The sequence below is a fragment of the Heterodontus francisci genome, chromosome 30, assembly GCF_036365525.1.
Source record: "Heterodontus francisci isolate sHetFra1 chromosome 30, sHetFra1.hap1, whole genome shotgun sequence".
Taxonomy (NCBI): domain Eukaryota; kingdom Metazoa; phylum Chordata; class Chondrichthyes; order Heterodontiformes; family Heterodontidae; genus Heterodontus; species Heterodontus francisci.
Window position 1 is genome coordinate 38,709,471 of NC_090400.1, and position 135,492 is coordinate 38,844,962.

General features: G+C 41.8%; 2 protein-coding genes across 2 annotated transcripts; one reads left to right on the forward strand and one right to left on the reverse strand.

Annotated features, from left to right (window-relative positions):
• Window positions 1–6,281: 6,281 nt before the first annotated feature.
• LOC137346687 (stromal cell-derived factor 2-like) lies at window positions 6,282–41,221 on the reverse strand. The gene is made up of 3 exons (XM_068010379.1): window positions 40,920–41,221; window positions 31,079–31,275; window positions 6,282–8,082 (listed from the first exon to the last, which is right to left on the reverse strand). Exons 1-3 carry the CDS (start codon window positions 41,098–41,100, stop codon window positions 7,792–7,794), a joined length of 669 nt encoding a protein of 222 aa, XP_067866480.1. The 5' UTR covers window positions 41,101–41,221; the 3' UTR covers window positions 6,282–7,791.
• Window positions 41,222–47,598: 6,377 nt separating this feature from the next.
• supt6h (SPT6 homolog, histone chaperone and transcription elongation factor) lies at window positions 47,599–121,323 on the forward strand. Its single transcript, XM_068010380.1, has 37 exons — window positions 47,599–47,718; window positions 48,308–48,424; window positions 55,641–55,811; window positions 56,287–56,357; window positions 63,900–64,092; window positions 65,819–65,903; window positions 70,487–70,763; window positions 72,874–72,975; window positions 75,669–75,785; window positions 78,719–78,808; window positions 80,352–80,494; window positions 81,631–81,785; window positions 83,637–83,738; window positions 86,350–86,479; window positions 86,749–86,899; window positions 87,700–87,854; window positions 90,389–90,584; window positions 91,581–91,723; window positions 92,970–93,087; window positions 94,586–94,662; window positions 95,832–95,967; window positions 97,283–97,420; window positions 97,920–98,087; window positions 98,636–98,763; window positions 100,214–100,421; window positions 101,512–101,659; window positions 101,783–101,925; window positions 104,311–104,451; window positions 104,537–104,732; window positions 105,050–105,288; window positions 105,745–105,858; window positions 113,510–113,634; window positions 114,418–114,530; window positions 114,787–114,867; window positions 115,800–115,954; window positions 116,845–117,014; window positions 118,366–121,323. Exons 2-37 carry the CDS (start codon window positions 48,319–48,321, stop codon window positions 118,553–118,555), a joined length of 5,175 nt encoding a protein of 1,724 aa, XP_067866481.1. The 5' UTR covers window positions 47,599–47,718; window positions 48,308–48,318; the 3' UTR covers window positions 118,556–121,323.
• Window positions 121,324–135,492: the final 14,169 nt, after the last annotated feature.

Consider the following 135,492-nt stretch of genomic DNA (forward strand, 5'->3'; position numbering starts at 1 on the left):
TATCTCCAAGAATACATTACTAAGAATACAAAATGACCATATTTCACTGTGGCAGAGGAAGGAGGAAAACAGTGTAGCCAACCAGTGAGGGATAAGGAGAAAAACACTGAGGATTAAGATGAAAATAGAAAAAAGATAAAAAGATTAAGAAATTTATTTATTTATTTAGAGATACAGCACTGAAACAGGCCCTTCGGCCCACCGAGTCTGTACCGACCAACAACCACCCATTTATACCAACTCTACAGTAATCCCATATTCCCTATCACCTACCTATACTAGGGGCAATTTACAACAGCCAATTTATCTATCACCTGCAAGTCTTTTGGGATGTGGGAGGAAATCGGAGCACCCGGCGAAAACCCACGCAGACACAGGGAGAACTTGCAAACTCCGCACAGGCAGTACCCAGAATCGAACCCGGGTCCCTGGAGCTGTGAGGCTGCAGTGCTAACCACCGCGCCACTGTGCCGCCCGTGTGAGAATAAAATTAAACTTGCAAAGAATATTAAAGCACATGAAAGGTTTCCATAAAATCAGTCTACTCCTGTTCATTCAAATTTGTATTTTGCTTTAAAAAAGTTTGCATAATCTATTAGCACAAATGAAGCAACTGTAAAACAGAAAGTTATTGCTTCACAATTTCAGTTCAAATTAAGAGGTATATGACAAGTGGTCAGGGAAACAGAAAGACAGCTGAATAATCTTTGAGTGATGCAATATCACGTGACGATAGATGTCCCAAGTGACTTTTTTCTGTCTCAGTGTTCATGGATGGGGGTGAATTTTCCAGTAAGGCACAAGGAAATATTAAGAGTGTTAGAAATTCTAACTAACGAAGTAACGGACAGGCAGACAGCACAAAAAGAGGTCAAGGCACCCAATCTAAATGGGCTGCATTCCTAAGGAAATGGCTAATAAAATCATCAAATTCTGGTAGGTATTTTTAAAACAATAATCAGTAGCAGGAATACTACCTGTGGATTAAAGGAGGATGCAAATACTATTTACAAAAAAGAGCATATAAAGGTAATGCTGGGAACCGCAGGCCTGTGAGCTTGTCATCTATAATAGGTAAGACATTAGAGGACAACCTTGAGAAGGGATAAATGGGGCACCTGGAGAATTATGAACTAATAAATAAAGGGGAGTCAGCATGCTTTAAAGGGAGGGAGATGATGATACAGGATAACTTGGGAAACTAGCAAAGCTGACCAACAGCACTAAAAAATGACACAGCCCCCAAAAAAACTAATGGCTCAGAAAAAAAATTACACGGAAAGGTGAGTGGGACATGAGCTTGCAACAGGACAAGGGTATTCCTTCATTTGGATTGAAGGAGAAAGGGTTTGGAGCAAATATTTCAAGGTTTCACTGGTGGTGCAGTCTTGGGGGCAACAGGCAGGGTTCTGGAAATGAGGTCAACATCCAATTCATGACACACCTGATTTGGCATAGTAAAACTGTGGTGGCAAAAAGCAGGCCTGCATAACAACTCTATTAATGAGTAAGTGATGGTAATTTAAGTCTCAAGTCAAATTTCTTGATATCTGGTGAGGCTTTGCTCACAGCTCGCTGCTTGCCTATAAAAAGAGCATATTTAGCTACATAGGAGGGTAACATATGACTAATTGATTTTTAGATTGTGTTTGGATATTATTGAGGAGTTAAGTTAGCTAAGCATTTCTCTGTTGCTGTGCTGTACATTTTATTTTGCTTCCACTTTTGCTAAACTTTTGAAAGACACTTGCTTGCAGCCTTGGTCATTAAAGTTACAATCCAAAATGCAAATAAAGGAGAGTAGGAGGATGAGAATCCTTTTGAGTATGCTGCATCTTTAGGTAAGGTCTTCCTCACCTTTACATGCAAAATCATCTGAGGGCCTACGTGTTTTGAGCAAAACTCCAGGACCCAGGTAAATGAGCCAAGTTAATTCGCCTGGGAATGTCAGAGGAGACCTGTCTTTAATGCCTCTGCTTTTCATGAGTGGCTGTCATAAAGTTGCACCATCTGCTGCAGGAGAACTTGTAAACAGCTTGAACAGTGACAGCTTTTCTCATAGAAGGGAAGGCAACCACAGCATGAAGCTTTCACGCTTCCTTTCAATCCAACGACATCTGTCGCAGACTGCAGTGCACACCTGTATCAAGTTAACTGACACATGTTTTCAAGGCACATCACCTTCATCACTTTTCTTCTGGAAAGGGGCATCAGTTGGACATGATTTCATTGGGTGGCAATTCTCTCATGCACTCACATGGGCATCAGGGCATTTCATGTCAGGCTTATGGCCTTCATGAACAGAATTTGCACTCAATTACTACTCAAGTGTTATCTGACCACAGAAACAACAGAATGCATGGCAACGGCTGACATGTTATCGCCACTGAGAAATCCCTCAACATCACACAGTAACATGTCAGCCTGGCTGTCTTTGCATCTGCTCGCTGCTCCCTGACTACTACCTCCATCTTCAAAAGCAAAATGCCAGCAACCTCTGAATAAGTTATTTACGCCTGTATGATCAGCATATCTGATTTCATCTCTTTAATCCTCTGACTGGTATTCAAACCTATTATCAGATAAGAGACAAAAATGTTTTTTTTCTGCACAGTACTGTGGGCCAATATGCTGAGTTTGTATTGACAATAGGAAACCTCACCAGCCGGAAATGTATATCAGGAAATTTAGCACATTTATCACCTGCACTTAATTTGGCATAATTGACCTTCAAGGCCCTATTTTGTAAGAAAGGTTGCAGATTAGAAAGAAGCCTACTGATTTCAGGAAGGAGTTTGAAAGATAAATGAACTTCTCACATTTGCACGCATTGCTTGTGGGGCCTATCAAGCATGGAATAAACACGGTTACACTCTGGAAAGAAACACTGAAAGCATTGTACACAGACACTGCCCTGCTGCTCACTTTTTCATTCTATCAAAACTGCACTACATATTTCCTGAAGCTGGAGATATTGGTTGAAGAACAGCAAACTGATGTTCAGGTTTCCTTCCTGGAATGCTTCTCTGTTGTTAAAGCCTTTCTTACCGAGACCAAAAGCTGTGGATGCCCTGTTTCTTCTCTTTCAAAGAATGCGTCATAGACCATCACAGAACAAAGGCATCATTGCTGCTTCTTGATCAATAGCCATTGGTATGTGTAATGATTTTTTTTGCCAGCACAGACATGATGGGCCAAGTGGCCTCTTTCTGGGCCTTAAACTTTATATGATCCTGTGATTAGATCAAACCTGAACATTAATGGACTGCAAGCCCTTCCTTTTCTTTGAGGCTATGCAGTTAATTTGAGGAGTCCTGGTTGCTTTGCAAACATATAGTATTCATTATGTGCTTGATACATATGTACACTGCAGACTGTCCTGACAACTCTGTGGTGGCTTGGAAGGATCCATTAGCATAAAAGCTTCATGATGTGATACCTGCCACTTCAATGGGAAGAGTGTCCTTATCGCAGACGCTGCTTGCACATCACCTTGCAGCAAATAGTACAACTCTACAAGTGCCATTTCTATTTCACAAGACAGAAAGGCTGATCTCTTCTGACACATTCAAGTATGCAAGAGGTCGTCAATAATATGAGGAAGTGATCAGTACAGCTGAAATACCTCCATCACTGCAGCTGCATTTGTTGATCCCTTATGAATACATCTTCATCATCTAAATCATACAGTACTATGGAAATACCCATTGTTCTGACTTTGTATGGTGTGATGTAAATGCCAGCAGCAATCATGAACAAGGAAGAAAAGTATTCGATGGGTGGTGGGAAGTAACAGTGGAAAGCTACCGAATCATGGAGCCAAGCATAATTACAAACACAAGAACAAAACTCAGCAGCAACTGAAACAGGTCCATTAGGTCCTACAACTGCTGTTGTGACCTTATAGGACATGAACAAAGTACAAATTCATTGTACTCTCAGGTTCCAAAATGCAAACAGCAATGTGGGCACATGAGATTTTACCCACCCCACTGCCACTGGTGGATCCTTGCAAAATTTGAACTGTAATATACTGATGTCTTAATACTTGACCCCTTCTACCCCATCTCTCTCACTCACAACTGACTCAATCAACAGCATTCCTGAAAATATCACTAATTATTGATAAATCTACGGTGCTAGTTATAAGCATCAAGAAAAATACATCAAAATGGCACAGATAACCCTGATAAAAGTCTTTCATCGTGCATAGTGTGTTCCCACAAGGGCAAACCAGAATAAAGATTAGCTTAAATTAAAGATCAGAACAATCTATTTACTGTGTACTTGCTGCTATAGTAGTTTTACCCAAATGAATACTAAAGTAGAACTCAGCAGGACTCTAAATCATCGTATGAAATGAAACAGATTCTGAAGTCAATTAATCTCATGCAAAGTCACATACGTCTAAACAAAGAAAATTTGCCTACTTAGGTTTTTTTTCTGATCCTATTTTCAGTATCAAAAATGAGCTGGAGGACTTTGAGTCTCTGTAGGAAAACTTCAAAACAATTATTATGCCCAATCACACTAAAGCAGTGCTCTTCTTAAACTGTGAACAATTGCGTCTAACTTAGAACATGAACAAAGACATTTTTCAGTCCACATTATACTCAAAAGTATATTTTGCTTTCACAGATCAGAATCACAGGATGAATGGCGTAGACATGATGGGCTGAATAGCCGCTTTCCGTGCTGTAACTTTTTCTATGGTTCTATATAGCACAGAAGGAGCATTTTGGCCCACTGTGCCTGTGCTGGCTCTTTGGTCGAACTATCCAATTAGCCCCACTCCCCCCCATACCCTGTAAATTATTTTCCATCATCTATTAAATTTCCCTTTGAATGTTACTATTGAATCTGCTTCCACCATCTTTTCAGGCAGTGTAATCCAGATCACAGCAACTCTGTGCACAACAGTTTCATCCTCTGGTTCTTTTGCTGATCATCTTAAATCTGTGTCCTCTGGTTACCGACCCTTCTGCCACTATAAACAGTTATTCCTTATTTACTCAATGAAAACTGGCCATGATTTTAAACACTTCTACCAAATCTCCTCTTAACATTCTCTGTTCTAAAGAGAACTCCAGCTTCTCCAATCTCTCTATATAACTTAAGTCACTCGCTCCTGGTACCATTCTAGTAGACATCCTTCCTGAAGTGTAGTTTTATTTGCTAAATAAGTAACCGAATACAGTAACTGAGTTCTTGTGAAAATTACCTCGGATAAAAATCCAAAGTTAATGTCTGACATTAATAATTTTATACCAAACATAATCTAGATTACATTAACAGCTTCTAACAATGTCTTCCCAATGAGTTTTAATTGTCATGCTTCAGTCCAGGAGCATTCAGCTTTCTGCCAGTTCAAACACTGTCTCTACCATTTAAAAGTCCCCACGTGACTGACTGGTATAACCACTTCTGGCTTTGTGTAATGTGTGGTTCAGGGAATGGTCCTTTGTCTACAAATACTGTCCGTTAATATGCAAAAATGTCTTTCCAGCCAGGGCCTGGCAACCCCTTGTAAAAGGCCTTCTCTTCTTCCCAGTAACAATTTGAAATTTAATGTCCATGTGGCAAAATTACATACCTTATTCTTGGTAGGTGGGGGCCTGCATGACAATATATTTATAGTTTACTGAACATTGTTTTTTTTTGCTGGCAGAGGTGGGGATGATATAACTGAATTATTTGGGCAAACTTTCAAAATTGAAATCTAATCTGTTTGATTGTTACCAGGCTGTAAACACAATAGCTATGAACTATTTAAATAAGGGAGGGATTTATGAAAAAGGGTTGTAAGAGTTTATGTGAATCGTTTTTAGAATAATGCAATAAGTACAACATTTTGATACTGATCTTAAATTTATTAATTCCCACACACAACAGATGCTAATTCCTGGGCGTGCGATTTATGGAAATATCCACTCAAGTGCCAATTAATCTTAATGAGAAAAAGACAAATATGGGAATTAGTTTAGGGCTGGGTGGAGGAAAGAGGGTGCTGCTGTTCTAAGCCAATCTTTAGTATTCACTACAATTGATCCATTATTGACACATTACAAACAAAACTAAGAGTTATAATTTTGAAGTTTGATTTGTTTGCAGTGAAATAAGTTACCTTTATCCCAAGTAAATATATAATTTCTAGCAGACATAAAAAGGAAAATTCTAAATGGTGGAAGTCAAATAAAAACACGTAAGACTGTTAAAGGAGGAATGACATTTAAAATCTAATAAAAGGAAACGCCAAAAAAATGTAGAAAAAGTAAGGCACCTTTTACAAAACTTCCCACAAAGAGAATTTATTTCATTTAAAATAATGAAACCTGGATCAATATATATCATGTGGCAAAAGTTTACATTAAATGTTGTACTATAACATTTGGACAATCTGTTTATAGTTCAGTGAATAGTATAATGAAAATCAATGCATGTCTGTACTCTACATACAAATTTAGGACTTTTTTTAAGGACTGATTGATCATACTGTAATATCATAGAGATAAGTGAATTAATGATTGTGGTGATGGATGAACCAATCTTGACTTTCCATCACAATCATGCTATAGCATCTACTACAGTTGCAATAATTCTCCTCCTTTTCTGGTCCCAACATATTTCACAATACTGTTTTGTCAGTTTTATTATATCATTGCTGAGTAAGAGCACATACGCAAAGAAGCAAAAATGGGATAAAGAAATACTGGTGGATTTTATCTCTAGAAATAAACCAACAGTCAAGAGTTCACATCATTTTTATAGAAGGATCTTAAAAGTGTCAGGATTCTTAAAGAATTAAACAAAGAATAGGATAAATAGATGTACTTAAAACATGCATTTTAGGATGGGGGTGGTTGAGAAAGGTTGCCAAAGGAAAGTTGTCTTATAAGAACCTTTGGTTCTTAGCTTGGCACTCAAAAAAACTATTAAGCTTGGTCTATCAATCACAAAACTTAGATTTCGTTTTAAGAATGCCCTTTCTCACCCTAGCCCTAATTTTTCCCCTTTTGCAGGTTAATGACCATCACACATCTTCCCAGGGAAGTTGAATTTGACAATTGGCTTAAAGAAATTACTTTTCATTTAGTAAGGGTTTGGCCCATCAATTTTCCCATTTCAAATTCGAAATGAAGTGCCTTGTCTTTACATATCACTCTGTTTAGGAAATCTTAATAAACTCAAGTTCATGATCTTCAGGGTATAGGCTAGTTTGCTGCATAGCCTTTTTTTTTTAATAAAGTATTTCCACACTTCAAACAGTGACTCCACTTGCCCTTTATTTAAAAATCCACATTTGCTTGAAATTAAATCAGGGCTCAGAATAAATGAAAAAAAAGTGTAGTTAATACTTTTAAAAAAATCTTTGCACTGCTTTTCAGTGGTCCAAATACTATACGGTTATATTATTCTCAATTGACATCTAATTTTGAATACTTACTTGGGTATGTTCCAGTTGAAGAACATATTCAGTGCACCCTAAATGTTATTCTTACATTAGAAGTATAAACCTTTACAAATACAGTTCAGATCAAGTCATGTTTTAAAATGTATCGGCACCCACTCGATGTGGAGGACTAGGGCTTCACACAAAACCAAGTGCTCTCCTCAGGATCAATTTTTCAAAAACTTACCATTAAGGTGCAAGATTTTATACGTTTAAGTCAAAATATATCCAAGACTGAAAAAGATTTTCCATATTTAAAAGTGGATTAAGAGATTCAGATGTTGTTCAGGATTCAATTGCAAACTAAACCACACAACAGTATTGACAGTTTTGTTTTTAAATTATAGTTCAATATGTGCATCTACTCCAGCCCTCGACACTTCCATAGGCTTCATGAAGATTCCTTCCATCACTTTCCAAGAATTGTACTGGTTTGAATACTGCATCCCATGAACTTCAAGTTGGCCATTTATTGGTCGCCCATACTGTTCTCCTGTAACAGACAGCAGGACTTCTGTAGCAGTATGCTTAAATCTTACTGGATTTTTTCGTTCCCAGTATGTTCCACTACACACGACAGTCCAATTATCCAAGCTATCGCCTTCTCCATCTTCGCCAAACGCGCTGACCTCCTTTTTCAAAAAACATCAAGAAAAATATGAATAAAATTTCCTGTAACCAAATATAAAAGCTATAAATTACTGAACAGTATGAATATCTTCCATTTTCTATATAATCCTTTAATTATTTGAATTTCCAGACGGCGGCATTTGACAAGGTGCCACATCAAAGATTACTGAACAAAATAAGAGCCCATGGTATAGGGGGTAACATATTAACACAGATAGAGGATTGGTTTGCTAACAGGAAACAGAGTAGGCATAAATGGGTCGTTTTCAGGTTGGCAAGCTGGAGTGCCACAGGGATCAGTGCTGCAACCTCAACTATTTACAATCTATTTCAATGACTTGGATGAAGGGACAGAATGTATGGTTGCTAAATTTACTGATGACACAAAGATAGGTAGGAGAATAAGTTGTGAAGAGGACACAAGGAGTCTGCAAAGGGATATAGATAGGTTAAGTGAGTGGGAAAAGATTTGGCAGATGGAGTATAATGTGGGAAAGTGTGAACTTGTCCACTTTGGACGGAAGAAAAGCAACATTTTATTTAAATGGAGACAGATTGCAGAACTGAGTTGCAGAGGGATCTGGGTGTCCTAGTACATGAAACACAAAAAGTTAGTATGCATGTACAGTAAGTTATTAAGGCGTCAAATGCAATGTTGTCATTTATTGCAAGGGTAATGGAATATAAAAGCACAGATGTTTTGCTACAGTTGTACAGGGCATTGGCGAGACCACATGTAGAGTATTGTTTACAGTTTTGGTCTCCTTACTTAAGAAAGCATATAATTTCACTGGCAGCAGTTCAGAGAAGGTCCACTCGACTGATTCTGGGGATGAGAGCATTATCTTATGAGGAAAGGTTGGGTCTGTATTCATTGGAGTTTAGAAGAATGAGAGGTGATCTTATTAAAACATACAAGATGCTGAGGGGACTTGACAGGGTGGATGTTGAAAGGATATTTCCCCTTGTGGGAGAGACTAAAACTGGGGGCACAGTTTAAAAATATGGGGTCTCCCATTTAAGACAGAGATGAAGAAAAAAAATTTCTCTCAGAGGGCTGTGAGTCTGTAGAACTCTCTTCCCCGAAGAGCAGTGGAGGCATTGAAACCATTGAATGTTTTTAAGGCAAAGGTAGACAGACTCTTGACAAACAAGGGAGTCAAAGGGTATGAGGGTAGGCAAAAAGTGGAGTTGTGTCTACAAACAGATCAGCTATGATCTTACAGCATGGTGGAGCAGGCTCGAGGGGCCGAATAGCCTACTCCTGCTGCTAGTTCGTATGTTCATATTTTTGTACTCAAAGCAGGCACAGTTTAATAAAGGCCTGCTGTTGCTAGGGCTATTTTCAAATAAGTTAAATCAAAGCAAAAAAGAAATAACACCAGAATACGGGAGAAAATTAAACAGAATTAAACCAGCTATAACACTCAACATAAGACAAAGTCTTAAATTCAAAACAAAATGGTGGGGGGAGGGTGGTTAGAAAGAGAGAATGGAAAGTTATCAAAAAGGGAAGTAGCAAAGGTGAACTGTTGGGCTGCATTTTATTAGTGCGCTGCAAATCGCTGTGGCACGCTTTGCAGTCGGCGGCTTTCAGGTGGGGACTCATTTAAATGGGAGGGGGACAGAGCGGCCGCTCCCGATGACGTACAGGGGGTGACCGCTCCAACCCCAGCAATGGCATCCAGCGCCAATGCGCAGATGCCATTTTTAAAGGGCTTCAAGCCCTTAGCAAAAATTTGCATATTTAAAATAATATGACTGTGGATATTATTTTAACAAATAAGTAAACAGCTGGAGGCCCTTTCCCAACACCGCCTCCCCCCCCCCCCCCCCCAAATGTTTCTTCTATTGGCCTATATCACAAACATTAACTTTATTCCCACCCCGAACTTCCCCCTACAACCTCATCACATTTGCCCTTCAACCCCTTTCCACCATCCCCACAGCCAATAAAAAAAAAGTTTTCCCCAGTCCCCCCACCCTGATAATTTCACTCCTTCCCACCAGGGTCCCCCCTCAGAACTCCAAACAATGTTCCGAAGGCATGCGAGTTGCGGCCGGCGGCCATTATATTGGCGTGGGACAGCAGCTGGGAAAAGGTAAGTTGAGATCATGTTTTTTAAATTAGTTTTAATATTTAAATGCCACTGCCGGTAAAATGCTGCAGGGCCTTCTCGGCATCAGAGGTTGTGCGGGCCTCTCCCTCAAGTATTTTATGGGCCATCCACCCTGTCACGAACCCCGACGTCGAGGGACTGGTAAAATTCAGCCAGTTAGGTCTCTAGTTTCACTCCAACCTATCGAAGCTACATGGAAAAAATTTGCATAAACACAATGGGGCGGCACAGTGTTTAGCACCGCAGCCTCACAGCTCCAGCGACCCAGGTTCAGTTCCGGGTACTGCCTGTGCGGAGTTTGCAAGTTCTCCCTGTGACCGTGTGGGTTTCCGCCGGGAGCTCCGGTTTCCTCCCACAGCCAAAGACTTGCAGGTTGATAGGTAGATATATCCATTGTAAATTTCCCCTAGTGTAGGTAGATGGTAGGGGATGTTGTAGGGAATATGCGATTAATGTAGGATTAGTATAATGGGTGGTTGTTGGTAGGTGCAGACTCGGTGGGCTGAAGGGCCTGTTTCAGTGCTGTATCTCTAAATAAATAAATGAATGTTGGTACCTGTGACTTAACTGATAGTTGCAATTTAACAAATCCCCAATTATAAGACACCATAACCTTTTGAGAGATTTGAGACAGGTTCAGGTCATTAAAAAACTCAATTTTACAACTTCTGCAAAACTTCACACATGATGCTCAATATTTACAGATGTATTTTATAAATTCTTTTTGAAAACTTCCACAACAGACTTGATCCGTAGCAACATATTCACTGCGTCAGTCATAGCATTGTGCTACACCCATCATTTTACCAGGATGAATCGCAAATTCCAGTTATATATTTGCCATGTTGTTCATCGAATTATTTTCCTCCATATAGCTTCAACATTTAAGGGAAATGTACTTCACTGAATGTTCACACTGTCCTCAAGGTTACAAGGAAGATAGCCCTGCTTCTCAGTTCCTCCCTTCGTTTCCTCACTAAACACCCCCCACTCCACTTTGCAGTTCGCATGTTTCATTCTTTAAAGTTGTTACTCAGCATCGAGTAGAAGAGGGCATTTTATGTTGCAGCCTATCCTTGAGTGGCATAACAGTCCACTGTCAGTCTTCTTTTGGAAGTCCTTCAATAATTCTCTACGGTTATTTATGTTGTCACTGGACAGCAACAAAAAGCCTTTTAATATATCCTTTGTTTAAGAGTCTTTAAAAATTACATATACACATGCAAAAAACAGAAACAAAGGCTTTTGTCCCTGGAATAACTTATTCGTTACGCTTCTCCAGCTTAGTAGTATATTCAATTGTCTCCTAGTCAATTTCCTTGTATTGAAGTTATGATTGTCCCAGAGCAAATACATCAACTTAATAAGGTGGGAAAACTATTGAGTTAAAGTCATAGTCTTACATACTCACTGTACAGAATTCTTTGGTATAGGTTAATTGTGCTATGTGAAAATTATTCCTGCGCTGCTTTGCTCCATTGCAATTCATGTGAGGAGGACATTTATATAAAGCATAAAACATAATGTTAATTCAAGTTCACTAATATAACATCTAATGATATGAATAGCAAACCAATAGATACATGGTTGTTATTGGAACCAACAGCAATTGCTCTGTTCAGAAGCGCCTGAGCAGTTTTCAGTAGCTTTGCTATGGATGCCATTAATAGGTACCTTTGAGATTCACATTATTTCAACGCATAGTAGTCAATAAGGAGTTATATTGGGCTGAATCTTACACTGCCCCAGCAGGTCAGATGGTGGCGTGGGGGTGGATGGGGGTTACATAAAATTGAGCAGGAGACTCCGGGATGCCTACCTGCCCCGCTCCCACCTCCGTTCAACTTTACAGTGGTCGGGCTGGAGGGGAAAACGGCCCATCCGCCCGAGGCCAAGCAAGGCCCTTAAGTGGCCACTTAAGGGCCCTCACCCACCTCCAAGGGTATTTGACTCATGGCAAGGGGGCATGCTGGGGACGTGAAAGGCTGCCCAGCGATAGCTGCCGGCCTTGCTGCGCACCGGGGGGGAGGCCATGGCAGTCGTACACAGGGTTCCCAATTGAGGGCTGCCCATGCCTCCCAACCCACTCCCGGGACCCAAGACGCCCCCCCCTCCCCCCAAACGACCACTCCAGCCTCACCAGGGAAGGACCAATCTCCCTGGTGAGGCATGCCCAACTTACCTTCACTCATGGCTCCATCTGATCGGCTGGGCTGCAGTCCCAGCAGGGGCCACCGTTCCCGGTGGCGCTGTTGAGACTAAGAGCTGCCAGCCCACTGATTGGCCAGCAGCTCAATGAGGCGGGACTTCCTGCCTCAAAGCGGGTGGAAGTCCCACCTCGGGACAATTAAAGCCCGGGGACGCATAAAATGCAGGACTGATCCCCGGGCTAGGCGGAAGCTGGTTCGCCACCAACTTTTACAGAGGTGGGGAAGTCCCGTCCGCCTAAGGTAAAATCCAGCCCATTTTCTTTTGGCACAGCTAGCACTAGTCTTAGGAAAGCCTGGTCTGGTCTTAAGGTCACATACAGAATGTGGACTTTTACAACCAAATATTCATGCAGTGTGCTGTACTCTAAAGACCAAAATTGGAGTGACAGAAAATGGTCCTAACCAGATGACACAAAAAATTACATTTAATTTGATCATCATCTTTGGTCCAAAGTTGGAGATTTACTATAGCTGGTACACAGCAGAAAGTGTGTTAACTCACAACCTGGAGATGTTCCCATCCCACTAACCACTATTCATGCATACAAGCACTGAGAAAGAGCCAATAAAAAACATCAGGCACTTCTATGCTCAACCTGTTAAGTATTGTAGCCGGGTGCACTACCCTCCTAGTCACTAATATTGACAGTTTCTGAAAGAGGAAAAGGAGACACGAAGGAAAATCTGTGGCCAATCGTTATGGAAAAAAACTTGAAAATTCCTCCCCAGTGCAGTCATGCAACCTTCAAGCACCCATTGCTACCCGTGATACACCAAGAGGTGAACCTAACTAATAACACTCCATCTCTAGTTTCTTCTGAACTGTAAGGCTGTAAAAAATCATTTTTATCCTAGTAGTTTCAAAGGTCAGACAACCTATATCACTTATCGCTCATACCCTTCAATAACACAATTTTCGAAAAATCTATCCATAATACTTACAAAATTTCTAAGGTCCTTCCCTCATGTTGTCTCCCCAGGCACACTATTGCACATATACATCATACTCAATAGTCGTTATACCTTAACTGTGCATTCATCTTTGCACCTCTAAGATTGATTCAATGTCCCTCTTCTCTTCCCCAGCCCCAATGTAAACACCCATTATGTCCAGTCTTTCTTCATTTGTTTTTTTTAATTCATTCTTGGGATGTGGCCAACGCTGGATAGGCCAGCATGTATTGCCCATCCCCAATTGCCGTTGAGGTGGTGGTGGTAAGCTGTCTTCTTGAACCGCTGCAGTCCTTGAGGTGTAGGTACACCCACAGTGCTGTTAGGGAGTTCCAGGATTTTGACCCAGTGACATAGGAACATAGAACAGTACAGCACAGTACAGGCCCTTCGGCCCACGATGTTGTGCCGAACCTTTAACCTACTCTAAGATCAAACTAACTACCTACCCTTCATTCTACTATCATCCATGTACCTATCCAAGAGTCGCTTAAATGTCCCTAATGTATCTGCTTCTACTACCACCGCTGGCAGTGCATTCCACGCACTCACCACTCTCTGTGTAAAGAACCTACCTCTGTCTTCTCCCTGAAACCTTCCTCCAATCACCTTAAAATTATGCCCCCTGGTGATGGCCCTTTCCACCCTGGGAAAAAGTCTCTGGCTATCCACTCTATCTATGCCTCTCATCATCTTGTACCCCTCTATCAAGTCAACTCTCATCCTTCTTCGCTTCAATGAGATAAGCCCTAGCTCCCTCAATCTTTCTTCGTAGGACATGCCCTCCAGTCCAGGCAGCATCCTGGTAAATCTCCTCTGCACCCTCTCCAAAGCCTCCACCTCCTTCCTATAATGAGGCGACCAGAACTGAACACAATATTCCAAGTGTGGTCGAACCAGGGACTTATAGAGCTGCAGCATAACCTTGCGGCTCTTAAACTCAATCCCCCTGTTAATGAAAGCCAACACACCATACGCCTTCTTAACAACCCTATCAACTTGGGTGGCAACTTTGAGCGATCTATGGACATGGACCCCAAGATCCCTCTGTTCCTCCACACTACCAAGAATCCTGTCTTTAAGCCTGTATTCCGCATTCAAATTCAACCTTCCAAAATGAATCACTTCACACTTTTCCAGGTTGAACTCCATCTGCCACTTCTCAGCCCAGCTCTGCAGACTGTCAATGTCCCGTTGCAACCTACAACAGCCTTCCACACTATCCACAACTCTAGCAACCTTCGTGTCATCGGCAAACTTGCTAACCCAGCCTTCCACTTCCTCATCCAAGTCATTTATAAAAATCACAAAGAGCAGAGGTCCCAGAACAGATCCTTGTGGAACACCACTTGTCACCGAACTCCATGCTGAATACTTTCCATCTACTACCACCCTCTGACTTCTATGGGCCAGCCAATTTTGTATCCAGACAGCCAACTTTCCCTGAATCCCATGCCTCCTTACTTTATGAATGAGCCTACCATGGGGAACCTTATCAAACGCCTTGCTAAAATCCATATACACCACATCCACTGCTCTTCCTTCATCAATGTGTTTTGTCACATCTTCAAAGAATTCAATAAGGCTTGTGAGGCATGACCTGCCCCTCACAAAGCCATGCTGACTGTCTCTAATCAAACCATGCTTTTCCAAATAATCATAAATCCTGTCTCTCAGAATCCTCTCCAATAATTTGCTCACTACCGACTTAAGACTGACTGGTCTATAATTCCCAGGGTTTTCCCTATTCCCTTTCTTGAACAAGGGAACAACATTTGCCACCCTTCAATCATCCGGTACTACTCCAGTGGACAGTGAAGAGGCAAAGATCATCGCCAAAGGCGCAGCAATCTCTTCCCTCGCTTCCCGTAATATCCTTGGGTATATCCCGTCTGGCCCCGGTGACTTATCTGTCCACAAATCATTCAAAATTTCCAGCACATCCTCCCTCTTAACCTCAACCTGTTCGAGCATATCAGCCTGTTCCACGCTGTCCTCACAAACGACCAGGTCCCTCTCACTAGTGAATACTGAAGCAAAGTATTCATTTAGGACCTCCCCTACCTCCTCCAACTCCAGGCACAAGTTCCCTCCACTATCCCTGATCAGCCCTACCCTCACTCTGGCCATCCTCTTGTTCCTCACATAAGTGTAGAACGCCTTGGGATTTTCCTTAATCCTACCCGCCAAGACTTTTTCATGTCCCCTTCTAGCTCTCCTAAGTCCATTCTTCAGTTCCTTCCTGGCTACCTTGTAACCCTCTAGAGCCCTGGCTGATCCTTGCTTCCTCAACCTTAAGTAAGCTTCCTTCTTCCTCTTGACTAGCTGTTCCACATCTCTTGTCATCCAAGGTTCCTTCACCCTACCATCCCTTCCCTGCCTCATCAGGACAAACCTATCCAGCAGTCGCAGCAAGTGCTCCCTAAACAACCTCCACATTTCTGTCGTGCATTTCCTTGAGAACATCTGTTCCCAGTTAATGCTCCCCAGTTCCTGCCTAATAGCATTGTAATTCCCCCTCCCCCAATTAAATATTTTCCCATCTCGTCTGCTCCTGTCCCTCTACATGACTATAGTAAAGGTCAGGGAGTTGTGATCACTATCACCGAAATGCTCTCCCACCGAGAGATCTGCCACCTGGCCTGGTTCGTTGCCAAGCACCAAGTCCAACATAGTCTCTCCTCTAGTCGGCCTATCTACATATTGAGTCAGGAAACCTTCCTGGACACACCTGACAAAAACTGCTCCATCCAAACTATTTGCACTAAGGAGATTCCAATCAATATTAGGGAAGTTGAAGTCACCCATGACAACAACCCTGTTACTTCTGCACCTTTCCAAAATCTGCCTCCCAATCTGTTCCTCCGTGTCTCTGTTGCTATTGGGGGGTCTATAGAAAACTCCCAACAAAGTGACTGCTCCTTTCCTGTTTGACTTCCACCCATAATGACTCAGTAGACAAACCCTCCTCGACGACCTCCCTTTCTGCAGCTGTGATACTATCCCTGATTAACAATGCCACTCCCGCACCTCTTTTACCTCCCTCCCTATTCCTTTTGAAACATCTAAACCCCGGAACATCCAACATCCATTCCTGCCCCTGTGATATCCACGTCTCCGTAATGGCCACAACATCGTAGCTCCAAGTACTGATCCATGCTCTAAGTTCATCACCCTTATTCCTGACACTTCTTGCGTTAAAATAGACACACTTCAACCCATCATACTGGCTGCAACTTTGCCCTGTCAACTGTCTAACCTTCCTCACAGACTCTCTGCACTCGGTATCTGCCTGTTCAACAGCTACCACATCCAATGATCCGTGACTCCGGTTCCCATCCCCGTGGTGAGATAGTTTCAAGTCAGGATGGTGTGGGGCTTGGAGGGGAACTTGCAGGTGGTGGTGCTCCCATGCATCTGTTTCCCTTGTCCTTCTAGGTGGCAGAGGTCACAGGTTTGGAAGGAGCCTTGGTGAGTTGCTGCAGTGTATTGGTGGTGAAGGCAGTGAATGTTGAAGGTGGTGGATAGGGTGCCAATCAAGTGGGCTGCTTTGTCCTGGATGGTTTAGTTTAGTTTAGAGATACAGCACTGAAACAGGCCCTTCAGCCCACCAAGTCTGTGCCGACCATCAACCACCCATTTATACTAATCCTACACTAAGCCCATATTCCTACCACATCCCCACCTGTTCCTATATTTCCATACCACCTACCTATACTAGGGGCAATTTATAATGGCCAATTAACCTATCAACCTGCAAGTCTTTGGCATGTGGGAGGAAACCGGAGCACCCGGAGGAAACCCACGCAGGCACAGGGAGAACTTGCAAACTCCACACAGGCAGTACCCAGAATTGAACACGGGTCGCTGGAGCTGTGAGGCTGCGGTGCTAACTACTGCACCGCCCTTGGGACGTGGATATCACAGGGGCAGGAATGGATGTTGGATGTTCCGGGGTTTAGATGTTTCAAAAGGAATAGGGAGGGAGGTAAAAGAGGTGCAGGAGTGGCATTGTTAATCAGGGATAGTATCACAGCTGCATGGTGTTGAGCTTCTTGAGTGTTGTTGGAGCTGCACCCATCCAGGCAAGTGGAGAGTATTCCATCACACTCCTGACTTGTGCCTTGCAGATAGACAGGCATTGGGGAATCAGGTGGTGAGTTACTCGCCGCAGAATTCCCAGCCTCTGACCTGCTCTTGTAGCCACAGTATTTACTTGGCTGGTCCAGTTCATTTTCTGGTCAATGATAACCCCCAGGATGTTGATAGTGGGGGTTCAGCAATGGTAATGCCATTGAACATCAAGGGGGAGATGGTTACCTTCGCTCTTGTTTGAGATGGTCATTGCCTGGCACTTGTGTGGTGCAAATGTTACTTGCCACTTATCAGCCCAAGCCTTGCCTCACCTGGACACGGGCTGCTTCAGTATCTGAGGGGTCGCGAATGGTACGGAACATTGTGCAATCATCAGTGAACATCCCCACTTCTGATCTTACGATGGCCGAAAGGTCATTGAAAGAGCAGCTGAAGATGGTTGGGCCTTGGACACTACCCTGAGGAACTCCTGCTGTGATGTCCTGGGACTGAGATGGCTGACCTCCAACAACCACAACCATTTTCCTTTGTGCTAGGTATGACTCTAACCAATGGAGAATTTTCCCCGCGATTCCCATTGACTCCAGTTTTGCTAGGGCCCCTTAATGGCACACTCGCTCAAATGCTGCCTTGATGTCAAGGGCAGTCACTCACACCTCACCGCTGGAATTCAGCTTTCTTGCCCACGTTTGGACCAAGGTTGTAATGAAGTTAGGAGTTGAGTGGCCCTGGTGGAACCCAAAGTGAGCGTCAGTGAGCAGGTTATTGCTGAGCAAGTGCCACTTGATAGCACTGTCGATGACACCTTTCATCACTTTAAGGATGGAGAATAGACCGTTAGGCGGTAATTGGCCGGGTTGGATTTGTCCTGCTTTGTGTGTGCAGGACATCACTGGGCAAATTTCCACATTGCCGGGTAGATGTCAATGTTGTAGCTGTACTGGAACAGTTTGGCTAGAGACGCGGCTAGTTCTGGAGCACAAGTCTTCAGTACAATTGCCAGAATGTTGTCAGGGCCCATAGCTTTTGCAGTATCCAGTGCCTTCAGCCATTTCGTGATATCACATGGAGTGAATCGGATTGGCTGAAGACTGGCATCTGTGATGCTGGGGACCTCAGGAGGAGGCCTAGATGGATCATCCACTTGGCACTTCTGGCTGAAGATGGATGCAAATGCTTCAGCCTTGTCTTTTGCACTGATGTGCTGGTCTCCCCTATCATTAAGGAGAGATAATTTAAATGAGTAGGACTGGAAAATTATAAACTAAGATATATTCAATTATTTTTATTTGTGCCTTTTAGGTTTCACAGATTATTTTAAATAAGTGCTAGAATTTGACTTATTAACTTTGCTAAAATCAAACTCAACTCTAAAGAAAGGTAAGCGAATAAAGCTGACCAAAATTGAAACTAGATTTCTATTTCCATCCGAGATCAAATTTTCTATTAAGTAGATAAAAGATTATCTGTAACCCTACATTGAGTGGGAGTAGAAAAATCTAAGGGTCAGCACATTTTTCAAGCTGACATCAGTAAATTACAAGAGTACAATCAGAATTTTGAAGCTATAAACAGAAACTGCCATCAACTTACTTTCTTTTATGCTTCAGGAGCTGTCACTTTAGTTGCCCCGTAGCTTGTTTGAGCTCATTCTGCTGACAATACAAATAGCTTCAAGCGTGCAATAGGCTTGCTTTCAGTCAGTCAATACACAGAGGCAAACCACCTAAACAGTTCACAAATTATTACTTTGGCTTGACACCCTGACAAATATGAACACTACTATAAAAGCCTTTTGCTGATCAACGCGAAGATCAATGAGATTCACTATCTGCAATATTGGAAGATAAAAACATTTGTACTTCATAGAATGATGCATGTCTTTTTAGAATTAATGAATGTTCAGATTAACTAAACACTCAGATATCCTCGAGGCATGGGATCGTCACTATTTAGAGCTTTGGGAGCTGACTGCAACTAGTGTGAAACTTTACTGGTGAGGATTGAGGCTAAACTAATCCAAAAATAATTAAGTTCATGTTAATGTAAATGCAAGATAATTCGTCACTGCTTCCAAAGCATTAGATGAAAACATTCCTCAAGGGTTCCACAGAAACATTTTAAAATGTTAAGCAAAATGAAGAAAATCTTACTAGCGCAAAGCTTATATAGTTTTAATGATTTCTTCAAGGTCAAGGTACTGGTTTGGAATAAAAATGCATTGTTAAATGAGCCAAATATTTAATTTTTGTGTTGCTCAACATTTCCAGGTGGAATTTCAATTTCTGGGTTCTCAGTTTGCCCAAAAATGCTTTAGAAATGAAAAAAAAGAATTTAAGCTGAACAACGTATAATTCGAAATTCATTCTTAAACTTTTGGATTGTGGAACTTAAGAGCGAACAATAAAGAAAGGAAAATATGACATATAGTACATTTCAGGCTTCGTAGCCAATGAATTATTTTTGAAATAGAGCCACTGTTGTCTTGAGGGCAAAGGTGACAGCCAATTTGTGCACAGCTAAGTCCCAAAACCAATACTGAGATGAATATCCAATTCATCTATTTTGGTGTTGTTTCAGGGTTAAATGTTGGCCAGGGCACTGGGGAGAACTCCCTACTCGCCTTCAAAACATTTAACATCTTATTCGAATGACAAAGTGCAGCACTTCCTCAGTGTCGCACAGAAGTGCCAACCGGTAATGTGCTCAGGTCCTGAAGTGAGGTTTGAACCCACAACCTTCTGAAACAGAAACAAGAATGCTACAAATGAATAAGCTATCATTTGGTTCCACACAGATTGCTTTGCAACAATGACAAACAAATACAATGCAACCCCAAGGGTTTCACAAAACACTTATGAGAAACTAACAATTTCTAATCAACGTAGAAGTGGCAGTAAGCGCCCTTTATAATTAATAAACTACCAAATAGATAACTAACCAGACATCACTTCTCAATCTAATTTGGGTTTTAATCGCTTTCAGTGGCGAGATAAGGCCACGTACCAACATGACATGTTCTCAGCTGGGATGAACACGTGTACCTGAATACGAGTTAAATAAAATGCTACATCTCATCCCACAGAACCTTGGCTTGGATTCTGCAGTAGTAATGATAGCAAACAGTTAAAAGTTTTGCCATCGTTACTCCTCTGGAACAGACAGCAACTTCCAGAGTCTGCACATGGCTAGTTAAATGCGAAAAACCAGTAGCTGCTGTTAGTGATTCTACCCTTCCCCATAGGATGCTCTGTTAAAGTCCCACCAGTCTCCAATCAATTAGAAATCGCTGAACTGATGAGAACTTGCTCTTTTACACTATTTTTCTGGCTGTAAAAACCGTTGAAAAAATTACACCTCATTGAATGAATTGTAACTGGGTTAATGGTGTACTAAGTTCATAATTACTGTTGAACTGTCCCACTGGTCCTGAAAAACTAATTTTATATTTGTGCAATGTCACATTTCTCCATTGATAAAATAAACACCAATTTTTCCAATTTCTTTTAAAAAGATGATATTTCAGGAATCGCGTACTTCAGTCACAAATTCAAAAGTGAAGGATAATCAGTGCATTTTACTTCCTGGTTTATCAGAACATTTCAATGTGATTGGTTGCTTACCCTTCCTGCTGACATCACCGTTTGTGGACACCTGAAGATCCCTTTGACTTGGTGCCAGATTCAAACAAACGTATAAAAAAGGGGAAATCCACACAACAGAGATTGCGAGATCCCTGTCGGCAGCTTTCTTAGAGGTCAGGAGTGTGCGCTGCTGCTTTGCCACTGACCGTAAAATCTTGGCCCATGTATTTTGCGTATGCAGAGTTCACAACTCAGATTAAAAACCAGCATAGTTCTGAAGGGTAAATTAACATTTTTTCACATTTATGCTGCAACAATGTTGGCTACAAGCACACAAAAAATGGTAGTAGCTCAGAAAAGATTACATCAAGATATCCTCATTCCAGAATGAATTCCAGGAAGTACTAGCTGTTTTAGTGGGCTTAAAAATCAATTAGAAATCACTGAACTGATGAGAACTTGCTCTTTTACACTATTTTTCTGACTGTAAAAACCGTTGAAAAAATTACACCTCATTGAATGAATTGTATGTAACTGGGTTAATGGTGTACTAAGTTCATAATTACTGTTGAACTATCCCACTGGTCCTGAAAAAAAGGCCCAGATGAGATGTATCCCAGGCTGTTATGTGAGGCAAGGAAGGAGATAGCAGGGGCTCTGACACAAATTTTCAAATCCTCTCTGGCCACAGAAGTGCCAGGGGATTGGAGGACCGTGAATGTGGTACCATTATTCAAGAAGGGTACCAGGGATAAACCAGGTAATTACAGGTCGGTGAGTCTAACATCAGTGGTTGGGAAACTATTGGAAAAATTTCTGAGGGACAGGATTAATCTCTACATGCAGAGGCAGGGATTAATCAGGGAGAGTCAGCATGGCTTTGTCAGGGGAAGATTGTGTCTGACAAATTTGACTGAATTTTTCGAGGCAGTGACTAGATGTGTAGATGAGGGTAAAGCAGCTGATGTAGTCTACATGGACTTCAGTAAGGCTTTTGATAAGGCCCCGCATGGGAGATTGGTTAAGAAGGCAAGAGCCTATGGGATCCAGGGCAATTTGGCAAATTGGATCCAAAATTGGCTTAGTGGCAGGAGGCAGAGGGTGATGGTTGAGGGTTGTTTTTGCGAGTGGAAGCCTGTGACCAGTGGTGTACCACAGGGATCGGTGCTGGGTCCCTTGCTGTATGTAGTGTACATTAATGATTTTGACGTGAATATAGGAGGTATGATCAGTAAGTTCGCAGATGACACGAAAATTGGTGGTGTCGTAAATAGTGAGGAGGAAAGCCTTAGATTACAGGACAATATAGATGGGCTGGTAAGATGGGCAGAGCAGTGGCAAATGGAATTTAATCCTGAGAAGTGTGAGGTGATGCATTTTGGGAGGACTAACAAGACAAGAGAATATACAATGTTTGGTAGGACCCTAAGAAGTACAGAGGGACCTTAGTGTACTTGTCCATAGATCACTGAAGGCAGCAGCACAGGTAGATAAGGTGGTTAGGAAGGCATATGGAATACTTGCCTTTATTAGCCAAGGCACAGAATATAAGAGCAGGGAGGTTATCATGGAGCTGTATAAAACGCTAGTTAGGCCACAGCTGGAATACTCTGCACAGTTCTGGTCGCCACATTATAGGAAGGATGTGATTGTACTGGAGAAGGTGCAGAGGAGATTCACCAGGATGTTGCCTGGGCTGGAGCATTTCAGCTATGCAGAAAGACTGAAAAGGTTAGGGTTGTTTTCCTTAGAGCAGAGAAGGCTGAGGGGGAACCTGATTGAGGTATACAAAATTATGAGGGGCATTGATAGCTTAGATAGGAAGATACTTTTTCCCTTAGCAGAGGGGTCAATAACTAGGGTGCATTGATTTAAGGTAAGGGGCAGGAGGTTTAGAGTGGATTTGAGGAAAACTTTTTTCACCCAGTGGGTGGTTGGAATCTGGAACGCACTGCCTGAATGGGTAGTAGAGGCAGGTACCCTCACAACACTTAAGAGGTATTTAGATGAGCACTTGAAACACCATAGCATATAAGGCTACGGGTCAAGTGCTGGAAAATGGATTAGAATAGTTAGGTGCTTGATGGCCGGCACAGACACGATGGGCCGAAGGGCCTGTTTCTGTGCTGGATGACTCTAATTTATGATGAATTAACCAGCCAGTGGACTGCCACAAGACTAGATTCAACATCTACTAACGTGCACGATATATCCTAATGTAACTCCTCAAACCTTTTGCAAACTTCTCAATCTATTTCAAAGTTATCAAGTCTGAAGATCTTTAACAGGGCTTTGGTACTTCATCTTTATGAAATAAAACAGTTACAGAAAACTTGCTTCCTTTACCTACAAATTCCAAGGTATTTCATTTGAGCTTATATAGTGAAAGGGTTGACCCTGCACATTAGAACATTTGTTTTTAATAAGTGAAATTTTACTTTCAGTATACATCACAGATAACTGATAAAAGGCTGGAAGCATTCTACTCTATTCCCAATGCTTCAAAATTACCAGTTCAAAACCAATGCACATCAAATGTTATGGTTTCTCAAATATAGCCAGCTTATGATAATCTGAAATATTAAAGATAGATGATGAGTAAGTAGGTAGATGTGTGGATAATAGAAGATAGAGATTTGTCCATTCCTTTTGTTGTATTGTACAATTCTGGCACTGCACCACTTGGTGGCAGGAATTGAATATTCAGAAAATAAGCAAAAGCCAGCTGTGAGCCAGAAGCTCTAAATGAGACAGACAGAAAAAAATGGTCGAGTCATGAATTATAATCACTCTCATTGGTATAGAAATTCATCATGTCACATCTGACCTCAAGATATCCTATTAATAACCATGTGCCTAAAATGTAATTAAATTTATGCTTTTCTAACATCTGTGTTATGCAGAGCAAAATAGATCAGATGCCAGTCATATTTTCTGCTGATCTGAACAAAAGAAACTTCTTACTTAGGGAGGAATGGAATTTTAAACCCATGGAGAACCAAAATCAAATCAAAATCTTGAGAAATTTATATTTATTTTCAATGAATTCAAAGAGGGGGAACAAAATCAAACTCAGATGCACGTTCTCCCCAACATACCATACATGGGTATGTTTTACAGTATTTAAAAACAAATCCCTTATGTCTTTATAGCAAGTGTATTTTTGCAAATGCCAGTGGCTAAGAATGATGCAGGTACATTTTGACAGGAATGTCAGTTGCAGCCTTTAACTTTTCGTCAAATGCCGCATGCAAATTTGCCTTCAGTTGTTTGAATTTGACAACAATGTGTATGTACATAGTGCTATTACCATAATACAATATCCCAATATTAAGGCAAAAGTAACCAGGCACACACTATAAATGCAAGTCAGGAACATGGGACATTTAGCCCCTCGAGCCTGTTCCACCAATTCATGAAATCATGGCTGATCTGCAAACTAACTCCATCTACCCACCTTTGCCCCATATCTCTTCATTCCTTTGGTTAACAAAAATCTAGCAGTCTCAGGTTTAAAATTAATCATTGTTCCAGCATCAATTATTGTTTGCGGAAGAGAGTTTCGAACATCTACCACCCTTTGTGAGTAGACACGTTTCCTAATTTCACTTCTGAAAGCGCTGGCTAAAATTTTAGACTATGCCCTCTAGTCCTTGACTCCCCAACTAACAGAAATAGTTTCTCTCCATCTAACCTATCTGTTCCCCTTAACATCTTGAAAATTTTGATCAAGTCACCCTGAACCAGTTGTAAGTGCTGTTTTAAGTACTGGACATTAAATCCAGCAATAGTCAACTTCAAAGGCAAATGCTGAATATTAATTTATAACAAGAATTCACTGCCTTCCCAACAATACTTTCATCACCTTCAATTTACAAAACTTTAAAATGTCTAAAATGAACCAAATGAAAAACATGATTTATGGCTCAAGGGTGCCCCCTCTTGAAAGTCTAGTGTATACTCATACAACCAAAATAAATTATGAAAACATGATCTATACTGCCAACTAGAGAATCAAATCACCTCAAAGAGTTACTGAAACCCAACTTGCAGTGCAGGTCATTAATTCTGGAATTCAAATTGGGTCCAACTTTAACTGTATATAACTTATGGGCAAGTTTTTTGACTGAATAAAATCCATATTAAAAGAATCAAAGTCAGGTCTGCATTCCCCCATTCGATATTGTGATGAATATATTACACATCAGGAGCATTACTGGGACCGCTGCACTCAATCTCCACATGAATGTTCTCGTAATGAGCAACCAGACTACAGAGCTGTGGGTATTAATGCCAATCTATGTACTCTTCCATTATCATGTAACATTATCAAATATTGCATCAATACCCTCAGAAAGCTTGCAGACATATTCGACCAGTACTTCCCGTAAAATAGGGGGGGAGCCATGTTGGGAGGGGAGAGAACCAAGAAGGAGAAATCTACTCGACCCTGTGCTCAACAATCTACATGTCTCAGATGCATCTGTCCATGCCAGTATTGATAGGAGCAACCACTGTACAGTCCTTGCGGAGACCAAGTCCCATCTTCACTCCAAGGACATCCTCCATCATGTTATGTGGAATAGATTCAGAACAGATTTAGTACATCAAAACTAGGCATCCATGAGGCGCTATAGACCATCAATAGTCCAACTGCATTCCACCACAATCTATAACCTCACGGCCTGCCATATCCTTCACTCTGTCATTACCATCAAGCCAGGGGACCATTGCTGGTTCAATAAAGAGTGTAGAAGAGGAACAGGAACAGCACCAACAATACGTGAAAATGAGGTAACATGGTGAAACCAGAACGAACAGATCAAAGCTCTACAGTCCTGCCACATTCAGCTCTAAATGGTGGCGGACAATTAAACAACTGAACAGGAGGAAGATCCACGAACAGCCCCAACCAGCATGTCAGTGCAAAAGACAAGGCTGAAGCATTTGCAACCATCTTCAGCCGGAAGTGTTAAGTGGGTGAACAAAGAACAAAGAAAATTACAGCACAGGAACAGGCCCTTCGGCCCTCCAAGCCTGCGCCGATCCAGATCCTCTATCTAAACATGTCGCCTATTTTCTAAGGGTCTGTATCTCTTTGCTTCCTGCCCATTCATGTATCTGTCTAGAAGACTCTATCATGCCCGCATCTACCACCTCTGCTGGCAACGTGTTCCAAGCACCCACAACCCTCTGCGTAAAGAACCTTCCACGCATATCCCCCCTAAACTTTTCCCCTCTCACTTTGAACTCGTGACCCCTAGTAATTGAATCCCCCACTCTGGGAAAAAGCTTCTTGCTATCCACCCTGTCTATACCTCTCATGATTTTGTACACCTCAATCAGGTCCCCCCTCAACCTCCGTCTTTCTAATGAAAATAATCCTAATCTACTCAACCTCTCTTCATAGCTAGGTGATCCATCTCTGCCTGCTTCCAAGGTCCCCGCCATCACAGAAGCCAGTCTTTAGTCAATTCAATTCGCACCACAGATCAAGAAATGGCTGAGTGCACTAGATACAATTAGGCTATGATCCCATCAGGATCCCAGCTGTACTGAAGATTTGTGTTGCAAAACTAGCCACGCCCTAAGCCAAGTTATTCAAGTTATGTACAGCAACAACACTGGCATCTACCCAACAAAGTGCAAATTGCCCAGGTATGTCCAGACCACAGAAAGGACAAATCCAATCCGGCCAATTATTGCCCCAGCAGTATATTCTCAATCATCAGCATTTGACAAGGTCCCACATGGCAGTCTGGTCAGAAAAGTAAAAGCCCATGGGATACAGGGGAATGTGGCGAGTTGGATCCAAAATTGGCTCAGTGACAGGAAACAAAGCGTAATGGTCGATGGATGTTTTTGCGAATGGAAAGCAGTTTCCAGTGGTGTTCCACAGGGCTCAGTGTTGAGTCTCTTGCTGTTTGTGGTATATATCAATGATTTGGACTTAAATGTGGGAGGCACGATTGGGAAATTTGCAGCTGGCACAAAAATTGGCCATGTAGTTGATAGTGAAGAGGATAGCTGTAGACTCAAGAATGATATCAATGGTTTGGTTGAGTAGGCAGAAAAGTGACAAATGGCATTCAATCCGGAGAAGTAATGCATCTGGGGAGGGCAAACAAAGCAAGGGAATACACAATAAACGGGAGGATATTGACAGGGGTAGAGGAAGTGAGAGACCTTGCAGTGCATGTCAACAGGTCCCTGAAGGTGGCAGGGCAGGTGGATAAAGTGGTGAAGAAGGCATATGGAATATATTTGCCTTTATTGGCCGAGATATAGAATACAAATGTAGGGATGTAATGCTGGAACTGTTTAAAACGCTGCTTAGGCCACAGCTGAAGTACTGTGTACAGTTCTGGTCACCACATTACAGGAAGGACATTAATTGCTCTGGGGAAAGTACAAAAGAAGATTTACAAGAATGTTGCCAGGGCTTGAAAATTCAGCTCTGAGGAAAGATTAGGTTGTTTTCCTTGGAACAGAGGAGGCTGAGGAGTGACTTAATTGAGGTGTACAAAATTAAGAGGGACCTAGATAAAGTAGACAGGAATGACCGGTTCCCCTAGCAGAGAGGTCAGTTACCAGGGGGCATAGATTTAAGGTGAATGGTAGAAGGAATAGAGGGAACATGAGGGAAAAACGTTTTCACCCAGAGGATGGTGGGTGCCTGGAATTCACAGCTTGGATCAGTGATGGAGACAGAAACCCTCAACTCATTTAGAAGTACCTGGACCTGCACCAGAAGTGCTGTAACCTGCAAGGCTATGGACCAAGTGCTGGAAGATGGGATTAGAATGGGTGGCTAGGTTTTTTTTTAAGCTGGCGCAGAGGCGATGGGCTGAATGTCTTCTTTCTGTGCTGTAACTTTTCTACGGTTTCTATGATGGAAGGTGTCATCAGCAGTGCCACCAACCAGCACTAATTCATCAATAATCTGTTCACTGATGCATAGATAAGGTTCAGCCTGCACCACTCGACTCCAGACTTGTTCCAAACATGGACAAAAGGCTGAATTTTGCAGGTGAGGTGACAGTGACTGCTCTTGAGATCACAACAACATTTGATAGGGTGTGGCATCAAGGAGCTCCAGTAAAATGAAAATCAAAGGGAATTGGAAGAACACTCTTCACTGGCTGGAGTCATACCTAGCACGAAGGAAGATGGCTGTGGCTATTGGAGGCCAATCATCTCAGCCCCAGAACATCACGGCAGGAGTTCTTCAGGGTACTGTAACAACTCAAACCATTTTCAGTTGCTTTATCAATGATCTTCCCTCCATAAGATCAGAAGTGGGGATATCGCGTTCAGCTCCATTCGCAACTCCTCAGACACTGAAGCAGTTCATACCCAAAACCAAGATGACCCGGACAACATTCAGGCTTGAGTTGAAGATTGGCAATTAACATTCATGCCACAGAAGTGCCAGGCAATAACCATCTCCAACAAGACAGAATCTAGCCATCTCCCCTGAACATTTAATGGCATTACCATTGCTGAATTCCCCCACCAACATCCTGGGGATTGAGAGTGACCAGAAACTTAACAGGACCAACCACAAATGCTGTGATTACAAGGGCAGAATTCAGCAACAGGTAACTCACTTCCCGACTCCCCAGAGCCTGTCCGCTATCTAAAAGGCACAAGTCAGGAGTGCGATGGAATACTCAACACTTGCCTGGATGAGTGCAGCTCCAACACTCAAGAAACTCAACACTACCCAGGTCAAAGCAGCCCGCTTGATTGGCACCCTATCCACCACCTTAAACAGTCACTCCCTCCATTACCAATGCACCAAGGTTGTAGAGTGCATCATCTATAAGATGCACTGCAACAGCTTGTTAAGACTTCTTCAACAGCATCTTCCAAACCATGACCTCTGCCACCTAGAAGGACAAGGGTAGCAGACATATGGGAGCACCACTACCTGCAAGTTCCCCTCCAAGACACATTCCATCCTGATGGAACAATATCACTGTTCCTTGGCCAAAGTCCTGGGACTCCCTTCCCAACAGCACTGTGGTAGTGCCTACAACATACATACTGGTAAGCAGTTCTAAAAGGTACCACCATCTTCTCGAGGTCAATTAGGGATGGGCAATAAATGCTAGCCTCGTCAGCGATGCTCATATCCCATATGAACGAATAAAAAAGAAATAACAGCAGTTCAACAGAGATAGACAATGAAGAGAAGGATGGTGTTGTCGACAGCGTTACAGATTGCAAAAAATGTCAAGGAGGGATAATATGCTATGATCACAGTCAGAAGACTTTGGTTGGGGCCATTTCAGTGCAGGGATAGAAGCCTGACTGCAAAGTTTCCAACGGGGAGTTGTGGGGAAGGTGGGCATGGATTTTGGAAGAAATATTTAAAAGGTAAAGGAGTTACGGATGGATAGTTTGCAAGGGCAGGAGTTGAGGGTGTGTTTTTTTGAGGAACAGGGTGCTGACAAAGGTTTTGAAAGCACAGTGACAGCAACTGATGAACTGATGATGGGAACCTTTAACAATGCCATCCAGAATGGGGGCCAGGAGGGGAAGTTGGGTGCTCAGCAACTTGGTGGCAATTGGATCCAGGGATCAGGAGGTGACATTATGGAAAAGGTGAGCTTGGAGAGGGCATGAGGGAAGATGAGAGAGAAACAGTTTAGTGTTAGGGCAAGGGGAAGCCTAGGGAAAAAACTTTATTTGGTTGGGAATAGGAAGTGGAGTGGATATAGTCAAATGGGTCCGGGGGGCCGGTGAGAAAATTTCGAAAGATAAAAGGTATTAAAAACTTATCTTACTAATAAAAACAACAACAAATGTGCATCTTTGTGAAGAAGCTTTAAATGAGAAGACTAATTTATTGACTTACTTTCTCGTCACTATACTGAAAACTGATTTATTGACATAACTGGCATTGTTTCTGCTTGCATAAGTAGTCAATCTCTGCCCGCACACTTGATGTAGTGATGCAGAGTACTCTGGATAGATGTCCATCTTTCAGGGGTGATCCTGATCTCTCTCTCTCTGTCTGCCTCTCTCTCTCCCCCCGCGTTCCCCTCCTCACTCACTCTCTATTCCCCCCCTCCTTCGCCCCCCCTTTCCTTCCCCCTCTCCCTCTCTCTATACCCCCCTCTCCCCCTCTCTATACCCCACTCTCTCCCTCTCTATACCCCCCTCTCTCCCTCTCTCTATACCCCCCTCTCTCCCTATTCCCCCCTCTCTCCCCCTCTATTCCCCCCTCTCCCTCTCTATTCCCCCCTCTCTCCGTTGACCCCCCTCTCCCCCCCTCTCCGTTACCCCTCTCTCTCCCCTTTCTCCGTTGCCCCTCTCTCTCCCCTCTCTCCCCTCATCCGTTGCCCCTCTCTGTTCCCCCGTCTCTCTTTCTGTTCCCCTCTCTGACAGTTGCAGGAGCGCTCAGCTCAGCACAGCAGCTTTGCGGTTGATCAGTCTGTTTAAAAACATTGCGCTGAATTTCACAGCTAACAGCTAGCTACTGAAGCAGGAACCTGCTTCCCAACTTTGACAGATTTGTGGTTTTCCAGCAGGCTTTTAAAAGAAGTGTGAAACTGACAGCGCCATGTTTTTAATAAGGCCGCTCTGCAAGAAGATGACAATGGGAAATTTCCCATCTCCAGTCACGGAGCCCTGGTGAGGAGGAGGAGGAACAGTTTACACCTGCGGGCCAGATGGAAACCTTTGGCAGGCCATATGTTGGACAACCCTGCTACAGACTTTCCTTAGCCATTGAGTCTTACATGATTGCCTATATAAATGGCTGAGTGACTTTAAAACAATTGCAGATGCAGAAGCTCAAAAAATATGCTATTTTGAAACAGAACCAGCTACTGCAAAAACATACAAAACTAGGTGGTTTCTGGAGGACTGGTACTAAAGCTAATTTTGTTTCTGGTTGAAAATTTCAGCAACAGACTTCTAAACTAATATAGTCAAAAGTGCATATTAATTTAAGAGGACTTACAATTTTAAAAAAGATCACACACAGAGGACATAAACGTTGAAAAAATATCAACTTAGTTAACTCACCTGGTTTCCTGATAATGGTGATGTAAAGTAATGGCTGTGCAAGTTACGGCCTGTGTTGATATGGGTCAATCGAATAGTCTCACCACATTTTACTGGATTTCCACGCTGGCACACAATATCACTTTTTCCACGTATCCTCCAGTAACTATTACTGTCATCTGCTTCAGTTACTCCGGTCACAGACTGTTGGCCACTTCCTGAAACAGAATGGCATTGTAGCAGTTACTTTGACTATTAGTTTAAAAAATACTCCAGGGAGAAACAGCATGGACAGTAGTTCTTGAAAGACTGAAATCTACAGCCAAAACTAGCAAGGTCCTCAAAAGAACAAGAGTGTTTTACAAATACTCGAATTAGAGAATTCTTATTGGCAATAAATATTACAAAATCAACATATTTTGCAATCATTTTCAAAAATCTGTTTTCCCTTAACTCATCCTGTTGCTCCCAGCTGAGCAAAGTACTACTGTGTGTGGGCAGAACTGCAGTAACTCAATAAGTGACACTGAATCAGATGCCTAGAAAACCAAGCAAGTAGCAACTTAATAAACTTAAAAATGAATAACCCTGAGATGGTGTTCACTTTTTGTAACCCATCCAGATGGAACTCATTTGCTAGCTGAATCGGAGTCAATGAGAACTAGCCTTTTCAAATTTCAGACCAGTAAACTGACACCTATTTAACTTCAGTGAATTTTAATTGTTTTATAATTTCATGCAAAAATAGTCAGATACTACTTAAGGTCTGCCATGATACCAGGACAATTGCACGCAGGCTCAAATTGGTGAGGAAATTCTTAACACAAAAGAAAATAAACTGAAATGGGCTGCCAAATAAAGGAATGAGACAATTAAGTGCCCCTTATGATTGGATGGATCAGCCAAATGTCCTCCCGCATCTCTATTTTGAGATACTGAGTAGGGATTGCAGGACTATTATAGTCTATAACTGACTGTTACAGAACAACTTAGAGCTTCATCTTTTAGTTCTTGAGTTTTTCTGTGCATGTTGGATTTGAAATACTTATTCAATTTTTATCACAACTACCAAGAGTTCATATCCCTGTAACAGATTTTAGTATCACAGTTGATCAGTTACCAATTTATAAAGTATTCGTTTTCTTGCATTTTTAATGTATTCTGGAGATCAAGAATATGAAATGTTACAAATAGGGTAATCATTTAGCAAACATATAAGCAATGAGTTGTATTGGTTGCATCATTGATTTATCACAAGACTAGTAATCTGGAGCCCAGGATAATGCTCTGGGGTACACAGGTTCCAACACAGCAGATGGTGAAATGTGAATTCAATTAATAAACCTCGAATTAAAAGCTAGTCTAATGGTGACCATGAAACCACTGTTGATTGTTGTAAACACCCAACTGGTTCATTAATATCCTTTCGGGAAGGAAATCTGCCATCCTTACCTGGCCCGGCGTACATGTGCCTCCAGACCCACAACAATGTGGTTGACTTTTAAAAAAAGAGCCTTCTGAAATGGCCTAGCAAGCCACTCAATTCAAGGGCAATTAGGGATGGGCAATAAGTACTGGCCTAGCCAGCGACACCCATATCCCACAAACGAATAAAAAAAATTTCCAACGACTCCAGTACGTATCTTTGAATATTCGGACTGGTAGGATATTTGCAGTAGCGCCAGTGTCAATCTTGACCGAGTATATGTTTGTCAGCTTTCTTTGGGCACATGAAGTTAATCATGGTGAAAGCTTCCAGTCGTTTGACTTCACCAACCTGATGTGTCAGGTTCAGAATGTGGAATGCTTGATCATCTTCTGGCTGAGAATTACTTCTCGTTGAGTCTTGACACTGGCGCTACTGCAAATATCCTACCAGTCCGAATATTCAAAGATACGTACTGGAGTCGTTGGAAATTTTTTTTATTCGCCGTGGATTTACTTTTCAGCTTGCGTTTATGCAGGTCTCTGGTGCTCTCCTTGCTGCAGTTGCCCTGTTGTTGTGCGGTTCTTCCGTTTGTCTGTGTCTTTGGAGCCAGATTTCTTGCATAGGTGGGCCCAGCGTCCTTTTGCACCGCACGCCATGCACAGGTCATGAAATGTAGGGGGATTTCACTGTGAGTGGGACAGAGCGCAATTACCACACAGCTTGCTTTCTCTTTTCGACCTGGTTATGGTGCCGATACTGTTGGCTGCACCTAGTGCTTACAGGTGCTCTTACATAGAAGCATAGAAAATAGGAGCAGGAGTAGGCCATTCGGCCCTTCGAGCCTGCTCTGCCATTCATTATGATCATGGCTGATCATCCAAACTCAGTAATCTGTTCCCGCTTTCACCCCATACCCTTTGATCCCTACAGACCCAAGAGCTATATCTAACTCCTTCTTGAAAACATAGTGTTTTGGCCTCAACTGCTTTCTGTGGTAGCAAATTCCACAGGCTCACCACTCTCTGGGTGAAGAAATTTCTCCTCATCTCAGTCCTGAAAAGTTTACCCTGTATCCTTAGACTATGACCCCTGGTTCTGGACTCCCCCACCATCAGGAACATCCTTCCTGCATCTACCCTGTCAAATCCTGTTAGAATTTTATAGGTTTCTATGAGATCCCCCCTAACTCTTCTGAACTCCAGCGAATATAATCCTAACAGACTCAATCTCTCCTCATATGTCAGTCCTGCCATCCCAGGAATCAGTCTGGTAAACCTTCGCTGCACTCCCTCTATAGCAAGAACATCCTTCCTCAGATAAGGAGACCAAAACTGCACACAATACTCCAGGTGTGGCCTCACCAAGGCCCTGTATAATTGCAGCAAGACATCCCTGCTCCTGTACTCGAATCCTCTCGCTATGAAGGCCAACATACCATTTGCCTTTTTTACCACTTGTTGCACTTGCATGCTTACCTTCAACGACTGGTACACAAGAACACCCAGATCTTGCTGCATATTCCCCTCTCTCAGTTTATAGTTGTTCAGATAACAATCTGCCTTCCTATTTTTGCTACCAAAGTGGATAACCTCACATTTATCCACATTATACTGCATCTGCCATGCATTAGCCCACTCACTCAACTTGTCCAAATCACCCTGAAGCCTCTCTGCATCCTCCTCACAACTCACCCTCCCACCCAGTTTTGTGACAACTGCAAATTTGGGGAGATTACATTTAGTTCCCTCATCTAAATCATGAATATATATTGTGAACAGCTGGGGTTCTAGCACCGATCCCTGCGGTACCCCACTAGTCACTGCCTGCCATTCGGAAAAAGACCCATTTATCCCTACTCTTTGTTTCCTGTCTGACAACCAATTTTCTATTCATTATACACTATCCCCAATCCCATGCGCTTACACACTAATCTCTTATGTGGGACTTTTGTCGAAAGCCTTCTGAAAGTCCAAATAAACCACATCCACTGGCTCCCCCTCATCAACTCTACTAGTTACATCCTCGAAGAATTCTAGTAGATTTGTCAAGCATGATTTCCCTTTCGTAAATCCATGCTGACTTTGCCCGATTCTACCACTGTTCTCTAAGTGTTCTACTATAAAATCTTTGATAATGGACTATAGAACTTTCCCCACTACCGACATCAGGCTGACTGGTCTATAATTCTCTGCTTTCTCTCTACCTCCCTTTTTAAATAGTGGGGTTACATTAGATACCCTCCAATCTGTAGGAACTGTTCCAGAGTCTATAGAATCTTGGACGATGACCACCAATGCATCCACTATTTCTAGGGCCGCTTTCCTTAAGTACTCTGGGATGCATACCATCAGGTCCTGGGGATTTATCTGCCTTCAATTCCATCAATTTCCCCAACACCATTTCTCTAATAATACTGATTTCCTTCAGTCCCTCTCTCTCACTAAGCCCTGTGTTCCCCAACATTTCTGGTATGATATTTGTGTCCTCCTTTGTGAAGGCAGAACTGAAGTATACATTTAGTTGGTCAGCCATTTCTTTGTTCCCCATAATAAATTCCCCTGTTTCTGACTGTAAGGGACCTACATCTGTCTTCACCAATCTTTTTCTCTTCACATACCTAGAAACTTTTACAGTCAGTTGTTATGTTCCCCGCAAGCTTGCTCTCGTACTCTATTTTCCCCTTCTTAATCAATCCCTTGGGCCTCCTTTGCTGAATTCTAAATTGCTCCCAATCCTCTAGTCCGTTGTTTTTTTCTGGCAAATTTATATGCCTCTTCCTTGGATCTAATGCTATCTCTAATTCCCCTTATAAGCCGTGGTTTGGCTACCTTTCCCATTTTACTATTCCACCAGACAGGGAAAAACAATTGTTGCAGTTCATCCATGCGCTCTTTAAATGTTTGCCATTGCCTATCCACCGTCATCCCTTTAAGTAATGTTTCCCAATCCATCATAGCCAACTCGCGCCTCATACCTTCGTAGTTTCCTTTACTAAGATTCAGGACCCTAGTCTCAGAATCAACTACGTCACTCTCCATCTTGATGAAGAATTCTATCATATTATGGTCGCTCATCCCCAAAGGGTCTCGCACCACTAGACTGTCAATTATTCCTCTCTCATTACACAATACCCAGTCTAGGATAGCCTGTTCTCTAATATAACATAAAAACAAGAAATGCTGGAAATACTCAGCAGGTCTGGCCGCATCTGTGGAGAGAGAAGCAGAGTTAACGTTTCAGGTCAGTGACCCTTCTAATATTTGCCAGTTCTGAAGAAATGTAAAAGGTTATAAGCAAGTAAAGCGGGGGCAAGAGATAACAAAGGAGAAGGTGTAGATAGGACAAGGTCACAGAATAGCTGACCAGAAGGTCGTGGAGCAAAGGCAAACAATATGTTAATGGTGTGTTGAAACACAAAGTATTAGTACAGATAGGGTGTTAACGGACTGAAAATTGAACAGCCGCAAGTACAAATGTGAAAAAAAACAGTGGGTAAGCAAACTGAACAAACTAAGATGAAATAAAAGAAAGTAAACACAAAAATATATATATATATAAAAAAGAAAAAGATATCTAAAAATAAAAGTAAAATGGCGGGCCCATCAGGCTCTGAAATTATTGAACTCAATGTTCAGTCCGGCAGGCTGTAGTGTGCCTAATCGGTAAATGAGATGCTGTTCCTCGAGCTTGCATTGATGTTTACTGGAACACTGCAGCAATCCCAGGACAGAGATGTGAGCATGAGAGCAGGGGGGAATGTTGAAATGGCAAGCGACCGGAAGCTCGGGGTCCTGCTTGCGGACTGAGCAGAGGTGTTCCGCAAAACGGTCACCCAGTCTGTGTTTGGTCTCCCCAACGTAGAGGAGACCACATTGTGAGCAGCGAATACAGTATACTACATTGAAAGAAGTACAAGTAAATCGCTGCTTCACCTAAAAGGAGTGTTTTGGGCCAGGGATAGTGAGGAGAGAGGAGGTAACTGGGCAGGCATTACACCTCCTGCGATTGCAGGGGAAGGTGCCATGGGAAGGGGACAAGGTGGTGGGGGTAATGGAGGAGTGGACCAGGGTGTCACGGAGGGAACGATCCCTTCAGAATGCTGACAGCGGAAGGGAGGGGAAGATGCGTTTGGTAGTGGCATCACTCTGGAGGTGGCGGAAATGGCAGAGGATGATCCTTTGGATATGGAGGCGGATGGGGTGGAAAGTGAGGACGAGGGGAACCCTGTCCCGGTTCTGGGAGGGAGGGAGGGGAAGGGGTGAGGGTAGAGATGCGGGAAATGGGCCAGACACGGTTGAGGGCCCTGTCAACCACAGTGGGGGGGAATCCTCGGCTGAGGAAAAAGGAAGACATATCAGAAGTACTGTCATGGAAGATACCATCATCAGAGCAGATGCATCGGAGACGGAGAAACTGGGAGAATGGAATGGAGTCCTTACAGGAGGTAGGGTGTGAAGCGTAGTTGAGGTAGCGGTGGGAGTCGGTGGGCTTATATTGGATATTAGTAGACAGCTGATCCCCAGAGATGGCCATAAGAGAAGTGGAGGAAGGGAAGGGAAGTGTCAGAGATGGACCATGTAGAGGTGAGAGAAAGGTGGAAACTGGAAGCAAAGTTGTTAAAGTTTTCCAGTTCGGGGCCGGAGCAGGAAACGGCACCGATACAGTCATCAATGTACTGGAAAAAGAGGAGAGGGAGGGGGCCTGAGTAGGACTGGAACAAGGAATGTTCGACATATCCCACAAAAAGACAGGCCAACTAGGACCCATGCGGGTACTCATAGCAACACCTTTTACTTGAAGGAAGTGAATGGAAGGAGAAGTTGTTCAATGTGAGAAGTTGTTCAGCCAGGCGGAGGAGGGTGGTGGTGGATGGGGACTGGTTGGGCCTCTGTTCAAGGAAGAAGCGGAGAGCCCTCAAACCGTCCTGGTGGAGGATGGAGGTGCAGAGAGATTGGATGTCCATAGTGAAGAGGAGGCGGTTGGGGCCAGGAAACTGGAAATTGTCAAAATGATGTAGGGCGTCAGAAGAATCACGGATATAAGTGGGAAGACACTGGACCAGCGGAGAAAAGATAGAGTCAAGATAGGAAGAAATAAGTTCACTGGAGCAGGAGCAGGCTGACACAATTGGTCTGCCAGACAGTCCTGTTTGCCGGACTGAACATTGAGTTCAATCATTTCAGAGCATGACAAGCCCCCCATTTTACTTTGATTTTTTGTTATTTTTTTCTTTTTTTATATATATTTTATGTGTTTACTTTATTTTATTTCATCTTAGTTTGTTCAGTTTGCTTACCCACCGTTTTTTTTCATGTTTGTACTTGCAGCTGTTCAATTTTCAGTCCGTTAACGCCCTATCTATACTAATGCTTTGTCTTTCAACACACCATTAATAGATTGTTTGTCTTTGCTCCACGACCTTCTGGTCAGCTATTCTGTGACCTTGTCCTATCTACACCTTCTCCTTTGTTATCTCTTGCCCCACCCCCACTTTACTTGCTTATAACCTTTCACATTTCTAATATTTGCCAGTTCTGAAGAAGGGTCACTGACCTGAAACGTCAACTCTGCTTCTCTCTCCACAGATGCTGCCAGACCTGCTGAGTATTTCCAGTATTTGTTTTTATTTCAGATTTCCAGAATCCGCAGTATTTTGCTTTTATTATGGCCTGTTCCCTAGTTGGTTCCTCAACGTATTGGTCCAGAAAATCATCCCGTATACACTACAAGAATTCCTCCTCTACGGTATTGTGACTAATTTGACTTGCCCAATCTATATGCAGATTAAAGCCACCCATAATTACAGATGATCCTTTATCGCATGCATCTCTAATTTCCTGTTTAATGCCATTCCCAACATCACCACGACAGTTTGGTGGTCGCTATACAACCCCCACTAATGTTTTTTGCCCCTTAGTGTTTCTCAGCTCTACCCATACAGATTCCACATAGTCAAAGCTAATATTTTTCCTCACTATTGCATTAATTTCCTCTTTAACCAGCAATGCAACTCCACCGCCTTTTGCCTGTCCTCCCTAAATACTGAATACCCCTGGATGTTCATTTCCCATCCCTGGTCACCTTGCAGCCATGTCTTCGTCTCCAGAGACAATGGGTAAGCGCCTGGAGCAGGTCAGTGGTTTGTGAAGCAGCGCCTGGAGTGGCTATAAAGGCCAATACTAGAGTGACAGACTCTTCCACAGGCGCTGCAGATAAAATTGGTTGTCTGGGCTGTTACACAGTTGGCTCTCCCCTAGCGCTTCTGTCTTTTTTCCTGCCAACTGCTAAGTCTCTTCGACTCGCCACTCTTTAGCCCCACCTTTATGGCTGCCCGCCAGCTCTGGCGATCACTGGCAACTGACTCCACGACTTGTGATCAATGTCACAGGACTTCATGTCGCGTTTGCAGACATCTTTAAAGCGGAGACATGGATGGCCGGTGGGTCTGATACCAGTGACGAGCTCGCTGTACAATGTGTCCTTGGGGATCCTGTCATCTTTCATGCGGCTCACATGGCCAAGCCATCTCAAGCGCCCCTGGCTCAGTAGGGTGGAAATGCTGGGGATGTTGGTCGCCTCGAGGACTTCTGTGTTGGAGATACGGTCCTGCCACCTGATGCCAAGTATTCTCCGGAGGCAGCAAAGATGGAATGTATTGAGACGTCGCTCTTGGCTGACATACGTTGTCCAGGCCTCGCTGCCGTAGAGCGAGGTACTGAGGACACAGGCCTGATACACTCAGACTTTTGTGTTCCGTGTCAGTGCGCCATTTTCCCACACTTTCTTGGCCAGTCTGGACATAGCAGTGGAAACCTTTCCCATGCGCTTGCTGATTTCTGCATCGAGAGACAGGTTACTGGTGATAGTTGAGCCTAGGTAGGTGAACTCTTGAACCACTTCCAGATGGTGGTCGCCGATATTGATGGATGGAGCATTTCTGACGTCCTATCCCATGATGTTCGTTTTCTTGAGGCTGATGGTTAGGCCAAATTCGTTGCAGGCAGCCGCAAACCTGTCGATGAGTCTCTGCAGACACTCTTCAGTGTGAGATGTTAATGCAGCGTCAGCAAAGAGGAGTTCCCTGATGATAACTTTCCGTACTTTGGTCTTCACTCTTAGACAGGCAAGGTTGAACAACATACCACCTGATCTTGTGTGGAGGAAAATTCCTTCTTCTGAAGACTTGAACGCATGAGAGAGCAGCAGGGACAAGAAGATCCCAAACAGTGTAGGTGCGAGAACACAGCCCTGTTTGACGCCACTCAGGATAGGAAAGAGGTCTGATGAGGTGCCGCTATGCTGAATTGTGCCTTTCATATTGTCATGGAATGAAGTGATGATACTTAGTAGCTTTGGTGGACATCCGATCTTTTCTAGTAGTCTGAATAATCCCGACTATATCATACCCGTTTACATCTATTTGCGCTATTAATTCATCCACTTTATTGCAAATGCTCCACGTGTTAAGGCACAAAGCCTTAAGGCTTGCCTTTTTAACATTACTTGTCCCCTTCCCACTATTTTTCACTGTGGCCCTGTTTGATTTTGGCCCTTGATTTCTCTGCTTATCACTTTTCTTATCCCCCTTACTGTCTTTGGTTCTTGTCTTTGATCCCTCCCTCCTCTGACTTCTTGCAAAGGTTCCCATCCCCCTGCCATTTTAGTTTAAACCTGCCCCAACCACTCTAGCAAATACTCCCCCAGGATATCAGTTGTCCAGCTACAATGGTTTTGTATTTCCTGCCATCTTCCAGCAGTGCATCAATGCTGTGACCTTTGTTTCTCCCCACCCAAGAAGTCTTTACAAAACGCTTAATTGAATGTCAGTACAATTGCTAGTTCCATTATTCGGTCCGACAGCTCAGTTTCTGAGAAGTCGCATCATTGTCCTTACTACTACGGCGTCTACTGACAAACTGGTCTGTTGATTTTGTGGCTATTGCCCGTAGGACATCAGTTCCAGGCGGTGAATTCTAAAATTCACTCATAATCAGAGCTGATCTTCGAGCACTTTCCACATCTTTGCGGGATCTTTCTGATCCTCATCAGACTGTCCAGAGATGTTGATTCTGTGTAATGCCTCATTTCCAACTGCTACCAGTATTGTTACAGTCTGTTTTTATGGTTCTACAATTTCTTGTTCGGTGAAGCATAACTGCATTCTCTGTTTGAAAAGTTTGAACTCCGATAAGATATCAATGGCCTTTCAGTTCATGCTGGGAAATTTGGTATTCATATTGCTGCTGTTCTTTTGCTTAAAACTTGTCCTCTGACTCTGCAACTGTGACTACCTGTTAGTATTTGGTCATTAGCATTCTAACAGTTTAAGGGGATATCAATCTTAAAGGCAATCATACCACAATCCCTGCTCTCTCCACCCTTCCCCCCACCCCCCACCTACCCCGACCCCAACGATCCTGGCTCCACGCTTACCCGAGCCGTACTTCACATCATGCGAGTGCAAGCGCACGTCGTGCCGCGTATTTAATAATTTGATCACCGAGCCGCAAGTTACGTAGCTCAACTCGGACGTGCCCAGGATGCCGCACCCCCAAAAACAGGAAAAAATCAAGAGCCGCAACAGCAGCGAAACCTCATTCAACCGGACGCTCATTTTTCCCCTTCAGCCACGACCGGGTGGCAAGCAACGTCAGCCCAGCCAGCCAGCAGCAAGATAAACCCCCCCCGGAAAATAAAATCACTGCCGACTACAGCGCCACAGGCAGGAGGGGAGAACCAGCTCAAACAGCGACACTCGCAGGAGGGGAAGACCAGCTGGAACAGCGCCACTCGCAGGAGGGGAGGACCAGCTCGAACAGCGACACTCGCAGCGGGGGAGGACCAGCTCGAACAGCGACACTCGCAGGAGGGGAGGACCAGCTCGTACAGGGCCACAGACAGGAGAGGAGAACCCTCTCCTACAGCGCCACCGAGAGGAGGGGAGGACCAACACGTATAGCGCCACGGACAGGAGGGGAGGACCAAGAGATAATAAAAAAACAGAAACGCTGGAAATACTCAGCAGGTCTGGCAGAATCTGCGGTGACAGAAGCAGAGTTAACGTTTCAGGTCAGTGACCTTTCATCAGAACTGGCAAAGGTTAGAAATGTAATAGGTTTTAAGCAAATAAAGCAGGGCTGGGAAAAGAGATAACAAAAGTGAAGGTGTTGATAGGACAGGGTCACAGAGAATAACTGACCCGAAGGTCATGTAGCAAGGCGAATGGATGTTAATGGTGCGCTGAAAGACAAAGCATTAGTGCAGAGATGGTGTTAATTGACAGAAAAATGAACAGTCCTGGGCCAATGCACAAACATGAAAAAAAGTGGGCAGGCACAAGGTAAAAAAATGAATGATGAAACAAACTAAAAGAAAAAGAAAAAAGAAAAAAGAAAAAATAACAAAATAAAAAGGAGGGGGCCGTTCATGCTCTGAAATTATTGAACTCAGTGTTCAGTCCAGCTGGCTGTAGCATGCTTAATCGGTAGATAAGATGTTGTTCCTCAAGGTTGCGTTGATGTTCACTGGAACACTGCAGCCAACCCAGGACAGAGAGGTGGGCATGAGAGCAGGGAGGAGTGTTGAAATGGCAAGCAACCGAAAGCTCGGGGTCATGCTTTCAGACTGAGCGGAGGTGCTCCACAAAGTGGTCACCCAATCTGCGTTTGGTCTCCCCAGTATTGAGGATTGCATGGGAAGGGGACAAGGTGTTGGAGGAGTGAACTAGGGTGTCACTGAGGGAATGATCCCTTTGGAATGCTGACAAGGGAGGGGAGGGGAAGATGCGTTTGGTAGTGGCACCATGCTGGACGTGGCGGAAATGGCAGAGGACGATCCTTTGGATGTGGAGGCTGGTGGGGTGGAAAGTAAGGACGAGGAGAACCCTGTCGTGGTTCTGGGAGAGAGGGGAAGGGGTGAGGGTAGAGGTGCGGGAAATGGGCCGGACACAGTTGAGGGCCCTGTCAACCACAGTTGGGGGGAATCCTCGTTTGAGGAAAAAGGAAGACATATCAGAAGCGCTGTCGTGGAAGGGAGCATCATCAGAGCAGATGCGTCGGAGACAGAGAAACTGGGAGAATGGAATGGAGTCCTTACAGGAGGCAGGGTGTGAAGAAGTGTAGTCGAGATAGCTGTGGGAATCGGTTGGCTTAGAATGAATATTAGTAGACAGCCTATCCCCAGAGATGGAAACAGAGAAGTCGAGGAAGAGAAGGAAAGTGTAAAGGTGAGAGAAGGGTGGAAATTAGAAGCAAAGTTGATAAAGTTTTCCAGTTCGGGGTGGGAGCAGGAAACGGCACCGATACAGTCATCAATGTACCGGAAAAAGAGGTGAGGGAGCGGGTCTGAGTAGGACTGGAACAAGGAATGTTCGACATATCCCACAAAAAGACCGGCATAACTAGGACCCATGCGGGTACCCATAGCAACCCCTTTTACTTGAAGGAAGTGAGTGGAGTTGAAGGAGAAGTTGTTCAATGTGAGAACAAGTTCAGCCAGGTGGAGGAGGGTGGTGGTGGATGGGGACTGGTTGGGCCTCTGTTCAAGGAAGAAGCGGAGAGCCCTCAAACCAAGAAGTCATCGGGGAGTCAGCTGTTCAAGGCATTGCATCACCTGCAGCAATTAGGAAGTGCATTGCTGAGCTGTTCTATCTGCATGCGCTTACAAATCTGCAGACCACAGGAAGTCATCATTGGCAGCCTCAACTTCCAACAGTATTCAAGTAACCTAAAAGCAAGGTGCCAACAATTGTTTGATTTTGTCTTTTCTTTTCCTTTATTACACATAAAATGAAAATTGAACTTTCCTCTGCTATCCATGAAGTTTAAATCACTTTTTCATTACTTATGAGTTGAAGCCACAATGAAGTATACACATATTTAATTTATACAAATATCTTAATTGTATAACACAAGAGTTAGAAAAAGAATAATTTCAGCATTACACAACGTTGATTTTCTTTTCCCCCAGAAGGTGTTTCCAGTTGTACTCATACCAGTTCACTAACCAGTTGCCAACTGGGAAATGAAATGCACTTCACCAGTTTGACTGTGTGCTGGTAACCAGTAGAACGTGGGATTTTCACCAGTTGAACTGTGGGCATGTACCAGTTGAACCACCAGTTCAGGTGATATTTACCAGTTGGACTGTCCTAGCAATTAGACAAGTTGAATATCCCAGTCGGAACAGTTTGAACGATGATATAAACCCATTATGTTAATATTGCCCATTTTGTAGTGCTGTATCGTGGTGTTCATTCAGTGAAGTATGGACATGATATATCAAATCTAGCAAAATCATCAGCCAGGAAAAAACACTCTGAGATCACAAGTTTGAGTAAAGCTGAACAAATTTTATTGTGTAAGTTGAAATACATGTCTACACAAATTCAAAACTATTGCACTTTTGGCCTGGACAATGAAGGAGAGGCGTGATCCTGGCCTACAGTTGGACATGCGGCCTGGAGGGCCTGGGCTGCGTAGCCACATTGAGAGGCTGGTGTGGTCTAAATGCTGCAACAAGGAAGCAAAAGGAACAGTATTTAATGTTGTGGGGGACACTTATTGTGAACCGTACCAGATCTATCATCTTTTCCAGACTGGAGGGAATGCTGCGTTAGTCAGCACTGGAAGAGAAATGGCATGTAAAATGAAACATGCAGCTCTATAAACAAATAAATTACCCTGGCCAAAGGCGAGAAGAATTTCCTCTTGGAGGGGTGATTAAGCATTATAAGATCCTCTACCTTTTCCTGGAGGGCTGTCGCCTTCGCTTTCAACCTTTTGCTCTTAAGTTCCTAGCACTGGGCGTTCTGGGAAATGGAAATGGGTCAGGGCTTCCATAGAGGCATGGGGGGCTCTGCCACAACCTCCAGTTCTGTATGGGGCTGGGAAGTATGGGTCCACGACTATGTGCTGAGGGACGCACTAAAGCTCGGGGCAGCCACTGCAAAGGCTCAATGGGGAAAGACCACTGTGTAAGGTTCTCCCACCAAAGTGAACTGAGGGGCTGGACCCATGGGAAACCCCTCAGGCTGTATATACCAAATATGGGTTTGCTGGAAAATGTACATGGCTTGTAAAATGGAATGGAAGGGTTGTGAGGCAACTCACTCCTGTATTGAAGAAAACTGATTTCCTTTACACTTTTTGGAATGTCAACTTGGTGCTGTTTTGAACTATTTTGTAATGTATTTTTTACAGATTTTTATGAATAAAGTATATTTTTGGGAAAAAAACATTGGTAATATAGGTGTTTGAGCAATAAATTTTCATTGGCTAATGCATACGAGCCTGAATCATAGGATTATTTTTTTTCCAGAAAGTCTGCACCACCATAACGTTGGCTCTGCCTTTTGACCTCGTGCGAGTATTCATCATTGACCGCAAAATTGGCTTTGGCTTGATTTTCTATTGTTACCGCAAATATGCGTCGGTAGGTTGGCAGTGAGTAATTTAGCTTTTAAAGTATCCAGCCACCTGGATTTTTTTTGCGGGGATTTCTGGCTAGTTTGTGGGAGAGATGCAGAGCTTTGGTTCATTTTGAGGCATGGCTTCCCACGGGCTGCAGCAGACCCAAATATTTGGTGGGTTGAGGGACACTTCTCGGGAACTTCGCAGTAAGTACTGTTTGGGTGCACTTGGTTATCAGACATGGGAATGCTGCTGATTCTTGAAATATATCACATTCATCCCAAACCACTTTACAATGATGTTGTAGTTGCATGTGCGACCAGGGATATCGAAAGCCATGACCTGCACATAACAGCCAGTCTCAGCAACAGAATGTGTCAGCGCGAAAATTGCAGATCCGCGACCCGACTCAAACCTCCAAACACAACTTCAAGCAGCTGTGCTGAAACCTCTTCCAGACTTCAGAGCCTACCATTTAAACAGCCATCTTTAAATCATGAATTTCACGTAGATACTATTTAAAAATGTTTTTTTAAATGGTAGGCTTTGAGATCTGGAAGAAAGGTTTCAGTGCAGCTGCTTGTGTTTAGATTTGAGTCGGGTCACATGGGGGTGCTTGTACAAGGAACGCAGAAAGTTATCATGCAGGTACAGCAAGCAATTAGGAAGGCAAGTGGCCTGTTGGCCTTTCTTGAAAGGGGGTTGGAGTACAGGAATAAAGAAGTCTTGCTACACTTGTAAACGGTTTTGGTGACACCACATCTGGAGTATTGTGTGCAGTTTTGGTCTCCATAGTTATGAAAGGATGTACTTGCCTTGGAGGCGGTACAACTAAGGTTCACTAAATTGGTTCCTGTGGTGAGGGGGATTGTCCTATGATGAGAGACTGAGTAAATTGTGCCTGTACTCTCCTGGGGTTTAGACGAATGAGAGGCAATCTCATTGAAACATAATTTCAGAGCATGACGGCCCCCCCCCCCCTTTTTATTTTCTTTTTCGTATTTTTTCTTTTTCCTTTTTTATTTGTTTATTTTATTTTAGTTTGTTTCTACTGTGCCTACCCACTGGTTTTTTTTCATGTTTGTGCTTTGGGTCAGGGCTGTTCATTTTTCTGTCAATTAACACCCTCTCTGCACTAAGACTCTGTCTTTCAGCACAGCATTAACATACCATTTGCCTTTGCTTCATGACCATCTGGTCAGTTATTCTCTGTGACCTTCTCCTATCAACAGCTTCTCTTTTGTTCTCTGTTGCCCCAGCCCCTCTTTATTTGCTTAAAACCTATTACATTTCTAATATTTGCCAGTTCTGATGAAGGGTCACTGACCTGAAACGTTAACTCTGCTTCTGTCTCCAGAGATGCTACCAGACCTGCTGAGTATTTCCAGCATTTCTTGTTTTTATTTAAGATTCTGAAGGGACTGGATAGAGTAGACACTGAGAGATTATTTCCACTGGTTGGGGAATCTAAAACACATGATTTATAGTATTGCTTTATTTGTGGAATAAAAAACACATTATGCAGGCCATCATAGAACATAGAACATTACAGCGCAGTACAGGCCCTTCGGCCCTCAATGTTGCGCCGACCTGTGAAACCATCTGACCTACACTATTCCATTTTCATCCATATGTCTTTCATGAACTGTGGTCTGCATATTCTCTTGGTTATTGAAAATTATTAAATTAGTACATTTATAATTTTAGTTCTTTTAATATCTTGTTTGTATTTTTGAATACTTGCTTCCAATAAGATTCTAGTAATGTGAGTGTGTTCTTGATCTGCCTCTAGTAGTCCTTCTCAAGAGCAATATGGGATGGGGTAATAAACGCTGGGTTTGCAAGCAATGCTCACATCCCATGAACAAAAAAAAATCTCATTGTTTGATGTGGTGCCAGTTTTTGTCTAATTATGCTACTACTGAACACCGTTGAACCCTTTTCCTCATTAAAACTGCTATATAAATGCAAGTTGTTGATCAAAAATTAGAATATGTAGAAAATATTTGTATAAGAAATCATTGCACCCTAGATATTATGGATATTAAAATGGCTTTCTGAATGAACTTTGTATAACTTCTAAATTCAATTGCTTTAGCACAATGCAATTAAATGTGTCAGAGGATTAAAATATCTAATCAATTGGTTATGTTAGAAAGCTTTTAATTAACGTTTTAGTTTATATGATGATTAATGCTATAGTTTGACTGGTAACATTACAGTATTGGATTATAACTACTAATTAGATGTGATGGGAGAGGTGGAGAATGCAACAATGCAGCATCAATATGCTGTGCCAAAGTGATGGGATGTGGATTCCCAATCTTCGTCATGCTGTTGTGAGTGGCTCCAATCTCAGGCCTAACACTATCCATAGTTGGGGAAAGTTCTGGTCCATTCTAGTGATACAGGTTCCAAAAAAAAACTTTCATACTGGGCTTGTGCCACCTAACTGATGCATTTAGTTTAGACTCTTAACTCACTGTGAAACTGCCTATTTTATGGGAGCCCATAACATGACTTGTGCTGTAAATATTTAATACACTCTTATTTAGGTGACATACATTGTTACAATGAGTGAGAGCTGGTTGAACTGACGTGTAGGTGGCGCTTGGAGTCCAGTGATTCATTCAATGTATTTTGGTGTTTGTGTCCTGTCCCGGAACTGGATGGAGGGGAGTGAAGGTGCCGGGTGGGGGTTTGGTGGATGCACACGGGCAGCCATTTTTAAAGCATTTCCGTGCTGGCTCCGCATCGTTAATTGGATTCTCCTTTCTCAGGATTATCGGGCATTTGGGCTTTTTTTAAAAGATCTTAGTGAGGTGCTGATTCCCGTTTGCGTTTTTTTACAACAATCGATTGTTTCTGTAAACTGTTCCCGCGCTGCCGGTGCGACGATCTGTGTTGTTCAAGCGGGGTTCTGCTGCTTTCGCACTCTGCTGGAGGCTCTGACACCCGCACTAGGCCGCAAGTCCTCCCAGCGCCGAATCCTATCCCAGAAAAGACTTCAGGCCATGTCCATTCCACTGCTTCTGATCCGTTTATTCCTCAGTTGACCCCCTTGTGCATATAATTATCATGAGGATTGCGCAGGCCAGATCGTAAGGCAGGCCTCCTTGTGATTCTACACCACCACCGCACTCATTACCTTAAAATATCAGAAAGGCACATTCTTAAACGCAGTTCCATTATGTAATTTAAAATCTGAAGAAATTTAAACCTTCCTTCCTTCGCAGCGAACACGCACATTTTATCGTCTTAATAAAATGTTACATAATTTAGATTTTGTCATCCGTTTAGTGAACACTCTTTTAACTGGTCAAATTAAGATTTTTGTTCGGTTCTATATTACTGTGGATGACATGTAAATGTTGTGTTTCACTTAAACCGCTCCCTCCTTTCACTGTGCAGGGGCTGCAAACATGTCTGACTTTGTGGAGAGTGAAGCTGAGGAGTCTGAGGAAGAGTACAATGAAGAAGGAACAGTAGTGCAGAAGAAGTCCAAGAAATTCATGGAAGATGACGATGGTATGTGGAACGGTATTACAGCATAAACACGAACCTATATGTTCTCCATTGTAAACAATTAACCAGTCTCTGGAAGCTGCACAAGGGTAATGTGAGGGACAGGTGACCTAATTTTCTTTATTTTCCATGTAAAGAAGATTTGGAATTTGGTTAATATAAGATTAAAGCACACATCCTTATCTGGGGCATCGTGTAAGAAAGATGTTTTATTTGCATAGCGCATTATCACATCCTCAGGATATTTCAAAGTTATACAACTGATAACTTTTGAAAAGTTACTGTTGTGTAGACAAATATCAACCAATTTGCACGTAAGGTTCTACAAATAGCAAATAAATCACAGTTTATGTTTTGATGGTGGCTGACAGACGATTGTTGAGCTTCCTGCTCTTCAAATAACATTGAGATCAGCTATGCCCACCTGAAAGGGCTGATGGAGACTGAGGACTCAATTTGGCATCTCAATCAATAGGTGCACTTCCGACTGTCTGTTTTAAGTTCATAGCACAGTCCTCTGACTCAAGGAATCATAATGTAATAGAGCTAAGCTAATACTTTAAGTGTACTGAAAGTGACCTGTTCAATATTAATATCTATAATATATGCTTTCACTTATTGTAAAGGTTAGTTGAATTATGGAAATAGAGCCATTTTCTCCAGGATGACAAATAAAATGGTCACTCGACCTAGTTAAAGGCAGCTTTTTGTAAGTACTGGTGATACTGGGCATTGAGCAACAAAGCTGTTCTGAAATCCAGTTTCCAAACATGTATATTAATATTTATTATGTTTTACTGAGTGAAATGGTGAAAACAAAATGTAAATACAAACACGTGGGTTCTTTCTGTCTGTGATATGTCTGTATGCTGGTTTTGGATGATGCTACTTGATATCTGTGTGCAGTATTACAATGATCCACATGTTCATGTCAAAAATATTCAAAAGTTTTCACAGTATATACAGCCTGTTTTTCTGAAATTCGTGTTCGTGGATTTGGTGACAAAGTCATGTGATTGGGATTGGATTTTGTACAACCAGATTTTGTTGAAAGCATTGGAGTAAGCAATTCAGCCCATTGAGTCTGTTCCACCATTCCGATAGATCACGGCTATATGTGCCTTAACACTGTTTATCCATTTTTTTCTTATTCTTTGATACTCATTATCTTCTTTAAAAATCTATCAATCTCAGTTTTGGTGAGTAAGTGCCAGTTGATAGCACTGTTGATGACGCCTTCCATCAGTTTGCTGATAATTGAGAGTTGACTGATGGGGCAGTGATTGGCCAGATTGAATTTGTCCTTTTTGTGGATAGGACACGTGGGCAATTTTGCTTTTTTTTTTGGGTAGATGCCAGTGTTGTTGCTGTACTGGCTTGGCAAGGGGTGCGGCTGGTCCTGGAGCAGAAGTCTTCAGCATTACAATTGGGATATTGTTGGGACCAATAGCCTTTGCTGTATCCAGTGTGCTCAGCCGTTTCTTGATATCACATTGAGTGAATTGAATTGGCTCAAGACTGGCATCTATGAAGCTGGGGAGCTCAGGAGGAGGTTGAGATGGATCATCCACTCGGTATTTCTGACTGAAGATAGTTGCAAATGCTTCAGCCTTGTCTTTTGCATTGACATGATGGGCTCTGTCATCATTGAGGATGGGGTTGTTCATGAACCCTCCTCCTTCCATTAGTTGTTTAATAGTCCACCACAATTCATGACTAGATGCGGCAGGACTGCAGAGCTCTGATCTGTTCTGTTGGTTGTGGCATCACTTAGCTCTGTCTATAGCATGCTACTTCCATTGTTTAGTGTGCATGTAGTCCTGTGTTGTAACTTCACCAGGTTGGCATCTCATTTTTATATATATCTGGTGCTCCTTCTGGCATGCTCTCTAGCTCTCCTCAGTGAACCAGGGATGGTCCCCTGGCTTGATAGTAACAGTAGAGTGAGGGATATGCCGGACCATGAGGTTACAGATTGTGGTGGAATTCAATTCTGCTGCTGATGGGCGACTGCGCCTCATGGATGCCCAGTTTTGAGCTGCTAGATCTGCTCTGAATCTATCCCAGTTAACATGTTGGTTGTGCCACGCAACACAATAGAGGGTGTCCTCAGTGTGAAGACAAGAATTCATCTCCGTAAGGACTGTGCGGTGGTCACGCCTATCAGTACTGTCCTGGATAGATACATCTAGATTGGTGAGGACAAGGTAGGGTACATTTTTTCATTGTTTTGGCTCTCTCGCCACCACCTGCAAGTCTGGTCTGGCAGATATGTCCTTCAGGACTTGCCTAGCTTGGTCAGTAGCGGTGCTACTGAGCCAGTCTTGGTGTTGGACGTTCACTACATTCTGTGCCCTTGCTACATGGTGCTTCCAAATGGAGGAATGCTAATTTATTGCTTGAGGGAGGGCTGTAGAGGTTTTAAACAGGAGGTTTCCTTGCCTTTGTTAGACCTTTGTGAAGTCCACTGTAAATGTTGAGGACTCCCAAGAGGACTCCCCCCTGACTGTATCCCATTGTGCCACCACATCTGGTGGGTCTGTCCTGCCAGTGGGACAGGACATATCTACGGGTGGTGGTTGAGGAGTCTGGACTATTGGCTAACAGGTATGATTCTGTGAGTATGACCATGTCAGACTGTTGATTAGTCTGTGAGACTGCTTTTCCAGTTTTGGCACAGGTCCCCAGATGTTAGTGTGGAGGACTTTGCAGGGCCCTCTGGGCAGGGTGTGCCTTTGTCATATCTGGTGCCTAGATCGATGTTGGATGGTTCGTCGGGTTTTATTTTTCACATTGTTTTGTAGTGATTTGATACAACTGAGTGGTTTGCTAGGCCATTTCAGAGGACAGTTAAGAGTCAACCACATTGCTGTGAATCTGGAGTCACATGTAGGCCAGACTTAATATGATGGTAGATTTCCGTCTCTAAAGGGCAATCGTAAACTGGAGAGATTTTTTACTCCAATCCGATAGTTTGACCATCACCAATTGTAGCTTTTAATTCCAGATTTATTTAACTAAATGAATTCAAATTCCCCAGCTTCCATGATGGGAGTTGAATTCATTTCTCCGGAGCATTCATCCAGATCTCTGGATTCTTCTTCTTCTTTGGCCTCCTAGTCTCGAGAGACAATGGGTAAGCGCCTGGAGGTGGTCAGTGGTTTGTGGAGCTGCATCTGGAGTGGCTATAAAGGCCAATTCTAGAGTGACAGACTCTTCCACAGGTGCTGCAGAAAAATTTGTTTGTCGGGGCTGTTACACAGTTGGCTCTCGCCTTGCGCTTCTGTCTTTTTTCCTGCCAACTGCTAAGTCTCTTCGACTCGCCACACTTTAGCCCCGCCTTTATGGCTGCCCGCCAGCTTTGGTGATCACTGGCAACTGACTCCCACGACTTGTGATCAATGTCACAGGACTTCATGTCGCTTTTGCAGACGTCTTTAAAGCGGAGACATGGACGGCCAGTGGGTCTGATACCAGTGGCGAGCTGGTTGTACAATGTGTCTTTGGGGATCCAGCCATCTTCCATGCGGCTCACATGGCCAAGCCATCTCAAGCGCCGCTGACTCAGTAGTGTGTGTAAGCTGAGGATGTTGGCTGCCTCGAGGACTTCTGTGCTGGAGATACGGTCCTGTCACCTGATGCCAAGTATTCTCCGGAGGCAGCGAAGATGGAATGAATTGAGACGTCGCTCTTGGCTGACATACGTCGTCCAGGCCTCACTGCCATAGAGCAAGGTACTGAGGACACAAGCTTGATACACTCGGACTTTTGTGTTCCGTGTCAGTGCGCCATTTTCTCACACTCTCTTGGCCAGTCTGGACATAGCAGTGGAAGCCTTTCCCATGCGCTTGTTGATTTCTGCATTGAGAGACATGTTACTGGTGATAGTTGAGCCTAGGTAGGTGAACTCTTGAACCACTTCCAGAGCATGGTCGCCGATATTGATGGATGGAGCATTTCTGACGTCCTGTCCCATGATGTTCGTTTTCTTGAGGCTGATGGTTCGGCCAAATTCGTTGCAGGCAGCCGCAATCCTGTCAATGAGTCTCTGCAGACACTCTTCAGTGTGAGTTGTTAATGCAGCATCGTTAGCAAAGAGGAGTTCCCTGATGAGGACTTTCCGTACTTTGGTCTTCACTCTTGGACGGGGAAGGTTGAACAACCTGCCATCTGATCTTGTGTGGAGGAAAATTCCTTCTTCTGAAGACTTGAACGCATGTGAGAGCAGCAGGGAGAAGGAAATCCCAAACAGTGTGGGTGCGAGAACACAGCCCTGTTTCACGCCACTCAGGATAGGAAAGGGGTCTGATGAGGTGCTGCTATGCTGAATTGTGCCTTTTATGTTGTCATGGAATGAGGTGATACTTAGTAGCTTTGGTGGACATCTGATCTTTTCTAGTAGTCTGAAGAGACCACGTCTGCTGACGAGGTCAAAGGCTTTGGTGAGATCAATGAAAGCAATGTAGAGGGGCATCTGTTGTTCGAGGCATTTCTCCTGTATCTGACGAAGGGAGAACAGCATGTCAATGGTCGATCTCTCTGCACGAAAGCCACACTGTGCCTCAGGGTAGACGCGCTCAGCCAGCTTCTGGAGCCTGTTTAAAGCGACTCGAGCAAAGACTTTCCCCACTATGCTGAGCAGGGAGATTCCACGATAATTGTTGCAGTCACCGCGGTCACCTTTGTTTTTATAGAGAGTGATGATATTGGCATTGCGCATGTCCTGAGGTACTGCTGCCACGTCCCAGCACAGGCAAAGCAGTTCATGTAGTGCTGAGAGTATAGCAGGCTTGGCACTCTTGATTATTTCAGGGGTAATGCCGTCCTTCCCAGGGGCTTTTCTGCTGGCTAGAGAATCAACGGCATCACTGAGTTCCGATTTTGTTGGCTGTACGTCCTGCTCATCCATGACTGGTAGAGGCTGGGCTGCATTGAGGGCAGTCTCAGTGACAACTTTCTCCCTGGAGTACAGTTTTAGGTAGTGCTCAACCCAGCGGTCCATTTGCTTGCATTGGTCAGTGATTGTGTCCCCTGATTTAGATTTGAGTGGACGATCTTCTTGATGGTTGGCCCAAAAGCTGTCTTAATGCCATCATACATTCCTCTGATGTTTCCCGTGTCTGAGGCCAGCTGAATATGACTGCATAGGTGTTGCCAGTAGTCATTTGTGCAGCGCCTGGCTGTTCTTTGTGTTACTAGTCTAGTTACATAACCATTATGCTGTTGTTCATTTTATACATGAAGTTTCGGGTAGGGATGGCAAATTCCTGCCTGGAGGACGCTAGTGAAGCATTTTGGTTCTCATGATAAACCTGTTAGCTTTTGAAGTCACTTTTCTGATGCCCGGCCTTAAATTACCAAATTTTTACGTAGCATGTAAAGCATAGATACAGGCCTTTTGGCCCAATGGATTCGTGCTGGTGCTTATGTTCCACACCAGCCTCCTCACATTCCTCTTCATCTAACTTTCAGCATGACCGAATCCTTTCTGTTATCTTTTAAATAAGCATATGTTTATCTAGCTTTCTCTCAAATATATTTATGCTGTTTAGCTCAAGTATTACTTGTGGTAACAATTTCCACATTCTAATCACTCTCTGGATAAACACTGTTTCTCCTAAATTTCTCATTGGATTTATTCGTGACTATCTTGTATTTATGGCCCCTAGTTATGGTCTTCCCCACAAGTGGTAACATTTCTCTACATCTACCCTATCAGCTCTTTTTCATAATCTTAATTATGTATTATTAGGTCATTCCTCAGCCTTCCCTTTTCTGGAGTCAAGAGCTCCAGCCTGTTAAACTTTCCTGACATGTACAACCTCTGAGTTCTACCTTCTCCAGTACCTCTATAATTTTTATAATATGGCGACCAGAACTCTGCATAGTACTGTAATGGCCTAATCAAGGCTCTACACAAATTTATTATTTCTGTTTTTCAATTCCAACTCTCTAGAAATGAACCTCAGTGCTGTGTTTGCTTTTTAATGGCCTTATTAACCTGCATTGCTATTTTTAGTGATTTGTGTATCTGTACCGCTAGATCTCTTTGCCTCTCTACCCCATTTAAGCTTTAGATTTCCAAATAGTATGTGGCCCTCAATTACATTTCACAACAGAATAATATATTGAGCATTACACAGTGCAACTGTATTGTCCTTCTCTAAATGCCCTTGAGAAGGTGATAGTGATCTGACTTCTTGAACTGTTGTAGTCTGTATGTTGAAGTTACTCCCACAGCAATGGTAGTTAGGGAGTTCCAGGATTTTGACCCTGCAACAATGAAGGAACAGCAGTATATTTCCAAATCAGGATGGCGTATGACTTGGAGGGAAACTTGGATGTGGTGGTATTCTCAGGTGCCTTCTGCACTTGGAAGAAGTGATTAACTTTTACTTAAAAATTCATTCAGTGTGAGGAAGGTGATAATGAATGGAGACAGGTAAACAACTGTTGAAAGAAGAAGCAGAGGGATTGCAGGCTGGAGGTGTAGGGGAACTGTATATGTTATGACCAGTGCAGAGGAGAGGTTTAAGGCCAGGAAATTGTAATTGGTTGAAGTGATGACAGGCATCAGAAAAGATACGAATGTAGTTGGGTAGAGACTGAACAAGGAGAGAAGGCTTAAGTTGAGGTGAGAAGAAATACGTTCCCTGGGGCAGGAACAGGCTGAAACAATGGTTATACTGAAGTAGGCCTCTTTATGGCACTTGGGGAGGAGGTAGAAGTGGGTTTGCATTAAAATGACGATCATGGTCGGGTGGGGGGGGGGGTGGGGAGATGATCTCCAGAGAAGAGGCCATTGTCGGTCTAGGAGATGATGGCATTCAGCCTCCAGAACATAGAGGTACAACAACAGCCCCTTCCTTATCAGCAGGTTTGATAACGATGTTTGGGTTGAGCGTGTTGCAAGCTCAGAGTGAGACCAATTTGTGTGAAGGAAGTGGAGAAACTGACGCAACTAATGTAATTGGCAATGAACATACTGGGGAGGGGTTAAGGTGGAATAGGAATCTTGAAGATGGGAGAAAATATTCAGTGTGCACAGGGAAGCCTCTTGGCCAGAGAAAGTGGGCATGGTGTGAAGGCGGCAGAAGAAGAACTCATCATGTCAGACTCTCAAAAGTACGTGGTTTAATGCATGCAGCTCCAGTTTTAGGAGCTAGATATCTAAACTTTATTTTCAAGATGCTTATAGTTTTTGTGTTCACCCCACCAGAAGAGGAGGAGGATGAAAATGCAGATGACCAGGATGAGCAGGGAAATTTAAAGGACTTCATTAATGATGATTTAGAAGATGATGATGAGGAAGAGGAGGAGGAGGAGGATGATGGAGCCAGTGAAGGTTCTGGAGGTTCCGATGCTAACGCCAGGAAAAGAAAGCGTAAAAGTCAGTTTTAAAATCCATTTCTTTTTCTATGGTAGAAATTCAGAGACTACAAAGCTAAGACATTGATATTTTTCTTTCTTGCTTATAGTTGTAACATATATTTGCTTGATTCACAAAGAATGTGCACCATCTGTTGGAGAATTTTAAATATAGAATTTTTTTTAAAAACGTCTCCCATAAAGATTCCTCCTTTGAAAAATATCTGCAAATATTGTCTTGTAATCTAGAAATTCCTGATTTTGACTATTTTAATGGAAGGAGGAGACAGTCAACATTCTCAGGATTTTTGGGGGTGTAATATACCCTTGCATGGAAGGTGACAGTGATGATGTCAAACTATTTGAGTAGATACTTGTGAATATTCTACTGAAATAACATTTTTTAAATAGTCTTCATGAAATATAGAAACATGCATTATAGAGATTATATCCACAATGTGATATAAATATTTCAATTGTTTTCTTACTATGTGCAGCTTATGATGACAGGCTGGAAGATGATGATTTTGACCTAATTGAGGAAAACCTGGGTGTCAAAGTCAAAAGGGTAAAGCTAATTCTTTTGATTTAACAGAAAACTATTTGGTAGTTCAGGATTTACTATTTAATGAAAAAGTAGTGGAATTTGTATGTTTATCTAAAGTAAAAAAAAATTGCTATTAATTACTTCCAATGACAGTATGTTGAAACACTGCATATGTTCAAAAGAGATGAATATTAAGCCAGCTTTGTCTCAGGATTTTAACAAATCAAAATGGTGCACCTTTGAATTTATTTTGTATCATGTATACTTGAAATTCATATCAGTTCAGTTACAGATTTTGTCTTAACTTGGGTTTCAGTTAGAGAAGAGCATTTCAAACTATGCAACACCAGGCTTGGTGAGCTACTGGTAGTTACAGGTCTGTCAGTGTTAGTAGTGGGTACAATTTGAAATGATGAATTAAGAGTTTTGCACAAGCAAAAGTTAAACTATTAGCTTAGCTGAAAACCTTCCTGATAAGTATATTAGTGACCACAGTGTTAAAGTGAAGCAATTTTTCAGTATAATTGAAGTGATTTGTGCAAATTGAAACTCAGAAAACCTCACTTATGACCTTGAAAAGCTAACTCTGCAAAACTATAACAAATAGATGGCATTGTTTTTACTTCAAGCTGGCACAGAGTAAATGCCAGGGTTTTTGTTAAATGTTGTCAAAACAACTAGTCCAGTTTTAAATGAGTGAAATAAAATCTTGAGAGAAGAGCTGGGTCTAAATTCTGTAATTACAGTGTGAGATTTTATATACATTTTGATCAGCCCAAAATAACTAGCAGGTTTCAGTAAAGTTTTAACATGAATTCAGTAGAATCTTCTTTCAATCACTTGTAACTAATTTGGACATCAGGTTCGCAAGGCCTCGCTATTATACTCTTCTCTGCAGCTGTTTGTCTGTTGTCATTCTCATTCAGCTGTTCTCTTGTTCAGTCCCAACTGACTGAGTTTTGGGCTTTCCACGAGGACTTTGCTCACTCGGAACTATTCTATCTGCTTTTGAATACCAGTCAGTTAAATAGCAATACTTACCCTGCCCACCGCACTTAACGTACTAAGACACATTTACAGGAGAAAAATGGCTATTTGGATATTTGGGCCTTGAGCTGAATGGCCAAGTTGTATGCAACTGCTTTCCTCTGGCAATTTGATCTGTAGTTTGGAATTTTGCACTAACAAAAATAATTAAAATAAATAAAATTGCTTCAGAAGACAAATTGTAAATTTATATTTTCTATGTGTAGGATGATGTGAACATATGGAAATGATGGGCAGGAAACGACCATCTGGCCCATCCTACTTGTCCCACACAGTTGTGATATCTGAAGCCTCAGGATTAGACACCCCCCCCCCCTACCCACCAATAGCCATGTAAACTCCTGGGAGAGGCAAAATACCAGATTAAAAGTTGGGGCAGTGGGGAGGGGGTTAATTCTTGAAAATACATCTATAGTCCCCTTACCCTTAAAGTGGTTGAAAGCTAGTCCAAGATCCACTGATCATACTTGCATTATCCATTTCTTTGAAGTAACAGAGTGGGTTAATGACAGTGCAGTTTCTGTGTATATGGACTTTCAAAAGGTGTTTGTCCAAGCATCGTATAATAAATTTGTTGGCAAAATTAAAGCTGGGATTAAAGGGACAGCGTGGATACAAAATTGGCTATGGGACAGAAGCAGAGAGTAGTGGTGAATGATTTGTTTATCAGACTGGATGGAAGTGTACAGTGGTATTCTGCAGGGGTCACTATTGGAGCTACTGCTCTTTTTTGATCTATATGAATGATCTAACTTTGGGTATACAGAGCATAATTTTGAGATTTGGAGATGACATGAACTCGGAAATATAGTTAACAATAAGGATAGTAGCAGACTTCAGGAAGGCGTGGTCAGACTGGTGAAATGGACAAGCACATGGCAGATGAAATTTAATGCAGGGAAGTGTGGATTGATGTATTTCTCATGGGTTTTAATTTTGCGACCAAGTCTATTATGTAGAATAGTGGTTATGTTATTAGACTAGCAATCCAGAGGCTTGGACTAGTAATCTGGAGACATGAGTTCTATTCCCATCATGACAGCTGGAGAATTTGAATTCAGTTAATGAACAGAAATCTGGAATTAAAAAGCTAGCTTCAGTAATGGTGACCATGAAACTACTGGGACTATCATTAAAAAAAAAAATCTGATTCATTAATGTTTAGGGAAGGAAATCTGACATCCTTACCCAATCTGGCCTCTATGTGACTCAGACCCACAACAGTGTGGTTGACCCCTGAAAGGACCTTGTAAGCCATTCAGTTAAATCAAAGCCACTACAAAAAAATAATAATAATACAACCGGACAGACCACCAAGCGTCAACCTAGCTACAAGATTTGGATATGGCAAAGGCACATCTGTTCGATCCTGCAAAGTAAAGGCCTGCTTTAGGTTGGGAAGAAGAGCCCGACCGAACCACAGCGGGCCTGACCCGTCCCAAGTCCCTCCGATTCTGCACCGAACCCGCCACTATTCAGCCCGACCCGACCATCTGTTTACTTACCTTCCTGACATCGAACCTGCAAGAAGCTGCATGCATGAGACGTCACTCGCGCATTGCGCAGACTCAGTTTCGTCCTGGACTCCTAGCTCAGATAAGTTTTTTTTTTAATACTTAACCAGCCGAGCACTTACCGTGTGTGTCCGGCCCCGGAAGATGAGCCCAACCCGAATCCGACACATATCGACACGGGTCCTGTTGGGTTCGGGTCGGGTAGCAGGCCTCTACTGCAAAGTCCTCCTCACTAACATCTGGGGACTTTATTTATTTTTATTTATTTAGAGATTCAGCACTGAAACAGGCCCTTCGGCCCACCAAGTCTGTGCCGACCATCAACCACCCATTTATACTAATCCTACACTAATCCCATATTCCTACCACATCCCCACCTTCCCCTACCACCTACCTATACTAGGGGCAATTTATAATGGCCAATTTACCTAACAACCTGCAAGTCTTTGGCTGTGGGAGGAAACCGGAGCACCCGGCGAAAACCCACGCGGTCACAGGGAGAACTTGCAAACTCCGCACAGAGGGTACCCAGAATTGAACGCGGGTCGCTGGAGCTGTGAGGCTGCGGTGCTAACCACTGCGCCACTGTGCCGCCCTTGTGCAAAAATTGGGAGAGCTGTCCCACTGACCAGTCAAAAAACAGTCTGGCATAGTCATATTCACAGAATCATACCTTTCAGCCAATATCCCAGACACCAGCATTACCATCCCTGTGTATATCCTCTCGCACCAGCAGGACAGACCCACCAGAGGTGGCAGCACAGTGGTATACAGTTGAGAGGGATTGACCCTGGGATACCTCAACATTAACTCCAGACCCTATGAAGTCTCATGGCTCCGGTCAAACATAACCAAGGAAGCCTCGTACTGTTTATCACCTACTGCCCTCTCTCATCATGAATCCGTACTCCTCCATGTTGAAAACCACTTGGAAGGAGCACTGAGGGGTAGCAAGAGCACAGAATCTAATCTCAGTGGGGGACTCAAATGTCCATCACCAGGAGTAGTTTGATAGCACCACTACTGACTCAGCTGGCCAAGTCCTGAAGGCCCTAACCTCCGTACTGGGCCTGCAGCAGATGATCAGAGAACCAATACCAGGGAAAAACCTACCTGACCTTATCCTCACCATTCTAGCTGTCATAGATGCATTGGTCCATGACAGTATTGGTAGCAGTGATCTAGCACAATCCTTGTGGAGATGAAGTCCCATCTTGACACTGAGGGCATCCCCTTCTACCATTCTACTAAACGAGATCTGGTGCTCAAAACTGGGCATGTTTGAGGTGCTGCGACCCATCAGCAGCAGCAGAATTGTGTTTCACCACAATCTGTAACACAAGGCCTGGCATATTCCTCAGTTTACCATGCCATCAAGCCAGGGGACCAACCCTGGTTCCATGAGGAATATAGAGGAACATGCCAGGAGCAACACCAAGTGGCCAACCTGGTAAAGCTACAACACAGGACTACATGCTTGCAAGACAGTGGAAGCAACATGCTGTAGACAGCTAAGCAATTCTGACATCCAATAGATCATATCAAAGCTCTGCAATCCTGCCACATTGTGCATGGTGGTGGACAGTTAAACAAATAACAGGGTAGGGAGCTTCATAAACAGCGTAATTCTCAATGAAGACAGAGCCCAGCATTGAAGTGCAAAAGACAAAGCTGAAACGTTTGCAACCATTTTCAGCCAGATGTGCCAAGTAGATGATCCATCACGGCCTCCTGAGGCATAACAGCATCGCATAAGCCAGTCTTCAGCCAATTCCATTCACTCCACGTGATACCCAAGGCTGCGGTACGAGATACTGCAAAGGCCCCAGCAACTTCCCGGGCGCAATGCTGAAGAGACGTGCTTCAGAACTAGCCACGTCTCTAGCGAAGCTCTTCTAGTACATCTACAACACTGGCATCTGCCCAACAAAGTGGGAAACTGCCCGGATATGTCCTGTCTACAAAAAGTAGGATAAATCCAATGCAGCCAATTACCGCCCATCAGTCCACTCTCAATCAGCAAACTGATGGAAGGTGTCATCAACAGTGCTATAAAATTGTACTTACTTACCAGTAACCTACTCAACAATCCTCATTTTGGATTAAAAACAAGAAATGCTGGAACCACTCAGCAGATCTGGCAGCATCTGTGAAAAGAGAAGCAGAGCTAACGTTTCGGGTCAGTGACCCTTCTTCGGAATCCTCATTTTGGGTTCTGCCAGGACACTGGGTTCCAGACTTCATTACAGCCTTGGTCCAAACATGGACAAAAGAACTGAATTGCAGAGGTGAGGTGAAAGTGACTGCCCTTGATATCAAGATAGCATTTGACTGAATATGGCATCAGGGAGCCTCAGTAAAACTGAAGTCAATGGCAATCCAAGGAAAGCTCTTTAGTGCTGGAGTCATATCTAGCACAAAGGAAGATGATTGCGCTTTTGGAGGCCAATCATTGCAGGAGCTCCTCGGGGCAGTGTCCTAGACCCAACCATATACAGCTGCTTCATCAATGACCTTTCCTCCTTCATAAGGTCAGAAGTGGGAATGTTCGCTGATGATTGCAGCGTGTTCAGTACCATTTGCGACTCCTCATATATTGAAGCAGTCCGTGTCTGCATACAGCAACACATGAACAACATTCGGGCTTGTGCTGATAGGTGGCAAGCAACAGTTATACCACATGTGCCTGGCAATGACCTCTTCTAACAGAGAATCTAACCACCTCTCCTTGGCATTCAATGACATTGCCATCGCTGAATCCCCCACCATCAACGTCTGGAGTGGAGGGTGGTCACCATTGACCAGAAATTTAACTGGTCTAGCCACATAAATACTGTGGCTATAAGTGCAGGTCAGAGGCTGGGAATTCTATGGCAAGTGACTAACCTCTTGATTCTACAAAGCCCTTCCATTATCTGCAAGGCACAAGTTAAGAGTGTGATGGAATACTCTCCACTTCCTGGATGAGTGTAACTCCAACAAGACTCAAGAAGCTGAACACCATCTGGACAAAGCAGCCTGCTTGATTGGCATCCCATGGACCCCCTTAAACATTCACTCCCTCCACTAGCAGCACATAGTGTCTGCAGTGTGTATCATCTTCAAGATATACTTCAGCTACTCACCAAGGCATCTCAGGCAGCACTTCCCAAAGCTGCAACCTCTTATCACCTGGAAGGGCAAGGGCAGCAGTCAACTGTAAACAGCACCACTTGCAAGTTCTCCTGCAAGTCGCACGCCATCCTGACTTGGAACTGCTTCACCGTTTTTTCATTGTTGGGTCATAATCTCTGGAACGCCCTGCCCAACGGCTCACTACCAACTGCTCAAGAGCAATAAATGCTGGACTCATAATGCCCACATCCTGTGAATGAATATTTTTAAAAATTTAGTAGGAAGAGTAAAGAGAGGCAATATAACCTAAACAATAACATTTTAAGGGAAGTGAAGGAACAGAGACACCCAGCGTGATGGATGGGTTGGTGGGTGGGGGGGTGGGGTGGGGGGGGGGGGGGGTGGGGTGGGGTGGGGGGGGGTGGGGGAAGGTGGCACTGTATGTACCCAAATCATAGCAGTTGGCAGGACAATGAGAAGGCTGCTTAAAAATGCATATGGGTTTTATTAATGGGGGACTAGAGTACAAAAGCAAGGAAGTTGTGCTAAACCTTTTATGAAATGCTGATTAGGTCTCAGTGGGTGTATTGTGTTCAGACCTGGGCACCCCACCTTAGGAAGGATGTCAAAGTCTTGGAGAATGTGCAGAAGAGATTTTCTGGAATGGCACAAGGGACTTCAGTAATGTGGAGAAATTGGGGTTGTTCTCCTTCAAGTAGAGAAAGTTAAGAGGAGAATTGATTAAAGGTATTCAAAAACATGGATGTTTTGATAGAGTAAATAAGGAGAAACTGTTTCCAGTGGCAGAAGGGTCAGTTACCAGGGGACATAGATTTAAGGTGGTTGACAAAAGCACCAGAGGCGACATGAGGGCATCTTTTGTTACCCAGCTTGTTGCTGTGATCTGGAGTGCACTGCCGGAAAGGGTGATGGAAACAGATTTCATAGCAACTTTCAAAAGGGAATTGGATAAATACTTGAGGGAAAATTAGCAAGGCTGTGGGGAGACAGCAGGTGAGTGGGACTAATTGATCATTCTTTCAAAGAGCTAGCACAGGCACGATGGACCAAACGGGGGCCTCTTCTGCTGTATCTTTCTATGATTCACCTACCTTTTTATTGGACGTAATCTCCAGTCCAGCTTTCTTTTGATGGTATGCCATGAATCTCCCCAGAGTTTAGGCATATTGAAATGAATGGACCCAGCATTTTAAGCCTGCCTGAGTGAAGTTTTTAAGCTGGGAATCATTCTTGTGACCTTCCTCTGAACCTTTTCCGTAGCCTCTGTATATCATAAACCATATGAGTGGACCAGAGACACAGTATCCTAAATGCAGGCTAATCAAAATAAAAGACATGGCACCAAATTAAATCCACTTACAGGAACATAGGAGAATTTTTAATTGAATAATTAGAGTACAAGCGTACAAGAACCTATGCTAAGACTAAGACAAATTTTCCCTATTTCATTTTAAAATGGGAGCAATGGGCACCTTTATCTAGCAGTATGGGATGTCTGACCTGTAGACTTCATTTTGGCTGCTCTTGATCCATTATAAATGGCTGATTTCAAAGGTTTACTTCAATGAAGCATCTAATTCTTAATCTAGTGCAATATTTTTAAAAAGAAAATTCTTTTAACAAATGTTAATCACAAATCATGCTCCATATCTAAGGTAATCAATGTAGCAAAATCTTCAAGTTGGCTACTTAATCCAAAAATATTGACCTTTTTGTTCTTATAATGTACTATAGTACTTCATTATTTTAAGTACATTCACGTAACTGCTGTCTGACTGCCTCTTTACACTCTAAAATTTATCAGTACTGAATTGATCTGTAGTAGTTCAATTTCAAAAATTAATTATTAACTTTCATGATTTTGTAGCAAAAATTCCGACGTGTGAAAAAAGTATCTGATGATGAAGATGAGGAGGAAGAAGAAACTTCTAAGAAGGGACATGAAAAAGAGGCTATTGCTGATGAACTTTTTCCAGAATTTGAAGGGGAAGAAGGAGAACAGGTTGAAGCACCAGTGGTAGCTCCTGAGGAGGAGGAGGAGGAGGAAGAGGAGGAGTCAGGTATGTTACCACAATTGTGACATTAAGAATGGAAGCCTGTTGACATTTGGGAATGAACAGATTTAAATTTCTTGTGTTAATCATTGAGCTCTCAAAAAACAAAACTACATTTTATTTTTTGCACTCCCAATCTTGAATGCCTTGGACTTCAATCCAGCTGTGTGTTCGATTCATATTTTGGTTTATTCTACATGAGGATAAAAGAAAATAACCCCAGAATCTGGCATGGTACCAATACTGTGTAATTAAGCAATCCAGTTTTCCCATAATTTGTCTCCTAAATCTAGATGGCTGCACAAAAGTTGTGCAAATGCAAAAATTGCTACTATCCACACCTTACATGCTAGACCTTATTTTCTGCAGAAATAGACATTAAATTTAACATCCATATTCCATTTGATTCAGGGAACAAAGTTGTTTGTTCAATTTTAGACACTTTAGTTCCAAAGGGGCAAAGGTGTTAGTTGTGGCTTAGTTGGTCATTCTTTCACCTCTGAGTCTGATGGTTGAATGTCCAAGTCGTACTCCACAGACTTGAGCGCACAATCTAAACTGATGTTCCCAGTGCAGTACTGAATAAGCACTGTACTGTTGGAGGTCCTGTCTTTCAGATAAGACGTTAGTCCGAGGTCCTGTCTGCCTGGGAGTATGTTAATATTTGCTAGTTATTTGGGTTGGCCCAGCTACTATGGGGGAGCTGTGTGTGAGGATTATGTTATCTCCTGCGTCATTGTCGGTGCGTGTTGGCTGGAATCCGATCAGGCTTTGCATTTTTTGCTTATTTCCAAGCAACAAATGTTGCAGTTGTTTCTGTTCCTAAGTGACAGACACAAACAGGACACTGTCATTTGCCTAAAGGAGCCTTAGTCCACCTGAAGTGATTGTTTTCAGTGTGTGGTGGGTGATGGGGCTCGATAACTGCCGCGTATAACGAATATATTCACGAGATATGTAGGTGAGGGAAAAGGGAATAGAAGGCAAGAAAAGAGAAGACTGCGGTGACCTGATAGAGGTCTTTAAAATTATGAAGGGGCTCGTTAGGATAGAGGTAGAGAAGCTGTTTCCACCTGTAGAGATCATATAAATATAAAATAGTCATCTTTAGATCCACTGAAGAATTTAGGAGAAACTTCTTTATCCAGACAGTGGTTAGAATATGGAACTTTCTACCACAAAGAGTAGATGAGTGAATAACATTGTTGCATTTAAGGAGAGGCTGCATAAACATATAAGGGAGAAAGCAATAGAAGGATATATTGATACGGTTAGATGAAGTAAGGTGGAAGGAAACTCCATATGGAGCATAAACACTGGCGTGGACCATTGGGTCGAATGGCCTGTTTCTGATGTGCTCTAATTTCCATGTACTGAAGTCGTATTTCTTAAGCCAACAGATAGAAAAGGAAATGACCGGGCAGTATTTTCCCCATTGCATCCCCTAGCCCGCCCCCCTGTCCACAACTTTGCCTGCGACTTGTGTACCGTTCAACATGATTTTTCCATTATAATTGTTTCTTAATTGCTAATTCGATGCTGGTGGCATGTAATCTCTCTACAAATCATCTTTAAGCTTCATTGCAGGGCATTTGTGTCGTTTCGGTCTTTGTATGAATGTATCCACACCCTGAAGTATATAAGACTGTCATCCCTATAAACAAAACCTGTGTTGCAACAACAAAACTACAGAAATTTGGATACTTTTAAACTGATTTTTCATTTAATGCAGATATTGATGACTTCATTGTTGATGATGATGGTCAGCCACTCAAGAAACCAAAATGGAAGAGAAAGTTCCCAGGGTACACAGACGCGTAAGTAATGTTTTATGCAGATTATGAACTACAAACCACCCACCATTCTCTGTTTTATTATCAAGACAGCCCCTGGTAACTAACTTTGAAGGAAAATTGCTAGAAGTTTAATCCTTTTGTTTCTTGTTCGGTAAGTTTAAACACTAACATGCACAAAAAAACAGTTGCTGTATTACAACCCTTCCTATGGCTCTGCTCCGTTTAGTTCTCAAGCTTTTAACGTTTAAGCTTTACAGAAAATGTCATGGGGAAACAAATGTATATTTTTAAAGCTTTGTGTGGCTTTTAAATCTTATACCTGTTGCAATTTCAAATTAAATATTAAAAATCCCACATAATCTCAATTAGCATACATGACAGGAGTAGATCATTCGGCCCTTCAAACCCTCTCTGCTTTTAAGTAAGATCATGTCTAATTATCTACCTCAAAACCACCATACTGCACGATCCCCATATTTATTGATTCCCTTCATATCCAAAATCTCTGTCTTGGAAATACTCAACAACTGAACATCTATAGCCCTCTGGGGTAGAGAATTCCAAAGATTCATAACCCTTCAAGTGAAGAACTTTCACCTCATTTCATTCCTAAGTGGCCGACTCCTTACTCTGAGACTGTGATCCCTAGTTCTAGACTTCAACCAGTGGAGGCATCTTCCCAGCATCTCCTCTTGAAGCTTCTTAAGAATGTTATATGTTTCAGAGATCAGCGCTTATTCATTTAAACGCTAGGGAATATAGGTCTAGTCTGCTAATCTCTCCTATTTTTCAAAAAAATTATTTTCTGTTTTTCCTGCTAAAGTGAATAACTTCACACTTCTCCATTCCATCTCTCACAATCTTACCCGCTGACTTAACCTGTCCATTTCCCTTTGCAGCCTCTTTGCGCCATCTTCACATCTAACTTTGTATCATTGTTTAACTTGAATATGTTACACTCTGCCCACTCTTCTAAGTCATTGTTATAGATTCTAAAAGCACAAGCACAAATCGAGTACTGCACTAGTTACAACCTGCCAACCCGAAAATGACCCGCTTATTCCTACTGTTTTCTGTTCATTAACCAATTCTCGATCCAGCCAACATATTGCTCCCAACTCTGAGCCTGTAATAACCTCTTATGTTGCACCTTATCAAATGTTTTTTGAAAATCAAGTACACTACATTCCTCCTTATCTAATCTGCTTGTTACAACCTCAAATAATTCCAACAGATTTGTCGAACACAATTTTCCTTTCATAAAACCGTGTTGACTCTGGCCAATTGTATTCTGATTTTCTAAGTGTCCTGTTATCGTGTCCCTAAGAATAAATTCTAGCATTTTCACTGCTGCTGATGTCAGGTTAACTGGTCTGTGGTTTCCTGTTTTCTCTCTTCCTCCTTTTTTGAATAGTGGGTTTACGTTGCTGCTTTCCAATCCATGGAGACCTTTCTAGATGCTAGAAACTTCTGGAAGATCAAAACCACTGCATCAATAATCTCTGTAGCCATTTATTTTAAAACTTCAGGATGTGGGCCATTAGGCTCAGGGAATATGTTGGTTTTAATCCCCTTGAATTTCTTCAGTACTATTTCTTTATTTATAATTTCTTTAAGTTCCTCATTGTCACTAGACCCTTGGTTCCCCACTATTTCCAGAATGTGGTTTGTATCTTCTACCGTGAAGACAGATGCGAAGCATTTGTTTAATGTTTCTACCATTTCCTTATTTCACATTGTAATTCCTCCTGTTTCTGTCTTTAAGGGACCTGTGTTTATTTTTGCTAACCCCTTCCTTTTTTGCATACCCATACAGCTTTTGCCATCTGTTTTTACGTCCCTTGCTAGTTCACAGAATCACAGAATTGTTACAGCGGAGAAGGAGGCCATTCAGCCTGTCGTGCCTGCGCTGGCTCTCCAAAAGTACAATTTACCAAGTGCCACTCCCCCATCTTTTTCCCGTAGCCCTGCATATTCTTCCTTTTCAGATAACAATCCAGTTCCCTCTTCAATGAACCCGCCTCCATCACACTCTCAGGCAGTGCATTCCAGATTCTAACCACTCACTGCGTGGAAAAGTTTTTCATGTCATGTTGATTCTTTTGCTAATTACCTTGAATCTGTGCCGTCTGATTCTCGATCCTTCCATCAATGGGAACAGTTTTCCCCTATCGACTCTGTCCAGACCCTTCATGATTTTGACCATTAAATCTCCTCTCAACCTTCTCTTCAAGGAAAACAGTCCCAATATCTCCAGTCTGTCTACATAACTGAAGTTCCTCAACCCTGGAACCATTCTCGTGAATCTTTTCTGCACTCTCTCTAATGCCTTCATTAGAGTGTGGCACCCAGAACTGGACACAATACTCCAGTTGAGACCTATTTCTCTTTCTTTATCAATTTCTTGGTCATCTTTTGCTGAATTCTAAAATCCTCCCAATTCTCAGGCATATTACTATTTTTGTCCACATTATAACCTTTTCCTTTAATCTACTACTATCTTTAATTTCTCTTGCTTGCCATGGTTGGACCACTTTTGCCTTAGGGTTTTTATTCCTTTTATTCCAATGAATATGTATATTCATTGTACATTATGAATTATTTTGTTAAATGTTTGCCATTGCTTATCTTTGTTTTTTTTCTGCGGAGTGTTTCCTGACCAGGCAGAGCATATGCAGAATGATCGCCAACATCATCAAAGCGTCTGAACATTTGCCAGCTTGCCATTATGGGTCCGCGCATGCACCATGTAATGACATCAAATGAAATGATGTCCGAGTGTTGCTGCACCCCTCAATGGCCGCGATTGCCGCCTCCAACCCCTGCTAGAGTATTCTGTGCTCTCCCGCGACCGCCGCCTTAACCACCGCTTCTCTTCCCCGCTCCCGACTGCTTGGCGCTCCATCCCGCCGCACCCGACTGCTCCCCGCTCCATCCCACCGCGATGCTAGCACCCCGCTCGCTCCCTCCCACCCCTGCTGCTTCTCCGGGCGGTGAGGCAGGGAGCAAGCGGCGGGTTGGAACGGCAAAAGGCCTCCATGTGAGGGAGCGGAGAAGTGAAGCGGTGATCATGAGAGGGAGCAGGAAACTGAATGCGGCGATTGAGCCGACGATCACGGAAAGGAGCAGGGAACAGAAGTGGCGATCACAAGAGGGCAGGGTGCTGTGGAGGCGGTGAGGGTGTTTGGGTTCAATTCATTTTTTGTGTCAAATTGAGCAGCACTATTTTTATTACTGGCAGCTGCCTGAGAAGTTGCAGACAGTGACATTTCTGTCGATGAGGCTGCATTTGCACATGTGCCAGTAGTGTGCCACCTAGTTGGTTGTGTTGTCAGCAAACGCAGCCTATTTTTTAACTCTGTTTCTCAATGTATCTTAGCCAAATCGCCACTCATATCTACGTGGTTTGCATCGTTCAGATTTAACACCCTAGTTTCAGACTTGACTAAATCGCTCTCAAACACAATGTAAAATTTATCAATTATATAATCACTCTTACCCAGAAGTTCTTGACTAAAGGTTATTAATTAACCGTTTCTCATTGCACAATACAGATCTAAAATAGCCTGTTCCCTAGTTGGTTTCTCAACATCCTGATCTAGAAGACTGTCTTGAATGCATTCCATGTCTTGTCCTCTGCACTATTACTGCAAATTTAGTTTAATATAGCATGATTGAGCATGACAGAATGCAATAACAAAGTGTGAATATAAAAATGGTTTCCTGTTCACACCTGTTAAGTTTAAATTATTTCTTGTTCACACCTGGTAAGCTTTATACAGCAGTTTGACAGAATTAAATTTAAGCGTGAAGTTCTCGTTCACAGTTGTCTCAAGATACAAAATAACACTGTTGTTCCAAGCCATACAAGCAAATAAAGTAACATTCTGAAAGAAAACAAGATGGGTATATTTTATCATCTAAATTAAACTTATGCAGCATAATTGAAACCTTGTTTGCAATTTGAGTGTGATATTCTGTAACCAAGGTTCATAAAATATTCTGCATTGAGTACTTTATGAAAAGAGATTTACAAACAGGACTCAAATAGCAAATGAATTTCAGAAAACAGAGGTTAGTTATATTTGAATTAGAATTGTTGTAATGGTAAGTCTGCTAAAAATGATACTGGCACAATTCAAAATCTGATGTCTTAAGTCTCTTCTATTGTGACCCTTCAGCTACCTTTGCACTAGCAGTTATTTAAAGGCGAGGATAGGGACTAAAGGTTCCACCTAAGGGTTTTGAGGCCTCTTTTAAAATTAGAGAGTGAGGGGATGCGTTTTCTAAATAAAAAATCTAGACTATAAGTACAAATGTAAAAGTAACATTTCTTTCTGCTAAGTTCTTGACGCAGTTTGCAATGACCTACTACAAGTAGTTTCATTGCAAGCAGGATGATGTGACCATCGAGATTGTGGATTTTTATATTGAGAAATTATTCTGGAAGAAACAGTGGGTTTGATGGTAGTTACAAAGCATTTTTGACCACCAAGATTAGATATTTGATTATCTTTCAGTCTCATATTGCAAACTGAGAGCGAAGATGGGTATTGTTTTATCCAGTGTTATCTATCTGCAGCGTGTTTTAATTTTCTTTTCAGTGCTCTTCAAGAAGCTCAGGAGATTTTTGGAGTAGATTTTGATTATGATGAGTTTGAAAAATATAATGAGTACGATGAGGAAATGGAGGATGAATACGAGTTTGAAGATGAAGAATTAGGAGAAGGCGAAACGAGGGTTCGCCCAAAGAAAACCACCAAAAAACGTGTCAGTCGCCGTAGTATCTTTGAGATCTATGAACCCAGTGAGCTGGAGAGCAGTCACCTCACAGACCAGGACAATGAGATCAGAATTACAGACATGCCGGAGAGATTTCAGGTTAGTGCAACATTTTGAAGGTAAGGGGCCCTGTGATTTAACTATTGCTATTTTTAGAGTTCTTTTTAAAAAGGTCCAGGGAAAGAAAAGCTTTTTAAAACTTCAAAAGTGGGTAATTTTGGTTGATTTCTTCTGAAACACGAGAACCACACGGATAATGTACTTGCGCTCCTCATCGTTATCATTGTGAACACGTGAGCGAACGCTATTTTTCTATTGAATTTTATGCACTGCCCTGTTTGAAAAGTCCCTTGAATGAACTTCATTTAAGATTTATTCAATTTGACTGAGGACGGGGAAAGCAAGTTACAAATGCACTGCTCTGATTGCTTGATAAACAAAGAGAAACAGGATTCAGAAGTTTAAAATGTCACTTATTTGAGTTTTTTACTTGAGTTTTACAGAAGTTTAAATCACTGAAATACATTTTAAACTTGTAGTGTCTAGTTTACACATTGAATACATTTACATGGCCTGCCAACATTGTGAGAGTTGAATGCTGTGACTCTGTTTTATCCTAATTCTAAACCATGTGCAACACAAAATTTTAATCCTTTGAAGTTATTAATCACCCATTGGATTATGTATTCTTGTTTTAGCATAATATTTTATTTGTATTTTCCCATATTAAATATCTATTTTTCTAATTAGACATCCTTGTAAATTTCATAAATCCACAGCCATTTATATATTTATCAATGGTCAATCTTGATCTTCCATTCTATGGCTAGCAATTAAAACTGACTTTCTTTCAGGCTACAATTCTGCCAGTTTTTCTTCCTGTGTTCCAATTTAATAACTTAATAAAAATGAATGTTAGCAATTTTGAACATGGAGTTGGTTGCAGGTTCTTAACTCTTTAAGTTAGGAGTCTGATGCGAATGCAGTACCACCAGAACTTGACTCTTAATTCATAATTAATGCTGCTTAAGTCAATAATTACCAATAGTTCCATCCAGTTGCCTAATGACTCATCAAGGTAAGACCATGGTCATCTCCACCCAGTCAACTTTACTAAGTTCCCCTCATTAATATCTGGGAGCAGGTTCTGTGGTTGGGAAAGCTTTCCAATAGACGAGTTAAATACAGCCTGACATAGTCATACTCAGAATTATATCTATCAGTGAAAATCCCAAGTTCATGGGCATGTCCATTCCCATCAATAGGCTGGATTCACCAAAGGTACGGGCATGGTGGGATACTGTTGAGTGAGAGTGATCCTGGGAGAACTCAACGTTGACCCTGGCTCGTGGTTTCAGGTCAAGCAAGATCAAGGATCACCATCTAATGCCCCCTTCATCTGACAAATCACTGCTGCTCTATGTTTAAAATCACTTGGACTGCTCTGAGGGAAGCAAGGGCACAGACTAATGAGTAGGAATCTTCTGTGCCTACCACCAAGAGTGTTCAGTAGTACCACTACTTGCTGAGTCCAGAGGACATGGCTGCCAGATTGGGCTTGCATCAGTGGAGAGAGAGCCAGTACAAGGAAGTAACCTGATAGACTGATGAAAACAAGGCCAGTCTGTTGCATGTTAGCAGAGGCAGAAGTGACTGCACAGTCCTTGTGAAGACAGAGTCTCATCTCCACTATCAGTTGACCCCTTTTCGTTTAGTACTGTATTACCACTGCTAAATGGGACAAAGTAAGGACAGATCTGGCAACTTAACTCCAAAGTTATTTCAACAGAACTCCCCCCCCCCCCCCCCCCCCACCCTTCAACCAGTACCACTGTGAAGAACAAGACCTGAAATGGAAGCATCCAAGTTTTCCTCCAAGTCCCATATTATGACTTAGACATAGCACCCTTCTTCGTTGTTGTTGGGCCAGTGTCCTCGGATTCCTTATCTAGCATCATCACTACAAGGACTGCAGTGGTTCAAAGACTAGGCCCACCACCAGATTGTTGTTAACTAGGGGTGAGTAATAAACGCAGCCTTGCCAGAATCTCCCATACCTGAGAACAAATTTTTTTTAGTCCCTGAGGTTCAAGGGAATTTTGTAGCATATAATCCTAATTAACCCTAATATTTATTAGAATGGCTATAACGTGTTAATGCAAACAAGTATAGTAATGGTTAAAACAGCTTGATTAAATTATTTCAACAGCTTCGTGGCATTCCAGTTAAACCAGCTGAAGATGATGAGCTAGAGGAAGAGGCAGAGTGGATTTACAGAAATTCTTTCTCAACACCTACCATTTCTTTACAGGTTAGAGTCCAGGTCCATTTTCCAAGTCTTCAAAAGATGGTTCCTTGAGCTATTTTATGTGCAGTGTGAGAATTTACTACTACTTCTGGTATTTATATATCATTGCTAGGATTGCTGCTTAGAGAACCTAGGTTTCGGCCAGTTGTATGACAGTCTTCCTCAGCTTAAAATACAATGAAGATAAACGCGTGCCAATGCTGCTATTTCATTGGAACAAAGGAGAGGGTTCCCAGGTACAGCAAGTAGGAAATGGCGTCAGAGACCCTTTTCTTCAGGCTTCCGTTCCTACAGCAGGAACCCACATTATCCAGAGGAGTTCCAAAATAGGCAGGGCTCACCCTGGGCCTGCAGTAAGATTCTTATGTCCACAAGTCAGCCTTTGGTGTGCCCAAATAAAATGATGCCCCAGTGAATTGACTGTGGCACTTGCAACGAACCCTCCTGAGACCAGAGTATCTGCAAGGTTCCAGAAGCTCCCTGAATATGCTTGAAGGCAGTAAATATCTAGGATATCCCTGCTTCCGCCACAATCTTTGGGCCTTGTGGTCTTTTTGCCTGCTATTATTCAGCAGCAGTTTGAAGGCCACAATGCCAGCAACCTACATCTATGCTCCTATTTCCAACCATCCCCTGCCCCTACCCCCACCAATGCAAAGCCCACTTGCAGGTGGGATGTGGGGGATGGGAGCACCTATAGCAGAGGCCACCTGGGTCATGTAGAAAGTTTGGGCAGACTCCTACTCTAGCAAGTGCAGTCTAGCTCCAATCTAGTGCCTGGCAGGGAACAGAGGAGGAAAATAAAGGCATAAAACGGTTCACATTCTTAATGTTCAAATTGCCCTGGATGACGCATCAAGCTGGAGATGGACATTTCTTTCCCCCACCCCCTTTTTTCTGACTCTCATCTCCTCCCAAACCTGCTAACAACCCACAGTCCAGAAGACATGGATACACAAATGCTTGAAGGTGGCAAGACACTCGGGGATCCCGGGCTTTATAAATTGAGTGTGCAGTACAAAAGCAAGGAAGATATGTTAAACCTTTGATAAATTGTTGGTTAGGCTGGAATATTGGGCTGAATTTTATGAGCGCGCCGCAAATTGCGGCAGTGCGTTCTGATCTAGACGGTGCGCTTGCACAGATCCACTGTCGCTGAGCCCCTGCGATATTTCACACGGGAGCTCATTTAAATGGAAGGCGCGGAGCGGCCACATCTGATGATGTGGAGGGGGCGGCCGCTCCATACGCGGCAATGGAGTCAGGCCCCACCTTTAAAGTGCTGGAAGCCCTTACTAGTAATTTTAATTTTTAAAGTGACCGTTACCTTTAATTTATATAAAAACATGAAAGTACAGATCAAAGCCCCCTCTTTCACTTCCCAATCATAAACCAATAAATTTATTTCCCTTTCCTCCCCACCCCATCCCTCAGCAAAAAACCATTTTTGCCAGGCTGGCCTTTCACCCCCAAACTTTATGATCTTTGCCCTGCAACCCCTTCCCACTATCCCCCCCCCCCCCCTCCCCAAGCCAATGGAGTAAGTTTCCTCCGTTTCCCGTCCCCCCACGACCTGAATAACCCCTCCCCATCAGTGTCTTGCCTTGAATCCCCAAACGGGGATCGGAAGGCGCGGGACTTCCGGCCACCGGCCAGAATATTGGCGTGGGATGGCCGCCTGATCTAAGTATGTTTATTTATATTTATTTGCATAGATTTAGCAAGGCAAATGAGGCCCCACTGCTTGGCGGTGGGGGGACCGCACCGAGGCCTCGCTGCCGCTATTAAAATGTGGCAGGGCCTTCTCGGTGTCAGGGGTCGTGGCGGGCCTCTCCCGGAGGATTTTTCCGGGCCACCCCGCCACGACCCCCGACACCAGAGGGCTCATAAAATGCAGCCCATTGTGTCTAATTCTGAACACCACATTTTTGAAAGGGTGTCAAGGCCTTGATGAGAGTGCAGATGAAATTTATTAGAATGGGACCAGAGGTGAGAGATGTCAGTTACATGGCGAGACTAGCAAAGCTGTTTGCATTGGTAGGTGGTTCAGTAACCAGAGGATTCAGATTTATGGTATTTAGCATTTTAAAAAAAAAAGAGGGGAGATGAGAATTTTCTTTACACCACGAGTTGGAATGTAATGCCTGAAAGAATGGTAGAGGTATATTAATAACTTTCAAAAGGGAATTGGATGAACACTTTTAAAAGGAAAAATGTGTGTGGCTGTGGAGTAAGAGCATTGGAGTGGGACTAATTGGGTAGCCGTATCAAAGAGCCTACACATGATTCAGTGTCGTTGCTGGGATAAGTTCTGCGGGCTCTAGATGCTTTATGGTAGCTCTCCTTTACTCCTCACTGGTAGAGCTAGAGCAGCTCATACTTGAGATCAATTTAGGGACCTTCCTGCCCTGTATTAATCAGCTACTGAATGCCAATGAACAAGCTGCCAGGATAAATGTGATTCAGAAATGTTCCTTTGACATCATAGTTAATGAAGCATTAATCTATTGCTGCAGTTTAAGAACAACTGCTTACATATTTCTAAGATCAACTTTTTAAACAAATTCTAGGAAGTATTGCTTTTGAAGCAATATTCAGTACATTTCATTTCCGCTGAAAGATTTGTCAAATGAACATTTTTTAATTCATTTCTTTCTGGGAACTCTTGTTACCAAAACATCTGTTCACTGTCATAGGAAAGCTCAGAGTACTTGGAACGTGGCCAGGGTGTCAGCAACTTTAGCCGAAAAGGTCCTGCTACAATCCAGAAGATAAAGGAAGCACTCAATTTTATGAGGAACCAGCACTTTGAGGTACTTTCATTTGCTGTCATGGTATTGTTTTGAGTTAAATACAATAAATGTTTCACATTTTACGAACACGAGGAGAACTACAGAATAATAGAATTGTTAAGTATCAAGAATGTATTGGGAGTGGAGAGGCACGTTTTGAAAATTTAACCTCCTTGTTGACGCTTTACCCCATTGGAGTACATGTTGGGAGTTTGGGCATAGTGCAGTGGACCCTTCCGAATCATAGGATGAGAACTCCTGATTTCAAAGCTCAGTGAACTTAAAGTGAGTGAAGTCACATTTAGGCAATACAAATTTTCAAAACGATTCTTATGGTGACCAACTTCAAGTCTTCTAGCACAGTTTTATTGGCATTGTTGTTACGGTGACAGGAACATTTATGGAATGGTGTGAATATTGAGCAACATCACAATGGAAGAGCTACAAAACAATGTACATCTGTGCTTTGATATCCATGCGGGAGCTGCATTTTCAAATTGCCAGCTGTCTAGCCTTTGGCCTTTCATTCATCATTACATTTCTACAGCTACTGATCTGTTCAATCACACACTTTCCTCCACCTTTGATGCCAGTAAATCCATTACTCCCTTGCTTACCCTGGATGCACCCTCCCACTTCCTCCCTCACTCCTCGCCACCTCCTCCCTTCCCCCCACCCCTGGGTATGGCCCTCATCTCCATTCCCTTAAATCCAAGGACACAGCTTTGAACATCTGTGATGGACAACTGGCTTAACCGTTCATCGCCAGATCTGGTTGGACCATATAAAGCACTATCAACTCCTGCTCTCCTTTGTCAAAACTGCTCACTATTCATAGGTCATCTTGGAATGCGTAGGTTAAACGCCCAGCTTCTCATTTACAACTTGTCTTCTGAAACTACTTCCACTGCCTCCTTTACCCTCTCCTCCAATAACAAGTCGGAAAAGCTCATGGAATTCTTTGTCATATAGGTCATCTAGATTGAGACCATCAGTTCAGCTGCGTCTGCCACTTCCCTTCCCCTAGTCCACTGGAGCAAACTTCTTCTAAGGTTACCCCCTGCCCTAGCCTCCATCTTGCATCTTTCTCTAGATTTTCTCCCATCTCCCCTCATGCTCTCTTCCAGCTCATCTTGCCCTCCTCCTGCTTCCATGGCCCTATTCCCACTAAACTGCTGACCACCCAACCTCCCTTTCTGGCTCCTACTCTTCAGGCACTCTTGCCCCTCCCCTTCAGATCTGCTGTCATCACCCTCTCTATGGAACCCACCCTTGATCCCTCTTTATTTGCAAACTACCACCCCATCTCTTTCCTCTCAGGTCCCTGAATGTTGTGTTGCCACCTCCCAAATCCATGCACATCTTTTCCATGTTTGATTTCTTCCAATCAGATTTCTGCCCCGCCACAGCACTGCAGAGGCCCTTATCAAAGTTGCAATGGCATTCTATGTGGCTGTAATCGTGGTAAATAGTCCCTCTTCTTCCTTCTTGGCCTGTCTGCAGCCATGGACACAATTAACTACATCATCATCGTCCAAAGCCTTTCCTCCATCGTCTAACTGGGTAGGACTGCTTTCACCTATTTCCATTCTCATCTTTCCAATCCTAGCCAGAGGATCACCTGCTATAGCTTCTCTTCCCACAATACAGTTACCTCGGGAGCCCCCCAGGATCTATCCTTGGCCCCCTCCTATTTCTCATCAACATGCCTCCCTCGACGTCATCATCCGAAAATAAAATGTCAGGTTGCGCGCATATGCTGACAACACTCAGCTCTATCTCTCCGCCACCTCTCTTGATCCCTCCACTGTCTCTGATTTGTCACACCACTTGTCCGGTATCCAGCATTCCCTGCAGAAATCTGCTTCAGCAAATATTGGGAAGGCTAAAGCCATTATCTTTTGTCCATGCCACAACTCCATTCCCTGGTCACTAGTTCTATCCCTCTCCCTCTCCCTGACGATTCTCTGAAGCTGAACCAGACTATTCACAACAATGCTGTTTTTGACCCGAATTGAGCTTCCGACTGCATATCCGCTGCATCACTAAGACTACCTATTTCCGTGTCCGTAACACTGCCTAAATCTGCCCTACCTCAGCTCAGCTACTACTGAAACCCTCATCCATGCCTTTGTTACCTCGAGACTTGACTATTCCAATGCTCTGCTGGACAGCTTCCCATCTTCCATCCAACGTAATCTTGTGCTCGTCCAAAACTCTGCCACCTATTTCCTAATTCATGCCGTCCCAATTCACCAATTGCCCTTGTGCTCGCTGACTTTCATTGGCTGCTGGTCTGGCAATGCCTCAGTTTTAAAATTCTCATCCTTGTTTTCACATCCCTCCATGACTTCTCCCCCCACCCCACCAACCCCTATCTCTGTAATCTCCTCCAGCCTGACAAACCTCCGAGATCTTTGTGTTCCCCTAATTCTGGCATCTTGCACTGGCCTGATTTTAATCATTCCATCATTGGCAGCGTACCTTCAGCTGCTTAAGCCCTATGCACTGGAATTCCCTCCCTAAACCTCACTCACCCCCCCCCCCCCCCACTCCTTAAACTGTCATCTTTGACTAAGTGTTTGGTTATCTGTCCTGGTATCTCCTTATGTGACTCCATGTCAAATTTTGATAATGCTGCTCTGAATTACCTTGGCTACATTCAAGGAACTATATAAATGCAAGTTGTTGAGCATGATTTATTTGGTGTTTGTAAGTAAAAGATTGTCATTATTAGGACTATCTCAGAGAAAAACTGATGTGAATCCAATTACTGAATATCATCTCATTAAAGAAGGTTGCTGAAATCTAGGTTGGGCTGCAGCCAAACATATTCTGCACATTTGGGGTGGTCAGGGAAAAACACTGCTGTTCAAGCTGTCTCTTAAAACTGCTTCTGAAATAAGTTTTTCTTAATTTGAACATTTTCTTTTTATATGTGTTTCCTTTATTAGGTGCCTTTCATTGCATTCTACAGAAAGGAGTATGTGGAGCCCGAACTGAACATCAATGACCTGTGGAAGGTCTGGCAATGGGATGAGAAGGTAGGGGCAATTGATCTTTGAAACACAATGTGTTCCTCTTAGAAAAAATTTACATTTTAGAAAATAGTTTCCATTGAAAGTGAAATATGTTCTAATGGGTGATTATGTAGCAGCTGAAAGCTATAAAAGGATATATCTATACACTTTCCAATAACCCAAATTACTAGTCAGAAGTGCCTAGGGAGAAAACACTTTTCTGGAACTCCCACCAGCATGATCAGTTCTGCTGCAGTGGCTTGAATGAATGTCATTCTGTATGGCGAGCACTCCCTGTTGTTGATATTAAATCATTTGAGGTTTATGTTTCCTGGCCACCAGCTTTACTGCATAAAACCAAATATCAGAGATTGCTAAGTGTACATATATCATCTATTATAACATTTAGGATTGTGTGAAAATTCTGTGCCATCTTCTTTCCCTTTAACTGATATACAAGTTCTCTAACTCAAACAAATGGCTTTTTTGATGAAATAATGAAGGCAAACATGTTTTCATTGCAATGAAGGCTGTGACATGGACTGTGCATTGAAATACATACAAGTTACAAATGGAAATGGACTATTTGAATAAACAGTCCGAATACTATTAACTCATTCTACTCTTTTATATTTTCTTTCAATGTAATCTTGAATATTGCCATGGTTTCTACCTCAGCCACTAACGTGGGAAGCAAATTCTGCAGTTTCATAACTCTGTGTAAGGAAGTTTCTCTTGCTTTCTGTTCCACATCTCTCAGATTTAATTCTGTATCTACGGCCTCTTCGCTAGATCTCTCAATTACTGGAAACAGTCTGCTTCTAGCTACCCAGTCACATCCTTCCATAATTTTAAACACCTCTATCATATCCCCAGAATCTGTGTTCTAACTATAAAAGCTCCAATTCTTCAAGGTTTTCCTTGCATTTGTATTTTCTCATATTCGGCAGCATCCTAGAATCTGCCTTGTATACCTTGAAAGCCTCAATATTCTTTGTATAGTGTGGAAACTGTTAGATTGCATGTTTTTGTTTAAATTGTGCTTGGTTAGGATGGTTGTATGCCTATGGACAATATTTTAAAACCATTTTTACACACACCAGAGGGCACTGCTGGTATTTTCTAGGAGTAAAAACTGGAAAATAAGGTCTATCTCTGTGCCATAATGAACAGATTTTTAAGAAAAGAAAGTCATGGAAATTAGCCTGTTGAAAACGATTCCTTAATTCTGTTCACAGTTACACACCAGAACTTGGTCATTTTGTAACTTGCAGTACTCCTACTGTGAAACTATGCAGGTTTCATGGTGAGATATTATTATGACGTAGTTGATACAGAAAATGCAGTGTGCATTCTAATTTAGTTTAGAACTCTAAATTAGAAAAGCTGTCTATCTGGCCATACACACATCCCCCCACCCCCCCCCCCACACACACACACACGCATATCCCCTACACACGTGCGCGCGTGCACCCTCTCGTACACAGAGGGTCTGTTGGAATTTTTTTTTACTGACAAATATTCCTGCAGTTCTTCTTGAGTCACGTTTTACAATGGTCCATTACAGTGGACACAGCTGAGGACTCGAAAAGAAAATCTTACCCGACTCTTTCAGAAGATGCAGGCATACCAGTATGAACAAATCTCTGCTGATCCGGACAAACCTCTGGCAGATGGAGTTAGGGCACTTGACACAGCAGACATTGAAAGGTAACTTTTTCATGTTATCAAGCGGAATATTGATTTTAAATCTTCTTTTCTACAAAGTCAATTACAATTTAAAGTACTTTTGTTGGTTTCCTCATTCATTCTTTAAACGTTGGATTGTTATGTAAGGTAGTTGTGGTATTTGCAAAACAACACGTATTTTGAAATTGGTAGAGTTAAATGACTGGAGACTAATTCCATGAAATTTATTATGGGATCAGAGAATGATAAATCACAAGTTGTCACAGTCTGACACATAGCGAATTATTGATCCGACACGCTGACAGGGAGAATTGCTGAGTAAAGTTCATCTATTTCTACTCACCTAGTAGGGGCTGAAGAGAGTAGGTTATCTATTCTCTCTCTCGGCCAAAAAGCCGCAGATAGAAATAATTTAATTCATTAACAGGAGTAGGTCATTCAGTCCCTTCAGCCTGTTTTGCCATTCAGTTAGATCATGGCTGATCTGTACCTCAACTCCATTCACCCACCTTTGCTCCATATCCCTTGATGCCCTTATGTAACATAAAATCTATCAATTTCAGTCCTTAAAGTTGCAATTGACACAACATTCACAGTCTTTTAGGGGAGAGTGTTCCAGGTTTCTACTACCCTTTATTGAAAAGGTGCTTCCTGATTTCACTCCTGATAGGCCTAGCTCTAATTTTAAAATTGTATCCCCTTGTTTAAATTTCCTCCACCAGAGGACATAGTTTCTCTTTATCTACCCTATCAATTTCTTTTATCATTTGAAACAACTCGATCTTCTTTACTCAAGGAAAGCCGAGTTATGCAATGGTCCTCAATTTAACCCTTTTAAGACCTGCTATTCTATTGAATCTGTACTGTACTCTCTCCCAAAGCCTGTATATCTTTCTTGAGGTGCAGGACCCATAACTGAACACAGTTCTCCAGATGGGGTCTGTGTAGAAGTGAAGCACAGCTTCATTTTCTTTGTTTTCCAGCCCTTAAGGTAAAGATCAATGCTTCATTTATCTTTTTGATTTTTTTAAGCTTGGGATGTATATTTTCTTTACAGAAAATTTGAAAGCAGTTTTACTTTTTTCTGCACTTGTTTATGTAAATTCTGCTTTAGTGCTTCTTTGTCCTATAGCAATTCCTTCTTTTCATTTGTGCAGACTGAAGGATGTACAGTCGACTGATGAGCTGCGAGATGTCTATAATCACTTCTTGCTGTATTATGGTCGTGATATTCCAAAAATGCAAAATGCATCAAAGCCAAGTAAAAAGAAATATAAAAAGAACCAGCAGGGTGGAGAGGATGAAGAAGAAGGTTAGTATGTTGCCATTTTAACAGAAAATTTTCTATTCCTATCTTTTCCTGTGGTAGAAGATTAAATAATTTTTTTGAGGCCATGGCACATAGAACAGCATTTAATGAAGAATGTTGATATAGGACTTTCAGGTGCAGGAAATAGTATTTTTTAAAGTTTTCTCAAAGTTTTAGTTTATTTCATTTACTTTAAGGATTTTAATACTAGCATTTATGGTTGTTTAGCCTGTTGGGATCAAGGCTAGAGCTAAAAATTACCTGCACAGATAAACTAATTTGACACCAGGATTGTCATCCTTTCTACTCTTGGATACTAATGCCAGCATAATACAATGGAAGTATAAAGCGCAGTGCTAGATGTGAGTAGGACAGATTTACGTAAGACCACTTTCCCTCTCCCTAGAGGAATGGCTCACGTATTTCCGAGATGAAATGTGTTCTAGATGTAAAGCATTTAAGTACTACCTTCCCCTTTCTGTGAATGTTCCCCTTGGCAATCTCTTATTTAGGGATTTTTCATAATAGCATTTGGGCTTTCATTGATAGTGAAAACCTAAAGGGATCAGAATTGTGACGTAAGTAATATGTAATCTCAGCTTGTTTATCGATCCTATCCCCAGCTGTATGAGTCTGAATGAATGTCTAGTTTCAGGTTCCCAGATTACTAGCCTGTTTATTCCTTGCAAATATATTTCAGCTGCTATATATCATTTCAAACCCAAAAGAAGTAGTTACTTATATACCTGTTAATGACCTGCAAGCCAACAGAAATGGGAGTTGTTTAGTTAGGATGAGGACAAATTGATGTTTTTAAATGTTCTATTTTGCATTTGTAAGATGAAATTGCACACCGTGACAAATGTGTAGATTTTTGATTTAAAAAAAAAATAGAAAAGTATCTAAATCTGACACAAGTTTTCAAAAAAGCCCCCAGTTACCTGAAAGTCCATTGGTAAAGAAGAGCTAGTATGTAGATATGTATAGTGTAGATTGATTTTGGGAAAATACTATGCATCAGTGATAACGTTCTGAAGCCTATCATTTACAATGTACCATCTACAAGATGTACTACAGAAACGCACCAAGGCGCCTTTGACAGCATCTTCCAAACCCGCGACCTCTACCAAAGGGCGGCACAGTGGCACAGTGGTTAGCACTGCAGCCTCACAGCTCCAGGGACCCGGGTTCGATTCTGGGTACTGCCTGTGTGGAGTTTGCAAGTTCTCCCTGTGTCTGCGTGGGTTTTCTCCGGGTGCTCCGGTTTCCTCCCACAAGCCAAAAGACTTGCAGGTTGGTAGGTAAATTGGCCATTATAAATTGTCACTAGTCTAGGTAGGTGGTAGGGAAATATAGGGACAGGTGGGGATGTTTGGTAGGAATATGGGATTAGTGTAGGATTAGTATAAATGGGTGGTTGATGGTCGGCACAGACTCGGTGGGCCGAAGGGCCTGTTTCAGTGCTGTATCTCTAATCTAATCATAATCTAATCTAAAACTAGAAGGACAAGGGCAGCAAATGCATGGGAACACCACCACCTGCACGTTCCCCTCCAAGTCACACGCCATCCTGACTTGGAACTATATCGCCGTTCCTTCACTGTCACTGGGTCAAAATCCTGAAACTCCTAACCCACATGGACTGCAGCAATTCAAGAAGGCAGCTCACCACCACCTTCTCAAGGGCAATTAGGAATGGGCAATAAATGCTGGCCTGGCCAGCGACGCCCACATCCCATGAATGAATTTTTAAAAATTATTCTGTTCCCACTAACTTTCGTATTTGTGTGGGTTACTTACCATTTTTTGTACTTGACTACTTACTGCTATCTATTTTCATTGTACTTTTCTCAGGAGAGCGGGATGAAGAGGTTGAAGATGATGAGCGTCATGGGCCAGAACTTAAGCAGGCTTCTCGCAGAGACATGTACACTATCTGTCAGAATGCTGGCCTAGGTAAAGAGTTTGAGCTTGTTCTCCTCAGCTTTCTAGCAGTAACCTGTATTTTTGCCTGGGATTGTTTTTAATAGCATGTGATTTTTCTTCTTAAACTACTTAGTATAAAATAGCATTTGTGGGCAACATTTGGGTTACAAAATAAGAGTTTCCTCCTTGACAGCTTCTAGGTGCAGTCTGTGTGTTCACATTAAATTGTCGTCTCAACCTTCCAATATGATTAACCTGGTTTTAACCAAACCTCAGTGACCACTGATTATCAGACACCTGGGAGACAATTTTTCCAGAATACTGACAATGAAATAAAAATAAAATTTACCTTTTGGATACAACCTATGCTATGACTGGTCCAATTTTGGCACTTTAGCATTACTGTAGTTTTTGCTTGATGTTTATTCATCCTTTATATGAGTGAAATATATGTGATCCATGATCATAACACTACATTTGGATGACGATCAATCCTGTATCTTGTAAATTTTAAGACCTATTTATAAATGTAGGCTAAATTTGAGCTTTATACTTTGATCCTTCAATAGTCCACTGGAAGTTAAGTTGAACACAATGTAGAGAACTTTATATTGGCCTATAAATTTGCCTTAACCCCACACAACCAATGCCAGTACCATTTTTCTCACCATCGAACCTATGGATTCAATGTGTATTTACACTATATATTACAAAAGATGTACTTTGGGAAAGCAGTAGGTATCTAGTATGATTGCTGGTATGAGTGAAAAATGTGGGGGAAGTCAAATGGTAGGAAAACAAAGAAATTAAGGCCATGGTTAAATTTTGGCGCTTCAGATGATTACTGAGCACACTGAAATCGGTGGGGTAGAATTTAAATTCGTGTTTGACTATTGCATTTGATTTGGTCACCATACATCTAGTCTGTAATTAATTTATTAAAATTTTACCTCAGCACACACTTAGTCTCCATTATAAATTCCTATATCCACATTCATAATGGAAATTGTCTGTATAAACGTGTCATGCTGAAAACCCCTTTTGTCAGTGGTGATGTTGCAACTTCAACAGTGGGCAAGGTATAGTTGCAGTATGACATGTTGGCGCTGGTGATATTCTATGTGACTGACAGTGTTAACCTATCCCTCCTTGTCCTCGACCTGTCTGCAGCTTTCGACACAGTTGACCACACCTTCCTCCTCCAACACCTGTCCACCGTCGTCCAGCTGGGAGTGACAGTACTCCCAAGTTCCATTTTTTTAATCTATTCAGACGTAGCTAGAGAGTTATTTACAATGGCTTTTCTTCCTGCTCCTCCACTGTTATCTCTGGTGTCCCCAAAGATCTATCCATGGTCCCCTCTATTTCTCATCTATGTGCTGCCCTTCAGCAACATCCAAGAAAACAGCGTTATTTTCCAGATGTATGCTGTGAGCACCCAACTCTACCACACCACCACTTCTCTTGACCCCTCCACTGTCTCTAAATTGTCTGACCTCGTCCGACATCCAGTACTGGACGAGCAGAAATTTCCTCCAACCCAATATTGGGAAGACTGAGGCCATTGTCTTTGCTCCCTGCCACAAACTCCATTCCCTAACCACTGACTCCATCCCTCCCCCTGGCAATTGTTTGAGGCTGAACCAGACTGTTGCAGCATTGGTGTCACATTTGATCCCAAAATGAGCTCTGACCATGTATCCACACCAAGAACACCTATTAGTACCTCTGTAACATTGCCTGACTGCAACCCTACCTCAGCTTATCTACTGCTGAATTCCTGATCCATGCCTTTGTTACCTCTGGACTTGACTATTCCAACATACTCCTGGCCGGCGGCACATCTTCCACCCTCCATAAACTTGATGTCATCCAAAACTCTGCTTCCCATGTCCTAACTTGCACCAAGTCCCATTCACGCATTGCCGCTATGCTCACTTACCTGCATTGTCTCCCAGGTATGCAATGCCTCGATTTTGAAACTTTCGACCTTGATTTCAAATCACTTCATGGTCTCGCCCCTCCCTATTTCTGTAACGTGCCCTGCAACACTCTGATGCTGTCTGCTCTCCAATTGTGGCCTCTTGCACATCCCCAAATCGCTGCACCATTTGGCAGCTGTGCTTTCAGCTGCCAGGACCATAAACTCTGGAATTCCCTATACTAAACCTCTCCACCGCTCTATCTCTATCTTTCTTCCTTTAAGATGCTCCTCAAAACCTACCTCATTGGTCAAGCCTTTGGTCATCTGACCTAATATCTCCTTAATCTGGCTTGGTGTCAAAATGTGTTTGATAACGCTCCTGTGAAGCAGCTTGGGGTGTTTTATATGCTAACGGCACCATATAAATACTTATCAATGTGGGCATAGTAATTTATAATCGAAATATGAAAATAAGGGCAGAATAGTATAACATTCAAGTTGAAAATGAATTGTTTCTGCACATCTGGGTCAGTTGTTCCTGGCTTCCAATCCTTCGTTAGCTGAAGACTGCGCTTGATCATAACTCCTTGGTTGAAACACCGAAAGATCAATTAGTCTAAATTAAATTGAATCACAGAAATTATTGTGGCAACAGATCGTATCATGTGCAAAACCTACTAATGCACCTTGCTGGCTTTGTAAACACCTGTTTTATAGATGGGCTTGCAAAGAAGTTTGGTCTGACCCCTGAACAGTTTGGTGAGAACCTGCGCGACAGTTACCAGAGACATGAGACCGAACAGTTTCCAGCTGAACCACTGGAACTGGCAAAAGATTACGTCTGCAGGTTAGCAGTAAAATTGGCACATAGACTGTTTAGGGTTTGTATTAGGTTTTAGATCTTTACAGTACTTGTAATTTTTTAGAACTTTTACTCCTGTGTGTTAAGACCTAAAGCTATGTCAGACACTTTTTGGGATTTAGCATGACATTTCAAAGCTCGCATGAAAAAATGATATTTTCACTGAATTAAAACAGTGAACTTTGAACAATACTTTTATAAATGTGAAGTTAGCCATGTGCATCAGTCTGATAACCTCTATTTGCATCTTTCAGTCAATTTTCATCACCTGAGGCTGTACTGGAGGGTTCTCGATATATGGTGGCCATGCAGATTGCCCGAGAACCATTGGTCAAGCAAGTTGTAAGACAGACCTTCCAAGAGAGAGCCAAGATTAATATTGCTCCCACAAAGAAAGGCAAAAAGGTAATATACAGAACCTAAAGACGGATGTATGGATGTATTTTTTTAGAAATCAAGAAAGGCAAAATTAGGGTTTTTTGCCCTCATTTGCACCATGCCAAATTAAGGAGGCTAATGCAATGAACAAGTTTTGGTTGTGACATCAGACATAATCACTGGGTACACTCATGCCTATCCCACACCCTAAGCTCGGGACTGAAACTGTGGGACATCCATGTTAGGTCAACATGAGGTTAAACAGAATTAGCCTGAAGTAAAAGCAGTAACAACAGAGGAGAATTTTTCTACAATTAAAATATGCATGTTGTCTGATTTGGAATCTTGTTTACAAAGTACAAAATAAATTAACTTTTGCACTTTGTGCATCCGAATGATTATCTGCTTCTTCTAGGTATTGTGTTAACAGTTAAACACTGCAATTTATGGTGTATTTAAGATATATAAAATATAGTTTTGTAATGTGAAATGTACCAGTACAATAAAAATTCAAAGCAACAGCCATTATGGACTAGTTGAGTTGCTGTTGCAGAGAGCCAGCATGGACATGATGGGCCAAATGGCCCTCCTGTGCTGTAACCATTAAGTGATTCTGTGTAGAGCCTGAAAGGTGTTCTAAATGTTATTCCTCTGGGGATTTGGAGTTGTAATATGTCTGAACCCTCTACTGTAGAGATTGGTGTTTAAATATTAGGCAAATAGGATAAATGTTAAGTCAAATAATTTTTAGCACCATTTTATATTCCCAATAAATGTGATTGCAATATCGTGAAATTCTAACACTGGACCTAATTTTGTTATTGCAGGACATTGATGAAGCACATTTTGCTTATTCATTCAAATATGTAAAGAACAAGCCAGTCAAAGAATTAAGAGATGATCAGTTCCTGAAGATGTGCCTTGCTGAAGATGATGGCTTATTAACAATTGATATCTGTATTGATATGAAAGGAGTTGATGGGTGAGTTACCACAATAGCAAATTGAAGTTCTCATGACATGTAATGTGCAAGCTGTACACTAGGTTTATTAGTGGAACGGTATGATATTTACAAACTTAAATTGGTATTTATTATTTTTCCAAACATTACTGCTGCAGCTGCTGATGAGTGTACTGTGGCACTTAATTCTTGTAAAGGTTGGTGTCACACATTTAGAGTTTAGGTGGTTTGATCTAGGATCTCAAATCTTGGCTGATATTCTCCTGGAAAGATGATACAATAAAGAGCCCAAGGTCCATTTTCTCCCCTTCTCCCTCAAAAAATTAAAAGGCGAACCTCTGAAATAATGAACAGGGTTGCAAAATGGGTGACCACAGTACTCTACAGGACTGCAAACTTAGTTCTATAGCATCAAACTGTATTTCTGTTCAGCTTGTCAGGAATTCATAGTTTTTGAAGATCAAAACTGCAACTAACCAACCTGGTCAAAAAGCTGATGGGAGCAGCACAAGAGAGAAGGAGGAACATTGATCAAATTAAGCTATGTTTCAATGTAATGTGATAACAATTGAAGGTACATCGTTTCAGTTAAGGATTGAATGGGTGTTTAATAAAGGCAATGTTTCTTAATGTTTCATAAATTATTTTTTGCACTGTTACATTTAAATGTGATATACAATACTAATAGGTTTGGTACAGAGCAAGTTGGCAAGTATGAAGTAAGTATCAATCAACTAAATTGGGGCATCCCAAACCGCTACATTAAAGATGGGAGTGCTGCAATTCCAGTAATTTTATACAGCTTGATTCTCATACTCATATTGTATCCAATATATCCCTACCAGATACCAAAACTCTGTAGTGTTAGTAAAGCAGTGCAGCTGCAGAGTGACTTGGTTAATGCTAACAGATGTAGGTTTCTTAATGGCTACTCTGGTAAAGGAAGCTTGTAATTAAGCAGTACAGACCAAGTTCAATTTCTGGTCTGTATTCAGTTAGCTGATTGATGCCAGGGTGAATATTTTGCTGACACTTTGGGTGGAATTTTCCCAACTTAGTCCATCACCAAAAGGTGGACCACTTGGTAGTCGGGAACCTGTTGACAGTTGGAGCAAGTTTTGCCAAGGCACTTTAACTGAACCAAGGCATTAGCACCCCGCTTCTGGGTTCTCTGACCAATCAGGGAAAGTGGACAAGTTGACATGCTGGATCTGTTAAAGGAAGGATTTCTAATGAAAGTGACTGTGACATGGGTTACAATGACTCATTGGCACATGGATTTTTGAGGTTTGAGGTTGCAGCAACCACAAGAATGGAAAGGAGACCTGGGCAGGCTGTCTCAGGGGTCTATTACTTGGAGGTCCTACTGCAGTAAGGTGAACTCTCACCTCTCTCTGTTTTCTCCTCTTGCAGAAGAAGAGAGCGCACAACCTTGGCATGAGGCCCCTAGGCAGAAGGTCTTGTTCCAGGGGGCTACAACTGTCAGCAGCAACCTGCCATGAGAGCCTGAGCTTCCTGAGGCACTAGTGCTCAGACAGGTTGAGAGAGCTGATCCTCGACCTGTAGAACCTGTGTTGGAGTCTCACCTTCCAATTGGATCTCCGTGAGCATCCCCACTGCTCTGTGGAGGATCATGTGGTTGAGGAGATGGCAGCTAGTGCTGCTGTTGATACTCTGCTGGCAGTGTTGCTGGTGATGTTGCTTCTCTTGTCCCTCATCAGAGTTGCAAGGTGTGGCTGCATAAGCTACACCTGTGCCATGGTGAAGGCTGGCAGGGAAATGAGGCTGAAGTTGAATGAAGTGCTGGACAGGTGAAATGGCTTCCAAGAATTAACGATCACCTGTCAAGCACTGATAGCACACCCTCAAATGTGCTATGATCAGCAGCCTCACCTGGCCATGCTGGAGTTCTTCAGTTTCACTGATCAGAGCCTTCCGAGCCTGTCAGTTTCACTGAAGAAGCTTTTCCTGCTGTGCACTTGTGTCAGTGGCCCTGGCGAGTTGCTGACAGGTTGGAAAACAGGTGCCCTGGCTGTTTAAAGGCAGAATTAAGGGTTAAAACCGTGCTTATTGAACTATTTGATTTTTCAAATTACTTACTTGACAGCTCCAAGGAGGTTCCCCTCATGCTTTTAACCCCGCACTGGTGAAACTTGGAAGAGAATGAGATGATGTCAGAATCCTGACCTGACCTCACTTTTAGGGGATTTAGCTTCCCGCACGTGCCCAAACCCACCTCCCCTTGCCTGGCAATATTACCCCCTTGTGTCTGGGCTAACAGAAGAAGAATGGCCACTTTGGCAAGGTACCTAAGGGGCACACCTGTATCTAATTTACATATCAGTATTATGACTTGTTAAATTAGGTGTTTCTTGGGTTTGATGTTAATTGCATTTTAGAAATATTTTTGTGGCTTCCAGTATTCCTGCTTTTTTGACAATAGCCATGTTCTAACATCCAGACTGTCCCTATTGAAGCTTAAGGGAAGAAATTTTCCTTGGTATTCAAGGTTATGCAGATGAGTTTGATTTATGGTTTTACTTTACACCTTTTAGTTATGGAAATGACCAGACTTATTTTGATGAAATCAAGCAATTTTATTACCGTGATGAATTCAGCCACCAAGTGCAAGAATGGAACAGACAGCGCAGCATGGCAATTGAGCGAGCACTGAACCAGTTCCTGTACCCACAGATGGGCAAGGAGCTAAAAAACAAACTGCTAATTGAGACCAGGGACTATCTTTGCAAGGTATGTAATGAAAACTTAGTGTTTCTGCTCTGGTTGTTGACCTTTTTAGGCAGGATTGTGGTCTACATTTAGGAATTTGTAGTGGTTTGCCTTTCCCCTATAACATTGCTGCATTTAACTTTTTTTTCGCTTTCTTGTATTTCCATGTCAAACAAATGGCAATCCACACTAAATCTCAAATGGCATTATTTAATTATTTTAGTTTATTTGTAGGAAGAGAGACGAGTGGCAAAATCCAGAAAAACACCGTGTACACACATGCATAGTTTAAAAACTGTAAAATGTATTACCTTAAATCTTTCTTGGCATTCTTTGATGCTGGCTCAGTCTAGTATAAGTCAAGTATCACAAATGTTGGGCACTTCCAAAGTGCTTACCACTTGTTTCACGGTTTATTTGGTCACCACCTACACAAGTGCCAGCCCAAAAGTAACCTTTCCTCATATCAGTATATAGGTCGGTATGATGGTGAGTGGAAGGAACATCAGTGTTTCAAAGGGAAGTAGGATTTTTTTTAAACTGGGTTGGGGTAGGGCATCGAAATGATACAAATTCAAACACTGTTTCTTCACTTTTGGGACCTTTTTGAGTTTGAATTGAGACCAGGCTGAAGAAGTCAATGATTCTGCACAAAATGAGCATGGCCACAATCAACCTATTTTTAAAAACACACACATCCATGACTCAAAACTACCCACATTTTGGTATAGATTGTTATTAAATCTACAGTCTCACTAGAGGCATAAAAGGAGTAGGGTAGAAAATGAAAAGGTTGATGCAGATGCTTTACTGGTGCTCGTTTAAGTTCATAAATGCGCGCAAATGCCCCTTTCCAAAAAACAAATCCGATGGATGAATTTACATGTTTGAATGTCAACTGGGTTTAATCTATCGGCCAACTGATAGTCATGTGAAGAGCTGGGTTTTGTGTCATATTACGTTTAAAAATGTCATTTTTAGAAGATACTAATTTTCTGCAAACTATCATTTTGTTAGTGTTGTAGCCGCAAACTTTACAACTGGCTGAAAGTTGCACCATATCGACCTGACCAACAGAATGAAGAAGATGATGATGATTTTATGGAGGAAAATCAGGGTAAAGGAGTTCGGGTGCTTGGCCTGGCATTTTCGGGAGAAAGGTGTGTGTGCAAGGCAACATTTATTTTCATTTTAACATGTCCCAGTGAGCAGTTATTTATGCTGAGACATGGAAACCACCAGTTGTGTTTATCATGCAATAAATACTTGTGGAGTTATCACTGCAAGACAACTGTAGCTTCCAAACAAAGGTGGTCCCATATTTTAGTAATGCAGTGCATAGAAGAAAAATGTTGTGAATTAATGTGCTTGTGGTACAAACTCATGTGGTTCAACACAACTGTATAGTCAGTTCACATTTTATCAAGAAACCTAGCAAGTTTGCAAATTACTGTAGCTTCCTTCGGTATTTCAGTCTGAACCATATGTGTTCCTGAACACGTGTATGCAGCAAGTGTACAGCCATTTTAAGTGAAGTTGTACACTTCACCTTGGGTATTTTGGTGGAGGGAATGGGTTAAGTATGTTTATTGAATCAGTACACTTAAAATACTGAATAAACTTGTGTTTTGGGGAAGGGGGATAGGTTTTTCTGTGGAATGTCATAGAATATATTTCAACCTTGCATATTCTGCATCTGCTTCATATTAGTAGATGTGTCTGAAACACTGTTGATCTTTAAAAGTAATTTGAGTTGAGAACCTCCAGTGTTCTCCAAGCCACTGCTGCTCACAGCCTGCTTTACCTATCAGTTTAAAAGTGAAGGAATGGCTAGTCAAGTACATAACATAATCTGATTCATGGTGTGTTTTAAAATCTAATGCTGGAATCTATAGACAGTTTATATTTGTCTATTTAAAGGACTTCCAGCCAGCTTTAATCAAAGCTGCATTGTGCGAACAACTAGTAAAGGCCACATGTGAAGGTTCAGAGAGAGGAGTGTTCTAGCCCCCCTCTGGCCTCAACCTCTCCTGATTCTCTTAATGTGAACTGATTATAACCAGTCCACTTTTCTCCAACTGCATCTCTTCTCCCTTCCCCACCCTGAGTGATAGTTTGGTTTTCAATGGATTTCAGTAACTTGTTTTCCACCCCCTGTATAATTTTTATTGCAATTTATTTAATACTCAAACATAAATCATTTTAATCAACATAGTGAGACAGTTACATTTAGAATAGCTGTTTCTGTGTTAGGATAGACTAAAAACTGTTTAGAACATGAAGTTCCTGTGTTTCTTGATATTCCAATAAATCATCAGTTTAATAAATTACAGGTATATTGGAGCTGTGGTCGCTTAATCAAAAATACCACATCGTAATGTTTTGTGTAATGTTCCTTTTTGCTAGGGATACACCGGCCTTCTGTTCTCTTGTTAATGGAGAGGGTGAAGTGACAGATTTCCTTCGCCTGCCATATTTCTTAAAGCGAAGGAATGCTTGGAGAGAGGAAGAGAGAGAGAAAAAGGTAAATTTGTTCTTGACTGTTGAAGTATTGTGTGTAGAATATTTTAAGTGTGTTGATATGGACTGGAGTGGTAATGTGCAAGTGTGCACTGACTACTGTTGGGGCTACTGCTGTTCATAACGTTCATAAATGATTTAGAGGAAGGAATTGTGTCCAAATTTGCAGATGATGCTAAATTGGGGGCAGTAGCAAATAATGAATGTCAATGGCACAAATTCCAAAAGACCTTGACACGCTTGGTTAGTTGACAGAAAAATGGCAGACTCAGGTAAATACAGGGGATGGAAGGTAATCTGGGCAGAGGCAAGTTTGATGTGAATTATGTACTAAATAGGGGGAGGTACTTGAGGTATCAGAGTAGGAGTGAGATCTTGAGGGTTTTAGTGGTCTGGTCACTGAAACCATCAACAAATGAATTCAGGGCTATTAGAAATGCACCAAGTGAGTACTATAGGCAAGATTGACTGTAGGTCTTTTGCTTGAAGCTGTTGCTATTTAATAACCACAATGGTAATTAAAGGTTACAGTTTAATTTTGAGACAAAATCAATTTTGTTCCAGCTATTTTCTCGCAATAAAATGTTTGTGTACTCTTCTTTCCACATCTGGAGCAGAGTTGGCCATTTTAGTTATGTCATCCAGTAGCGTCGATTTAGCGTTTGCAAGTAATTTTTGTCCAAATGATTATCAGCTATTACTGCGCATTTCCTATTCCCTTCAAGTCAATATATTTTGCAATTCAGCAATACTAATAAAAAGAAAATGCTGTAATTAAATAAAAATGGGAAATGTTGAAAGTGTACAGATCAGTCAGCATCTTAAAAAGAACGCAGGTTACTATTTTGTCTGTGTACCCTTAAAAGAACTCAAACAGAAATTTAATATTTTATCCTCAACTCTGATAAAGGGTACACATTTGAAGTGTTACAACCGGCCTTCACTTCACAGTTGCTGGCTGACCTGTGCCTTTCCAGTTTTTTTCTATTTTTATTTCGCATTCTGTTTTTCCTTTTAGAATTTAACATTTACCAGACTGCAGTTTTATTTATTTTTTTATTTATTTAGAGATACAGCACTGAAACAGGCCCTTCGGCCCACCGCGTCTGTGCCGACCAAGAACCACCCATTTATACTAACCCTACAGTAATCCCATATTCCCTACCACCTACCTACACTAGGGGCAATTTACAATGGCCAATTTACCTATCACCTGCAAGTCTTTGGTGGTGGGAGGAAACCGGAGCACCCGGCGAAAACCCAAGCAGTCACAGGGAGAACTTGCAAACTCCGCACAGGCAGTACCCAGAATTGAACCCGGGTCCCTGGAGCTGTGAGGCTGCGGTGCTAACCACTGTGCCGCCCCAAAAGTTTGCCTTTTAACATTTCTGCTCCCATTGTTGTCAAGGTAATAGTCGGCGTAAATGCAAGAAAAAAGAAACAGTTGTCAAGAAAAGTAAATTGAATTGCACCAGCTCAATTCTATATCTTCCTGTCCACAGGCACATGATATTGAAACTTTAAAAAAGTTTCTGCTAAGTAAGAAGCCTCATGTTGTGGCTGTTGGTGGAGAAAATAGGTAAGGAACCAATTTCATTCATGTAATAATTACTTAAGCTAGACATTTTTAAAACTATTTCAGCTGTAATCTCATTAAATTTGAATTACTCATGAACAACTTTGTGGTGGTCCAACAAGATTTCTGTACTTAAGTTCTGATCAAATCAACTTTAAACAGCCTCTTTTTTGATTGACTGATTTTAAAACTTTCTTTTGAATCCAGTCAAAGCCCAGTTTTACCTGATACATCCTTGACACTTAGTTGAGAAAACTGGCTGGTGAGGTTGTCTTTTTGTCAGATAGTGAAAGAAGTGCAAACGATTCCACATCTGGAGGTAATAAAGTAAGGGGCAAGTTCCAGATAGAACAACACATTGTTATAATATAGACACTAGTGGTTAAGGCACTAGGGATAACAGTGTGACAGCAACTTTTATTGAGCTCATAGCAACAACAAAAAATTTCAGTTTGGTTGGCCTGTTAGTGATGTATAGATGAGGCACTGTTGCAATTTTTAATAATTTTATTTAAATCTTATATTTGGTTATTGGTTAATTTAAACTTCTTAAGAATTGACGTATCAATATACTGATGTTAGACTTAGAATCTTATATCATTACTTTTGTAACAAAATAGTGGATTTTTGGGCTTAAACCATTACACTGATGCAATTAATCTTTTCAGCAATCACCAGAGCCAGGTATAGGAATTATTGCGAAGCAGAGAGCACTTTAAAGAGATCCTAACTGAGACTTTTTATTGAAATAAAAAATATACTTTGTAGTAGCTGCAAGAACATTTGCCAAGACAACTCAGTTGTTTTTATTTGCACATTAAAACCATTGTACCTACTGTACATCAGTGCAAATATCTCGACTTAATTTGAGGTAGTTGGGTGGTACACATGCTACTGTTTCTTACCCAATAGGGTTGCCATGTGTTGATTGGTAGTCATTTCCTAGGTAGGAGACAGATCTGTGAATAGTTAATCCTGACCATCTGAAGTTCCATGATCAAGGAACATTGGTTCTAGTCCCCATGTTCATTCTTTTATGAATGTTTGTATAGACAATTTCAATATATCAATTATGAATGTTGACATTTAAATATATTACAATTCGTAATATTTTGGACAGGACATGCACATCATACACCAAATGTTTCATATATAGGTATTTTTCTTGTTAGGGATGCGCTTATGGTTGTGGAGGACATAAAACGAATAGTGCATGAATTAGAGCAGGAGCACCAAATGTCACCCATCGGAGTGCAGCTGGTGGACAATGAGCTAGCTGTTCTCTATATGAATAGTAAAAAGTCAGAGGTAAGAAATATGTAAATATAAGTATCATAGCTGAAGTAACTAAATTTGTTGGCTGGGAGTGCATAGCATGATCATTGGAATGCATGTATTTTTTTTAACTGACTTCAGTATCCTTCGTTTGGTGCTACCACCCAAGCCTCATGAAGCTTCTCAATTACCACATGTCATCAGTTCTCTTTTTTCCCCTTCCTGCTTTCATTCCCAAGCCATATGCTTGAACAGTCATCAAAGAGCTGCCCTTTATTGTAAATTTCATCAAAGTTAATATTTCAGACCAAAAAATAGTAAAATAATTTGTCAGCTAGGCAGCCAAATAACTGAAGTGGTTGAGCTATCATTTGCTTTCCAGGAGATATGAGCCTATCATAAGAGCTAGGTTTGCTTCAGTTACCAAAGTTAATCAATCCTCAGTTGCTGTATGTTGAGCAGAAGAAAACTTGAACTTCGGATGTTCTAAATCAAAGTGTGCCTCCTACTGACTGATCACTTGGTGACAGTGAGTATAGCTGAGGTAACACTACCTTTACAGTGATAGCTACAAAACTTGTTGCAAATTTGTATCGGAGCAGTACAAGCCAAAAACAAACTCTTTATAAAAGTAGTCCTAGTTCACGAACAGTAAATCACGAACTAAATAAAATTAGAAAATTTCAATCAGTTTTTTACATTATATTTTTTAAATTTCTGTAGTGCATGCTACGCATACCTGTAGTGTGACTGAGTGTCTTTGCTTTTTAGTAAGAGTGCTGCTCATTCACTATCAAATTTTGTAAACTGTGAACAAATGCAGACTACTGTATTTGAAAAGTTTACACGTATTTGAAGAAAATTAAGCCAAATGCACACGCTGTATATTGTACATAAAAGTACTGAAAGCATAATGTGTACATATTGCATTTCAAATCTAAGTTAATATACAAGTATTCATAGCACAGATCCATTCTTGTGGTTCAACATTAAATTATATCAATGTTAGCTTCAATTTAAAATCTGTGACATGTTTTTGGAGCACAATTTTAGACTCCTTTTTCTTCTTCCTTCCTGTATTCTGGCCAAGTTCCTGGTTTCCAGAGCAATGATCTTTGTGTCAAGAAAAGACCAGTTGTTCCTCAGAGAAGCGAATCTGAGGGACATTTGTTATGCTTTGTTCTTGTTGTGTGTCTCCCAGAAACCTATTGAAGAAAGGCATTGGCAGAGGGCAAGGAGCCATCTCTCAAATGTGATTTAGTGAGATGGAAGGGCTGGCGATAAAATAGAAGGATTTGTATTTTCAACCAAAGAAAAATTTCTTTAACTGTGTTTTCTTGTACACTAGAATGATTTTAGGGATTATCCACCGTTGCTACGTCAAGCAGTATCATTGGCTCGTCGGGTACAGGATCCACTTGTAGAGTTTGCTCAAGTTTGCAGCTCAGATGAAGACATTGTTTGTCTCAAATTACACCCATTGCAGGTAATTTACCTTGTTTTATCTTTCATATTTATGCACACTTTTTTTAAAAGGAAAAGTACTGTAAAGTAAATTTGTTGCCTTCTATCTTGTGTGTAATAGTTTTAAAGGGGTAGATCTTGATTTTGTACAGTAATGTAAAACGGGTGGTAACTTTGGTGAGTACTCGTACAACTTAACATAATCTAAATTCTGGAGTGTAATTGTCGTGTTGGAGTATATCTGTCTTGCCTCATTATTCTGTCAGAAGGTTGTGTTAAGGTGGAAAAAATACTGTTGATTTTATAGAGCTTGATTCTGATGCAGTTTAATTGTGGTCTCTGATGTTGAAGATTTAGCAATTTTGGATTAAAGTACCTAAGTTAGGTATATCTTTTCTCTCTCTCATACTGAAAGTGAAACATTTGTTGGAGCCCACCATCCTCAGCTCCTGTAACCTGACTGAATTGAAAGAGGTTTTAAAGTGCTTTCTTGCATGTTTCATTTTTTTCCTACCCCTCAGGAACAAGTAATAAAAGAAGAATTATTGAATGCACTTTACTGTGAGTTCATAAACCGAGTGAATGAAGTAGGTGTGGATGTAAACAGAGCAATAACCCATCCACATACTCAGGCACTGGTTCAATACGTCTGTGGTCTAGGACCTCGTAAAGGATCACACCTACAGAAGGTAGGAATGTAAACTAGAGACCACTGATTAGGGCTGAATCTCTGGTTACGTTCTTCTCAATTGTAATAGGCACTGTAGTACTACTAACAACAGAAAGATATGGCTGATCAGCTGTGGCTTGTCCCATATAGTAAATCCAGACTGCTTAAAAAAAAAATTATCTAAGTACAAGATTTGGGCAGGGAGTGGGGTGAAGTGTATTGAAGGGAAAGAGATGCATAAGAGAAATATTTAAAGTAGCGCTTTATGCAGTGAAAACATATGTGAAAGATTTTAAGAAAAAAAAGTGAGCTGCACCAACGAGATACCCAACTAATAGACCTCAGTCATTTACAATAATGGCATTTTGCATGCTTTGTTTATTAAAGATCTGATCAGAAACGTACATAAAGTTGTACAGTCAGATAATTGCATTGATTTTGAAGAGTGAGGTGTAGTGTAAAGCTAATATTTCTACTTCAGTTTTGTAAGATACTACTGCAGCAGGATTATGCTTTTAACTTCTGTCAGGACTACAGCTCACAGGTGATCATTATTTTTTCCCATAGATCCTCAAACAGAATAACACTCGCCTGGAAAACAGGACCCAGTTAGTCACGATGTGCCATATGGGCCCAAAAGTCTTCATCAATTGTGCAGGTTTTATTAAAATAGATACTGCATCATTAGGGGACAGGTTAGTCTTAATAATTTAGAAGTTACAGTTTATGAAATTCTGTGCAAGGTTGAACATATCCCTGTGTAGTTTTGTAGTAATTTGACAACCGCAGTTGTCTAAGTCTATAATAGTGTTGCGCACCCCTGGTCTCCAGCTTCCTAACTGCTCTGCAGTCCACCGTTGCCATAATGTCTGAATTATTTGTGATCATTGTGACCTTAAAACAAAAATTGTGTTCCCTTTCTTCTATTTTCATCTCTTTGGATATGGGCGCAGTCTTCTGGAGTATACTACTTCATAATGCATCATGGGGACCTAATTAGAATGAGTACAAAATATATATAAAATTCGTTAAGCCTCAGAAAGCTATTCTTTGAGTTTTATCTTTTCAGTATTGAATTCTAGAATGATATTTTGATTGAATTTTATTTTACTTTGCATCCCAGCTTCAGTGATTCACGCTCCTTTTCTGTTGCTGCATTTTGAAAAACTGTGGTAACAATCATCTCAAATGAGTGATAATTTGGCCAAAATCCTGAAATAAGTGTTGTTCCCCGTTAAGCGTTGGCATGTTGTCGATTGTACTCAGGAATTCTTGCATAACAGTTATTAACAATAATGTCGTGGTGAACAAGGCTGGATGTAACCACAATGCACAATTAAGCACTTCAACCTTTTAACCAAACTAAGTGACTGCATTGTTTTCGTGCATTTAAATGAAAGAGAATTGGTCATGGGAAATAGACATATTTTGTAGATTAATGATGTGAAGTTTTCAATCACTTTAGATAACCACAGTGGCGCAGTGGTTAGCACCGCAGCCTCACAGCTCCAGGGACCCGGGTTCGATTCCGGGTACTGCCTGTGTGGAGTTTGCAAGTTCTCCCTGTGTCTGCGTGGGTTTTCTCCGGGTGCTCCGGTTTCCTCCCACAAGCCAAAAGACTTGCAGGTAGATAGGTTAATTGGCCATGATAAATTGTCACTAGTATAGGTAGGTGGTAGGGAAATATAGGGACAGGTGGGGATGTTTGGTTGGAATATGGGATTAGTGTAGGATTAGTATAAATGGGTGGTTGATGTTCGGCACAGACTCGGTGGGCCGAAGGGCCTGTTTCAGTGCTGTATCTCTAATCTAATCTAATCTAATCTTATTACGAATTTGAAAAAGGAATGAAACTTAATTATTAGTTATGCCATTTATAGTTAGTCTGTTTTGAATAACATTGATGGTAAAGATCCTTTTGATGCCCCAATTATCTCTATAGTTTGCTTTGGTAATCATTGTTGAGCAAATTTCCCCCAACTCACTTTAAGATTCTTCTGGTTGACTTTTAAATTAAATTGAGTAGGATTCAAAATGTATATAACGAAATTCTAAGTTTGACAAGGAACATTTATTTCCATTTTGTTTTGCTTACATAGCACTGTTTACCTCTTGTGTAACATTTGACCTGTGTAATATTTGCAGTACTGATTCCTACATTGAGGTCCTGGATGGCTCAAGAGTTCACCCTGAAACTTACGAGTGGGCCAGAAAAATGGCTGTGGACGCACTTGAATATGATGAATCGGCGGAGGACGCAAACCCAGCTGGAGCACTTGAAGAAATTTTGGAAAATCCTGAACGGCTAAAGGATCTTGACCTTGACGCATTTGCAGAAGAACTGGAGAGGCAGGTTGGTGTTTTCATAAGTAGCTTTTAAATTGAATATTAAACTCAGAATTATTTGTCAGATATGATGTATCACAAATCAATGGAACATTTTGTGAGCTTTGGCGCAGTCACACTATTATGCGAGCAGTGTAATGATCAGTATGCTGTGTTATTGGTTTGTGGCTGGAATTAGCAGATTTTTGTTTTTAATCCTTATTATAAATGAACACAATGTGTAATGAGCCTTCAAAAAACTCTTGCCATCTTTGCTTGATACAGTGGTATTTTCCCTTCTATCCTGATGATGCTAACTTGCTGTCCTACAGTTAACCATTTATCATGTGTGGGAGTTGACAGTCAATGACTTGAAGAGGACTTCTCAGCTGAGCTCAAACCTGTGCAAGCCTGCCAAGTATATGCTTTGTGCATTTGCACAATATATGCTTCCTCTACTTAAGGCCATGGTGTTCCCAATTGTAACCCAAAGTAAATCAGTTGATCAAGTTATTGCTTTGTATAGCAAATAACAACTAGTACCATCCTTTTGAATAAACAAACTTCTCAGATTATGTAAGATTACTTATGGGAAACCTTTGTTTTGCCAGATTAAACAGTAACTCCCTTCTTCCCCAAAAAAAGCATGTACTTCAAGGTATTTTTCCCAGAAACTCCTCATTGTTCAATAGTTTTTTTAAAAAGTTCCATTTAATGTTTGTGAATTTAATTTTATACCTATAGCTTAGTGTACGATACTCAAAAGCATACTGACTTGTAAAAATCAAGTTGCCATGTGGGAAAGGAACATGCTGTGTAGTGTGCTGTGAATAATTCTAGGAATATGGGACTTAGGAGCAGCAGTAGGCTATTCGGCCCTTAAAGTCTGCTCTGCCATTCGAGAAGATCGTGGCTGATTTGTGGGTATGTGTTAGGTCAAGGATGCAATCTGTACTTGCAAATGTGCATGTTTGCCACAGAGGGTTAAAATTCAGCAGAAGTTTTAGTCTTTTGTGAATTATGAACATTGCTTCCTGCGACTACTAATTAACTAATAGAAAAAATAATTTTCCATGTCTCGTTTACACTACTGATCTATTTTAATTTAACATTAACAGGGCTATGGTAACAAAGGTATCACACTATATGATATTCGAGCTGAGCTGAGCTGCAGGTATAAGGATTTGCGTGTACCATGCCGTGCAGCAAACTCCGAGGAAATTTTCAACATGCTAACAAAAGAAACTCCGGAGACTTTTTACATTGGTAAGGTTTCTCTCTCACTGGTGCCCAATCCATAGAATTAGAAAAGCAGTATTAAACATTTTAAATTCTGCAAGTTTGCTGCATGTCCTGTGCTTTTAACCTCTATAATTTTTTTCTGTTTAGGTAAATTAATTACGTGCAATGTGACAGGGATTGCTCACAGGCGGCCTCAGGGTGAAAGTTACGATCAAGCTATCAGGAATGATGAAACTGGTCTCTGGCAGTGTCCTTTCTGCCAACAAGACAACTTTCCAGAACTTAGTGAGGTATAGCATTGTTCTAAAATTTGGGGTGGGTGGAATTTATTTTTATATATATACCCCACACACAGTGGGCTGAACTTTGTTGAGCTCCCGACACCTGGATCCGTGGAGGGGGGTGTCGGAAGATCGTACCGGCAGCAGCCTACCATGGAGCCCAACATCATGAGTGCCAGGCCCAATCTTCCTGGCGATGGGGAGGCTCTGTGGCAGCCCCCGCCACACCCGCCCCCGCCCCCCCCACCCCGGCCCCTGCTGCTTGGTGACGGGACCCAACTTTAAATATTTAAATAAACAGCATGAATACATTTAAATGCAATTCCCCGCGATCTTGCCGGCTGTTTGCGATCTTGCGTGTGGTGACCGGCACTCTCGCAGCTTCACTTTCCTGTCCAGAGAGAACTGGCGCCACCAAGGTGGGGATGGGGGAGCTTAGGCTTTTTAGTGTTTTGGGGAGGGGGGAGATACAGGGTGCAATCAGCATGTGTAGTGTAGGGGAGGGGGGGGGGAAGGGGTGGCCTCTGCACTTTGAACAGTTGGGGAGAGGTCAAATTGTCAATGTAAGTGCTTTGGTGTGGGAGCGGGAGAGGGCAACTATTTTATCTAAGTGTTTTTGTGGGGGAGAAGGGACGAGATTTTATTTGCGGAGTACTGGGGGAGGTACGGGTTTAAATATTCAAATGTTGTGGCAGGTCTGGCAGCTCTTGAAAAATTGCGCCAGCGCTGTGCAAACGCAGCTGACGCCATTGCCAGGGTCGCAGAGCCAGCCCCCACTACGTGATGGTGGGAGCGGCCTGACCGGCGTATTATGATCCGCCACGTGTGCGGGCTGCCATTTTTCCGCCCGCCGCCACTAACAGCGTCGGGAACATAAAATCCAGCAGCGTGTGTGTGTTATATGTATGCATGTATCATATAAAACATTGTTATTTAAGCACTCTTGTCAGTCATGGCTCATTAGGGAACACTCTCGCTTCTTGAGTCAAGGTTATGGGCTAAAGATCCATTCCAGAAACTTGAACACAGAAAATACAGGCTGACACTCCAGTGCAGGTCTGAGGAAGCGCTGCACTGTCGGAGGTACTGTCTTTCAGATGAAAGGTTAAATTGAGGCCCTGTTTGCCCTGCCAAAGTGGACGTAAAAGATCCCATGGCACTATTTCAAAGAAAAGCAGGGAATTCTCACCAGTGCCCTTCCCAATATTTATCCCTCAAACAAAGTAACAAAGCAGATTATCACGTCATTATCATATTCCTATTTGTGGAATCTTGCAGTGCACGGATTGACTGCCATGTTTGCTACAACAGTGACTACACTTCAAAAGTACTTTGTTAGCTGTAAAGCACTTTGGGACATCCTGAGGTTATGAAAGGTACTATATAAGTGCAAGTGTCTTTCTCTGTTTCTGTGTCTGTCTCTGTCTCTCTACGGAGGGAGGATTTTAACTTTTTGACCCACCCGGGGGATCTGGTAGCATGCAGGCAACCCGGGAGTTAGGGTTCCTCCATGGCATGCTGACAGGTTTCCCCTCCTGGATCTCAGCCTGATTAACAGACTTGGCTTCCAGTTGGATGGGGAATGCTGGATAAGAGGCCATAGGACCAGGTAAGTCTGAGCCCCAACCTTGGGTGAGGAGGGGGTTTGGGTGGAGGGACCGGGCCTCAGCGGGGTGGTGGGGTGTGCATGGATCAAGGCTTTGGGAAGGGTGTTTGGGGAGTTTGGAGGCTTCAGTGGTGAGGGAAGAGTTGAGATGACAGAGGTCAGAGGCCTCTGGGAGAGGGTGGTGGAAATTGGAAATAGATCAGAAAGGTCAGGGTGTTCGATCACGGCAGGTTACTGAGGCAGATACACTGGATCCAGCAGGCAGTTACCTCCTGGATCCAATGATCCTTGCCACCCTGTAGTTGTCGAGGTTTGAGAAATCCGGCCATCAGAGTTAAATTTAAAATGATGCATGCAGCATCATTATTTAAATTACCAACTCACCTCCTGGAGTGGTTTGACCCCCAACCCCTATCCCTGTCCCACTGCTATTAAAACCAGAAGTGAGTGGGTTGGGGTCAGAATTCAAATTTTTAACACTTTAACCTCCCACCCAACCCCATTTGTTTGGGGGTCATAATTCGTCTGGCTCTTGTCTCTTTGTCTGGTTCTTGTCTACCTTGCTCTGTGTCTGTTGATCTTTTGAGCCTTACACTGTAAATAGAAAAGGATTTTTTCTCTTGCAGCATTTGTTACTTTGAAGGAGTGCATATTACTGCGAATAGCTGTGAGCATAGCAAATGTTATGTTCTTCCCCATCATTGTCCCTCACAGTTTTTTAAGCAGAAATACTCAAAATCACTGAGTAATTGAAGTTGCTGTTCAAAGATTGGTCTTTTTCCCTACAGGTTTGGAATCATTTTGACAGCGGTGCCTGTCCTGGCCAGGCTATCGGAGTGAAAACCAGGCTAGACAACAATGTTACAGGTTTCATTCCAACAAAATTCCTCAGTGACAAAAATGTTAAGCACCCTGAAGAAAGGGTCAAGGTAGAGATTATTTTCTTACAAACTATTTCCAATGTTGGTAGATATCTTACTGGATTTGTAATTAGCCACTGCTGTTCCCTTGTAGATTGGTATGACTGTGCACTGCAGAATAATGAAGATAGACATTGAAAAATTTAGTGTGGACCTTACATGTCGAACATCTGATCTAATGGACAAGAACAACGAATGGAAATTGCCCAAGGACACATATTATGACTTTGATTCTGAGGCAGCAGACCAAAAAGTAGAAGATGACGCGAAGAAGAAACAGCAGCGCACAAGTAAGACACTCAACAGGCTAAAATTTGAAGTCTCATTGAGCTAAGTTTTCAGTTGATCCATTATGCTCTCCAGACTAGTCATGTTGTCTACTAAATGTAACAAAACCTCAGGAAGTGGCCTTAGACTTACCTGGAAGCTTTTTTTGCTCTATTGTCTGAGAAAGCAATCAACTTGAGAAAACATTCTAGTTTTGCAAACAGCTTATGAAGTTTGCAGATATAAGTTAATGGTAGTATGTAAAAACTGAAATGTTTGCCTATTTTTTTAAAAAAGGAATCATTTTATTGATATTTATTTGCTCTTAACTCTCCCATAGCATACATCAAGAGAGTAATAGTGCACCCGTCATTCCACAATATCAACTTCAAGCAGGCCGAGAAGATGATGGAAACCATGGACCAAGGTGACGTTATCATCAGACCTAGCAGCAAGGGAGCAAACCACCTCACTGTAACCTGGAAAGTGACAGATGGGATCTATCAACATATAGATGTGAGAGAAGAAGGCAAAGAGAATGCCTTCAGTTTGGGACAGTCTCTTTTGATCAACAACGAGGTAAAGAAAAAAGCACATCTTAATCTACTTTATTGTAAAGATAGATTTTATAAAGTTTCTTGAATTTATATCTAGTGAAATATGTGGAAACGCCATGTCCTCGAAGTAATTGGGTAGTTATTTTGTGGTTTTTCTCTGCAATGAAATGTGTATCTGCTTTATTTACAGTTAAAATAAAATTTGATGGTTACTGTTAACTTCAAATTTACAGTAAAATTTATCTCTCAGCTTTTCTTGTTGACGCACTTTACACTTGGGTTCAGATGTTATTTGATGCATATCTCAGTGCAGAGCATGAAACACCTTTGAGTACATTGTGTATTGAGGTTTTTCTTTAAAGTGATCCAGGAAATACCTATGGTTGATATATATATTGTATATTTATATATCTTATTGAAAAGCGCATGTTGCATTATAAGGTTCTTACAGTTTTTGATCTGCAATTATATTATCCAGGAATTTGAAGACCTTGACGAAATTACTGCTCGCTATGTACAGCCAATGGCATCTTTTGCTCGTGACCTACTATATCACAAATACTACCAGGATTGCAGTGGTGGTGACCGCAAGGTATTTGCAGTGCATGTGAACTTGGCTAGCTCAATAATAGTTTCAGGGAACAATTCTGATGTGTTTATTAATATGGACTTGCCTGAGAAAATAAACAGTTTTGCTTTTCAACTGCACATTATCTTTAATCTCTACTCAACCAGTTTTTATTGTCTTAATAATCTGGACATTTAGTTTTAGTTTTAGAGATACAGCACTGAAACAGGCCCTTCGGCCCACCGAGTGTGTGCCGACCATCAACCACCCATTTATACTAATCCTACACTAATTCCATATTCCTACCACATCCCCACCTGTCCCTATATTTTCCCTACCACCTACCTATACTAGGCGCAATTTCTAATGGCCAATTTACCTATCAACCTGCAAGACTTTGGCATGTGGGAGGAAACCGGAGCACCCGGAGGAAACCCACGCAGACACAGGGAGAACTTGCAAACTCCACACAGGCAGTACTTGGAATTGAACCCGGGTCCCTGGAGCTGTGAGGCTGCGGTGCTAACCACTGCGCCACTGTGCCGACCTAAATTTTACACTAAATTATCCTAATGCCCACCAAGCAAGTAGCAACAAAAATTGTTTCTGCCATTGGGAAGGGGTGAGATTCGTGAAGATATACACAACATGGGCAGTCCTTGGCCCCTCCTTGTAGTTGGTTATAGGAAGCTATTATGTTTCTGGTGGTGGGCGTAATTTTGACCATTTTGCATGGGAAGGCAGCGCAGTGGTTAGCACCGCAGCCTCACAGCTCCAGTGACCCGGGTTCAATTCTGGGTACTGCCTGTGTGGAGTTTGCAAGTTCTCCCTGTGTCTGCGTGGGTTTCCTCCGGGTGCTTCGGTTTCCTCCCACATGCCAAAAGACTTGCAGGTTGATAGGTAAATTGGCCATTATAAATTGTCCCTAGTATAGGTAGGTGGTAGGGAAATATAGGGACAGGTGGGGATGTGGTAGGAATATGGAATTAGTGTAGGATTAGTATAAATGGGTGGTTGATGGTCGGCACAGGCTCGGTGGGCTGAAGGGCCTGTTTCGGTGCTGTATCTCTTATAAAAAAAAAAATACAAATTACTTTAAAATGTGCTTTTAACTTAAATACTGCTTTATAGGAGTTAAATTCAGGACAGTAGAGCTTGCAGGGTCTTTAAATCAGTGTCCCGTAGACAATGAAATATAATTTGACATTCTAGCAACTATCCCCACTCATTCCTGCTGTGACAGTCCTGTTCATTTGAACTCAGTAGGGGCCATTGACATGTTAAGCTGATGGACTCTGCTCTGGAGGAGGAGGGGATAGGCAGTTTTGACTAAATGCTGACGGAGGACAAATGAACAAGAGACTAGAGGGAGGGAAGCTTTGCCCTGGGCGGTATGGCAGAATGTAAAGGAGTTATTTTGTCAAGTGAGATGACTCACCGATTTGGAGTAGCGTTGCCTGTCCTTTTTATTTGTATCATTACACAGATGTACATTGTACCAGCTTGAACTAAGTGACTCTCATCATACTTGTTACTGTCTATGTATCACCTCAATTTGGAATAATTCAGTTTACAAATTCAATGAAACTTCTCCACTTCCAGTGTTAACTTGATCTGCCATCTGAGAAATTGAAGAGATATATGTACAAAAGTCACATATCCAATCCATGTTGCATAGGGATGCTGTTGTTACATGCTGAATTATGTTGTTATACTGGCAGATATAGGACACTGGGTCACTCCCAAAAATGTAAAGCTCTTGGATCATTTATAGGAGCGATTGATGTCACTGAACCAGAGAAGGTAACTATGGCAGACCTGAATTCATAATCAGCATTGACTGTAGCCTGGAAACAAATGGTGTGAAACGAGACGAAATTTTACAGAAAAGAGGAGAAATTGTGTACTAAGCCTCATTTTGCAATTGCCCTTAGTTTATCTGTAACTGAAGATAACATGTTAGATGAGAAGCAAGAGAAATAATTCCTGCTATTATACAATAGACTTCCACAAGCTCTACCCAAAAGGTCATGCTTGTAGGAACAAGAGTAGTCCAATCATCCCCTCAAGCCTATTCTTTCATTCAGTTGGAAGATGGCTGATCTAGCTCAACTCCATTTACCCTTCTTTGGTCCATATCTCTTGATACCTTTACCTAATAATTGTCGAGCTCAGTCTTGATGGTCTCAATTAACTCAGGGTCCACAACCTTTCGTTGGAGAGAATTCCTGATTTCCACTACCCTTTGTGTGAAAAACTGGTTTCTGATTTCACTCCTGAATAGTCTGGTGTTAATTTTAAGCAAAATGCAGATTGGTTTCAATCTCACTTTGAAGAGCTGGAACCTGTCATAACCTCTAAGCACTGTTGAACTACAAGAAAGCCCTCAACGAGTTAACATCTGAAGCACTTAAAGCAGCCAGAAGCACTGCACAAAGAACAGCCAGGCGCTGCGCAAATGACTACTGGCAACACCGATGCAGTCGTATTCAGCTGGCCTCCGACACCGGAAACATCAGAGGAATGTATGATGGTATTAAGAGAGCTTTTGGGCCAACCTTCAGGAAGATCGCCCCTCTCAAGTCAAAATCAGGGGATGCAATCACTGACCAACACAAGCAAATGGACCACTGGGTGGAGCACTACCTAGAGCTGTACTCCAGGGAAAATGTTGTCACTGAGACCGCCCTCAATGCAGCCCAGTCTCTGCCTGTCATGGATGAGCTGGACGAACAGCCAACAAAATCGGAACTCAGTGATGCCATTGATTCTCTAGCCAGTGGAAAAGCCCCTGGGAAGGACGGCATTACCCCTGAAATAATCAAGAGTGCCAAGCCTGCTATACTTTCAGCACTCTACGAACTGCTTTGTCTGTGCTGGGATGAGGGAGCAGTACCACAGGACATGCGCGATGCCAATATCATCACCCTCTGTAAGAATAAGGGTGACCGCAGTAACTGCAACAACTACTGTGGAATCTCCCTGCTCAGCATAGTGGGGAAAGTCTTCGCTCGAGTCGCTTTAAACAGGCTCCAGAAGCTGGCTGGGCGTGTCTACCCTGAGGCACAGTGTGGCTTTAGAGCAGAGAGATCCACCATTGACATGCTGTTCTCCCTTCGCCAGCTACAGGAAAAATGCCGAGAACAACAGATGCCCCTCCACGTTGCTTTCATTGATCTCACCAAAGCCTTTGACCTCGTCAGCAGACGTGGTCTTTTCAGACTACTAGCAAAGATCAGATGTCCACCAAAGCTACTAAGTATCATCACCTCATTCCATGACAATATGAAAGGCACAATTCAACATAGCGGCGCCTCATCAGACCCCTTTCCTATCCTGAGTGGCGTCAAACAGGGCTGTGTTCTCGCATCTACACTGTTTGGGATCTTCTCCCTGCTGCTCTCAAATGCATTCAAGTCTTCAGAAGAAGGAATTTTCCTCCACACAAGATCAGATGGCATGTTGCTCAACCTTGCCTGTCTAAGAGTGAAGACCAAAGTATGGAAAGTCCTCATCAGGGAACTCCTCTTTGCTGACGATGCTGCATTAACATCCCACACTGAAGAGTGTCTGCAGAGACTCATCAACAGGATTGCAGCTGTCTGCAACAAATTTGGCCTAACCATCAGCCTCAAGAAAACAAACATCATGGGACAGGACATCAGAAATGCTCCATCCATCAAGATCAGCGACCACGCTCTAGAAGTGGTTCAAGAGTTCACCTACCTAGGCTCAACTATCACCGGTAACCCATCTCTCGATGCAGAAATCAACAAGCGCATGGGATAGGCATCCGTTGCTATGTCCAGACTGGCCAAGAGGGTGTGGGAAAATGGCACACTGACACGGAACACAAAAGTCCGAGTGTATCAAGCCTGTGTCCTCAGTACCTTGCTCTATGGCAGTGAGGCCTCGACAACGTATGTCAGCCAAGAGCGACAGCTCAATTCATTCCATCTTTGCTGCCTCCAGAGAATCCTTGGCATCAGGTGGCAGGACCGTATCTCCAACACAAAAGTCCTTGAGGCGGCCAACATCCCCAGCTTACACACACTACTGAGCCAGCGGCGCTTGAGATGGCTTGGCCGTGTGAGCCGCATGGCAGATGGCAGGATCCCCAAGGACACATTGTACAGCGAGCTCGTCACTGATATCAGACCCACCAGCCATCCATGTCTCCGCTTTAAAGACGTCTGCAAACGCGACATGAAGTCCTGTGACATTGATCACAAGTCGTGGGAGTCAGTTGCCAGTGATCGCCAGAGCTGGCAGACAGCCATAAAGGCGGGGCTAAAGTGTGGCGAGTCGAAGAGATTTAGCAGTTGGCAGGAAAAACGACAGACACGCAAGGCGAGAACCAACCGTGTAACAGCCCCAGCAACCAATTTTATCTGCAGCGCCTGTGGAAGAGTCTGTCACTCTAAAATTGGCCTTTATAGCCACTCCAGGCACTGCTTCACAAACCACTGACCACCTCCAGGCGCTTACCCATTGTCTCTGGAGACAAGGAGGCCAAAGAATTTTAAGATTGGTGGGGAAATCCAGAACAAGGAAGTACAGAGAAAATAGTTTTTGTGTAGCTACTCAATTGAAATCTTTTATCATTTTAAGCACCTCAATTAGATCATTCAGGGAATACACCCCAAGTTTATACAGCCCATTGTCATAATTTAACTCTTTAAATTCTGGTATAATTCTAGTGAATGCACTGTATCCCCCTCCAAGGCCAGTATATCCTTCCTGAAGTGCAGCGCCACAAACTGAATACAGTTCTCCATATGGGGTCTGATCAAGGCTCTGTGCAACTTGTTTCCCTTTGTTTTCCAACCCCATTGAGGTTGGCCAACGTAAAGGCCAACATAAATGCATTTGATGCATCTTGGAAGAAAGAGGAAATGCAATATAAACTAAATGATACAGTTTTGAAGGGAATGCAAGGACAGAAAGATCTTGTAATTGATGTATGTATATCTTTGAAGGTGGCCGGACAAGTTGATAAGGCAATTTTTTAAAAAGCAGGTGGGATCCTTGGCTTTTAAATAGTGTGTAAAAACAAGGACATTATGCCAAATCTTTATAAATCATTGGTTAGGCCCTGACTGGAATATTGTGTCCAGTTCTGAACACCGCACTTTAGGGAGGAGGTCAAAGCTCTGGAGAATGTGCAGAGGAAGTTTATTAGAATGGTTCCAGGGATGAGAGAAGCTGGGGTTGTTCTCCTTTTGAGTAGAGAACAGTAAGAATAGATTTAATTAGAGGTGTTCAGAATTCTGACAAGTTTTGATTGAGTAGTGAGAAAATGTTTACACTTGCCGAAGAGTTGATAATTGGAGGACACAGATTTAAGATAATCTCAAAAGAGTTGAGAATTTTTACCCTGCACTTTATGATTTGGAATGCCTTGCCTGAAAGGGTGGTGGAAGCCGATCCAATATTAACTTTCAAAAGGAAATTGGATTAAAAACTTGGGGAAGAATTTGCAGAGTTATGGGAGAAAGAGCAGGGGGTGGGACTAATTGAGTACCTCTTTGCAAGGCACTATGATCTGAATGGCCTCCTTCTGTACTGTATGTATCTATGATCAAATGATTACTCTGTATCTGCTTTCACAGTACAAAAGAGGGCATATTACCAGCAATACAGGGGAACCTAAAAAGTCAAAGGGAGGAACTCTGGATTTCCTTTGAACTTTTTGTGCTTGTGCACTAGTTTTTAGCGATTTGTGAACCTGGACACCCAAATCCCTTTGCTCCTCCACAAATCCTAATTTCGCGCCATTAAGAAAATATTCCGATTTTTGTCTTTCTTTGATCTAACATGGATGACTTCCCCACATTGAACTCCATCTGCCAATTTTGCCCACTCAATTAAATTGTCTATGTTCTGCTCCCAGCTACATAACTTACTGTACCTACTAATTTAATATCATCTACAAACTTGGATATGCAGTTTTCTATTCCTTCATATGTCATTGATCAATATGGTGAAAAGATGAGGCCGCAATACAGATTCCTGGGGAAAACTGTTCTATTGGCAGGTGTGCATTCGCCAAATCAGGAAGCAGGAGACAGTCTGTGATCCACAACTGTTTTATTCTCAAACCACAGTTCAGTACAAATACCAGTTTCCACTCTTCCCTTCTGGACTCACTCCCTATCCAGAAGTAACTCGCCTGACTGGGGAAAAACTCAGCCCTTAAATACAAGCTGCAGTAAGCATCACCTACTCTCTATTTTAAACTCTGAAGTAAGGCCTGGTTAATTAAAGGGACCAGCATTTTCAACATTGTCAAACGCCACTTAGTAAACCTGCTGATCAGAGAACGTGTTCAATTTATTTATGAAAATCCTACTCTACTGACTGGCAAGGACTATTTATAGGTCTGGTATAAAGCTTTAATTTACCTAATTCAGCCCCAACAGTGCAACATGATAGTGGCCATCCTCAGCCATAGGTCTTTGTATTGTTCTTTTCAGTTTTTATTTTTAAAAAAACTTTAGGTAGCTTCCTATACTGTTTTGCAGTCTTCTTGAATTTAAATAACTGATTTGTCTTATATAAATTCAGAGACACATACACTGGCAGAATAGGAAACTACACAGTTCCATTCTTTGCACATGTGTGGGTGCTTGTGTCTTAACATGTCACACCCTCCTCAGAGTGCTCCCTACTCATGCTCCTGTACAAATGGACAAGTACTGTTTGGTTCACTGATATGACTGGTGTAACCTGCACTCATTGTACTTGATCAGTGCTTTTGATCTGCATTGTTCTAATTATCAGTAAATCAGATTAGAGCGAGTTATAGCACTGGATCAAGATGTAATAGCAGCAGGAGTCTGGATATCAACTGCAGTTCACTAAATGATTAGTTGAGCATTCCTAGATCGCACTAAGATAAGCAAATGTACTGATAATTGCTCTGTTAGGCAATCATCTGTTGTAGCTATAATTTTTTTTTTAAATCAAGCTAAAGTTTTAACACAGTATTTTGTATAATGGAGCTTCGGCAAAACTGAACACCAATGAGTTGCTGATGGAAATAAAATAGGAGCCTGGGATTCATCTAAGGCAGTGGTTGAAATGCAAGTTATCTTTTTACCTGGATGTTGAACAACACTCCTCAATTTTTTTTTAAACTTTAAGATAGGGTGATTGGCATGTTAAACATTTAGCAACAGTTATTTCTTAAAGCAACTGAACTGAGCAGCAATTTCAGTTCAGGTCAGATGGGAAACCGGTGGGAGTCAAGCTGCCAGCATTTAAAGTCATTGGAGGAGCTACAGTCAGTGCTCTCAATTTTAATCAGCCACCAAGGGAAGGTCGCTTCTAATATAGCAGATATTTGGGGTTCTACTGTACTAATTTAATAATAGATCAGTGGTCCCAGTGGCTAAGAATTGTGCCTAAATGGTGCCATCTATTAAAATAAAAACAACTAAACGCTGTAGATATGCAGCAGGTCAGTCAGTGTCTGTATAGACTAGAGTTAATGTTTTGGTTGTGTAACCTTTCATTGTGTAAATCCAGTTTTTTTTCCTATTAAACTTTAAAATTAATCTGTGCCTATAAAAACATTCCCTTTAAACTGGCATTTTTTGTGGGTTATATTGTACCCTCATATTCTGTGAGATATGAACATATTAAATAAGGCATTAATTGTTTTTCTTTCTAGAAAATGGAAGAGCTTCTATCAAAATCCAAAAGGGAAAAGCCCTCTTTTATTCCCTATTTTATTTCAGCATCAAAAGAACTGCCAGGAAAGTTTTTGTTAGGCTACCAACCTCGTGTTAAACCAAGGTTAGTATCTGCAAAATGTTACTCTATTTTCAATAGGTAAATAACTAATATTCTTAGTAAGCTGATGTAATTCTTGTATTGAACAGTCTCTCCTCTCCCTAGGCCCTATGAAGTATTTATTATGGATATAGTTATGATCAAGTGATGGCATTCTGGAAAATAAGAAAAGCCAGTAGTGTCACTGGTGGGATTGCAGAATGGATAGCAGTGTTTCTGGAAGTCTTGAGCTAAAAAAGCATGTGAATCTCAACTATATCATATTTTATTTCCTCTTAATGGTACAGACCCAGTCTGATCTCAGCAGCTGTTAACTGAAACTAGCAGTATATGCATACTGTGATCACAGCAGGTGACTAGAAAGGGTCTGCCACAAATCAATTGGGTGTTTTAATTTATGATGGGATGTAAATGGTTCATTTTAGGATAGGAAACTTTTTTTTTTGAAAATCATAGATGGTGTATTAGAGTGGAGACCAACGGTTTTAATTTTTTTTTTAGAGTTGTGAGAACTTGGAATGAATTTAAGATTGCAACTCAGCTGTTGTCAAGGATAGGGTTCTTTGTTTCTCATAGTTAGGATGTGAGGAATTTATCTGCATTTCTTTCTGTAAAGGTAGAAATTCTGTTGTATAGATACAGTACATTTGTGGAGGAAAAAATGTTGTTGAAGAGAAGCAGCAGTGGTTGTGGGTTTAACACCTGGAAGTTCATATGGCAATTTTTCAAAATAATTTATTGTACAGTGTTTTCAGTCTACACTCTAAATGCCATGTTGTTTTTTAGGGTGGAGTTTGTTACAGTGACACCAGAAGGATACCGCTATAGAGGGCACGTTTTCCCAACTGTGAATGGACTATTTAGATGGTTTAAAGATCACTTCCAGGATCCTGTGCCAGGTAAGACTATAGATGCCAATGAAGATAACTGATGCACAGTGCCAGCATGCTTTATAATGGGCTGAAATAAAGTGGTAAGTAAACTACAGATGTAGTTGGCTATTGCTGATTTGAATCCATTCTATTGAAAGCTTGGATGAAATATATTTTATCACAAAATATACATTGGCATTTATGGTTTTTGAATTATTGTGGTGATTAAGATTTTTATCCTTGCACTATGAATATTGAAATGAACACGGATTACTGTTTCCAGGTATTACGCCTTCAAGTACAAGCAGATCCAGCAGAACACCTGCCTCTATGGATGCCACACCAGCTAATATTAATTTGGCAGGTACATGTATGCAAATACTTCCTTTTCCTGCATTAAAACCATCAGTTATCTTATGTTCTTGATTATAAAATACATTGCAATACTCTTGGACAGAAGGTATTCATGCCAGTTTTATCACTGTTAAAGGTAGATGGTAAGAAAAGAGCAATTTTAATGTACTGAAGCAGTTAGAATAAGTGAGATTTTTTCTTTATTTGATTTGCAACATTTTATAGTTCTAAGTCTGACTTGACTTGCTGTCTCCCATAAGATTGTTGCTGTCGCTATCACTCAAACCCCTTGTATATCCTAGTTAACAATTCAGTGGAGTAATTCAGTAGCTAGCAGGAGCGTAGCATAAATAAATCTTTGTTTAGGGTTTTAATGTTCTAACTAATGTGGTTTTAGTAAACCAGTGATTGAGATTAGGTTGGATACCACTTCATATCTACCTGGTTTCCCATATTCCATAGTGATGATCTGTGATCCACAAGACCATCTTGCTAATTCTATTTAATATTTACGTGATAAAGACATTTCCTTGTGGACAGTATGAGTTGGGTATGTGTTTGATTTTGTAGGGATTTATAAACATGTAGCCCTGAACCCCAAGCTTCCACCCAAAGAAAGTAAAGTAAGATATTATGGTTAAAAAAAAATCCTGAATTTTTATGGTGGGGTTTGATATATTTTGATATCTATATCTGTGGAGAGTGGTTCTGTTTTGTGGTTTTTATTCATACTGTTGTAATGTATCTGAGTTACATTTCTAGAAATTGTTAACTGAGCCTTCGTTTATTGCATACTGAATCTGTTTTCAGGGCAGATAAAATAGAACTGCTGTCTGTTACTTTATGCTACAAATGTGCTAATGAAATGGGATTTTTCTCTAAATCAGTATGTAACTGATATTCATAGTAGTTAACAAAGCAATCATTTCCCTTCTGTGCTAGATCTTACACGAGCAGTTAATGCTCTCCCACAGAATATGACGACGCAAATGTTCAACGCCATAGCAGCTGTTACCGGACAGGGTCAGAATCCAAATGCTACACCAGCACAGTGGGGATCCAGTCAGTATGGCTATGGAGGAAGCAGTGCCTATCACGTATGTAGCTGCCTTAAGATTTCTAATTTCAACTTTTTAAACCCTGCCACGTTGGTATTCATTTCTGTATCTTTCAAGTTCAAAATGTTGCCTTCATGTCCAAACCTAGGCAGGGTAAGTCCATTATCCAAGACACCCACCACACAAATGGGAAACATTCCTCTTCACATAATCTATGATGCATTGGAAATACCTCAGAATAATTATCAGCCAAACTCTCAACTGTGCACACGGGTAACTTTTCTCCCTTCTTGGCATCTTTTGACAGGTGAAGTAACCTGTCGTATCATTGCTTCGGAGAATAGTAATTGTGAGGTTGAAGATACTCCCCCATTGCCTCTATTTCTACTAGATTCTATGCATTCATGTACCAGCATGACACATTGGAGATCTTGCATCATCTAGGCTGGTCCATAGTATAGAGAAAAGTCTGCAGTTCACTCATGATACCCCAGAGTTTGCCTAAACATTCCCCTTGCTAACAAAGTATGAAATTCACAGAATACAAAAGCTTTTTTTTGTTTTGCCCTCATGCCATAACCTATTCAGATATTCATTGGATTGTTTCCTACTTTGTTGTAATGCAGTATTTTATACATTCAAGTACAAATGACATTAAAAACGCCAACCATTGTGTAATTTTTTTGTGATTTAATTTTTCACCATCTCATTAAGGAACATAGCTTTTTTGCATTTCTTCTTAGGATATCTAAGCTGGGGGTGTCTAAGCTTGTTTTTTTATTCTTGTAGTACTGAGTGTTGGAGTAACAGGTGCCTTTTCCATGGTTAAAATATAACCAGAATGGTGTAATCCTATAATCTTTCCTAATTTAACTACCTATTTTCTGCCTTTAGTTGAACCTGATTTAGTGGCATTTATCCTTTTCCAGGTTTTTGCAACTCCTGCACAGCAGCCAGTAGCAACACCATTGATGACTCCAAGCTATTCATACACAACACCCAGTCAGCAACCAATTACAACACCTCAGTACCATGGTAATGCTACACCTCAAGCTTCTATCGTGCCACCGTCTACAACCCGGCAAAGGTCACAACCAAAGTGAGTATCTTTGGAGTGTCGATTGACCCTAAGTTAAGAGGAGTATTAAGTAGTGCAGATGGGAGCAGGAAGTTGCAAAAGGACATGGAATAATTAAGTCAGTGGGCAAAACTATGGCATTAAATTCAATGTGGGCAAATGTGAGGTCATTCACTTTGGACCCAAGAAAGATAAATTAGAGCGTGTTCTAAATGATGAGAAACTAAAATATATAGAGTAGCAAAGAGATTTGGGTGTCCAAATACATAAACCATTAAAAGCTAGTAGACAGGTTCGAAAAGGCTCTGGGAATGTTAGCTTTTATCTCAAGAGGCCTGGAATACAAAGAGGGAGGAAACTGTGCTTCAGTTTTAGAGCCTGGGTCAGACCCCATCTGGAGTGCTGTGTTTGGTTTTGGCACTGCATCTCAGAAAGGATATATTGGCCTTTGAGGGGATGCAATGCAGATTCACCCGAATGATACTGGGACTTAAAGGTCTTGTAATCCTTTGAGTATAGCAGATTGAGGAGTGATCTGATCAAGCTGTCCAAAAATGTTATAAGGATTTGATAGGGTAGATACAAAGACACTATTTCCTCTGGCGGGGGAATCTAGAAGAAGGGGATATAATCTTAACATTGGAGCTAGGCCATGCTGGAAAGTTCAGAAATCACACAAGGGTGGTTGAAATCTGGAAATCTCCGTAAAAAGTTGTGGCTGCTCTACCATTTGGAGCTTTGAAGACTGAAGTGGATAGATTTTTGTTAGGTAAGGGTAAAGGCAGATAAATGGAGTTGAGGTACAGATCTAATTTAATTGAGCGGTAGAATATGCTAGATGAGCTGAATGCCCTTTTCCTGCTCTGAATGTTTCTATGTTTATATATCTTGAGAGATAAATTTTAGTTTTCAGCAATCCCATTACAGAGCTTTTGTACTGGGAGCTTGCATCAGGAACTTGTTGCATATAAAGAGTGGAAACTCATCAAGGAAGGCATCCACTGGACTCCCAATAAGCATTTCTACCATACCCAACTATATGTTGGGAGTGCTCAGATAAAAATGTGCCCACTATTTACCTTCAAATATTGGAATTGTCTTGTACATCAAAATGGGAAATGAAACATTGTAACCAGTTACAGTAGCAACCTTAAAATTGCAGCTAATTATCAAAAGTCTCAGGCAGAATGGATAAGGTACAGGTTTGCATCTGCCATACAATAGAAGCAATGTCCCAATCTCAGGTATTCAATCCAGGATTGTGATTGAAAGACGTGTTCTATGTTTGAATGATATACAGCTTAAGCAAATTATAACATAGTAAAAACATGGATTCAAGAACATTAATGTTGTTTTTCATCCTTTGACTTAGGACTTCAACTGCTCACACTGCTGTTGACTGGGGCAAAATAGCAGAACAATGGCTGCAGGAAAAAGAACAGGAAAGACGGAAACAGAAAGCAAAGATGACTCCTCGACCTTCACCGAGTCCCATGATTGAAGGCACCCCAATGTCCATCGCTGGTGATGCCACCCCACTGCTAGATGAAATGGATCGGTAGAGGAGGACAAAATGAACAGCTTTTGAACTTTGATCCCACCTTACCTGGGTCTGCTAATTTCAGTATTTCCCTATACCAAACAGCTACAAATTAGCTGGGGATTTTTTTTTCTAAGCAATTTCAGAATGTCTGTGACACTCAGTATTGCCCATACAACAGGAGGTGTGATACTTTCAGAAGCCTAAGGGAAATCGCTGGAATGAATAGGCCAATGTATACTATGCCGAATGGCTGAACCAGTGAGTGCATATTCCTACCTAACTGGGATTTGCACGTGCGCAAAAAATGTCAGTTTACAGACAGCCTAATTTTAATTTCAACGGAGCTGGTATTTCAGAACATTTGTAACTGTTAAGTAATGGATAACTCTGTAAAGCATGCTGGTTATCACCTGCTTGACAAATACAAATGCTTCATATGCTATAATGGTGTACATAAGTAGGTATATGCAAAATTGTTTTGTTTTTTATGCTTGTGGTGAAACTGGGCAAACAACAAACCAATCACCAGCCCGTGGTGCTTGTGTGTTCTGGTGGGAAAAGATAGTTTAAATTGTACTTGATTTAATAAGATCTTTTTTCCCTTTAAATAAAAGAGCATTTACTTTTCAAGACACTTTCTCACTTTCTGGTTATTTTGTAACTTATCAAATCAGAAGAATATATTTCAGTTATCTAATAAGAACTTGCAGTACAAAATGATTCAATCATAAATAGCTGTACTTCTGCATTTGTATTTTAAAGCCATTCAGTATGTAAATGATTGCATAAAGTAGTAATACATGAGGGATTTCCATAATCTCAGACTGAGAAGTTGAATCAGTTTATCAATATCTGAATTCTGATGATGTTTTCATATATATATATATATATATATGTGTGTGTGTGTATGTATGTATATGTGTGTGTGCATAGAGTGGGTGTATTCCATTTTCAGTTTTTCTTTGCAGCAGCAGTTGATCTGACAGATGGAAGGTAGGCTCCGACTATTGTACCAAGTCGTCTGAGCTGGAGTGCCATTGCGCCATGTCATTTGATCTGCAGCAGTTTGATGTAGTAATATATACAGGGTATGCTGTTTCCCTTCAGCAGGTACTGAAATGAGATATGCTGCTGTGGTTCAAATCACATGGTACTAGCACATCAGCTCAACTCAACTCACCCAATCAAGAATTTATCCTGTGGTTCTGCTACTAACAGAAAACCACACCACACATTCCACTTGTAAGGAATGACACGAAGAATGGAATAGCTGTACCATTCTTGATATCTGTAAAGTCACCTGAATGCCTTCATATAGTATTCCCTTGTAAGACTCCAACTTGTGTGCGCTGTATTTTTCATTGTTGCGGCAAAATAGCATGCCCAATTTATATTAAATTACTGCTTTAGGTCACATTTGGCAATAATGTAATTTAAACCCCTTTTAGAAACATAGTGCAGAAATAATTGAAGGCCTTTCAGAAATATATTTTAGAGTACTGTATTAGCCAAGATATTTAACCTAATGGAGATCATAACCAGTTTGTATTAAACATTTGCATTGCTCATGAAAAAACATTAATTGGAGTTACTATCCTCCTTGTAGTACCAGTATTTAATTCCTGAAATTAGGCGTCTTCTCTGAAACTGGGCCAAACCTGGATTATAAGTGTTGAACCCACAGCCATAAGGTTTCAATATGGAATAATACAAAGGTTTAGAACTGGTGCATTGTCCAAATATCTGGTTTCAACTTTGCTTTATTATTAATTAAAAAGCTAATCGGGGAATTTAGTTCCATGGCTAGAAGTGAAGTTTTTAGTTGAAAAGTGGTAAATTTATGATTTACTTGAGGCACACTTGGGATGTGCTTGTGGTACCTTAATAAGCATTTGACCTGATGCAATGTCTCATTTACCAAAATAACTGTAAACAACTTTTTACATCATAAGTTAGTTGCAGAAACACTAAAATGATTGGATTTGCAACAGAGTCCAAGTCCTATCTAAGGGCATTGAAATGTTGGAGTTCGTTTGTCAAGGGAGTGATTTCAATCAAGTAGGAAGAATAATGTTGCCTATCCAAAATGATTGATACATGAGAACTTCATTTTGTATCTAATTGTTTTGCATTGCAGAATAATTTTACACAATCTTGAAAGATGTCACCTCGAAGAGGCGAGTTGGCATTTTCAATACAATCTTTACCTAGTTCACTGAAGTATCTAAAGCTCTTGTTCTAAATAAAAGTACTGTGAATTCAAAGCTTGCTTATTGAAACGCGCATTTTGTGGCTACAACAAGCAGGTACAAATGTAGCCGTATACAATTTGAGTAAATCCGCTATGGCACTGTTAACTGGCCTGCAAAAGCATCTGAATTTACAAAGTTGTAGTTAGGTTGAATGTGAGCAAGCTTGGGCTGTGCACTGAAGCCGTTCTATGCACACTGGGAACTGTATTATGCTTTGAAATATAATGTAATTCTGTTTCATTTTACATTGAAGAAAAACATGTTTAAACTTATATAATTGCTGGTATCTTAAATTTACTTATTACTAGTTATTTTATTGGTAAGAATGCCTTTTCCTACTGATTACATATGGTGGGAAACATATTACATAGAAAATAATGGGGTTCTCATTGCACTCTACTATTTCAATAATTTAAAGTTTTATGGTTTCATAATTAGCATTAAGTTGTGTTTGCAACACAAGGAAATTTAAACCGTATTATGCTTTCCATTCTTGATGTCTGTATCTTCCATGAATAAAGCAAATACACCAAGACATTCATGTTTCAATATTTTAATGACTGAATTCTCATAGAAGTTCAAAGACTGACTGTTTTCCTTGGAGAAGAAAAGGCCAAGAGGTGATTTCATAGAGGTATTCAAAATCATGAGGGGTCTGGGCAGCGTAGATTGAGAGAAATTGTTCCCACTCGTGAGAGCATCGAGAACGAGAGGGCACAGATTTAAAGTATTTGGTAAGAGAAGCAAAAGTGACATGAGGGGAAAACTTTTACTCAGAGTGGTTTAGGTCTGGAATGCACTGCCTGAGAGTGTGGTGGAGACAGGTTCAACTGATGCATTCAAAAAGGAATTAGACCGTTACATGAAAAGGAAGAATGTGCAGGGTTACGAGGAGAAGGAGGGGGAATGGAACTGAGTGAATTGCTCTTTCAGAGAGCCGGTGCGGACATGATAACACTAGCAATGCTGTGATTCTGTAACATCAGTTCACAAAACTTCAAAAATGTTTGTCGGTGTGTGCAGCATGAAAGTTAATCTGCATTTAATATATTCTATTCAAAATTGTAGGCTCCAAACATTTTTTAGTTCCAAATACAAAATCATTTTCATTTGAACTTCTTTAAACAGCTATAAAGTGAAAGTTTTTCTTTTGTTGAGGACATCTCTCAAGGGGATCAGCATTTTACTGTCTGAAACTGGAGCTTGTATGCTTGAAGGAAAATGAATACTTTAAAGGAGTGCTTTAACTATTATATACTCCCCACATATTTTGTAACATTTATGTCTTATTTATGTGCAAATAGTACAGCAAGGGGCAGATGTATGGTTAAACTCAAATAACCAAAAGTTGCTGTCCGTTTGTGCTGCTCCACGGTTAGTTTCTTGAACAATTGATCACTGTTAAAAGTACATTGAATAGCATGAACTTAATGTACTTGTGCAATGGATATGAATGGAACTCACTGCAAAGTTAGTCTTAACCATTTCAGATTCAATATCCTTTAACAATGTGATCAGTATTAATTACTGTTAAACAATCGCTCTGGTACTGAAAATTAACTATTACAAGTGTTTGGAGTCTTAATATAAAATTTTAATTTTTTTCTTTTCTGTCTCCTTTTCTGAATCTGATCTTACTTTATCTCCCTTTATTTCTTTCTGTACCTGATTGCCATAGAACTTCCTCCACTGTAATTTACACTTCCTTTTCAGTCCTTGAGCTGTTAATTTGACAATCTGGTTAAGGAGGTACACAGTTGTTTGCCCTGTTCACTCAGGTCCCAGATGCCCTGTTTCCCTTTCTGTGACATTGGCAGCTCGCACTTAGTGACTTGCCACCTAAAAGCAAAAAGTTAAAAGCCTAAATGCACATGGTCAAGCCTGACTAACAACAGGCACTATTAAATGCCCTGCTACAGCAACTTATGGCCCAATTAACTATTGACCTTGAGGGTATGCTTCACTTAAATCATTTTTCCTCCATTTAACAAAAACAAATCAACCATCTCACCTGATCTGGTTTCCATGTTCAGGCACTTGTATCAGTCACCAGGTCAGTCGACGCAATTATTTTTGTGAAAATTGGAGCTAATTCAGGATATGCATAGGCCATCCCAATGGGAAGCAAAATGATTCATTAATCAACATTGCCTGAGCCCTTTTATTTAAAAGAAAATTCTCTTTAGTTTTGTTCCAACTTCACAATGTCGACTCCTTGCTGTACAGGCGCCCTACAGTATGTCACCTAAGCAGCCATTATACATGAGTGTCTTGGAGTGCTTGTAGGCTACATACCTTTTTAATATCCTGCCAGCATCCCAGTTCAATCCAAATCCTGCCCTATCTCCACAATCGCAGTTCCAGGGAGGTTACTTAAAAGGGTTCAGAAGTGGAAACTTGGCTGATTTCCCCTTTTTAGCCTGAAGGAGTACAAGCCTATGTTAGAGCCTAACCTCAAGCTGGAATCTTGATCGCTGGATGGATTTCCTGAGTAATTGGATGACTCCCTTTTTTAAAAAAAAGTCAAAATATTGTGTATTAATTCCCCACTACTGCCAGTGATTTCAATTCAAATTTGGCTTCGTGGTGTATTTTGTTTCACAACAAAGTGATAAATTACATTAATCCACATATTTAATAAGCATCAAAACTGCTTAGTGAGCTTATCCAGTGAGTAAAATTGAACCATACACAACAGGAAGGTGTTAGCTTTAATTCTGTGTGGAGTTTGCTGATCTAAGCGCTACAGTTGGCCTTCGTGCCCAAGGGGGGAGTGAGGTGGAGAATCAGATCTGACCATTCCTAATTTCTACGACTGAAAATGCACTTTTAAGGACATTAGCTGAGGACAGGATTGAGCCTGGCAGTAATGAGCTTGTTGAATAGCTAGCTAGCAGCGTTAAGCATCAAGCAGGGTTACCTGAGTCAAAGAGAAAACAGTCTGTACTTGTGCAATTATACCAGAGAAAGAAGTCAATGCCTTCGGGGGGGGGGGGGGGGAAGAATTTTTCAATCAAATTTAAATACATCATTCTGTGCTGGCATTTATAATTTCTTGTTTTAGCAAGCTTGACCTCTTGTGGCAAAAACCTGCTAAGTAATATTATCAGAGCAGTTAGTGGAACATAGGAGCAGGGGTAGGCCTTTCAGCCCTTCGAGCCTGCTCCATCATTATTGATCATGCCTGATCATCTACCTCAATGCCATATTCCTGCACTATCCATATATCCCTTGATGTCATTAGCAACCAGAAATTTATCGATCTGTGTCTTGAATTTACTCAGTGACTGAGCTTCCACGACCCTCTGGGGCAGAGAATTCCAAAGATTCACCAACCTCTGAGTGAAGAAGTTCATCCGCTTCACAGTCCTAAATGGCTTGCCCTTTATTCTGAGATTGTGTCCCCTGGTTCTGGACCCCACAGCTAGGGAAAACATTCTTTCTGCATCTGACCGGCCGATCCCTTTAAGAATTCTGTAAGTTTCTATGAGAGAACCTCTCATTCTTCTAAACTCCAGAGAATACAGGACCAGTCTCCTCAATCTCTCCCCATAGGACACTCCCACCATCCCAGGAACCAGTCTGGTGAAACTCTGCTGCACTCCCTCAATAGCAAGAGAGAAATGTGCTGTGATTAAATTGGAGTTTGAGCTGGAGCACTCTAAATCGTTTCAGTAAGTTGTGCATAAACTTTGGTACAGTATGAACAGGTACTTTATTACATTAGACTCCAAAGAGCAATATGGTCCAAGAATTTATGCCTCAGAAGATATTGGTGCAAAACACTGTCATGTTGACTTCTCAGCATCTGAAAAGTGCAGTGAATGTATCTCCTCAGCTGTAATTGAATCCAGTTAAACAAGCAGCTGTCTATATGGATGTACTTTCCATGATAATCAATAGACAGTGTTGTTTTCCCCACCCACACCGCATAGTGAGAATCGCAAGGATTAATTATGAATGCAGGGCTGTAAGACAATAGGTTTCATTGTCAACTATTGGTTTCAGTGACTTGCCATGCAAAAAAAATAAAAGCCTAAACATGCAAGGTCAAGGCAAATGACAGATGCTGTTAAATGCCATGCTACAGCAACTTACAGCCCAATTTCCTAATGACCTTGGAGGTAGGTTCCACTTAAATCATTTTTCCTCTCATTTTTAAAAACAAAATCAGCCATCTTGCCTGATCTAGCTTCCTCATTCAAGCACCAAGTCAGTTGAAGCAATTACTTTTGTGAAAATGGCAGCTAATTCAGGAAATGCATAGGCCATCCCAAAGGGAAGCAAAATGATTTTTAAAAATTCATTCATGGGATGTGGGCGTCACTGGCAAGGCCAGCATTTATTGCCCATTGCTAATTGCCCTTGAGAAGGTGGTGGTGAGCTGCCTTCTTGAACCGCTGCAGTCCATATGAGGTAGGTACACCCGCAGTGCTGTTAGGAAGGGAGTTCCAGGATTTTGACCTAGCGACAGTTAAGGAACAGCGATATAGTTCCAAGTGGTGTGTGACTTGGACGGGAACTTGCAGGTGGTGATGTTCCCATGCATCTGCTGCTCTTGTTCTTTGAGGTGGTAGAGGTCGCGGGTTTGGAAGGTGCTGTCTAAAAAGCCTTGGTGCATTGCTGCAGTGCATCTTGTAGATGGTACACACTGCTGCCACTGTGCGTCGGTGGTGGAGGGAGTGAATGTTTGTAGATGGGGTGCCAATCAAGCGGGCTGCTTTGTCCTGGATGGTGTCGAGCTTCTTGAGTGTTGTTGGAGCTGCACCCATCCAGGCAAGTGGAGAGTATTCCATCACACTCCTGACTTGTGCCTTGTAGATAGTGGACAGGCTTTGGGGAGTCAGGAGGTGAGTTACTCGCCGCAGGATTCCTAGACTCTGACCTGCTCTTGTAGCCACGGTATTTATATGACTAGTCCAGTTCAGTTTCTGGTCAATGGTAGCCCCTAGGATGTTGATAGTGGGGGATTCAGTGATGGTAGTGCCATTGAATGTCAAGGGGAGATGGTTAGATTCTCCATTGTTGGAGATGGTCATTGCCTGGCACTTGTGTGGCGCGAATGTTACTTGCCAGTTCTCAGCCCAAGCCTGGATATTGTCCAGGTCTTGTTGCATTTCTACATGGACTGCTTCAGTATTTGAGGAGTTGCGAATGGTGCTGAACATTGTGCAATCATCAGCAAACATCCTCACTTCTGACCTTATGATTGAAGGAAGGTCATTGATGAAGCAGCTGAAGATGGTTCGGCCTAGTACAGTACCCTGAGGAACTCCTGCAGTGATGTCCTGGAGCTCAGATGATTGACCTCCAACAACCACAGCCATCTTCCTTTGCGCGAGGTGTGACTCCAACCAGCAGAGAGTTTTTCCCCTGATTCCCATTGAACTCAGTTTTGCTAGGGCTCCTTGATGCCATACTCGGTCAAATGCTGCCTTGATGTCAAGGGCAGTCACTCTCACTTCACCTCTTGAGTTCAGCTCTTTTGTCCATGTTTGAACCAAGGCTGTAATGAGGTCAGGAGCTGAGTGGCCCTGGCGGAACCCAAACTGAGCATCACTGAGCAGGTTATTGCTAAGCAAGTGCTGCTTGATGGCACTGTTGATGACACCTTCCATCACTTTACTGATGATTGAGAGTAGACTGATGGGACGGTAATTGGCCGGGTTGGACTTGTCCTGCTTTTTGTGTACAGGACATACCTGGGCAATTTTCCACATTGCCGGGTAGATGCCAGTGTTGTAGCTATACTGGAACAGCTTGGCTAGGGGTGCAGCAAGTTCTGGAGCACAGGTCTTCAGTACTATTGCCGGAATATTGTCAGGTCCCATAGCCTTTGCAGCATCCAGTGCCTTCAGTCATTTCTTGATATCGCGTGGAGTGAATCAAATTGGCTAAAGTCTGGCATCTGTGATGCTGGGGACTTCAGGAGGGGGCCGAGGTGGATCATCAACTCGGCACTTCTAGCTGAAGATTGTTGCAAATGCTTCAGCCTTACCTTTCGCATTGATGTGCTGGGCTCCCCCATCATTGAGGATGGGTATATTTGTGGAGCCGCCTTCTCCAGTTAGTTGTTTAATTATCCACCACCATTCACGGCTGGATGTGGCAGGACTGCAGAGCTTATATCTGATCCATTGGTTATGGGATCATTTAACTCTGTCTATTGCATGCTACTTATGCAGTTTGGCATGCAAGTAGTCCTGGGTTGTAGCTTCACCAGGTTGACACCTCATTTTGAGGTATGTCTGGTGCTGCTCCTGGCATGCCCTCCTGCACTCTTCATTGAACTAGGGTTGGTCTCCTGGCTTGATGGTACTGGTAGAGTGGGGGATATGCCGGGACATGAGGTTACAGATTGTGGTTGAGTACAGTTCTGCTGCTGCTGATGGCCCACAGCGCCTCATGGATGCCCAGTTTTGCATTGCTAGATCTGTTCAAAATCTATCCTATTTAGCACGGCGATAGTGCCATACAACACGATGGACAGTATCCTCAATGTGAAGGCAGGACTTCGTCTCCACAAGGACTGTGCGTTGGTCACTCCGACCAATACATTCATGGACAGAAGCATATGCAGCAGGCAGATTGGTGAGGACAAGGTCAAATATGTTTTTCCCTCGTGTTGGTTCCTCCACCACCTGCCGCAGATCCAGTCTAGCAGCTATGTCATTTAGTACTCGGCCAGCTCGGTTAGTAGTCGTGCTTCCGAGCCACTCTTGGTGATGGACATTGAAAAACCCCACCCAGAGTACATTTTGTGCCCTTGCCACCCTCAGTGCTTCCTCCAAATGGTGTTCAACATGGAGAAGTACTGACTCATCAGCTGAGGGAGGGCAGTAGGTGGTAATCAGTAGGAGGTTACCTTGCCCATGTTTGACCTGATGCCATGAGACTTCATGGGGTCCCGAGTCGATGTTGAGGTCTCCCAGGGCAACTCCCTCCCTACTGTAGACCAGTGTCCCGCCACCTCTGGTGGGTCTGTCCTGCTGGTGGGACAGGACATACCCAGGGATAGTGATTGCAGTGTCTGGGACATTGTCTGTAAGGTATGATTCCGTGAGTATGACTATATGAGGCTGTTGCTTGACTAGTCTGTGGGACAGCTCTCCCAACTTTAGCACAAGCCCCCAGATGTTCATGAGGAGGACTTTGCAGGTCGACAGGGCTGGGTTTGCCTTTGTCGTTTCCGGTGCCTAGGTCGATGCCGGGTGGTCCGTCCGGTTTCATTCCTTTTTATTGACTTCATAGCGGTTAGGTACAACTGAGTTGCTTGTTAGGCCATTTCAGAGGGCATGCAAGAGTTAACCACATTGCTCTGGGTCTGGAGTCACATGTAGGCCAGAGTAGGTAAAGACAGCAGATTTCCTTCCCTAAAGGACATTAGTGAACCAGATGGGTTTTACAACAATCGACAATGATTTCATGACCATCATTAACTAGCTTTTAATTCCAGATTTATTAATTAAATTCAAATTCCATCTTCTGCTGTGGTGGTATTTGAACTCATATCTCCAGATCAAAAATATAAACAAGAAATGCTGGAAGCACTCAGCAGGTCTGGCAGCATCTGTGGAGAGAGAAGCAGAGTTCATGTTTCAGGTCAGTGACCCTTCTTCAGAACCCAATTACCGCCCCATCAGTGTCCTCTCAATCATCAGTAAAGTGATGGAAGGTGTCATCAACAGTGCCATCAAGCAGCACTTGCTCAGTGATGCTCAGTTTGGGTTCCACCAGGGCCACTCAGCTCCTGACCTCATTACAGCCTTGGTTCAAACATGGACAAAAGAGCTGAACTCAAGAGGTGAGGTGAGAGTGACTGCCCTTGACGTCAAGGCAGCATTTGACCGAGTATGGCATCAAGGAGCCCTAGCAAAACTGGGGTCAATGGAAATCAGAAGGAAAACTCTCTGCTGGTTGGAGTCATACCTAGTGCAAAGGAAGATGGCTGTGGTTGTTGGAGGTCAATCATCTGAGCTCCAGGACATCACTGCAGGAGTTCCTCAGGGTACTGTGCTGGGCCCAACTATCTTCAGCTGCTTCATCAATGACCTTCCTTCAATCATAAGGTCAGAAATGGGGATGTTTGCTGATGATTGCATAATGTTCAGCACCATTCGCAAATACTGAAGCAGTCCATGTAGAAATGCAGCAAGACCTGGACAATATCCGGGCTTGGGCTGATAAGTGGCAAGTAACATTCGCGCCACACAAGTGCCAGACAATGAACATTTCCAACAAGAGAGAATCTAACCATCTCCCCTTGATATTCAATGGCATTATCATCGCTGTATCCCCCGCTATCGACATCCGAAGGGCTGCCATTGACCAGATGAACTGGATTCTGAAGAAGGGTCACTGACCTGAAACATTAACTCTACTTCTCTCGCCACAGATGCTGCCAGACCTGCTGAGTGCTTCCAGCATTTCTTGTTTTTATTTCAGATTTCCAGCATCCGCAGTATTTTGTTTTTAATTTCTCCAGATCAACACCCTGGGTCTCTGGGTTACTAGTCCAGTGATAATACCACTACACCACCGCCTCCCCCATTCACTAATCAATATTGCATGAGTTCTTCTTTTTATTCCTATTCTCTTCAGTTTTGTCTCAACTTCACAATCTGTCATTTACCCTGTTACACAAATTTAATTGCATTGTACCAGTCAAATCAATTGTCACTCCTGGAAAGTCAACCTCTTCCCCTTTTAAATATATAGGATTCTCACAAATCAGAAGTATTAGCCTGAGACTGAGCTGCAATGATAAATTCACCATCTGAATCAGCACCACATTCCTAACTTCTTTTATGTTTACTCAAACTGTATTGCTGTATGTGGAGGCATTCATATTATTGGTGTAAAAAACAATGTGAGCCCAACTATTTATTAAATAGTGTGTAGATTGTAGGACTGACGTGAAGATCTAAAACCCGAGCTGTATCAGAGTTCATATGACAGCTTTGCTTTCTCTTGTTTACCTGTGGACTGAATTAGTTATAAAAAGAACTTGCATTTATGGTATGCAGTACTTTCTGAAGTGCAGTCACTGTTGTAGGAAATGTGGCAACCAATCTGCACGCAACCCAGTCCCACAAATGCAATGAGATAATGACCAGATAATGCATTGAAAGTGATGTTAGTTGAAAGATAGATATTGACCAGGACTCCGGGGAAAACTTCACGTGAATAGCACCATGGAATCTTTTATGTCCCCCTGGCAGGGTAGATGGGGCCTCAGTTTAACAGCTCATCGGAAAGACAGCACCTCCAACAGTGCAGCATTCCCTCAGTGCTGCACTCAAGTCTCAGCCTCGATTGTGGGCTCAATCTCTGGAGTGGGACTTGCTTCCATAACCTTCTGACTCAGCGGCAAGAGTGCTACTTGTGGAAATCACCGTGCCTATAGGTGCATAAAAGTGATCCGCACAACCTGACCATTTATCAAATTCATAATTCCATGTAGATTTAAATCTTGTCACTGGGGGATCGGCCAAGTGCGCAGGCCGCTCATTCATTCCAGCTGTGACGAGGGTGGAACCCTTTTGAGGCCCAGGCCTGACTTAAGTAGAACCAGTGAATGGCCCATCCGAAATAGGTGTCCTAACTTGGGACAGAACAATATTGAGTCACCACCACCTGCACCCCCCAATCCCCTCCAGGCCCCACAAAAATCAGTTACAGCTTATCTTTCTGGAGTTTCTACAGTTATATCGCCAGTAAAAATATCTTGAAATGGCAGTCAGGATCTGATGCACATCATACAAGACAGATTTGAACATTAAAAAGGCAACCACCATCTGAAACAGGCAGGTACATCTGCCATCCCAGTGGTTGGCCTCAATAAAAATGGCAGAGCTCGAGTGTTGCCATTAATGGGGCTGTACATTTTGACAAGTTCAAATCTGTCCCCAACAATCTAATACTAGTGGGACTGGGCTGTGGGAAGAAATGGGGTAAATTGGGCATACAAGACAAACCTGTTGAGCAATTGCTGATGAATAGGTGGAAGGCAAATAAAGTATTGTTGCAGTTACTGACTTGTATTATTACCAGTTATTATTACATTGTATATACATAACCATATTATTAAGTTGAAGATGCTGCTTGTGCCTCTTCTCATTAGAAGGATTAATCTGCACTGGGGCAAATGAAACTCCCGAGGTAGATTTTGTTAAACAGCATCCTAATTTGGTTTGTCGGGGTAGGAACAAAAACATGTGACTTTAATGAATCTCGATTCCTTTTTTGTCATGAGCCTTATCATTCCTCAGACAGCTGGACACACTGCCTTGCCTCACAGGAATGTCATCATTTTCTAGGAGGCGAATTTAAAAAAATTATTGCAACATTTAAAAATGATTCTTGGAATATATTGGGAACTGCAAGCTAACAATAGATAACTTTAAGCATCTGTAAAGAATGTGTGTATCTGGTGACATTGCAACACTGTTGGGATGTTCCTGTATGTTTCACAGGCTCTTAATCAACCAGATTTATTTTCCTCACTGCTTCAATTGGTGACACAATTCACAGAAAAAATGTATCTGGTCTTTCCCACTTCAACATTTTCTCCCTTTTGCCTCATCCACAAAGGATACAACTGAGATTAGATAAACATAGAGACCATTCAAGCACAGCATTTCAACATTCAAATTAATACATAGCATTTCTCTACAAATCATTATTCTTTAGAAGGCAGGACCATTACCTGTTTGAGGATGCTACATCATTCTAAATGCCAGGAGATTCACCCCCATCCCCATTGCAATTCAGGTCTAAGAACTGGGCTACATATACATTTAGGTAATAACTGGTCTGTGTCAAGCTAAACTATCTCAGTTGAAGCAAAAGTAGAAAAACTACACCACACTTGAATTAGTCGGGGTGGATGATATCAGTCAAAGTTATCCAGCCAGCCCTGATATAAGCAGATGTATGGGTGTCAGACGAGGATGGGATGTGGCTCAACTCTGATGCCCCACATGAAGAAATAGCCTGCTAATCCACCAAGGCTTTTATATGAATAATGGCTGTTTGGATGAGGTGCAATTGGCTTTTGCAGACGAAAATGTTCACGTTTTTGGGACAGGAGGGAAGGAGAGAGGAGAAATTGTTGAGGGAAACAAAAATTAAATGAGTGAAACATAGATGTCCTCACCATACACTATAAACTATATACATTTATACTTGGAAGAATGCACTCATTGGCCTGAATTTTATTAGCGTGCCGCGCTCCACGGCAGCGTGCTTTCAACTCAATAGCCTTCTGACACGGAAATGCCGCCGAGGAGCCCCTGCGATATTACGCATGGGACCTCATTTAAATGGAGGTGGTGGAGTGGCCACCCCCTTACGTCATTGGGGGCAGCCACCGCGCCCCAAGCAACGGCGACCAGCGCCAGCGCACAGGCGCAGGCGCCATTTTTAAGGGGCTGCAAGCCTTTAGGAGAAATTTTAATTGTTATAGTGATATTGTAAAGCATTATTTACTAAAAAATAAATAAATAATGGAAGCCCTTTCCCATTTCCCCTCCCCCCCATGTTTTTTTATGGGACATTAGCAGAAACCTTATTACCAACTCAAACTTTCCCCCCAACTTCTTAACAATTGCCCTTCAACCCCTTCCCATCATCCCCACATCCAATAAAAATAGTTTTACCCTCTCCCCCACCCTGAAAATGTTATTCCTCCCCCCTCCCCACCAGGTTCATGCTTTGGAACTCCATGTGGAGTTCCGAAGGCGTGCAAAGCATGAATGTCGGCTGTAAAATTGGCATGGGACGGCCGCCACCTGTAGGTAAGTACATTTACATCTTATTAATGTTAATTTAAATATGGAGATAAATATGGCGGTGGTGGCGGGGGTTGGGGGGGCCACACCGAGGTGCCCCCGCTGCCGGTAGTATGTGGCGGGCCCTTCTCGACGTTGTGGGTCGAGGCGGGCCTCTCCCCGCGGGGGGGGGGGGGGGCAGTAAAATTCAGCCCATTAGAGTCACTGAGTGAAAGATAGATTTGCCATGATGTTAATCAATATTTCAATCTGTTTTATTAATAAATGATATCTTTACCTTGTGGAATAAATTGATTATAAAAGGTTCATAAGGCCTGTTGGAGGATCTTACTTTTGTTTCAAGCTAACAGTTTAGACATTATTCCTGCTTAACAGAACTATAAAGTAGACAACTCATACGTTTGTTATGATGGAGATGCTTGAGAATAAATGCTCAAGGTTGGAATTAAGATTAATCATCTCTCTCTTAAAACTGTATTGGGCTCGAACAGCACCACTTAAAAGCATCATTTCACTACCTAGAATCTATGATTCAAAAACAAACGGTGGCAACTCTTTAGCATTTATCACCTCTTCCATCGAGACAAGTCACTTTCAACATTTTCTTCAGACAACTTTCCTTTTGACTGTTTCTGCTTTAGGCTAAACTGAACTGGTGCCCAATTACAATTCAGCAAGATAATGAGTCATTCAGGCCTTCAGAATAATATGCCGCATATCCAAATATCACTCAGTAGTTTCATGCAGCAATGTGGGAGGACTGAAACATTTCTGGAAAAGAGCATGAGAAAACTATTACACTTTGTTAACTAATATGCACATTATTTAACCACTTCATTGTTAATATTATTGAACTTCATTAATATTTAGTTACTTTATGCTAGAAACTGTTTTTAAACTATAAAGGGATTTCAATTCCTCTGCATAATAATTTGGCACACTGCATTAAAGCGTTCTGATTAAATTCCTGCCTGTGCTCCAGTTATTAATCTGTTTAATCCAATGTGTTTACCAGTATGCTTAAAGAAAGTGCACCGAGGAAAGTTAGTTAGCTTTAATTTTGAGAAATGTGTAAGCTATGGTGTAACACAGCTAAAGACAACACACCCAGAATTAAATAGTTAATTGTTAACTATTAATTCAAAATATATGGGTTAGACAGATCAAAGTAGAAGGAACGCTAGCTTTTTTGAGTCTAATTGCCCTCATTGTTATTTTTACCTGTCACATCAGGACTAAATGTGTGGGCAGGGCAGCTGATGACCCCTTTAAAGCATTATACTTCCACTACAGAAGAACCATGTGAGCCTGATAAATGCCTGTTGACCATCCTTTATCTAAGTATTAAATCACATTTCGTTTTTTTCTCTCCCTTTTTTCATAAGGAACTTTTCTTTTTCTTCCCAACCAATTTTCATCCTCCTTTTCTCCTCCCCTTTTCATTTGAGGATCGACCAACTTCTTTTCAGTAACTAGAGAATCAAATTGCAAACAGTTTTTATACATTTGGAAGAAAATGTACCTGTTCCGATATGCACAATCTCCAATACTAGGTTTCACAGCTGAAAGAAACTACAATACTGTCAATTTGCATACAGTGGCATTTTAAACAAGCCATAACACTCATAATGGTAACATCATCTTCATTGACAAGTCATTGCACCATTTCTATATGAACTTTGCGATTTGCTAAAATTATTTTTGAGGGAAAGAGGTGAATCCAGTTCAATAAGATTCAGCAGCTGAATATATTCAAATCTGCTTTGACTAGAGAAAATGTACTCAAGCAACACAGAGCTTAATGTGACTAAAAGTTATTAGATTTATTAAACTTTACAAAGGTTCGTTACTATGATGTAGTTAGGTCCATTCGTACAAATCATGATCCAACAAATGAACCAAAACTCAACAATAAGAAAACTCACTGTATGCTTTGAGTCTATTTCAGGAAGCTCGCTGTTATCCATGATACTGTTGTAATGTCATGCATTTTTTCACCAGTCACAAAATTTTTTGAATTACAGTATGATTTGTGATTTGGCACATATATGCATTTGGCACATACATACTTTAATATGCATTCACATAGAGATTAAGTGTATTCTTAGTTAACGAGTATACTGTGAGCAACCTTGCTAGGAGCTGTTGGTAAAACCAGCTTGCTTTCCCGTTGAGATTTTTGATGCTGCCTCCTTCTGTCCTTTCTTCTACGCTGCTGTTTCTTGTTTTTTCTTTTTGATGGAGGAACCGATTGGTTTGCTTTCAGCTTAGCATTTATTGCCACTTCATTAAGCTTTATATGGATAATTGATGGAGTAGATGCCTCATCTCTGTATTGTCCAGACATAACCACTGTTAAAACAGAAGTTTGTTTTCTGTTGAAGCGAGAATGCGGACTTTGTTTAGTGGGTGGCAGAATAAATGCTTCTTCTCTGTAGGTCTGATGTGCATCATCTGGCTTGCGCAGTGATTTAGCAGTCAGATCTTCTCTATAAAATTCTGATTTAGAGGCCTGTGTAACTGCTAGGGGTGTGAAGCCTTCAGCTCTGTAATGTTGAAATCTGTGACTAGGTTTGGTCACAGCCTCAGAAAGCATCTGATAAGCCTGAGTGAAGCTGTCCACTCTGTAAGATTCATCATTCATGACATCATTAAATATATCTTCCTTTATTGTTAAATCCATAGAATTGTCAAAGAAATGTTGGCTAAATTCATTATTATTTCCCATCTTCTCAATCTCAGTGAAATAGTCCTCCTTATTATGAATTTTCTTTTCAAGGATTGGCAATATATTAGTTGCCTTGCTGTTTTTGGAACTGAGTTTAGCTTTGTGATTTTTCTTCTTCCCTTTCCCCTTCCTTCTCTTTTTGCCTTTCCTTCCTTTCTTTTTCTTCTTCTTGGCTTTGTCCAGT

Coding starts and splice junctions, on each gene's coding strand:
- supt6h (XM_068010380.1), top strand. CDS start 48,319: ATGTCTGACTTTGTGGAGAGTGAAGCTGAGGAGTCTGAGGAAGAGTAC. Junction 81,786..83,636: donor TGGAGAGGATGAAGAAGAAG/GTTAGTATGTTG, acceptor TACTTTTCTCAG/GAGAGCGGGATGAAGAGGTT. Junction 101,660..101,782: donor TCCGGAGACTTTTTACATTG/GTAAGGTTTCTC, acceptor TTTTCTGTTTAG/GTAAATTAATTACGTGCAAT.
- LOC137346687 (XM_068010379.1), bottom strand. CDS start 41,100: ATGAGCGTCCGGTTGAATGAGGTTTCGCTGCTGTTGCGGCTCTTGATT. Junction 31,276..40,919: donor TGATGTGAAGTACGGCTCGG/GTAAGCGTGGAG, acceptor ATTCTGTTTCAG/GAAGTGGCCAACAGTCTGTG. Junction 8,083..31,078: donor CACCATTATCAGGAAACCAG/GTGAGTTAACTA, acceptor TTTTTGAAAAAG/GAGGTCAGCGCGTTTGGCGA.